Source organism: Syngnathus leptorhynchus, chromosome 17 (assembly GCF_054491065.1).
Source record: "Syngnathus leptorhynchus isolate UIUO chromosome 17, UIUO_Slep, whole genome shotgun sequence".
NCBI classification, from domain to species: domain Eukaryota; kingdom Metazoa; phylum Chordata; class Actinopteri; order Syngnathiformes; family Syngnathidae; genus Syngnathus; species Syngnathus leptorhynchus.
The window spans coordinates 8,098,764-8,207,686 of NC_141211.1; the positions used below are offsets into that span (position 1 = coordinate 8,098,764).

The window sequence follows — 108,923 nt, forward strand, 5'->3', positions numbered from 1 at the left end:
ATAAACGTAAAAGTACATATATGTATGTACATATACATATAGGTATATATACCTATATGTACTTACGTACGTACGTCGATGTATGTTTACATATACATATGCATACATATAAATATTTGCACATGTATGTTTATAAATATATATTCCCAATCTACTTTTAGTTATAGTCTGACTGAGTGGGTAGAGTGCAGAACAGCAATGGGCGACCTCCCTGGAAGATATGATTTTTTTTATATTCACCTGGTTTGAGTTGGCCTCCAGAGTTGTCTTCCACAGCCTCATTGAGTTCTTGATGAAGGTTGCTCGAATCTTGTTAAGTAGCACTCCAAATCCTATGAGTGTCATAGGCTCCCTTGTAGTCAATCCAGGCAGTGCACATGTTGGTGCTTCTAGTTTTACAGTCTTGGCCATCAAGCCGAAGCTTCTGTACGGCATTGAGTCGTAGGATTTCTCGTAGTCATGCAGGCAGTGCACATTTTGGTTCTTCTAGTTTTACAGTCTTGGGCGATTACACTATTGACCAGTAGCTGGTGTTTGGATCCCCTAGTGCTATTACTAATGCACATCCCTGCTCTGCTCACATATTGAGGTTCCATATGGTGAGGAGGCAGGTTTTTGGTCATGGCAAGACATTATTTACCGAATCGCCAACCCTACTTTCATTGCCAATTCTTATTTACGGTGACGATTTTTTTTTATATACCGTATTTTTCGGACTATAAATCACGTTTTTTTTCATAGTTTGGGTGGGCGACTTATACTCAGGACCGACTTATATGTGAATTTTTTCACAAATTTTCCAAATTCAAAAATCCGTGATGTAGTGAAACCGCGATAAACGAACCGCGATGTAGCAAGGGATTACTGTAATTTGAACTGCAAGTGACGTCAGCGGCACGGCGGTTGTTTACATAAAGGACAAAGGATTCGATCAAGGGATGACAAAGATGACGAAGGGCCCCACGTTTGAAAGATTTAATGATTAGGAGAAACAAAGGTTTGCAAAACGTATTTATGTTATAGTTATTTGATATATTTTGTTTCGTGTAGCAACATGTATATGTTTTTGTCCTTACAGTTCAGTAGTTGTTGGATCGTTGAACTCTTGTTTTGTTAAATAAAGAGCCGTTTACCAAACCCACGTCTTTCCTGGTACTTTGTTAACGCTACAATATAGTTATACTAGATCTGTGCGGCACACACGCGGCGTTGTTGACATAAAGGACGAGGAATTTGATCGATGGATTTAATGATTTTGAGTGACACAGATGGTTTGACAATATTGTTGTTATATGATAGTTATTTGATATATACTTTACATATCGTTATATGGGATATGGAATGATTCGAAATGCAACTCACGACGAGTCCGACGTCAGCAGCCCGGCACATACATTGTTTACATAAAGGACGATCGAATGAATTGGAGTGACACAGATGGTTTGATAAACGTGTTATTTATGTAATAGTTATTTGAATAACTAAATCTTACGTCAGGCCGGTTCTCAGCTCCTCGTTTGTGTATATGTCACGTCAGCATACCATATCATTTAGCTTGTTGTTGCTGGTTCATGTCTGTTCTTGGTGTTGGATTTTGACAAATAAATTTGCCCCAAAAGTGCGACTTGTACTTCGGTGCGACTTCTATGGGTTTTTTTCACTTTATTGTACATTTTATGGCTGGTGCGACTTATAGTCCGGAGCGACTTTTAGTCCGAAAATACGGTACTATAAAGAATTTCTGGTTTTAACATATTTGTATGAAACGTACATTTCAGAGTTTAATGATACCTTTTCTATTGCAAACCGAAACACTTGGCAAGTCAACACACATCATAAGCATGCGGAGAGATTTCTTACGGTCTTTTTTTTTTGGTCACACTACGAACATTGAAATGATCCACGCTAATTAACAAGCTTTAGTGGAGGCAAATTAGCATGTAATAAGACACCCAATCGAGAACAAGAGGCTTGTTATTTAAGAATAAAACCCATCATTCATTTGAATGCATTTTTCATAAGCTCCTCTAATTAACTTTCATTAGCATTATTAATGAATCCATGGATATGGAAAAGATCCTTCAAGACAACTATATGAATGTGATGGGTTTATTAAATAATTTGGTGCATAGTGTAAAATCCAAACTACCTCTTTGTATTTCCCATAGTGATTTCAACAAAATTGTGCCTTTGACCGTTGTTATGAACTGCCGACCCAAGATTTCTGACAGGTAATTGGCTTCAGCTTTGCTGTGTGACGGTTGATTGGCCAGCATGTTTGTTCCTGCACAGACAATCAAGCGCCAAGTCTGTTCCACCTTGCCTCGAAGGGGAGAGTAGTTTTGCAATCTGTGGAAAATAAATTCGATGGAGCCCCGCTTTCGGGAAGCACACAAGTGCAATCATCGGACCTCAGCAGAACAAACATAATAGATTCCCATTGTTCCTTAATCATATCCAGAGTGAGCAGTATTAATCATATTATTCTTTATCAAATGTGATGCAGAAGTGGAGTAGAGATTTGTAGTAAAAAGTTGTGGGCTCAAATCTTGGCTCAGGCGTTTATGTTCTCCATGTGCTTGGATGCTTTTTCTGTGAGTATTTCTTACCACATTTCAAAAACATGCATGGGTCATTTGATGACTAAATTGCCCATCTGTGCAACTGGTTATTTTTTGCTCCTGTGATGGATGATGTCAAAACAATCCTCTTGTTAATCAAGAGCTGCTTGTGCACCGTACTGCCCTCTCATCAACATTCCAATCTGTGACATCACACTAATCAAGAATGAATTGTTCTCTGATCACACCCGTTGGAGCCATAGATGACATAAAAGCCGATGGTCCACTACGGTAATCGTAAAGCTTTATTTCTACTAGATAAAGCGGTTCGTTGGACTTTAATGGCGAGCTCGCTGATGATATTTGGAAACTTATTTTGGGGGTTATTTTAAAAGTTTACAGCAACTTAGCCTCTTGAAAACTGTCTATATTGTTGCAAACCAAATTTAATTCAGTCAGCTGTTTCAAAAAAAAGTTAGTTTGAGAAAAACGATTGTAGCTGCATATTTTCAAGGCCCTGCTTTAACATTTGGCAGAGGGATTGCAATCGTGGACTTGCAAGGTCAAAGCTGGTCATTCTTCCAATGTCATGCATAATATTGATTGAACAAAATCAAGCTTGGGGAAGAGATTGATGCTTAAAACGCTGAAGCCTTTTAGGGCAGTGAAGCAGCAGCTCTCCTCACAGTGTGCTGTAAAATGTATTTTTTTTTCTGCTTCATTGCCAGTTGCACTTCACATGAACTGGACTAATTTGTGCATATAAAACTTCAAATCAAACAAACAACCTAAATCCCAAGTGTCAAAATTGAATTCTTTCATTTGAATCATTGCATATTTCCGACAATTGTTATCCTCTTCATAATGAAGAAAACTGACTCCATCGTATATTAAAAATTTATACGATATTTCTCACGTTAGCAAGTATTCCTCTGGGATGAGGTGTATCCTAGCTTGTAAAATGAAAGAAGTCCCAGTGGTTAAATCTAATTAAAATTTGGAGGCCAGATGCTTTGCCTTCACTCTTTACCTCGATAACTACATTGGGCTTCCATCACCTTCTACATTTTTCAAGAAGCTGTTTGGAGTCACAATAAAGCAAGAAACGTGCATTGCACTTTGATCCGGAGGTTATCCTCTTACTAAAGCCGCTTTTATTAATATACGGAGTGTACACCTTTTTTTCCCTTGCAACACATTTGTTGTATTTTGCTTTTATACAAGATAATGTATGGCATCACACCACATGGAACTTAATTTCACACATCATTAGAGGATGACGTCTTTTAAAGCAATGTCATTAAATGCAGCCTGTAATCGACTGACTGCTTCAACACAATGCATGATAAATAACCCCAAAAAGTTTTAAGGAGGAATAATAATTAAATTAATTGATCTTCTGCCTTAAACTGAAAGACCATGAATTCTGCCTACCGATTTATTTATGACTTGTGCGCATTTGATACATTTAAAATGAAATACCATCATGTGAAATATTTGTATATGTTATTTGTCTTGTTATTCACTTTGGATGGTGAAATGTTAGCAGTAATTGGAGGGGAATTTAAAGTCAACTGTTCCACTATCAGCAATGTTATTGTTGCTGCTGATGCATGCCTAACTGTCAGGCCCATGTGGATATAATCCTAGCCCAGTGGCAAATATAAACAATAAGCTAAAAACAGAAATGCAAACTATAGCATAGCTCAAAGCGATGTTAAAATCACCCCCCTCAATACCTAAAAGACAAATACTGACATCCAGCATGACTGCACAGATAAACCTTCTGAAAATGATGAAGACACCGTGCAAGGCACATCGATGGTAACTAAGAGGATTACTTGACTTGAACTCCATTCATCACCACCACGGGCTTATTCTCAGGTCATATTTATTTTCTCCCCTCTAATTTTGCTCTTTTTTTCTATTCTTGAGCAGGCCTGCCCGGTGGCACAATTTTTTAAAATATTTCTCCCCTTCTTCTTTTTTTTTTAGTAAGCAATGAATTCCTATTTTCTATTGTTCAGCGGTCTGATGTGGGCATGCATCTCATTTAAAACATAACTTTGGTATTTGTCACTGGATGAATTTGGAAAATCCCATAAGTTTAAATGTTGTGACATGTCTTGGCAAACCTTGGGATGTGATAGCTGGTCTTTTCAATCACCTGTCAAAGACGAGACGTGCTGGGAAAGCATCCTTAAAGATTAGAGAGCCATACAGCAGCAGATGTTACATTCTCATTCATAGTGAATCTATCCCCTGTTTGTGGACAACTAGTCTTTTGTGTGTGTACGTGTTTCTTTTCTATACACATTCTGTTGACTTGTCCCCTCTTTTTACATTTGCCCTCAAATGCAATACTACATGTGCCCGATGTGAGTGTTTGTGGAGGTGGGGCAATGCGCTCCAGGTGCAGTGTGTGATAAGACGTTTGAAAGATGCAAATGAGCAGAGATCACAGCCATAGCGTGTGTTACTCTGAACTCATATAAAAGGAAAAACCTCTCATGGGTGGGTGGAACCGCCATTCGACCTATGGTGTTTGTCAAATTGAATTATGTGAATCACCTAGACTGGAGAATTTCACAAAAAATAACTTGGCAGCATATGCTTTGACCGTTTATCTGACATACAGTAATCTGATAGTTGTGAGTATAGTAAGGGTTGGGAAAAAAAAAAAAAGATAGCCCTATAGACATATACATAGGTCTATGTACATGAATTGAAAAGTACAAATATGTAAAGACACTCTTCTTGAAACAGTGTCACCTGACTTCTGCGTGTACTCAAAGTAAATTTAATTACACGGAAACGCTGCCTTGACAACCTGTTTAAATGAATGCCGGTGGAAACACTTGCATGACACAAAAGTGTTTACACAGCAGCGGTGTAATAATAATTAACGTCTTTTCACTGAAATGTCTCAGTTGAATGTCATTGTTGTTGGCTGTTGAGTTGATGAGAAATAAAGTTGTTGACTGAGAGATGCACCGAACCACAAATAATAGCTGAATGCTAGGTAGACAGAGAGACACATTATACTTTCTGATATGCATTTCGTGTTTGAGACAAAGCCAAGGATCACCTGAGTCAAATGCTTTCATATTCTTAATACAGCTGGTTAGGAACAGCTTTGCAGTAGTAGTGCGTAGGTGGGTGCTCTAATATGATTGGCTCAGGGACATGGTAAGCCTGAGTGGCAGCCCTTAATGGGTGCCCTGGAGAGGTAACCCAACAGCTGTGTGTTTGCAGCTAATGAGAGATGAATTTGAAAGTCTATGATAAACTCAGAATAGGACAGGTAGGACAGAAAATGTCATTTTCTCCTGAGGACATCGCTCAAGGCTTCTGCATTGAGGCAAAACACTGTTTGTCTCCTTGCTCCTAGTTCATTACTTATGACGAAGCATTTATGATCATTGCCATTAGTGTTTTGGAAGAAAGGAGGAGAGAGTAATGTGGTGTGGGTTGGCTTTCACGTAGAGACATGCTGGTTTCTAGCCTTGAGCACAAGTTTTTATACTGATGCCATTTTGCTCCGTGTCGAACTTAAGTTTATTTGTATTGCTCTTATCACAAAAGAGTCTCAAAAGGGCTTCACGAGTCCACAAATAATACCGATAGTCCCTGATCTATACTCCCCAACACGGCACGAGAAAACTCAATAACCACAAATGGGGAGAAAACAAATAACTGTGTGTGCTTTAACGACAGTAAATGTAATATGACACAAGTCGAGATGAGATTCAAAGACCTATCGGTAGTCAGTAACGTTGGGAAAAAAACTTGCATAGGGATCTAATGATAACACAGCCCATGAATAAATGATATGTTAAAGTAATAACACTTAAACTGTCAATTTATTTTGAAGATTGTTAAACTTTAAATTTTGCCAAAGCTCCTAAATTGGTTCCCATTATATTCTGAAATAATTTTCAGTGGATGGCCTCGTTATAATAACCGCCTGAGGGTGGCGCCAAATGAATAAGGAGTAGCTTGTGCCAATGGCTTCCTTTTTCGGTCCTCTCACGTTCAACATGGAATGCATATCAACAAGTAAACTGTCCGCGCACGATACCTGTTGTTATTTCACATCCAAACAAGTGACATCATCATTTCCATCATACCTAGGACACTTGCATGCGGGAATTGAATGGTGTGCAAGAGGCACATCCAAGTGAATTAGTATGCTGATTTAAATGAAGCACGTTTGACCATTTCAGGTGACCCAGTTTGATGGGATCTCGTTAAAGTGAAGGAATCAAACAATTTCGTGGTAGGCAGCCGCTTGCAGAACGTGATGTTGAGTGTGAAGTTGCTGCGTTATGCAGCTGATGGGAGCCCCACCTCCTCCTCCCACCTTCTGATGAGAGGAGAGAGGCAGCGAAGGGAGCAAGTCAGCCACAGCATCTCACCACCACTTGCTCTCTGGAACTGCTTCAGATGGGCTCTTTTATGTATTTTTCAATTTTTTAAGCTGTCCTTCCGTGCGAGTGACATTCGCGTTGATCTTATTTAACCTCTTGGTGCGTCTTTAGAGTGCGCTCCCGCAGCTACTTTCTCGTGGACAAACTTGGACCGAAAGGGATGCGCCAGCCAGTGCATTTTGTCTGAGGACTGAAGATGGCCAAGAAGAACGCAGTCCCCAATGGAACGAGGCCGCTTGTTTGCCAGTATAATCGTCAAATAATTTAGAGCAAGCCGCAAACTTATATTTCTGCCGAGGGGGAAGAAAAATCAATATCCCTTGACTACTGTCGGGAGGGCAGACGAGGTTGCACGCTTCTGAATTTTAATGCGGGAAAGTTATAACCGGATTGAGTGACACCTGAAGTTATTTTCCTCCTCAAAATATTGGTTGGTGGACATACCCGCTTTTGGACGGATTGTGACCAAGCTCGTTCAGGTACTGTACACTAAAAAAAATAAAAAGATAACTGTTTTTTTTTTGCGTTTCTTTTTGTTGTCATGCGCTGTAGCGTTTTGGGAACATTTTTTTTTCCATCTCCATGGTCCAGTAACAAGTTGCCCGCCGTGGCGCACCAAACGCATCAGTCTCGTCTGAATGTGTATGATTGATATAGATACATTGCGAGTTAGAAAAAAAAAGAAAAAAGACCCGAGCTACCCGAGCTCTTGCAGGAATGCATGCGCGCATACCGTTGCAGTTGCAGCTTCAAATGTACAAGTCAATTGCACCGAACGCTATGCGTAATTGCACTCTATAATAGCATTATTATTCTATGAAGCAGAAAATCCGATTCATTTGAAACATTTCTCTGCTGTCTTTGCTTTTAAGCAACACATTTCACACTAATTGCGTGTATTAGTTAGGTGGGTTTCCTCGGGAGTAAAATTTGTGCGCAAAATAACAAATGATCAGGCTGTAAATGGCTGTGCGTCCATTCGAAGAAGAGAGCAAGTGTGCGCGTCCACATGGGAAATCTCCCCCCCCTCGCGCTTCAAGTGAGAGTCTTGGGTGTTGTTTCTCCCCACTCCACAGAACACTAGGCTCATTTTAATAGTCTGCTAGACACATAGTGTACACACTACAAGGCCGTCAAAACAGTCCACAAACACAACAGGGTTGTAAAGCGTTCTAGCTCATATCTCACAAACTGCCTGTAACATGAGCCCTCTCAATGTGGTGATCTCATCTGTGAAGAGCTCAAGGCGGTGGGCATGTTGAGAGATGAGATTTGGCCGAGCTTTGATGATGGGGAAAAGTCCTTTGGCTTAATTTGATGTGCTACTGCAACTGCTTGAGATAATAATTAATTAAGAATTTGTCTTGCACACAAATGAGGGGAAAAAAAAGGAAAAAAAAAAAGTTTGTGTGTCGACTAGCAGTGCTCTTGGCTGCATTTGACATGTTTTAGATATGGCATTACATTAAGTAGCCTACATAAATAGCTAGCTGAAATACTGAGTGACACAATGTGCACTGTCTCTAAAAAAATATTTGGAATCAATTCTTTGCAAAGATCAACCATTTGAGGTCACTCAATGTGATGCCAGGCATTATAAACTATGCATGGGGGAGGGTAATGGATTTTTTAAAAAGGCAGCCAATGTAGAAAATGACCCTATTTGAGAAAATCATAAAATCGTCCATTATCATTATGTCCTCCAACCTGGGAGGAGAGGACCCCCCACGAGAAACATGTGAGATTGGAACAATTGAACCTTTCCAGATCTGCACAGAACTCACCATACTGTAGTGTGGCTGCTTTAAAGCAACAACAAAGTACAAAATGATGAATTTATATTTTCCAATGCTAGTCCAGCCGTTTGCAACGGCTTATTGTTAATTCACCATCATGTCTTGCTTGATTTTCCGCTTGAGTCATTTTGTCTGTACCTGTAGCACAGCAAATGTCAGCCAGTCAGTCACTGCGTTGACTCAGTCCACAGTCATAGATCATCTGTCTCTATGGTAACCAGGACAGGTGCACAGGGGCTGCAGCATAATTATCTTAGACTTTCTTTTTAGTACCTCTGTTATGCTCTTAAACAAAAGGAGCTACACATTTAATTACCGTAATTTTCGGACTATAAGTCGCGTTTTTTTTTCTTAGTTTGGGTGGGAGGGCGACTTATTCTGAGGAGTGACTTATATGTGATTTTTTTTCACAAATTTTCAAAATTTTATAAATTTTTATTTATAATTTTATAAACGTGTTATTTATGTAATAGTTATTAGAATAACTCGGAATGTTACGTCAGGCCCATTCTCAGCTCTTCGTTTGTGTTTATGTCACGTTAGCATACCTATCTTTTAGCCTGTTGTTGCTCGTTCATGTCTGTTCTTGGTGTTGGATTTTGACAAATAAATATGCCCCAAATTTTATGGCTGGTGCGACTTATACTCCGGAGCGACTTATAGTCCGAAAATTACGGTAGTTATCAGAATAATATGTGAAGGCAAATGGAACTACGGAATGGACATAACGATTTGGATTGTTTTAACAATTCAAACAAACAGCAATATATGATTGGGCAGACACTGATGCAAAATGTAAATTTGACTAAGTGACATTTGTAAATATATTGTACATAAGTAGAGGTTAAATATAGTATAATTTTGGCCGTAGGTCCCAAAGTGTTCCAGATCCCCAATTCATGCAGGGTTTGTACTGTTTACAAACTTGGCTGTTACATCCTTTTTAGAGGACCTTGTTAGCACAAGGTCAGCACTGTCTGCACAATAAGGCTTGAAAGTGCACATCTCTAGGGACTCAGCCTGTGCAGAGTCTGATATATAGTTAAAAGTTGATAATAGACTTGTAGAAGTTGAAATTTGCTCTTGAACCTTGGTGTCACAAAGGTCGCGCACTATGTCAGGGCTCCAGGTGAGAATCAATCACCTTGCAGATAAACTGATGTTTTTCGGTAAGAAGCTTTGGCTTTTAGTCACGGAACTGAAGGCAATGAAGCCTTGAGGGAGCGCAGCCTAAATGGAGGCTTGCGGTCAGACGCTAAAAGCAATTGGAGGAGTTCACTGTCATTCAAAATGACATTGCAAGCAGCAGAAGTAAGAGGAAAGGAAAGAATCTTCCGTTAAGCATTTTCTACAAGGAACCATCTTGGTAACTCGACAAAGACCTCTTCATGGACTGACCGTCATTCCAATCAGTGAAGAATAATTTGGATAAATATGAAAAATGAAATCAAATGACTTTGTTTGTAATTATATCGAGGCAATATTTTATGAAAGGACCGGTGTTATATTCTTCCTATACACAATGTAAAACATAAGATGCTGTGTGCTACAGCGATTGCTCAAAATATATAAGTTCTGATGTTATTGCAAACAAATCATATGATGTCATGCATATTTTGTTTAGGTGAAATGAGTGTTTAATTTTTTGCATCTAATGTAGATTTCACATAGGTGGGGAGTGAGAAAACATATTCCTTCTACTTTGAGTGATCCTTATCAATTGATCAGTGACTAGTTGTATTTGGGTGACCCTCTCCAGGGACTTGTTAGGTCAGCAGAGCGACTGCTGGGCTGCGCATGAATCATGCGACGGGACCTCATTTTCTCTTTAGGCTTGCCACCCTGATAGTCTTAATAAGATGGCTTTTAGCCAGGTATGTTCTTTCTGCGTGGCAAGCCTCTTCTTTTCTTTCCTCAGGATCCTAAACCCCAGTTTGGTTTTTATTTTTTTTAGCCTTGACCGCACTCTTTTCTTCAAAGCTAAACATCTTTGCAGAAGATAAAGGACCTAGCAAACCGATTTGGCAGTTATAGATAGCCTTTAAAGGTCCACCAGCATGCTTCCCCATATTTTTTCTCTTTTTAAAAGGAATCGCCTGGACTATTGCATGATCACACCTTGAGATTATACAGTATGATGAATGTTAATCTGTCTTGGGATGTGTTGTTGCTTTTATTTATTGCTTAGTAGCTTTTTCTCAAGAGAAGACAAACAGTTACAAGAAACTGTGCCAATTTGAACAAGGGTACCCATTTTCAAATGTCAATATATCAACACTTGATGGTTAATATATGCAGTCACATTTCATTTCTTGTGGTAAAAGTAAGTTGCATATTCCGGTACATATATTAAATATTCAAATTATGTTCGACTGAAGTCAATCGTGATTAATGAAATACAGTGGAGCCTCGGTTTTCGAACGTCCCGGTTCTCGAACAAATCGGTATTCGAACAAAAATTCGAGATTTCTTTGCTTCGGATTTCCCCCCATTATTTGTAATGAGAAAACATGATTCGGAATTCGAACGATTTACTTCTCAAACAGCCTTCTGGAACAGATTGTGATCGAAAACCGAGGCTCCACTGTACAATATATAAAAATTGTGATTATCCACAGCCTTATGTAAGTCTCTGAACCGCTACAAACAATAAAAACAATATTTTATGCTGAGTTATGTAGCATAATTTGCTTGAATCAGCTTGTTGCTGTTCAGGTCGACTATACCATCTGGGTCGGCAGATGATAATCACATTTTTAGGGAGAATAAAGTGCTGAGTTGCAGGAAATTGCAGTCTTTGCAGTTGTTGCAGTTTTAATGTTACCATTTTGCATTAGGTGTCATCATTTTACTGAAACAAAGTCCACATCTCCCAATTATTTTCTCAAATCTACCTCAACTCTTAGGATGGGGGCAAATAGGATTTTGATCCTTTCAGAAAACGAGTCGAGAGATAAACGAGGAATGTTTTCCAAAGTTAACACAGAACATACTACACAAATAACATGATGTTGAATTCAACTGTAAACAAAGGGGAAAAAATAAGCTCAATTTGCTCTGACTGCAAGGCATGGTGCCATCTGGAAGACAGGCAAGAGGCCAACTGGAAGATATTAAGTCACGAGTGTCATCAACCATAACAATCATGTCACCATCAAGGCACGCCTATTAGTTACGTAAATAGATGGAACAAAAACGGGCATGATTACGTCACACTATAGTGAAAACCATAGGAAGACACAATCTTACAGCAAAGTGTTTAAGATACAATAATTATGGGTTTATAAAGAACCATATAGCCACAGTTTAATAAAACGAGAAACAAAAAACAAAAATCATCAATTTGTCACAACTTACATGTTTTTGTCTTATTTTCTTTTATTATTCTATTTACACACTATACAATAGGTGTATCGTGGTATTTTGTAAATGATCGTTTTTTTTCCTTATTGATTATAGCCGTTCCTTATCTCATCCCCTTTCTAGCATATAAACACACTTAGAAACCACACTCCCTTTTTATGGTACCTGTGTATTGACAAGAGCTCTCCCTCTAAAAAGTAAAACGGGACATATCGATAGGGAAGCGTTTAGCACATCAATACCTGCAATTTTATGTTTTCAAAGGGAATTGGATTTCTTGGTCGATTTTGTATGTTTGTGTTTTGCTTTTCAGCTACACAAATATTTCTCTAAAAAAAAGGGAGTCAATTTGACAAGAGGTGCCGTTTACTTAGCACAATGCAATGAAATGCCAGCACAATTTAATGAAATGCCTTTGGTCCCGTATTGCTGTCATATTAACAGAAATGCATTTTATTTTCATTGCCTGATTAATAATTTATTGTATTGTGTGGTTGATGAATGGGGGGGGGGGGCAGCAGTGTTACAGCTTAGACAAATCATTGACAAAGAAGCTGTGCTTATCGTAGGCAGGTCGATTATTTCCCCCACACAATCATTTAAAGGACTAATGCATCACTAACACAGAGTGCTCAACTGAAATGAGGTAAAATCAAGTGCAATGATCCGGTGATTAAACAGCTCACATGCACATCCAAATGTGGCAAAGTTTTCTTTCAGCACTGAAGTTCGACTCTTAACCTCACTATGTGCTCTTATTTAAATTTTACAAATAATCCACTCACACGAAAATGATTGCAATTATTGTGTAGGAAAGAAGAATGCTGGGAGGGAAATGGATCAAAGACCGGCAAATAACATTCCGTAATTACTATTAATTTTGAATGGTTAGAATTCAAACAAAATTATTCCAGTGTTTGAGTTTATCTGTAGCACTGGTGCATGGAAAGACATTTGAATTGTACTACGGGCCAAGACGTACTAATACGGTGGGGTGTAATCTGTAAAAGAGGAAGCTCTCACACCTCCACTGAGTTGAAATTGTCATGGGCCACACTCAAAATGAAATACTTTATACATACAACATTCTGTCATAACATGGAAGGTTAGCAAGGATGTCTAGATATATATATCATCTCTACCTACCACATGTTTTCTTTTGTATAATATATGAAAGATGTGACTATTGATGATCGAGTTGGATATGTAAGACAGCTATGCCTTTCCATTGAATGGACAGTAAACATTGACAGCAATGATCTTTGTTGTTTTACAGGAAGAGCTTCTCATGACCCCATGGATCAAAATTTACAAGTGATGCTGTTTGGACTCGTAATGCTGCTCTGCAGCTCTGCTGAAGGCAGCATTCTGTACAGGGTCCAGGAGGAACAGCCTCCCAACACTCTTATTGGTAGTCTGGCTGCAGATCAGGGGCTGCCAGACTCTGGTCATCTATACAAGCTGGAGGTCGGTGCCCCTTATCTACGTGTTGATGGAAAGACTGGAGATATTTTCACCACTGAGATCCCCATCGATAGAGAGACGCTGAAAGACTGTCGGTCGCTTGTTAGGGGTAAGCCCTGCTACCTGGAATTTGAAGTATCTGTAACAGATCTGATACAGAATCAAAGCCCGAGACTCATTGAAGGACGCATTGAGGTGCAGGATATCAATGACAACACCCCTCAATTCCCTTCTTCGGTGCTGACCATATCCGTCCCTGAGAACACGATCATGGGTGCGCTGTTTGCCATACCTATAGCAACTGACAGGGACTCAGATAGGAACGGGGTGAGTGATTATGCCCTGACAGCGGGACAAGATGCAGCAACACTCTTTGGTTTACAAGTGGCCGATGACAGGGGTGGCAAGCTACCACAGCTTATTGTTCTGGGCAACTTAGATCGTGAGGTAAAGGATTCTTATGACCTCACCATCAAGGCAGTGGATGGAGGAAACCCGCAGCGCTACAGCAGTGCTTTGCTGCGAGTGGTCGTCACCGATGTCAATGACAATTCACCAAAGTTTGAAAAATTAACGTATGAGGCAGAAGTGTTGGAGAACAGTCCAGTCGGACATTCTGTGCTGCAGGTAAGACTGTTTCTTATTTACCTGCCTTTTTTAAAGTAAAAAAAAAAATCACAAATTCTGCTATAACAATACTGTAGTCAGATTATGTCTTCATTCTTTCTTTGTTAGAAAACATGGTCATTGTTTATTGGCACATCCTTGCAAATAATTCACATAAACGAACCATAGCTTTGTTTTTGTGTGTTCTTATTGTCGTTCTTGTAGGTCAAAGCAAATGACTCTGACATGGGCCCCAATGGAGAAATTGAATACACACTTCATCAAGCAGGAGACCCTGTGCCAAAACTCTTACGAATTGATCGGTCCACTGGTGTCATCTATGTCAAAGGACCTCTGGACCGAGAGGAAATTGACAGCTTGTCCTTCTACGTGGTGGCAAGGGATAAGGGTCCACAACCAAAGAGCTCAAAGACCTTTGTCACCATTGAGGTGACTGACCAGAATGACAATCCACCAGCTGTGGAGATACGTGGAATTGGTCTTGTGACGCACAGTGAAGGAATCGCTAACATTTCAGAAGACATGCCAGTGGGAACAGCTGTTGCTTTGGTGCAAGTCTCTGACAAAGATGAGGGAGAGAATGCCGTGGTCACGTGTGTGGTTGCAGGGGATGTGCCCTTCCAGCTTCGTTCTATCAGTGACTCATCCAGTGACAGCAAGAGGAAATATTTCCTGCAAACCACCACTCCCCTCGACTACGAAAGGGTGAAGGATTATCGAGTGGAGATAGTGGCTGTAGATTCTGGAAATCCAGCGCTCTCTGGTACCAACTCATTGAAAGTACAGGTAACTGATGTGAACGATAACTCTCCAATATTCTCCCCAACGTTGTTTGAGGTAGAGTTTGCGGAAGAGAACCAAGCTGGAGAAAAAGTTTTGGATGTGATCGCTTCAGATGCAGACAGCGGCACAAATGCAGATCTTATTTATAACATTGTGGCAGACACATCCATCAAGGGTCTCTTTGAGATAGATCCAAATACCGGGGAAGTCAGAGCCCGGAACCCGCTTGATCGTGAGCACAAAGAACACTATGAGTTTAGGGTCACCGCAGCTGATAAAGGCTCACCTGTCCATAAAGGAACCGCAAGTGTTGTAATCAAAGTCCTCGACCGCAATGACAATGACCCCAAATTCATGCTTAGTGGCTATAGTTTCTCAGTTTTAGAAAACATGCCTCCCCTCAGCCCAGTTGGCATGGTAACAGTCATGGATGTTGACAAAGGCGAAAATGCTCACGTTCACCTCTCTGTGGAGTCAGATGGAGGAAAATTTATTGTTCAAAATGGAACTGGCACCATTCTATCAAGCATATCTTTTGATAGAGAAAAGGAGAGCAGCTACTCTTTCCGTCTAAAAGCTATGGATGGAGGACAACCACCTCGGTCTTCTTATGTGGGTGTAACCATCAATGTACTGGATGAAAACGACAATGACCCCGTTGTTACAAAGCCCTCCAATTCTTCCTTCAGACTTTTGTCACCCCTTGCTTCCCCCGATAGCCATGTGGAGATGGTGGAAGCTGAAGATTTGGACAGTGGGCTCAATGCAGAGATGGTTTTCAGCATTGCGGGTGGTAACCCTTACCAGTTATTTCGCATCTCTCAATCCAGTGGAGAGATTACCCTAGCAAAGGAAATGGCCCCAAAATATGGTGGACTACATCGCCTGGTGGTTAAAGTGAGTGATAGAGGGAAGCCAGCACGTCATGCCACTGCCTTGGTCCATATCTACGTCAATGAAACCATTTCAAATGTCAGTTTCATTGACTCTCTGGTTGGACACAGTCTTTACACCCCGCTAGACCGGGATATTGCCGGTGATCCTGACAACGGCTTTGCTGCACAACGGAGCAACATTTTGTTCGGAAGCCTCGCTGGAATAGCAGGCGTTGTTATGCTCATCTTGGTGGTAGTTTTTATACGACACCGCATTCAAAGAGAAACAAAGAGTGGATATCAACCCGGCAAGAAAGAAACAAAGGACTTATATGCACCCAAACAGGCGCCAAAACATGCCAAAGGGAAGCGAGGTAGAAGAGGAAAACCTCAAAAATCTCCCAAACCACTTGGGGAAGAAGAGGAGGTCAGCCTCCAAAAAAGCCTCAAGTTCAACCTTGATGCAGTCAATGATAGCCCAAGGATACATCTGCCCCTGACTTACTCACCAGAAAGCCCTGATATAGGTCGGCACTACCGCTCCAACTCCCCGTTGCCCTCCATTCAGCTGCAAGCACAATCTCCCTCAGGCTCGCAAAAACATCAAGCAGTCCAGGACCTTCCGGCTACCAATACCTTTGTAGGGACCGGAGGAGATGACAACTCTACTGGGTCAGACCAATACTCTGATTACAGCTACAAGACCAGTCAATCCAAGTACAACAAACAGGTAAGGCCACTGAAAAATATTGATACCCTCTTATAGAAATAGGTTTGTGTGATTTTTAAAAGCATGGCATCGTAGATAAATGTTTTACGACTATATTACTTGCGTCATCCAGTATATTGTTAAGAATTTAAAAACCTTCTTTAAAGACCCATTTTTACTCTTTGGCTTTGTTGTTGCAGTCTCACTGTTAGGTAGTTTGATACTTTCAGCAGACATATCTGATATGTTAGGTGATCACAATCCATTGTGGATTGTGTCAGTTCAGCGAGCAATCACCATGTTCACCTTGAATGACAATATAAGGGAACAAAAGCCACACGGCGTGTCTCTATGTAGTGTCAGCCTTTGTGCGTAAATCTCTCTCAGCAAAATTGTGTAAAACGAAACTGCAGCCCAAATATAAACGCTAAGCACGACATTACTTTTTTAGTATGATAACAAAGGCATAGGAAATTATGGCCAATGATTGACAGGCTGTAAAATCTCAACAGATGTTGAAGCTCTGTGACATAACTCTACAGATGTTGTTTCATGTACGGCATCTCATCTCCCATCAGGAAGAACAGATTGACCAAAATATATAATTAAGTAATGGAAAGTAATGTGACAGATGTAGCTTGGTGGCCTTTCACCTTAATTTTTAACACTGTTGTTCTTGATCGTGGCTTTTGCTAGCGTGAATATGCTATTGTGCTTGTGCTTGTGTGTGTATGTGTATGTGTGTATATATATATATATATATATATATATATATATATATATATATATATATATATTGCAACACTGCATTATGTATGTTGAGGTAATATTAATTAAAGTTGGGGACACTGGACACTTACTAGTGCACAAAATGAGCCGTGCATGAACATCACCTTGTTCAAAGAACAAAACCAACACAATGCATGAAGTCACAACAAATTACATACTGGCAAATCAGTGTGACTTCTGCCGTTGCCTTTATTTTATTTTTTCACACGATAAATCAGGTTTGCTCGGACCTCCTCAGTGAAGGCTCTGTCGAACCCGAGACCAATTCACCGAACCCCTAGGGTTGATTGAACCCAGGTTAAGAACCACTGTCTGGCTATTATCATATTTGGAAATATTGAAATTTTAGCTGATAAATTGACCTATTAAAATTTGATAGCATAAAACCTTAGGGCTTATTTTTAAAACTGAATCCGTGACTCATCTTATGTATTTTTCAACTACACTTTCTTCTTCGTCATAATGGAAAATAAAGTCACCTGAGGTGATCACACCATTGCTGTGTCGTCATATCAAAAACACCAAAGATTTAACGCCCATGCTTATGCCAAACATCCTCTTATCATTGTGCAACTTCATTTTTTTCCCCTTGCCACATTTGAATGTGTGATATTGTAAGATGGTTGCTGCAGGAACCCATGACTCACATCAGCAATTAGAACCCGATAATTAGCCCTGTCGGGCCCAAGCGCTCACACCTTTTTTCACATGTGTCTAATGAGAGTTTGTGTAAAGCATGTGTTCCATGTGACGTCATTAAATTCAGAAGTCAAAGCGTTACGTTTCACTTTGGATGTTCATTTAATATCCTTTCTGCTCGTCCCCAAAGCTAATCCAGAGGATTCAGAGAGCCTTAGAGGGTAAAGAACGAGTCTTAATTAATCTGGCCTATAATTAACAAGGTTCATCCTTTATGAAACTTGGGCAGTCCTAAAAAATGATATTATATAAAATTTAGACCAACGGCTAAAGGTGGCTAGAATAGTAAGAGCAAGATAGGGTAATAAGGTATAAGTGTCTTTTTGTGACATGAGAAATACAAGATTAAAAAACATTAATTTCTAAAAGTATAGATTTCTTTCGCCTCTTGGATTTATTTTGCAAACAGTATGATTCAGTTGAAAATAAACTATCGCCAGTGGGGCTCCGTTATGCTGTAGAATGTGATGCCATTTTAATTCAATTTCAACAAATATTTTTTTTACATATCTGTTTCATCATTCAATCATTTTATGGCAAATTGCTGCACCATAGAGCGGGGGTATAACTCTGCCCTCTCTGAACATCCAAGTTCAGTTTGGCAAAGAGTGAAGAGTTCCTCACAGAGTCCATCATAACATTTGTTGGCAACAGTTTTAATTATTATTATTTTTTATCAATTTTATCGATTTGATGTTGCAGCCATTCGTCATTGTAAGTAGATTTAAATGAAGTATTCGTCACACATTATTGATGTGGTGTCATCTTTATTTGCCTTCTCCAAGAAAGGATGGCAATGAGGAACAAACATTTATTTTCTCCAAACATTTCTTCCTCCTGGGCGGCTCGGTGGTGCGATGGGTAGCACGTACGCCTCACAGTTAGGAGGGTGCGTGTTTGATTCCACCTCCGCCCCTCCCTGGTGGAGTTTGCATGTTCTCCGCGTGGGTTTTCTCCGGGCACTCCGGTTTCCTCCCAAATCCCCAAAACATGCTTGATAGGCCGATTGAGCACTCCAAATTGTGAGTGGGAGTGCTGATGGTTGTTCGTTTCTGTGTGCCCTGCGATTGGCTGGCAACCAGTTTAGGGTGTCCCCCGCCTACTGCCCGATGACGGCTTGGATAGACTCCAGTACGCCCGCGACCCCCGTGTGGACTAAGCGGTTCAGAAAATGGATGGACGGCATTTCTTCCTCCTCACTCCTCTCCTGTCACAAACCTTTTGGGATTTTAATCCAATAACTCTGATCCCAATTTTAACCAAACATTGGTTTTGCTGAACTTTATTAGTTAAAGCTGTGAACACCCCCCATTGAGACAATAGAATTAGTTATCCGCAAGAGGACAGACGAAAAAAAAATGTAGGCGAGCTCTCGTTTTTTTCCAACAAAATCCTATACGCCTTCTGGAATTGAAAGGAAAAGTACAAGGTTTTAAAGTGATACCATTGACTTCTATCAACATCTACCTTTCAAAACGTTCTATCAAGCCTGATGGAAAATCAGAAATCTCAAATGGGCTTCCCTCCCAGAATCATATGCACTTATATAATTGCCACATGTCAGATCCCCTTTATTTATGTTAAAATATATCTCAACTGAGCAACTCCTTTTGGTAACGCTGTGTGAAGGCTCATCTTTCTGATGGCGTTTCTCTCAGCCACGATATTATATCACCACACATCCCAGCCTCCTTACCTTCTGCCAGGCAGATTACTGCTTTTATCAATAAGCAGCTTAGCACCAAAGTGTCCCTCAATAATACGCCGTGGTATTTTTTCTTCCTCTGGCAGCTTTTATGTCTCTTTAGGTGCCCCCCCTTCATCTCCCCCATCCACCCCACCACCCAAGCGCTATTACAAATTCTCATAACCTTCCATTTCTGTGTTTTCACTCCCACAACACTTTCCACTTTATTTAACCCTCTCACCGAGAGAGAACCTACTGATACATTATGTAGCCTTCTCTTCAGGTCACATTAGGAACCTAGAAAAGGCCCAGGAGGGCCAGAAAGGAGCATCCCCATCAGACATACTGCCCCATTAGAAGTCTGCACCGCACTATAAAACCCATTAAGGTCCATTAGGGAAGCGTTCTGGTCCGCAGACACCTGTAAGGCCAGTCAGCCTCAAAGGTGCACGGCTACAGATGGTATAAAACCTATTTGATTTGTCATTAAAATGCCATGTATTATCTTTATACCAAACGGTGTGTCAGTAGTAGTTTATCAAAAAGGATTTTAGTTTCAGAAATTCGACTGTTGGGACATAATCAAGTCCAAATCAAAGATGTTTGTAGGCAGCTGTTTTAACGATACTCATTAAATTATGTTTCTCATTTGAAAGGCAGTACATAATGCACGATATCATAAAATGTAAATCAGCGCAAGAATCATTGCGCTTAAATAGATCCCATGTGAGATTTCACACACACACTTATAGTTTCCGAGCTTTCTCTTTAGCAAATGCCAGCTCGGTCACCTCCTCTATTGGGAACAACTGCATGCAGCTGTGAGCTTTCAGCACCGTGACTGGCGCACTGCTTATTATTGCTTGATGAGTTTGACCCAAATTTTCCACAGACCGACACATTTTTCAAAGCCACTTTTAAAATCTAAACCCTAGATCAGCTCAAGAGTCAAAACCTGGCTTGGCTACACTTCAGATTTGAATGTTTTTTATTGGGGGGGGGGAGTCATATTTTGATGTTTGGTCTACCACTGGGGTATTTTTCTGACATAAAATGAATAAATATTGTCAGAAAAGCCCCAAGAATTCATCTATTGTTTTGAAGCTATCCGATATGCCTCATGCTGACAGAAAAACAAGTCTTGGATTATTGCCTAACAAAATGAGTTTTTGTGAGATCAAGGGGAAAGTTTTTGACAAACAATTCTGCTCTAATGACGACCATGTGTATGTGAGTTATTAAGCGGGTAGAATTGCGCTGGAACGTAACGGGGAGGCAAGCTAGACTAATGAATGCTGTCCTAGTCATTGAAATAATCAACAAATAAGAATCTCTACATAGTGTGGGGTAATTTGATGTTGAGCTGCTAAGTAATGTGCCACAATGTCACTTCAAAATTCATCTCCGAGCTGTTGCTTTCAATAAACAAGCTCGTGTTACCAAGCAATAGTGAATCTGTAACTGTGTTATTGACATTTGGTGGAAAATAAAAGATAAGCAGAGAATAAATCACCGGCAGTAGAGATGAATGGCAACATAAATATATGAAATGATGGTAGAAAGAAATGAAAGTTTATTGAATGAATAGTTCCGTTGTCAAAATGGCAAAGGTAGCTCGGGAGAAAATACTTCTTCAAGGCAAAGTGAGACCCTCAAGAAAGACATATGGTGTGAGACAAAGAACCAGTCTTTTTTTTTTTCTTCTTCTGGATTTCACGCCCTATTTGTAAAGTGCTCACTGCAGGAGCACCAAACATATATATATATATTAAAAAAAAAATACCATATCTATATCACACTTGGGTGCAGTGATTGCGTGCTTACCTGCACAATTCATGTTAATTACATGAGCGTACACACATTTTCCACAGGGGAACAAACATGCAAAATAACTGCCAACCGCTTCATGCTTCTTAAGCCAAAGAGCATTTTAAAACCTTTGAGTGATTTTTAACAGAGGAAGCACCACCATAGTAAGCATTACACCCCCCTGGTTGGACTATAGACATCCGGCCCATAAAAGCTTTTCTCCAACATGCTAATGCCTCCGTGGAAAAGTTTGAGTCTAATTTGATGCTGCATTTATGTGCTACACAAAATGATATCTGTTTTGATTACTGCATTTTGAACGGCATGTGAATTTATCCCATCAAAAGAAGTGTTAGCATCACTCAGGCATACCATTGTATGGATAATTTAGCTTAGGGCTATATGTTACGACTACTGCCGGGACATGGATTTGATTAAGCTCAATGAGCATGTCCACACAGGCAGAGAAAAATGTGTGAGTGCAGTGTTGCATGGGGTTATCCCCAGTGATGGGGCACAGGGCAGGTGCTGGGAGAGGTTGGAGGATGGAAGATGATGGGGCGGCTCGAGGCCCGGGTCGTGGGGCCACAGCCCGTCCTTGCTGTTATGAAGGAGAAACTAACTGATGTGACAGTGACAAATGAAGCAACTCCACATCCCCAACTGCCACTTTTATGCCTCTCAAACTCAAGGAATCGCTTCCCAATCCACCCACTATTTTCTTCCCGGCGCTCTCAAGCTTTCAAGTCGTCTTTATTCTTACCTACTGAGAGCTTTTCAGCTTTCAGTCTCCACTTTGTGCTACGTATTTTTAACTTTTACTTTGTACATCTTGTGGTGCTCTTTCACATCTCTCCCTTCAATCGTCACTCCTTCTCTTTTTGCTGGTGAAATATTGGAATACCTTGCTGGATCCCCTCCAATGAAAAACTTTTATTTTTTGTGTTTTCTGCTGTTGGCACCGTTAACATATGGAGCTTGCCAATGTGTTTCTATAAAATAAAATGAAATACTTCTTTATTGCCCTTGAAATTCATTGGACAGTCAGCACTCAAGTCAGTCAAGTGTTTAGCTCTCCCCAGCTTCTGTTCTATGGAACCGACGCGAGCGACATGGCATTTACATCCTATAAATTGATTCCCTGTATCAAAACTTGTGTTGGTGAGTACAATTGACACAGTCGAGTGTCGTTAAACAGGAGATGGTGAAGTAGCACAAAGGATGAAGGAATAGCTCAGCAGTGATTATTGTTGAGGTTTAATGACTGTCTTGCTCCTGTAATAGACCTTCTGGGCTGTTGAAATGAGATGCCAAGCAGAGAAGACAATTAATTGCTTGGCTTCCTTTTGTCCCTGCCCCCATCCCCGTGTGTATTGGGCTGAAACTTGATAAGATAAAAGCTTACGGCCACCCTAATACCTTCAGACACTCATCTCTCAATCTTAAATGTATTGTTTGAGTCAGGTGGCCCACTGCTGCTGTGTGATACACAGGAGGAAACAACAAATACTTTGGATGTCCACAACGGCACCTAGAGCTTTATTAAAAGTATACCATCGAGTATATATGTAGATTAAATAACAGCGTTTCTTTCCAGCATCAATATTTTGTCATATTGCCCTAAAAACATCGAACGTAAAATTTAGGAAACTGGCTCCGTCCTTCCCTGTGCAATATTGAGAGGTTTAGTGACAAGTTATTCATAACTACAGTGGATTATCATATGAAAGGCTTAAGCTCCCCCTATGGGCCGATCTGCATCTAAAATGCTCATTGCATTGTTAATGTGCATCGCCTGGCTGATCGCTGGTGTGTGCAATTAATTTGTGTGTTGCTTGCAGGAAACAACTAATCAGTGTGATTTGGAAAATGCTTAAAAAGGCATCAGTCAAGTTCTTTCAAAAGCCTCGCGATAAGATACACTATTAATTATAGCTGGATATTCTTATCGATTAATGACCAGTAATTTCAAGCTGCTAACAGGTGGCACAGCTAAACTTCAACTCAACATCCATCTTTGTGATGTAGCGTCTTATGACAGCGATATCCTACCAAAGATTTGCTCCAATTATGGCAATGCCAATGTAACACTCCACACATTCCTGTTTATGAACATTAAAAATGCATTGCTCCTCTAAATCGTTATGATGCAAATGTGAGTCTGTTAAGCAGCAGTATATAGCACACATTAAATGAGTGCAAATCCGTCAGGCAGTGCTGAGAAATATAGTGTGCCAAATGTAATTGGAATAATGAGCGGCCAGTACTATTCGACATACGGTCAACACAATACACACTGGCGTCGAGTCGAAAACGAAATAAGAAAAGAGCAAAAAAAAAATGCTTAGCACACCATATTCATCTTTGCACACACAATGTAGCAGTGTTATCAAGAGGACAGCGTGCAGCCGGTAATGGGAAGTGTGATAAATAATACAATCTCAAATACCACCATTCAGTTAAATATTCAGGCATCAGACTCATATAATGCCTGCAGAGTTTCAATATTTTCTCTCATATTATTTCAATACTTTATACTCACATAATTGATTTAAAATTTGATCCGATTTTTCATTCTTCTTTAACATGAATGTTAAAGTGGCGCAGTGTGAAATTTCAGCCCTCAACATAATGACTCCTTAGCTGCAGCGACTCACATAGCAAAAAGGGTTGTTTCTGGTCTGCAGCCATATGAAATGTCATCAGAAATTTGACAAGATATGAAGGAGCTATCCCCATTGAGAGCTCCACTGAGCTGCACATTTTCTTATATTGTTCCCGCATTATAATTGAGCCCCTTACGGGTGACCCGTGTCCTTCTGAGATAAAACTAATTATTTGTCGGAAGAATTACTTATAGCATCTGTCTACAGGTCAAAACTCTTATGCTTCGTTACTATAACGATGTAGCCATGTGTCACATGGTCTTGTGTTTGTTATTGTAACACATTTTATTTCACAAAGTCAGATGTCAGGCTTGTTTGTTTTAATCGTTCATTTCAAGGTTTGATTGCAGCAGTATCTTAGTTGTGCACCACAAGTAACCAGTGTGCTCTCCCACAGTTTTTCCACTCACTTCTTCATTCTGCATGTCAGCCGTAAAAAAACTATATAATCAACCAGTCTTCTTTGTTGGGTTTTCCAATTTCGGCCACGGGCATTGTCGTCTAGCGCATTCATAACGTTCCTCAGAAATTCAATGTGGACTGAGAGAATCCGAACGGGCTCTGCAATTCCAGGCATAAGGCCTGTGTAAATTAGCCTTGGATTTGAATTAATTGAAAAAAATTCAACAGAATATCTCAGGCAGAACTGATTGCTAAGCACATTTCACACTGAAGGCTCATTTTACCAATTACAGTTGAGGCCATTCATGTTGGCTACACCAAGAACAATGGTAGTATCGGTTACACTAAACTCACAAAGGCATCACCGCTTATCAGCACATTTTTAGTAATTAAGTTATAGTGGCCCAACATGGGCAGTTTCATTGCTTTATTATATATAAAAAAACGATTATTGGAAGGTTCCACCATGTCTCAAGGGTACACACTTAGGTATTACTGTTCTTCCCTAAGCAGCAAAAGAAACAACCATTACAGAGTAAACGTTATCTGATGGAGAAAGTGCATGCCCGGCCCGCCCTTACGTTAACTCTCCACCCTCTTAGTTCGTTAAAGACCGAAACCAAACAGTTCAACAGGTTTTGCAAAAAAAAAAAAAAAGCCTATCCAGGAAAAGGTTTAAATAAATCCATGCGTTTATAAGTGTTTCTGCATGTGCTTGATAAGCATATTGTATGTGTTTGATCAATGTGCTGCAAATGTGTGATAAGACCGGCATTTGATTACAGTTCTGCATAAAGCGTCTGATTGTGCCATTTTTTTTCCCCCGTCCCTTAAAGCCGATGGATTATTGTCTCTTACTGTGCGTCTTTTATCATGTTAAGCTGATTTGCTTGCATTTTATGTCACACTTGGGTTGTAGCACCTTTATTAAATCAACTTTTCTAATATATGTTCTGAGGTTGACTTAGATGATACACGTTGCTTTTTATTCCGATACTAGCTGACTTTTCGTTGCATAAGATATAATTACATAAGTCTACTGGTTGGCAGTTCTCCACCAATCGTCTTGGAGGTATCATATTTTTATATGGAGGATAAATATTTTTTTTAATATCCGACGATGGATTATTAGGTTAGCATAGCACAAAAACCATTATGAGAAAAAGGTGCATACAATGTGTGTTTATTGGACATACTGTTGCCTTTGTTCCTCTCTCTTAATCTTCTTTCTCTTTTTTTTTCTTTTTTTTTTTAATCATAGCTGTTATAGCTGTTGGCTTCCTTTTCTAAAGTTTACATTTTTGCCTGTTCCTCTCCAGCTGGGAGCTCTCTTGTTTTTCAGATTTTCTGCCTCAGGAAGAATTACTCTTATGACACGAAAATAATGAAATTACTTTCTTTCATTTCACAAGCAATAACGTAGAAGTGTTTATTCAGTTGTATGAAAGCCATGTAGTGTTCAGTGTCCGTAGATATGTGTCCATTTGTGCATCGAACAACAAAACATCAAAAGACTTAAAAAGCAAGGTTTTATGTTTGTCCATCTTGCAATCTTGGCTACTCACTGGGTCTTTACCAGATTGATCTTTCGGTGGAAGACTGGAGGTGGCAGAATTAATCAATTGCAAACAATTTCTTCCTAAAATTAAGCAACAATTGTTTTGATATTTAATGCCATTGTTAAAAGTCATTGTTAAACCCAAAAGGTTTTATTTAAAGATATTGTCCAATTGTATCTTGAGAAGTCATTTACATATTCACATGAGCTTACAAAATAATATGGCATGATTACTGCAGAATTATATCACTGACATATTGATTCAAATGAGTAGAGAAATTAAATTGCTATGGGGGAGTATTAAAAATGGGTATGTGAATAATACAATGATCTATTTTTGAAGTGATATGACCGACTGAACCCGACTGACTTTCCCTCAAATCTTTTTGATCAAAATGCCGTTTGAGTCTGTCAATACACTTTTATACGCGCCATTGTACGCCTACCATCCAGCATGTTTTGTGTTTCTTTCATCACTTGATAAAAGCAGGGTCTTGGTATTTGTGAGTTCTTGAAAGGAAGAAAGAAATGATCATCGTCTTGTGTATGAATGTTACCGAATGTTTGTTTACACTATGTGGTAGCCGAGGTAGTTGAGGGGAATGTCAACATGCTCACTGTATAAAGTTGGTGCCCAACACTGGAAGAGAAGTGATACAGAAACAGAGGTGGGGGGCAAGCAACACAACACACATTACGTTTTCAGCATCAAAAAGAAAAGAACAGCAGTGAGTGGGTTGAGGTGAAGAAAACGTGTAGTCAGAGATTGGCGGTAGTGGCTCACCTGGGGATTAGGGCAGGTGCACAGAGCATCAAGACATGAGTGGGCTCACAGAGTGGGTGGGTGGGTGGATGGATGGATTGTGTGTGAATGTTGTTCTTGTTACCTCTAGTGTTTAAAGTGCAGACGGTGTTGCTAGGATACAGGGAATTAGATAAAATGCTCTTGATTGAAATCATATAAGTATTAGGAATTATAATGACATGATTAGGTGATATTGCCGCAGTGTCTCGCTCGAATGCACACTGTCAGGAAGCAGCGTAGTATATTTCCAACAACTAGTAGCTGTTTTTTAGTAGCTTGCAGTAGGACTTTGAGCTTTTACCCTCCGGTTCCACACAAAATTTCACTTGGGTATCAAATGAGCCAATAAAAGCAAAATGTCAAGAGGAGAACTTGATAAGATCTCTGAAATGGTAGTCAGAATTAGCAAGGTTTTGATATTGCGAGCTATGGTAATTGAATAGTGTTCGCACTAATCGGAATGTGTCAAGACATCCGTTCTTGCACCCAGCCGTCTGCAGACAGTGAGTGATGGAGCATACAGACAAGTGAGTGAGTCATTGAAAGTAGAAGAAAGGAAATCCAGACTTATTATTTTTTGCCGTGCAGAAGATGTCATGATGAGAAAGAGTATAGCGAGGTCATGCTGTCCCTTCTTTTTGATCTAATATCTATCTTGTGATAAACTTAGAGCTAGCCTCAGGGCTATCCGAGTCCTGTTGGTTTTGTTCTCATCAAAGCCCTCCGGGTTTTTTAGTTAGCTCTGCTGGCAGACTGAGGAAACATTTTGTTTTGTCGTGAGTAAAACGACATGTACATAGTAGCGTTTTTATAGATGACTTGCTAATGGGAGGAATTATAGAAAAGATCAAGCTATGAATTTTGAATTAGATGCATGACTTCCTTCAAGCATATAATTGTGTAGTCTGGGATTGTATATGTCTGGTACCTGCTGCACTAATCAGACCTTGTTGACACATTATGAAACACATCTTTGTTTATGATTGTCTACCCTACGACAATGCTTTAGTACAATAATGTGTACAGAACAAGAGTGCTAAGTCCTTCCCACACTGGAGGGGAGAACAATTCACAGCTCTCCATTGACTATCAATTGCGCCGTGTCTCATCCCCCTGTGTGCAAAAACAATGCTTTAAAAGCTCCTGTGTGTTGGAATGAAAAATCATCAACCGGAGAACAGAAAAGAAAACAAACCAAAATGTGAATCTGCTCAACCTTTATCCTTTGTCAAGACATCATTTGAATTGATGAATTGAGTTTTTTGTGGTAAAATTATGACTACAAGCAACATTTCCAATCATCCATCGGAGCTGAACAGTTCAAAAGTGATTTAGTTCCTGTTGCTCTCAAATATGCCTGCTATGTTGTGCCAGGGCTAGATTACATTAAACCAAAGAGGCAAGGCTAGCTGTAAAGACATCACTCTTAGTTATGAACGCGTGTGTTTTTATTCACATTAGTGAAAGGCACATTGTCTGTCTTATTTGTTACCAAGCTGCTTTTTTATTGAAGAAATGGCCATTTCAAAGCATTACTATACAGGGAGCCATTACAAATTTAGTCAGGCAAAAAAGCGCCTGCAAGATAAATAATGAAAGTTCAGAAACTGCTTTTTTTGTGTAACCCAATCCAGTGAACCAAATTAAAGTGATTTCTTTTATCTTACCTTTTTTCTTAGGATGGAAAAGGGAGGAGGGATCATCATTTACTCTATGCTAAGAGATCAGACAAAAATGCATGAGATCAGAATTCACATATCTGCATTCAGAGCACTGATGGAGCATAACTACGGAAGAGGATTAGGGCCAGTGAAGAAAAAAAAAACGAGGGGTGACAGGATTCTGACTTTTTTTCTCAGAATTCTGACTAAGTCAGAATTCCGACTTTAAAGTCAGAATTCAGAAATGGGGAATTCTGACTTTAAAGTAAGAATTCTGAGAATAAAGTCAGAATTCTGAGAATAAAGTCAGAATTCCGACTTTAAAGTCAGAATTCTGAGAATAAAGTCAGAATTCTAACTTTAAAGTCAGAATTCTGAGAATAAAGTCAGAACTCTGACTTTCCTGCCACCCCTCGTTTTTTTTTCTTCACTGGCCCTAATCCTCTTCCGTACATAACTGCATGAAAAAAGTCTATAAAAAAAGATCGACACTGCACCAAATATATGCAGCTTGCATAGAAACGCGTAAGATAAGAATTGCATGTGCAAAGTAGCAGTAGCTTTTGACATTTTTACTTATGTGACCTCTGCCCCGCGTTCCCTGAGTGTCCCAAATGTAAGCACAAAGTAGTCAAGTCTTAATGTTAAATGCTTTTCAGGAGTGAAGTTGAGAATTGACAGATTAAACACACTCCATTTAGCTCTGTTAATGGCAAATGATTATACCAATCATTTGACAAATTGGGAGCAAATGTTCTTTTCTCGTTGCAGCGATAGTCTCATCACTTCTGCCTTTGGCATTTTTCTATCATGGCGATGATTGTTCACCCCTCTCATGGGTGGAGTTTTTAGAGAGTGACCTGTTGGGTGGTCTGTTTCTCCTTTTGAGCAATGCAACACCCAAGCAGAATGTCGACAGTTGACAGGCCCTCTTGAATTCAATTTTCACCGTGACAGCATAAGAAGCACATAATGTGTTGTTTGGAGAGTTATTAGCGCCACAACTGCATCATATAAGAGTGAGAATGGCTGAAATGTTGATCTGAATATTGCATTTTATATTTTTCTTTGCTGACAGTTCAATATAATAAGATGCAGAGGTTAACAATATGAATTTGTTTCAACATTGTGATTTAGTGACTACCGAAACTTATATCGTTATCAAATATTAGTTTAAGAGAACACACAGTACGGTTTTGTCAACAAAGAGATTTTTGAGGGTGTGCTCAGAGCATCTCTGCAGTGATTTTGTTCAAGCCTTGGTAATTACAAAATTCAATACCTCTTGTTCTTTATAAATCAAGTTAGCACATTGATCTACCAAGAAGCCGTCCTAGAACAACAGTGAGTGGGCCAGGAGAAAATAGCATCATCAGTCTTTTGAAGTTAGCAGCACTTTGCTGCATTTACAGTTATTGCAAAGCCCAGTTTTGTCCGCTGGGATTTTTCATAATATAGATAGCTGCACACAAAACTGTACTTAGTAATGCTTTTATTTTGAAAGAAACTCATTGAACTGATGCCATTCAACTGATGTAATTCCAGCCCCGCTGTTTGGTGGATGTTACCAAACCACAATGCAACAGGCAAAGATAAATGAATCCGAGCTAGAGATCTCTCCAAAGCAAACTATCTTTTGGAAGGTGAAATGCAAAATGTCAGCGCTCGTTCCCAGCAGACAGCAGGCGATGTTTCAGATGCTGTATGGTTCAGACTATTTCTGTAGTGATTGACTGGCATGTCAGCAACAAAGCAACCGTCAACAGCTGCTGAAATAACCCCATTTGGGGTTATAGCTGTTTGTTTTATGGTTTGATTTTTGTGGGTCAGGATGCAGAAGGAACATCACTTAGAAAGGAATATTTAACAATGTGCCAAAACGGAATATCTAGGGACATAGTCTGTTGAAACCAGGACATATTCATCTATTTCAAAGAGCCCTCTGGACTCCTACTGTGTCACTGAAACTAGAGGCGCAGGCTACATTTGAAGTTAGCTCTCAAACAATTCCGATTGTGACAGATTGCAGAAGGATTTGGCTCTTTAAGTCAATCAAGTGAGTGGGCAAGATAATGCTGTTTCAGTGATGGCTTAGTCACAACATGATGATGATCTTCAAATTCTTCACCAGATGCTCAGTTTCGGTTTTTCTTTAAACCATCAATCTGCATCACGATGCTCAACAATATATGTGTCTTCATCCACTATGCAGGTAATGAAATCCTGTCTGGCTCAGTATACCTTCAATTGAAGTGCTAGCATCAAAATCATTACCCCGCAACAACCAAATATCTCCTGCAGAATGTCAGAGGGAAACATAATACTCAGACCATTAGTCAAGCAGTGGACAAATAATTATGCCTTGCACTATTAACCCAAGAAATGAGAAACGCATAGTAGATAGGGTGCAAGAGAGCGATGGATTTGATGGGTGGGGGTGGGGGGCAAATAACAGTATGACACAAAAGAAATTAATCCTGAATATCCACCGCTCCCTGTGCACCTCTACAATTGAAGGCTTAGTCGGTCTCGTCCATTCATGAATCACTGGACCTGGGAGACACACCGGAGCAAAACCACCGGCTCTCATAAATAAAGCAGCAACTTACTGCACTAGTGCCAATGAGTCATACAGGTCTCTCATTCATGGGAAAGCCTTTTAAACCACCCAAATTTCTTCTGTTAACTAGCTCGCTTTTTATGAATAATATGTTTACCAAACATTTGTACATAGTAGTAGTACGTAAGCTTGATGTTGTGTTTATAATTGGACTCGTTTCCAGCAATGTCGGTGTCTGCACCGGCACAAAAACAAACCAAAAAAAAAAACATCATTGTAACAAAACATCAGAACAAAATTGCAGGTGTGAAAAAATATATTTGACAAAAATTTTACTATCGTACACGGTAGGTACGTTGGGGGGCATATCAATAGATGGACGGATGGATAAGGAATTGGATGGAGATGATTGCTAAATTCATATCAATCCCCGTTCCTAGTTGTATTACTTTCATAAAAAAACATGATTATATGCATATTCATACAAAGTGTGGAAGTAAAATTTGAATGGATGTTTAGTAAGTACAATGAAAACATAATCGGCAGCTGTGTGCTAAGGTAATTTTTGATGGGCGATTCGCCCAAAAATGGGTTGTTAGGAGTTAAGTTGAATAAACAGCCTTACACTGCGATGGTGGAAAGCTGATTTTTCTTTATAATCTCAACACTGCTTCCATTATACCAAGAACAGAGGCAGTCACCATTACACACACGCACGCACACACACACACACACACACACACACACACACACACATGTGCGTGATCCTCTTTGCTTAGGGGAAAACCTGGTTTAAAGATTAGATAAGAGGCATGCATTTAATTTCATTTTATTGATTTAGAGTGGCCATCTGGAATTTGGCTCCTGCCATCGATCTGAGATAGATGATACAAGATGGTTATCAGCCCCCAACAACATTGTGTTTGAAGATGTAAAAATACTGTAGCAGATTTCAGCTCAAATCACCGGAGAGGCTTCACATCAAAATGTCACTAAAATGCCACTGGGGAAATTGAGCAGTTTCTTTCCCATAAGCCTCTAATGTTTGGAGCGGGGAGCACAGCAGAAAAAATCCTGCGGCGGTTGTTCATTATCTTTGTCAAATAACACTGCTATCAAACCAGGCATATCTGGTGATTGCTTTTTGGGTCACTTTAGATTTCTAATATGAACAATGCAATTTTTTTTTTGATTTTGTAAGCATTATATTCAGTATTTTTTCCCTTTTTTATGCTCTATGTTCTGTTTTTTTAATCCTTTTTATGTAAAGCACATTGAGTTGCCTTGTGTGTGAAATGCGCGATATAAATAAATCTGCCTTGCCTTGCCTAAAGTGGTGCATGTAGTACGATACATACGTGTTCAAGGTTCTCGCAATTGTTTTCATTCAATGTATATTGTGTGAAAAATGAGTGCAAGACAATTGGATAATTTTTCTGCCCAGGCTGTGTCGGAAATGATTACTGAGAACTTAAGCTTGTTCTTTATTTAGCATGATAATGGTTGTGATAACTTTCACCTGTGCTCTCGAGTCATTGGTGCCCTGTGCATGTGGTCGATCCCGGCTACTTTGACATCATGTTCGAGTAGCAACGAGCCTTTCGGTATGCTGATGGACAGGGTCAAACGCCGCAATCTGTATTTATCAGCAAGATACTGTTCCTGTGCTGTAAATGCGATTCTAAAGCCTCTTTATCCTCTTTCTGAGGATTTGCAGTATAGCAGATGACATGTGAGTCTCCCTGCACTTAAGCCTCACTATCAGCAGCCCAGTGGGCTGGCAACATGTGAAGGGACATAGTTTCATTTTTTTGTAGGTATTTAATTTGAGCTAACATTGTGGAAATCTATGTGGCTTTATGCTGCTTGGTAAAAGCGTGTCTGCCTTGTTATGAGTGAGGCCTCCAATTGATACTCAAATCACAGTGAATTAAAATGTTTATGGAATTTCAGCTATATTACATCACAGTCAAATAGTGTCGTCCTCTAATTTCCACAAACAAGTACGATTCAGATTTCTACTCAAGGTTAACTCGAAGCAAAAAAAACCACAGTCAAACCAATGGAACATCATCGTGACTTGAAATTACCAAGGACTTTCAAAGGTAGTAAATACAAATACGAATGACGGTCTTATGACCTTACTATGTCATCCTTGCGAAGTCTGCTTAAATGGTTGATTAACAGAATTTAGGACCTACATATCAAAGGTTGACACAGGAAGTCAGTGTACTGATTTGTTTGGCACGGTTTGTACACCGCATCCCCTTCCTGAGGCCATTTATTAGCGTTTGTGTGACACAGACAGGAAATCGAACCAACAAATGCTCAACATGGTCTCAGAAGCAAGTTTCATTTCATTCAAATAGAAATGTTATAAATATACAGGATATATAACTTATATTGTATAACAAACAACAAGATATAAAGAATTTTGGTAGTAAATCTTCTAACTACCTAAAAGAGACTTCATTGGGAATAGAGTTTGAAGATGCTGTAGGGACCAGGCAGCAAGTCGTGTTGAATGGTATGCTGTCAGAATCATGTCTGTCTAAGCTTCAGGAATCTCGGGAGCTAATTCTGTTTGATGTATTAACCATGATGAAGGGGGGAAGGGGCTGTTCGTTCGCACTAGTGTGAGGATTTGGGTACATTTTGTCTTGTGCATGATGGGAATGCAAGTTTGTCCACATACTTTTTCATAATGCTTGTGCCCACTTCTAAATGACTAAAAGAGAAACTAAGATTTATGTTGTTTGATGATTTAATGATGCATGTGAACTTGCTCGCTACTAATTCTGTCATTCTATCAGATGCTTATTTGGGCTCCTTGGTGTAAATCTCAAGTTTGTTTAGCAGAATATAACAAAAGCAGATTCTTCATATCGTCTACACATAAAGCAATCTCGACTCAATAGACATTAGAGCTAAGCCATTTTAAAGCCATATATATCAACCCGGCCGGCTCTTGGTTGTCGTACACAAACAGGAAATGTGTTTTCAAACAGCAGCCAAATAAATCAATAATTCAGAGGACTAAGGTATGGTGCGGATCTATATATCCTATCATGGTGTGTCACCTCGCCATCTACGCCTTTCATATATTCGATTCCATGTGGAGACCACATTCATTAAAACTACTTTGAACTTGTGCATTTACTTAGTTGGCCTTCATAAAAGCTTGTATTATTGTCTAAGAATCCAAAATAAAACTAAGTGTTTAATTTGACACTTTAATTCACTGCCGAGCTCTACTTGTGTTGCCAAGCAACCATGTTAAGGTGCACACAAAAGGGTCATTATAGATTTGAGATTTCTTTAGCGCAACTCTTAACCTGTATTCATTTCTCCATGAAAAATTGCACAATTATGCATTCAGATGATTCTTTAGAATGTGTATACCTGTATGTGTTGTCACTAATGCAATAGATAGATGTCTGCATAAAATAATTTTCCGCCAGTAAATTCACTGACATTACGCTCTGATTTTTTTCTGGAACACAATCAGAGGAATCAAGTTGAGCTCCTCTTCTTATGCATCTTTTAGACATATGTTACTAACAGGATCTGACAGCATGGCCCTGAGTATTTAAATGGTTCATGGTGCGTGTACTGTGATGTCTACGATACGACACAATGAGCCATAAATATGTCAGTTTTGACTCAAATGAAGAGAGAAGGCAACGGAGTATTCATGCTAGATGCTTTTGCTTTGGGGCTTTGTCTAAAGCCCATTTTGAAAGACTCTGCCAAAAATTCATCAGAAGATTAATCAGATCTGTCATCAATATCATATCATATCTGTATCAACTGTATTTAGTATAACCCACCTCGCAGTACCGCAGCTAAAAATGCTCTGTGATGGGCTCACGTTTTTTTCCCCCAGCATTTCAAAATGAGAGCGCCTTCTTTGAACACGCTCTAGGCAGTCAACTTAGATAATAGATTTCTTTTATTTTTGTGGCATTCATAATAGTGTCTGTTTTGCTGAGGCTGAGAATCTAAGGCAATATAGGGCATACATCAAATATGTGTTCATTAAGTCCCTAAACACGAGGGATGGAGGCTGCAAGTTGTTGTTGGCTGCTGTTGTATTTGATGAGAAGCAAGCTTGTTGGATCCAAGAGGGGGAAATGATTTGAGGCAGGAACGGAGAAATGCAGTAGCATTTAATTTGCATGAAGACAGTGAGGGAGAGGCCATGACTCTGGTTTTATATGCCATTGCTTTTCTCAGATGATTTCAGATTGCAGTATAGTTGGATTACACATCTCAAGCTCCTAAAGGCCACAAACTCAACATACAAAGCAGCTCACTCAAACAGCTTAATCGCTGATCTGATGATTGACAAGTTGTTTTTCTCCCTGGATTCTTCTTGACTGTTGGAATTTTCCAGAACATATCCTGCTTCTGCACTGACTGGACAGCCAGACATGGAAAAGGTCATTGTGAATCTAATTAAGCATGACTTTTTCCTCTCTCTCACTCTCTCTCCAGCGTCTTGGTAACATTAAGGAGCATGAGACCACTCCATCTAGTTGCATCCAAATAATTACCCAGAATGCAAGAATGAGATGCACACACACTCTTCGGAAATAATCCAACGTTGAAAATGTATTGCCAATCGAATCGCAGGGTAGCAAATCTTGACAAGCAAGATGCTATTATTAGCACGGCGTATACATAGGCATGCATGTGAAACAGTGACTCACATGCAGACAATATTAGAAGAGGGGGTGAAATTTTAAGCATGGTTGAAGGATTTTTATCCCTTTTGCCCAATCCAATTATGTTCAACTTCAAACAAAACCTAAGTGCATGCACGCTTCTCATCCAGATGCTGCAGCAATACTGTAGATATTAGCTCTGACGATGGGAACTTTGAGACGCAATAAGGTATCCAGTAGGGAGAGGACATCCAGGATTAATTTCTCTTTTGTCTGAATCTTCACAGACTAATTTATCCTTTGTTTATATCTCCCTTCTGGCATGATTGACTATTTCCACAGTCTGTGTGGAAGATGTGTTTAACAGGATAGCAAAAGATATGAGATATATTAGAGGCTAAGTGGCAAGCTCATACTTACTTCAGGTAAGACCTTGAAACCAGCCTTGTTGGATTCATTGAAGGAAGTTGATGACAGCTGACACACAGACAGAGAGCTATTGTTATGGCAATCAATATATAACTTCCGCTTACAAATACTCATAGGATTAAACAATTGGGATTCTTTTAAATCGCAGCGAGTATTCAAATATTTAGGAATTTAGTTTAGTGCTGGCAAGCCTGCGTTTGCTTATAGGAATCGTTCTGCACCTGCTCAACTTAATAATGTGAGCTATTGTGGCGTCTCTGCAATGCAGTTAGTTTATAAAAACAGCCTGACTTTGGCATTCGGTGTATATGAATCGAAGTTATAGGCAACTTTTATATTCAAATTCAAAGACAAACAAAGCAAATACAAAGCAACACTTTCTGTATTCATCTGGACATCTTCAGAACATCTCTGGAGTCTGGAAGAATAGTTTCTCACTTTCTGTCACCGTGGCAATCTATCAACTTCTCCTGAGTTTTCTTGCGCTTCCTTTTTTGCTATTTTTCCCCGGTTCTGTTTATCTTCTGCATCTTGTTATTTATTGCATTGCCCTCTTACCATTTGTTTCTCTGCATTGAGGACTTATCCTTTTTTTGGAATGTTGTAGCATGATTCCTACAGACCTCAAGCAATGTCAAGTGATGACTTTTCTTGTCCTTTGGGCTCAGATAGCATACTATTTGGTCCCTGCTGTTTAAGAAAATGAGGGTCACTTTAAAAAAGAATTCATTTTCTTAACCCGAAAACTAATCAAAATGTTAATCCGGTGCTCTTCCCAATTAAGTTTCCCCACTGATCCCTTTCTATATTTTCCAAAAGCTGACGGCACCAATCTCCCGCGACGCCAAAGCATATTATATTTGTCTACCGCTTTCCTTCATCTCATTTCATTTTGCCGGAGGAAATATTAATTGATGTATTTAGTGTGTTGTTAATTGACTCTCAACCACAATGTGTCTTTACCTAAACAGAAAAATCATTTGAATCTAATTTTGGGCAAGACTGTACGTTAGTAATTTTGCATCTTTGTGCAACCGAGCATATCTCAAACATAAAATAGGGAATATGACTTGGATATCCTTTCTACTACCACAATTAGATCTTTAAAATCATTGGTAGTTGCTCCTAAATAGTGGGGAGTACGCCGCAGCTCAACAATGTTAACGGAATACCAGAGTTGTCAAATCCAGGTTTGGAAAGTAGAAACCCTGCCACAGTTTGGCGATAGCCGCAGGTATTTCTAATCAACTGTACACGAGTCAGCTCCTGGGAGCTCATTTACCTGCCAGCTTGGTTGATGAAAAGCACCTTTGGCGAAAGCCAAATTGTGGCAGAGTTTCTTCTATCGCGACCTGGATTTGACACCTCAGTGGAAAACAAGGTGGGCATTTTAATTTTATATGACTCAATCAACTGGTGAAATGAAATGAATTATTGTGACGTGGTTGGGCATTTCAAGTGCGTTTTCAACCTTATTCTGACTCACTGAATTGCTTTTGAATTTACACCAAAGTTTGGTTGAGAATCCCATTTTTTTCATGTATTGTATAATGAAAGACAATTCAAATTGTTCAATTTGATGGCCCAGGTTTTGGGTCCTTTTTGGTTTCCTTTACTGTTACTACGGAACAACACAAAAACATCTCACGGGCTTACACGTGTTGCAGTTGAAACAAACAATATCCTGGCATTCCTCTTCATTACCAAATTGTACAGGCAGCAGGATGTTTTTGCTCTTCCAGAAAACCACTGTGTTTTTGATTCTTGTAGACCAGTACTGTTTCACCAATGGATTTTTTTTTCAGGCATTTAATATGTATTGTGACTTTGTTCAAAGCGAGCTGCCATTGTTGGGAGGTTTTCGACGATTTTGGTGTTGCAGAGGAGCGGGGATCATTACTAGATGATGGCCCGCAGCTCACCACGGTGAACCAAGCTGAATATTTTTCCCCGCGCTGGCTCGAAACGTGTTCCACAGTGAGATGTGTCCTTGTAATGGAGAATAGACATCCATAGCTCATCACAGGACAGAGGGGCTGACGAAGAGCTTTTTGTCAAAGGGTGATGCATTCACGGCAGCACTCCCACATCCTGTCATATGGAATGGCGTGAACACTTCGATTTGTCATTAGATGTGGCAGCTATATTCACACTTGGTGGGTCCCGCTGCAGTAATACTTGATTTTACTGTAACAACATTATGGTATTTCAAGGCCAATGGTTCCGGTGAGATGAAATTCTCTTTGGAGGTGGGAGAGGGGCGTAGTGGAAAAGAAGCACTCCAGAATAGGTGACACAGACAGTGAAGGATGTGAATTCAGTCTTGCCTATCAAGACCATTAGGGCTTGTGTGATTGTTTTTTAATGCATTCACTCTAGTCGTTTTTTCTCTCCATTAACAGTATGTGAACAAAGGGACTTCTGGTCTTTATCCACCTCCCTTTCCTCATCCCCTTGTCTGATCACTTCATCCTCCAGCCAAACCCATGCTGACTCCCGTGCACTCTTCTCCCCTCCCCGCCTCTCGCTTATGTTCCTTCCCTCCCCCCTCTGTAGCGTGTCCCCTAGTTTTCTGGTAGCTGTGTCTCTTTGATAATCCAAGACTCTTTGAAGACTCCAATTCCACACTGCTTGCCTCCGAGCTATTGCACCTACAAAAAAAAACAACAACTGTGTGTGTTTGTGTGCGTTTGTGTCTGTGCGTACGTGCGTGTGTGTGCGTCTGTGCGTGTGTGGGTGTGTATGTGTGTGTTAGAGTCTAAAGAGAGACAAGAGAGCAGTGGAAGGGATGTGAACAAGATGGTGGAATTAAAAAATAAAAGTATACGCATTTTCTGAATAATGCCCTCTGTCTATTCGGGCTTATATGCTCGCTGGATACACTAAGGGGTGCACTTCTTCTTTGTCAACTTTGTCGGTTCAGGCAATTTTTCTGGGGCTTTGCAGGTGATACCTCATTGACGCCAGCATACGTACCGTAAATGCCAGAGCTTGTGAACTCCTCTAGGTATTTTTCAACAATGTCTACCATTTCTCGATCTTCATGTAACTGATTCAATTAGATACTGTCAGATGCTTCACAGATGTAATTAGTTTGGACGTTCTAGAATTGTCAACAATTATCTTTGCTCAAGTAATTTTCTCTATCCGCTTTGTGTCACCAGCGTCTTTTTACCTTTTTGGTGGAAGTGGCTTTGTGACTCGGCTGCTATGTTCACCGTTGTTTCAATCTTTAGTCCCTCTTCTTCCGTCTTTGTCTGCAGCCCTCCCTGTTTGACTCCATCATGCTGCCTCACTTTGGCAGAGGAGCTTGCCACTGGGATTTTGAAGAAATTGAATTGAATTATGAAAGAATTCCTCCGCAGTACGATTGGCATCACTCCCTCCACACAATATAACATCATTGCCATATCTCAGTGTGGGACGAATGAAAATAGGCCTTGCACCATTTTTTTGGCTCATCCTTTTAAATTGAATTTTTCATATCACGGGGGGCACTGAGACATCCGCCGTTTCCTTTAACATGGGCAGGAAACCCATTCCATAATATCTCAGTGACACATAAGTATGATTCAGTAGGAAATGGCTGGCTTCCAGCTTCAGTATACATTGGCTATACCGCAAAGAAAGGTAGATAAACGGGACCACAAAGGTTTTCTTCACTTTGAAATGTTAAGAGTTTTAAAGGAGTGCATACTATATTACATTTTTTGCTTTGGAAAAAACGAACAGGGCCTCTCTCGCATAGTCATACCAACTCAAAACATTCAACCACTAAAGCTTCCAGTTTTATTTTATCCAAAGAAAAGCTGTTTTTCCAGTTGTTGTTTTCCCCAGTAGCAAATTTCACTTGCAGAGTTGGTGATTATTCAGAGTTATGAAACGTTATGCTTTGAGCATGTTCCTGAAATTGTGTTTTCAGCATACAGAGTAACACTTAAGTCTGCATAGTATTTGTTAAAATTCTAAGAAGGAATTGGGCAGACAAAAAATGCACGACAAAAATGTATTATACTTCCTATAGGAGAACACAAATAATAATATTAATAATAAGTATGAATACAACTAAAGATGTTGGCTGTCATCTCTAATCTAGAAGTTGAATTGTTCAATTATGGGAGGTGACACAGACCATTGAGCAGTCTGACAACGTGTGGGAAGATTCAGCTTGCTGCGGGGTTTGGAACTCATGCTGCCTTCTGAACAGGCCGCCTAGGATTTTTTGCTGGCTGTCCAAACTATTCTACTTGGCTAATATTTACATTTAACACTATCCAAACCAGGAAGTTATACTGAGCGTTGGAGTGCTTGCTATTCTTGAGGGAAAGTGATCAAGAATGTGTACTCACAGATACTTCACACTGCTGACTCTCTCTGCAGCAGCCGCATCAACAGGAGAGTTGCAAATGCTAAGTCTACCTCACCAAACACTCTGCAGAAAGTCAAAAGATGATGGACTTGATGAAAAAGCTATAGCATTTGCATAAGAACCGGCGGCTCAGTACTGGCAATCAGTGAGGCTTGGCTGAGTGACAGGGCACGTGGTGGCAGAGTGGTGTCAGATAGCTTTCAAGAGTGGACAGAATAGTTGGTGCAGTTGGAAAGCACGGCAGCAGTCAGGTCCGATGTCCCACTAGGGAGCAGTGGTGCAAATCAGCAGACACTGCACTGATTCTGTGGCCCCTTTCATTGACACTCTGCAGTCTAGACGATAGTTTACACACAATAGATAGGACTATAATCGATCCATCGATAATCATTTCGCTTGTGTTCAATATTATTTTCTCAGTTTAACATGTTTTTTTCTTCAAATTTTCAGTGCAATTTTTGCAGTGAAAAGAATTAGCCTCATTGTTCCAATGCTTTTTGTGGAGGTTGGAATGTAGTCATCATAAATGCTCTGTCTTTCAGTCTTTGTCCCATAGCTAGCTGCAATGCCCAATGTAGTCATCAAAAATGTTCCTTCCTTCTTTCAGTCTCAGTCCCGTAGCTAGCCATGATGCCTAACCGATCCCCTACAACTGGCTCCAGTTTCCCAGAATCCAATCCTTTTGCTAGTCCCCTCCAGCCAAAGTGTTGTCTTTGTCTGCCTGACCAACTCTCCACTCCTGACCGGCTTCCCCTTCCAATCCTTCAGTCTTGCCACATCCCTGCAGCCCCGAGGCCTGGCAAAGGATTTGCTTTCAGTCTAAAAAGAGAATCTATTTCCCATCTCGGCAGACTTTGCTAGTTATCATACCCTGGAAACATGCTGAGTCTTTGGAGTGAAGCCTTGAGGATAAGTTTAAGTAAGAACCCATATTTGAACAACTAAATGCTACATTCACATTTAAATGATAGATTAGATGATGGCGGCAGTCTGATGCGCAAACAGGACTGGAATTTACCAGTGTGGGACAAATAAAGGATTATACCTTATCTTATCTTATCTTATCTTATCTTATCTTATCTTATCTTATCGTCACTGAGCCGAATGCACCACTGAAATATACATTGCATGGGATGTTTGATTAAACATCACAAAAAGCATACCATCATAGGGAGAATTATGGTACGTAATCGGAATATTGATCATGTGATTCTTCTGTACGAGATATCCTTTGAAATAGACTGGTCAAACATCAACAAGGAGTTTTTTTTAGAAATTGTTGCTCTTCACTATTTAATTGAAGGAATCCAAATAGCTTATTTTTATCGGTCCATATGAACCGAGGCTCTCTTTTCTTGATGTTGCACCGTGCATACAAATCGTAAGGACTATAAGGAGCCATTGTTGGGTCAAGAATCGTTCGCTTCTATTTGGAAGCCCACCTTCGTTTCCATTAAACCCTAACGGATATACCCAAGACATTTTTATGTTGCATACTGTGTTTGATGTATGGACATATCAGCACTACTTGCAGAGAAAATATGATGCACACTAAAACTCAAATAAAATGAAAGATGAGGAGATTCAGCAGTGCAACGCAGAAAAAAAATGTTTCAGGAAACCAGAGATGAACACGAAACATTTGGAAACCCTTTAACTGTATTAAGGAAACATTGTTTCGAGCACTTCTCTAAAAGCATTTTCTCCAAAGTCTTGCATGTATGCACTAAAAGGACGATAATTTGTGTAATTTCCAGCAGGGGCTTTTGTTTGCCAGAAAAGTGGTTGAAATGGTGAAAAGCACAGACTGGTAGTATCGATCCAGGCTGACGGGTCCGGCCGAGGCGGACTTGTTCTGCTGTCTCAGTGCTTTCCTGACTTTAACAAGAGAAGCACGTGTGGGGGTGGGCGTGGGGGAGTTCCATTACATGTGCAGCGTACAGAGTCATCTTTCTGTTGTCGATCGGCGGTAAGTCACCATTAGTAATCTGATCTTTAGAAGAAAGAATTTAATGGTCCCCTAACTGTATTTACAATCCATTCAATTTGATAAAGGGTGTGATCTTGAGTGATTTATTATTTGCCACCCCATTCCTCCCCAAGCCATTGATTTCAAGATTCCATCGGCACTCTCATTCATGCATTTGGCCCTTTAATCTTTCATCAAATCTCATCAGCATGTAACAAGGAAATAGTGACTGCCAAAGTGTAATTGCGATGCTCCTTTTTATTCTCTTTTTCTCCCCAGCGTAGAAGACCTTAAGGATTAATTTTCCGCTAAATCACAGTCATATTTCCTGCCTTTTCTGCTTTGTTAAACTTCAACATCTGTGGAAAAGTATGCTAATATGGGGATTTAGAATCTCATTGGGGTTTGTGGGCTGATCATTGGCTTCTGAGAATTTTTTTTTGAAGTAGTAAGATATACAAACAAAAAACACACAGATGAAACATGAATAATATTGCAAACATTTGATCTGTTTTGAGCAGAAGCACACGCAATTAGCAGGAGAGTAAATCAATAATAAATAAATGGAGGATGAATTATCACTTCACTTGCCAGACTTTCGCCAGTGCTTTTCTGCCTCCAGCAAATTCAGAATGCGACTTTTGTTGTCAAACGTATATAAGACATCTGCTTAGTTGCCCGAGTTATGACCCACTACAACTTGTAGTATATTCAAAGTGGAAATATGATCATCCAGTACGTTTAAATACAAAGACATTTATATTTCATATGATAGTTTGTGTTGAATAATTTCTTCTGCTGTTCACACAATACAGCAAGCCATATCTTTTAAAGTCCTGTTACAGTCTAATAAAACAGAATCCCTTAGAGAGAGAAACTTTCAGCAATATTCCCAAATACATCTTGTGGTCAAATGTGGTCACACACTCCTTCAGGTTGCTAAATTAACAAATCAATCATGAGTTGAGACAGACCTCTTAGTTTCAACCAAGAAAATCTTGCAGAAAGTCATCTCAAAAGAATATGAGTTGTTATAGCTGCCAAGGGTACAACAACTTGATATTGTCTTCCGTTTTCAGTTCCTGCAGGTGCAATATCAAGGTGTACCAATACTTTCCTCGATACACTATTTCATCTCTAACTGCAAGCACACAGCTTGTTGCGTCTCTCAGTGGAGCACACAAACAAAAGGATAAGTGTAGCTGTGAAGAAGAAAAAAAGTGTCTATTGTATGTCTGTGTTTTGTAGCATCCCCATCGGAGAGTGACCTTCTCCACCGCCAACCCTGTCCAGGACCTGCAGGATGCCTCCCAGCACAGTTACTATGACAGCGGCTTAGAAGAATCAGAGACACCCAGCAGCAAGTCATCGACTGGCCCTCGCATCGGACCCTTGACCCTGCCTGAAGATCACTATGAGCGAACCACTCCAGATGGCAGCATTGGCGAGAGCGAACACCCTGAAAACGGTACATTGATAATCGCACCCCCTTCAATCTTACCCTGATGAATATGGATTTAAATGCAAATTGCTCCATTAGGGGTTCTGCTGGTGTATGTTTTAAAAATATCTGTGTGGTTTGTTTTTGTTCCTTGGCAATTTGAAGAGTTGATGTGTGTGTGTGTGTGTGTGTGTGTGTGTGTGTGTGTGTGTGTGTGTGTGTGTGCGTGTACGTGTACGTGTACGCGTATCTATATATATATATATATATATACACACTGATTTATTATTAACTTAATTCTTTGCATAATCCCACATTATTTTGTATTAGTGGGTTTGCATTACCTATCTTTCGAACCTTATAGTAATTTATCTTGAGAATTCCACTAAATTAGAATTGAAGACCATTATCAAGTTAAACTGAACGGATACCACTTTATATAGCTAGAATCAGCGTTTCCATCCTAATTCTAAATCCTTTCCATATGATCGTTTTGCCCATCTACAGAATGCAAGTTTTAGTCAGATAGGGCATTCTTTGTTGTCAGCAGCAGGAGAGCCTGACTGTGAATGGTGATGGAGCTGTTACAGAATGAAACGATGTCACAAGATGTGGGAGATGTTAGATTGTGACAGGAAGTGGGGACTAAGAGTCTCCGACATGCAAACCCATAGGATAGGGAGATGTGATGATGAACCACGAACCAAGGATAGACCTAATTAAAATGTGATTCGCACTTCAGGGAGATAAGCTAGAGCCCAGATAAAAGGGAGGTTTAGACAGAAAAATCAAAAGAGACAGCTGAAATTCTCCCCAGCTCCACCTGAATAGTGACATGAAGTTCTTTTTAAGCATTTGAGTGACAAAGTGACAGGCTGCACTGGTGCAGGCTTGTGTTCATCACAGTGGAGATGACTGGCAGGCATAAAATGAGGCGGGGAGCATGATGTGTCACTCTATTAAAGTAAAATCAAACACAGTATGAACCTCAGATTCCCCCCCTTTGCATCTCTATGCCCCGCTAATATGGACAGGTATGTCTATTCTGTTACACAAGTTGAACTATAAGAGCAGTGAGTCTATTTTTATAGAGTGCCTTTGGCCTTGAGAGTGATATGTGAGGCAAATGTGTGGCATTAGTCACAGTTAAAGCTTTTACATCTTGGAATTGTGTGCAATTAGTATCACTAAAAAACAAAAATCCATCATGTTGAAGCAGATGAAGTTCCATATGTGTACTTGTCACCAAGACATTCATGGCCAAAGTTGAATGTGGTCGTGTCCCTTGTGGTTGCATGTCTTGTTCATTCGAGTGAACCTAGGGGTGGAGGTGGCCACTGATCATCACCTGGTTGAATGTTTGCTTCAATGGTCGGGGGGAATGTCAGTTGGGCCTGACAGACGCAAAGGTATCGTGGGGGGTCTTCTGGGAACGTCTGTCATACTCCCATTTCTGGCACAACGTTGACCACGTCTCGAAGCGGGCAAGGACCATGTTCCGCCCGGCGGCCAACCTGAGCTTTGCCCTCAAAGTAATTGGTGCCTATTGTGAACCCATTTGTAGACACCCATAGTGAAGGATTGTGTGAATCCTAAAAAGAAATCCTATTAGGATTTTTGGCCTGTGTGACTCTGGAAGCAGCTGATGGAGATCGGCAGGTCAAGTGCAGTGAGTTGAGGCAAAAATCAGACTAGAGAGGAGTTCAGTGAGGTCATCGACGGCTTTGAGGTAACTCCGTTCACCCCCCGGTGTCTCGAAGGTGGTGCACAATCAACTCGGTGTATAGATGACAAACCCAAATATGTTCAGTGCTACAAGAAAAACTGAAAAGATTTTACTTATTGTTCCTAAAGTGTGATTATACAGTACACTCTAGATATGATCAGGTACCTTTAATTACTTTTAATCCCAGTGTTTCTCTACCCTTGAAAGCAACTGCATTTTCAAAACATCCCAGCTGGATCTGGCCAACCTTCAAACTGATTGGATGGATGTTGAACAGACCATTCAGTGTCCTTTGAGTAGAACGCGAAACAGTTACAAATTTGCTTTGGATGCTGCACACAACGTAGAAGCAGTTTTATCAGGACAAGTATAGATTCTTCACTTGAAAGCACAGCAATTGTATGTTTTTTTAAGCACATGATTTATTGACCTTTTATACTCTCAATTGTCAACAATTGTAAGTAGATTTGCTGCTCAGAAGCTGACTCAAAATTTAACTTACTCTGTTATTGAACCACCAGTTCTGTCATGCCTACTCCAAAAAAAGAACAGAACATCTTTCCTGTCGGTCATTGGTTGCAACAACAACAACCAAACAAACTAATATCCGCAGATGGAGGAATTTTGATATGGATGCTTGCCTCGCGAGCGTGCGTGCGTGCGGTCTCACTGTCGCTTCCTCTGTATGGACTCATTGCCATGTGGGATACCAAGCAGGGTGAGATTAAATGGCATGAATGCCATTTGCATGATAATGAGCTTCTTTAGAAATGCTGTCTGATTTTCCAGCCTTAGATCTCTCAGAGGATGCATGTAGTGTCAAATGTTTGTTCTTTTTGAACCCCTGTCAGGGATTTTCTGCTTTTAATGACTACCATACCACTATCACGCAGGGATCAACCTTTTCAGCCTTTATTACCTCTTCCTGGCAACAATCTGTTCTGTGTTTATACGAAAATAATGAGCAAAGTATGTACGCATCTTACGGCATTTCGGAGAAAGACTGCTGCGCAGTGAGAGAATGTCACCTTAATAGGGCTTTTTGGCCCGTGAGTCACAGCTTGGGTCTCTGCCTGGTGTCATAATATTACACTCATGCACAAGTTGAGGTGTCCTCGTACAGGTATCTTGTCGTTTTTCTAGCCAATACTGAAATGGACTACGTCTGTCTGGATCTGCTACCAGAAAGGGAAACTCGTTCGATTTTTTTTTGTTTTGTAAGAGGCCTCTGTAGGGGGGGAGCCCCATCAAGTGGTCGCCTGCGGCAAGTTGTCTTGAGCAATACGGTTAAAATTGTGAGATCATTCTTGCACATGCATTGTGCTGCTACTGTTTGTTACCCCCCGCTTGTTTGTAATTTTGTTGCAGAGCAAATAGGTCAGTGGAAGAGCCTAACTGGAGCAGAATTAAACTTTCTAACCTGGATTTGGCTTTGACACCACAGACAGACAATGTCTCATCATCCCCCTATTTTAGCAGTAGCCTTAAAGAAGACTGCATCGAGATCAAATATAGAAGCAATAATATGTCAAGTCATCGCAAAATTCAGATATTGACATTTGAAAAGTAATTCTCCGGCTTGTGTGATCACAAATAGGATGACCACACCGAAAATGTGGTCCCGACTGTAGATAACCGTAATTATCAAACGGCAGCAGAATGGCCAAACCTTTGAATGAGGATAATACGAGACGCAGACTATTAACTGAAGCAAATTATAAAATTGGCTGATTTTAAATATGAGCTGACATATAATAGAGTAGCGGAGATTGCAGCCACATGTGAAATCCAGAAGGAACCAGAATAGAAACCCCATTATCTCAATAAATCTACGCCCTCCTATTTCATTTCACCTTCTTTTGCGCATTAAAGTGATTTCTCTGTAGTTTCATCACTGTGTCCTGCTGACATGAATAACAATAGTGATGATAACATTCTTTCAGTTGGATGTTATTCCACTTTCTATTAAGTTTCTGAGAAAACACGTGGCTCATATATGAATGCAATATTGTATTTAAAAAAAGAGAAAAAAAAAAGTGTCAACTAGAACACATGCAGGAATTTCTGAAACATCCTCTTAGGGCAGAGTTAAAGCACCCTCACCTTTCTCAGTCTGCTAGAATGTCCAGCATGGAGCAGCGCGCTTTGCCAAATTGACTACCTGAGGTGGGGTCCTTTTAAGTGTCACCGCATCTGTGATTTGCTGATGAGGTTAGAGTGCTGTGCATCTTGGAGGCAATGCTGGTGAGGGGGCCAGACCCAATGCAACCTCAGTTTGTCAAGCGCTTCAGGCAGTCATCAGAGAAAAGTCCTGTGGTGTCATCCCGCCACGCTACCTTGTTGGCTACCAAGAGCTGCTGAAACCCCTTCTCTCTAGTGTTCTGACCCTTAATGATGGATGCAACCAGAGGGACTGGATTCACACTGTTATGCTCTTGACATGAATCCCCTGATTTTCAGAGCGTTCCAGAAGAATGGCGTGTCTTTTAGATGCTCTCAGGCAATTGACGGTGTTGCTACATTTATTGTGGTTCATGGAGCATCCATACCCAGTAATGACTTGAGAAAGTATAAAAACGTAATGTAACACAGCAGTAGAGTTATATTCATTTCCTCTGCGATGAAAAGAATCTCCCTGTGAAAAGATCAATTCCTAATTTACTCTATAGTGTTAATCTATCTATAGTCAACATGCCTTAAGCAACAGAGGATATGAGTTTGTATTCCATGCCATGGTGCAGCAACATTTGTTCTACTGTGCAGTTAAAACAAAAGGCCACAATTCTTTTTTGAACTGTGTCAAACCTCACTCATCCCTTTGCCTGTTGTTTGAAACTTCTGTCTTCCAAAGCATACTTTTTCACTTGAGTTGTCCCTAAAGACCTCATGTTCTTCAAGAATTCTGACAGAAACGTTCTATAATGAAACTTTCCAGTGTGCAACTCAATGTCTGCGGTAATTAGGCAGTCACTCCACACCACCGGAATATTGTCACTGATTTGTGAGGGTTCCCCCTCAGAGGAAGATTCTTGTTGCACATGCAATTCGTCGGTGAAAACCTGTCGGTCTATTGCTCTTGAAGCGATATATTGCACGGCATCTACACTTGTCACTTATGTTGATGAGCCATCTACTTTGAAACTGTGTCTGGCAACAAAATGAGGTAGCCATCATACACGGGCCCTGAAGAACAGATGGCAAGTACAGCCATAAAAAAGAGTGATGTTTACTTATGGGCATTTTTTTTTCTTACTTTTTTGGGGGTGGAAATTTTACTTTCAGGCCTTTTTATTCCATATATTTGAATATCAAAATCTAACACATGGATACATTAATTCAAACCCAGCCACCATGTCAAGTTGGGCCCTAAGTGGGTTAAAACGATTGGTCATGTTTGGGTTATATGTGGGCTGATTGGTTTAAAATGATGTCTGTTGTCAGATTTTTTTTTTCTCCCTCCATTGCATGGCGCTAGTGAGTTTCGATGGGCGGTGACACACCAGTCACCAATCAGCGGCTATTTAAGACCTCCGTGAAGTTGGCCCCTCACCCCACGCAAAATATAAAGGAAATAGTCTGTTTCATTTGTGCTGGTTTGTGTCGTAAAAATTTATATTTGTGCAGCTATGTTTTTTTTTTAGTTTTGAGAGATTATTTTTTAGTTCATCCAGTGTTCAAGTAAGGGCAGGTGCAGCAATGTGCTGGTGCCAAATGATTTCGTTGCTTATTTCTATGCATCGTGAGTTTTGTATTGGATTCGGACTGGATGCCACCCTTCATCTTGTATTTCTTTCAGACTGCTAGGTCATTTGGTAGATCCAACAGTGTTTCACACTGCTGCGATCAAAGATCGAATTAACCAAGGGATACATTAGGATCGATATGGGGGGGGGGGACAAACAGCTCATGGAAGACATCTGTTTTACATGTCAACACGATCAATGATTGAATGAAAAATAGAGCAGGAGACAGCTTTTTCTGCCAAGAGGGAACATTTTTGACAGCATAGTCACTGAAATATTCTTTTTTCTTATCAATGAAAAAATACCATGTGGGAGGAAATAAACATGAAGCCAAATCTATTTCTATATACGGTGGGTGGGACACTTGGTTCAAAGAAAAAGAAAAGTACAGTGGGCCTAAATGTATGTGAGGTTACTTGACTAGTTACACATTAAAGCATCATGGATCTGCTGGAGCCATAGGGTGCTGCCTCGATGGCACACAGGTCAATAGAGTGAAAACATAAAACGCCTGAAAGCTTTCACAGGCTTCAGATGCAGGGGCCGTTAAAGGAACACTGCAAGAAAAAAAATCCTTGGTTAGAGATAGGAATAGACACTCGCCAAGTGAATGTCACATTCATCAGCAAAGGTCTGGGTGATTAAACACTCCATTGAATAATCATGGCAGTGTTTTCCCGGAATGAATCTCTCAAGTTTATTTTTGCGCTGGTTATTTTATTCTGCTGCACCTTGAGGTCCAATATTAGCCAAGTGACGCTTCATGTAATATAAAACAACTCAAAGCTGTGCTCACATTTAGCTTGCTCAATCCCGATATTGCACACATCACATATCAACTCCTCAATTGGAGGAGCCAGTGCATAGCGTGATCTGTCAGAAGGTGCTAAGACTTTGTCAAACGCAACCCCTCACAAAGCACTCTTCAAAATTAAGGTCTTCTTTGGCAAAATCACGCATGTCGGGAAAAACCGACAGGACTTGTACAGTCACTCGGTGAAGCATCCACAGCCGCTCTTCCTGACGTGCCGCTGGCCGTCATGTCCGCTCATCAGGCGCTGTCAGCATGCGGCCTTACCTGCTCAGGAAGACTTCAAAGTTACATCCATGAAGTGAAGAAAAATCATATGTATGAATCCCCCAAGAGGAGCTACCCTTAATGTAGCCAGAAACAAGCGCCATTTAATGATGCAATGTTAGAAGTGATATTTAATCCCAATTTGCATTGTAGGTCAACACTAACAATTTAAGAGCTCACATTATGCAAACCGACTGAGAGTCATGACTTGATTGCTTGGGCTGTATGTCCGGGCGGTAGAGCGGCAATTGTCCAAATGAATCAAGAAGACATTTCAGTGGACTCAGAATTTCTTTTTTCTTCACCTGTGTGGTTAAGGATACCAGGAGAGACTTGATGTGAAAAACTAAACGTGGACTTGTTTCTACCAAAACATTGAATCATTTGCATGGTAGTTTTGCATTTATATTGTTAAATAGTATTTTATGTTTGTGCAAATGCAAAGGACACCAACGAAAGCTGCTAATGTGCACGCACACGTTAGCGGCTTTAAAAATAGAATCCACTGCGAAAAAAATTGTCAAAGGCAGATGATGCTTTGTATTTGAGCCGCTGTATACAAAACATGTTTTGGAATAAATTGTCAGCAGCCTAACAGCAAGCACAGTGTTATAACAAATAGGGAAATGGCTGACTGCCTCGCAAGTTCAAGTGACAATCTCTTTGACCGAAAACATTCTAATCATGTCTGTGAGATGTAAAAGTGCAAGTGTCACTTTTCTAACTCTATCTCCCTTTTGTGTGTGTTCTGCAAGGAGAATGTGTATATCAACACCGTGTGTGTGCTTGCAGTGCTTGCGCACCCCTCTGGAGAACAAAAGGCTGTTTTTGGTTCTTTCGGCTTGCTGTGAGAAAATGTTCTGAGTGCTTGTATGGGGGGAAAAAAAAAGCTTGACATGTCATAGCTAAAGATATACAAAACCCTGGTTTCTTCTTGTTTTTCTTCCAAGGATGACAAACAGAGTATATATTCACAGCCAGTTGTTATACTGACAGCCCAAACCAGCCGCTAATGTCTACTCAGATGTGGAGTATTTTACTTGTAACTTTTTTTTTGCCACATAAACCGTTTGCAGGGTCCACAAACACGCCCATTAATATCACCCACACACTCCCAACCGATAGTGGCTGTTATCCTTCTATGAGCTGTGGCTCTCATATTTTTTCCACCATCGATCATAGCCGTGTGCCACACGCACTAGAAAGCAGCCGGTGGGGAGACGCAGCATTTGCAATCAAACGGAGAGCGGCAGTGTGAAATCTCAGGAAGAGGCAGCTTCCCCACCGCCACCTCCCAATGCCTTTGGGCAGGGGATCAGACGATGAGGAAGCCTGCCTCAGACACTCGACACCTCCCACCGGCACCCTGATGCAAGCGGCATGCAAACCCACCCTTCACATGTATCAGTCAGCCGGGGGATGGCGTGGCGCGGGGGGCTGGTGGGGGCTAAATTGTGCGACTACCCTTACCCCTGTGACTATTCTGCAGAGTGCCACTGCATCCGAGGTGCTTTTAGAAGCTTTGCAGAGGTCCATATTGAGGATAAAGAAATGTGAGCAGGATCACTTTCTTTTTCTGATCCGTGATCTCAGATTGCAACATGAGTCATATGTAACATTAATGCAGAATAATACAGGTACATTTGTTTCTAATGGCGGATACAGGACGTGAATTCCGGTATGTGCATACTGGAAGAAATACTCCTCCTCGTTAAAGCTAAATCACAAGACCCTCCGGAATCAGGCAGCCAATTCCACTTGCAAAATATAGCAGCAATTATTTTCCATTATCATTTTTCTTGATAATGCTCCTTCCATTAAATAATTCAGGGACTCACCGGTCACAACATTAGGTACCTGCACAATCTAATGAGATTCATTACAAAGTCTGTATCAAATTTACAGTCCAAGTCCCACAGTATAAAACTAAATTGCAAGTAGTTAGTCAGGAAGGCTACCGTCACCACTGACGCCATTTATGCCGTGATATTTTTCTTTCAAAGGCAGAGGACATGAGTCACTCGTGATTCAAACCACCAAAGAGGAAAATAAATCAAATTAAAGTAAACACATGCCTTATTTGTATTTGTTAATTCTTTCGTGATTCATGTACTAGTAATAGGTTAATGGTCCCCAACATAATGATGCAAATTAATCTGTTTGTGTTTTTAAAATAATTTGTATTAGAACTACAGTCAACAAATAGAGAAATGTCTATGAATAAATATAATTCATATCTTGTTTTTCGCGATGGCTTTTAAATTAATAAAATTATCTCGCAACACAATGCAGCGTCGTTGTACGTTCATCACGGCAAACTAAAGCCATCCATCATTTTCTGTGCAGAACTGCATTTTTCATGAAGGGTCACATGGTGGGAAAGAGTTTCTATCCCAGCTGACATTGTGTGATACTGGTAAACCCTAGATATTTCTATAAGAGGACATGTGTGTTATTATTTCATTGAGATCAACAGTTGATACATTTTGAAGGTATCCTTCACTATGCATGAGGAAGTTTCTCCTTTATATTTCCCTGTGTAGGACAAATAAGGAATATCTTATCTTTGGAAGAGCGAAGCAGATCAAGTTTTTTTGTGTATTTCAGCTTCAGTCAACATCCATCTATCCATCCATTTAAATTATTCATTTATTACAGTGTGTTAGACGGGGGGTTGTTCATACGAGCATGTTTGTTAGTGTTATTGCATGTTGACAACTGCTGTAGGATGACTTGCTTAAGCTTGAAATGATATGCATACTCATGACGGCAACAAATCTGACATGCCAGACTGTAGTTTCCAAATTCTGAGCTCTTGCTTGTTTAATTATCAACACTATTTCACAAATAAAACCATGTGAAAATTGAGATGAAACACAAACAGAGATGAGACTTTTGGGAATGAAAATAACTGCTCTTTGACCATTGATGTTGTCTCCTGGCACAGTGCAAGATGCGCTTTGACATTGTGAGAAGAAAATGTCAAACTTTGGCAGGCTATGAGCTGTCTGTTTAATTTATGGCTGTTGCTGTTGATGTTATTGATGCACACCCAGTGGTCATTGGCATCAGAATGCATTACATGCTTTCTTTGGGTTTCATTATACATGGCCAGTGCCTTTAAAACTTCAGTCAATTAGTAAAACTGACATCCAGTAAAGATTTGTCAATGCTTTGACCCTCTTCGCAGTTCACGAGTACATTAAAAATAAATGTGTTTATATTTACATGACATTATAGTTCATCCTTAGTTGCAGCATAAAAACTGGGTTTCAATAAAGATGCGTGAATGATTTTTTTGGGGTCTTGCAGCTATGCAGAATTTGACACGAGGCGGCTTGGTGTGGAGTAAACCTCCTGGAAGCTGTAGAGAAGCTTTAATCAAGTGTGAAATCCTTTTGGAGTCTTTGCCTACACAAGTGTGCTCACGCTCAGACGCTCAACAATTCACCCAACTCTTCTCCCTTGAACATATTTTGTAGCAGGGGTCCATTTCACCAAAGTGATGCATACACACAATATTCTCAGAAGAGATGAGGAATAAACTCCCGTCATCATGCTTGAGATATACACACGTATTGTTTTCCTGGCTCCTATTGAAGATTTGCATTTAAGCGTTTTGTGTTTATGCCGGCATGTATTTGGGGTTGGCTCCATTTCAAAAGTATCATTTTACTGAACATAATTGCAAGTGAATGATATAATTAAGAGAGAATATAAAAAGCATAGCTCAATTGAGACGCTGTAAAAACAGCAATTAGGATTAGGGGGAACAATGAGATTAAGGGCAACAAAAGATAGAGCAACAGCCTATTTGAACAGAAATTATTATTGTGACAAACAATTGGCTGTGCTATATGGATGATTTATAACTATATATGTGGGATTGTTCTGTCTTCAAATACCAGCTTCAAAATCTAAGAGGTATGCTGGCACGTTATATCAGCAATTTTGCCATGGCAACCCACTACCACCTGCAGCCTTGGTCTATGATATACGTAAACAGCGGTGGACCAGCTGGGACACATGGAATTAGCAATCTTGTTCAGAACATTCTTGTTCAGAATATATGTACCCATCTTGAGCAAACTTTGCCACCCGTTTTCTGTAATGTCCAAATGTAAACAATTGACATTGTTCGTGTTTATTTCAAAACGGGACGTTGTGATTGAGGAACTTTCCATGAGTGTTTAGCATGTGCATTGGTCTGCTTGGCTTTTTCACTTGATTCCCATTCCTGACATCTTGAAATCAGTTGGATTCTGGGTATTCAACAGATGTTTCCATCCAAGAGATTGACAAAGGAATATTACTCATGCCAGAGAACAATTTGAACCAAATAGTCAAATCATTTTGGGGGTTGTTTAGAAGCAAATCCCTTTCAAGCTATTGTCAAATTTCCCCAAGGTCCGATAAACAAAATGTCCGGCAATTACATTGACAAGAAATCTTTTAAATGTATTTTCATAAGCGCTATCTCTACGTCAAATAATAGACGTGTGGACATAGCTTTGAAAAATGATTTTAAAAGCATTCAAAATCTTGCTGTTTGATTGATTGAAAGCCTCATGGGCTCGATTATAGCCACAGAGCTCTGCCATTTTGTGAGATAATTATCTTGTTGGTCAAGAATACAATACTGATGTCCAATGTCAGTTAAGACGCCATTTCCTTCATGGGCTGCCTGAACTGCCTGTGGTATATCATCTAATGTGCTTGCATCAGTCCAATCCAGCAATCACAAAGCTCTATGCATTCCCCACAAACACATTCACTCAGATACCGCTGTGTTTCTGCAAGAACAGACAAGGCATCAGTGATGTGCATGCTCTTTGATTGTATGTGCAAAGTTGACATGACATCACACTAATGTATTTATCAGAGCGATCAGAACGTTCTATGAGGCTAGTGTCAGAGTGATATTGTCTATTCCTTGCTTTACAGACATTGATTGCCTGTCCTTGTCAGAGTATGAAGGGATAACAAAGACAAATTCCAAATGGTTTCCATCAAAGCACAACCAAAAATGTAGTCTGGCAACAGGTAGGCTGTTTGACAAGTCAGCCTGCTGCCTGCTGTACTTAAAACGGCATTCTTTGCGCAGAAAACTAGCTACTGGGTATTTTTCTCAGTGTAGTTAGTTAGTTGGTTAGTTGGTTAGTTGGTTAGTTGGTTAGTTAGTTAGTTGGTTAGTTAGTTAGTTCGTTAGTTAGGTCTGTAGTAGATCTGCAAATATTGGGTTAATGAGTGATATACATTTTGTGATCAGGAGTTATTGTGTAGTTTTTTTGCACAATGGAATTTGGTCACTGCTTTATCGTCTTGTTTATTTAATTAGGACTTGCTGAGTAAATATATCATTAAATAAAACATTATTGATTGACAGCACAGAAATTCTCCACACTTCATCACAGCCATAAGTATTTTTTTAAATGTAGATATATTTTGGTGCATACTTTTTTGTGATACAAAAGCCATGTTGTAGAATCGATCAATACGCTGCTGTTAAAACTGTTGATGTCGTATTTCAAGCATGCCCGACTAACTGCTGTCGGATACTCCTAAATGACACAGACACAGCACGCCATCTCCTGAATGTATCCCATCAGCTAGTGGACTACACAGAGTCGTGCTCATTACACAGCCATAGCAACAGCTACGTAGCAACTGCTGCTCACTGCATAGCAACAGCTGCAAAGACCTCAAAAAAGGAGAGGGAGGGGGGATTCTTTGTGTTCAGATGACACCGTTTCTGATCGGAGATAGATTGTAAAGACGTTTATCAATGTTTGTGTTTGATGAATAAGATGTTTCAAGGCACACTAACAATGCCTTATTCATTCTTCTGCCTGCAGACATTCGCTCACTGCCTGATGTGGCAATGACCGGAAACTGTACAACTGAGTGCAGTGAATTGGGCCATTCAGATGCGTGTTGGATGCCCGGGCATCCCTCTCCTGTACGCAGGACCAGGAACCCCCCGAAACTCTCCACCTTTGTGCCTTACCAGGAAAGAGGGAGTCTGGGACGCCTGGCAAATGGCAGCGCCATTCTGGGAGGCGAAGAGCACCGGTCACGCCTTCCACCCTCTCGCAGTGCCTATACTAGCAGCGGTCACGATGCCAGTCAGGACTGCCCCTTGGAGGAGATGCCACTCGGTGTAACATCTGAGTTCCCACCCACCTCGCCGCCTGCCCACACTCCCAAAAGAGAAATCTATCTGTGAATATTGGCCAGTGCACAAATGAAGAAAAGATCAACCATGGCAGTGGAACAAATACGGCTGCCCACCTACCAATGCCAATGCCCAGTTGAAATTAACACGAGACAGTCATGCATTCTATTAGCGGCGTGATCACTCGGGTCATTTGCCATCTTCACCTTTTAATTTATTAGCATATTTATTACAAATTCCACAAGGTTAATTGATATGCGCTATAATTTATTTATTCATGAGGTTCAAAACCAGTTTGGTCAGTACTACTTTTAGTAGTAACAAATAATTGTTGTAGTTAGCCAAGTCTGACGGTGTCTACAGTGATCTTTTGAATTTGAAACTTGTGAACAGTGCTTTTGTGCCATTGGTAGATTTGGATAGAGAGCCAATAAGGCCATTCAGACGGCATTATTCTTTTGACTACCAATCAAATGAAATGTTCTCTTGTTGTACAGTGCTGTAAATACATTTTCAACAGTGTGCTCTACGTATAATTTTGTCTAGCAGAAGCTGATAAAAAAAAAAAAAAAAACACACAAAAAAAGTAATTTGGCTCAGAATTTCGGCATAGTTAAGGTTTACTTTGCTGCTGCTGTTTAAAACTTGATTGAAAACATATCTGGAAGAGAAGCTCAATTTTGTGGAAAGCATTTATCCGCGCCATATAATCACAAACACCTTCAACCCCTAATCATAGCAAAATGGCCTTTACCTCTCCTCCCTGCCGAGTTTCACCGTGGGTGGAGAAAGCTCTGCAGTAACATTTCAACAAGCATTATGTTCCATTGACTCTCAGCACTGTGACCTATAGTTTATCATCAAAACGCTTGACTTGGCCATAGTCCCCCGGAGTCACAAGGACCAAACGACAAATTGGGACTGTTTTTTTTTTTTTTTTTTTGCCTCAACTCCTTGTGACTCACTCACAATATACCAGTGTGTCATTTTCAAGCTCTCCTCTATCCAGACAATCGACTTACTAGAGCTTTCTCTTCACAAGCTATGACGACGCCTCTCGAATTAATGAATATGTAAGAAAAAGAAAAAACAAAAACAAACAAAAAAAAACACTTATAGATCTTAAGTGGGAAATTGGAGTTCATACTGCACTTAATGTAGTCCTCTTTATTCTAAGCACTTTTTTTTTTTTTTCAAACCATCCCATTTTATCACTCGCAGTTATAAGAGGTAACTTCAGTGCCCTGTGTCTCTACTTATTGGAGAAAGGCGCATGGTCCTTGAAAAGCATCATGCAGGTAAATCATCATTAACATAATGTAAACAGACTTGTATTCAAGCCAGCGTTCTCAATACATCAATGATTCCGCCCCCCCCTCCCCCTTTTGGCTACAAAAATGTAGGGATTTGTTTCCCCTAATGGAAATTTTCCAAGTCAATCTGAAGGATATGCCTGAAGGACACTTTGTATTAGTCAGTAATTGGAAGCTAGTAATGACTACATTAGCCCGTCTTGCAATATGGTACAGTGCCAGGCGATGTCTTTGATTCAAACATTGATTTGATTAGACTTGTAGATACCTTTCACCTCTGCAGCAAAATTTCCACGGTGAGATTGTCTCTAAGTAAAGAAGAAAGATCTCTGAATAGAGCCATCCTAATGAGGGAAAGTAATGAGTCCTGACCTGTGGCGTGTGTGTGTGCGTGTGTGTGAAGCACCTCCCCAGGACAAGGCACCCACCAAATAATGCACATCTACCCGCCAGCACTACAATCAGTTAAAAGGATCAGCACTTACCTCATCACGCCGCCATTGAAAACTGCATTTAGAGTAATTGAACTGAATACATATGGAAATTACTGGACATGGCCATGATTAAATAATGTGGGCGATTATCCTGCCTTGAGGGGGAGAGCGAGCACATTATGCCGTTTTCAAAGCCATTTAGTGACTGAAATAAAATTCAAAACAACAGCCATGATGCACTGTGATTAAAGCCCCACGAGTAGCCGCTTCATGGCCCGGAAGCAGCGGGTGCGATCACTGACCTGGAATTGACGACAAACTGAAAGACGGCAAGGAGTGATAAAGCCAATGCCACATCGCCTGAGTCACAACTTTTATCCGTTTAGGTCTTCTTGACTCATGTATTTCGGACCTGCAACTGCTTTGCATCTATCCTTTTTATCTCCAGGGATTAATCCACACCTGATACCAGCTTAAGTAGACGCTTATCTGAAATGTATCTCCTCCTCCATCGGCAGATTGAGGCAGGGATGATAGCCGGTGTGCTCTGTGTTTGCCACAAAATAATGCTTCTGTTTTTATTCAGATCCTTAAACTGACACCAACACAATCAAAGAGAATTGACCCACATTACCTTTTGATTTGACGTCCTGACCCCTCTGAAATAGAGAGAGGATGACACTGATCAAAATAAAGGACGTCACAAAGCACTGAAATAGATTTCAAGTATGTTGAATAATGTTTAATTTGTACTTTGCATTGATTTAATGTTGAATTCACTTGAGTATATTTTGCCTCTCTGTAGTCTGTATTGTAAAGTGATCATTTCTGTGGACAGCTGGAAAAATTACTGCGCTGAAATTGGCAAGCCGTTTTGTTTTTGTGTCAGTCAAAGACTCTTAGCAAAGCGGTTGTGTGAAAGAAAAAAAAAAATCAAAATATCTGTTGGTGGTGTTAGTGTACATAGATCTCCACAACTCTCCGTCTGCTCGCAAAGCAGGCTGGGATTTCGCATGAATTCCAAAGATAATTGGTAGAAACTGTTTACTATTTCTTTTCTTTCAGTTTCTGAAATGTCAGTGCTGGTTAATATTCAAAAAGGCCCCAGAAATTTAACTGCGCACATATTTTCATTCTTTTCACCGTCCATGGAAAACAAAGACGATTGCCTTGAGAATATGTCTTTGCAAGAGAGAATCTAGTTGTTATCCTAATTATTGGTATATTTATATGGGAGAAAAATGCTTGTGATGCCATGTTTTTGTACAGTTTTATGTACATACAGTGACGCTTTCTAAAAGTTCAGAGAAAAGCCGATGGCACATAAAAATTGTAACTTGTTTTCTTGAGCTGTGCACATCTTTGCCTTGGTTGGATTGACCTTTGCTGAGTCGGTGTGAATGTGGCCGTTCTATGCCTGCACTGTAGTCATTCACTGGCTCTCACCTCCTGAAGACTTAATCGAGTTATGTTTGTTGTGAACAGTGGATTGTCTTATCTTACCAGTTTGTTCAACTCCTGTGTTCAACTTTGTTCTGTTTTAGCATGTTGACAACTTCTCTTGTAATACTGTCCTCATGAACTTTGTAATAAAATAACTTCAGGGAAAAAAATAATGGCTCTGGTTGGTCTTGTGTCACCAAATCTCGGTTTCATCATTGTCACCGGTTGATGATAAATTAAAAAGCAATTCTGCATCATAGTTGTACTGAGTTCATTTTGTTTTCACTTGTCAATTATTTCTATTTTCAGAGTCGCTCTGATGAAGGCAGAAGTACAAGCCGAAACATGTCAGGTAATGCAACCTAAATATCTTGTTTGTGATAAAAGAACCAGTAAAATAATCCCGCATCATTTATCAAGATGGAAATATAACAAACAAGCTAAAGTGGAAGATGTTCAACCTTTATCCCAATGATCAGTTGAAATTTAAACTGTCGTGAGGGCAACTTTTGCTATTAATGAATAAAACAAAATAATTCACATTTCTGAACTGTGAGGAGGACATGCCAAACCATCCTGCACCAGCGTAATATTTTCTCAAAAGTATGTTTTCATGAGAATGTGCACCGCAAGCACATAGAGAGCAACCACAGTTTCACTAACCAAGAGAGGAAGGTCATCTCATTTCCTTGTGAAGAAAGCTCCATTATATTGAGAAAGGACAGATCCCAGGACCTACATTTACTACTTCTATTCCTTGAAAAACAAAAAATCCGACACTCTGCCTAATTAGAGCGATTCTACGAAGCATTGATGAGCTGGCCCCAACTCCACAATGAGCACCGCTGTGTTGTGATGTTAATTTTAAGATGTGTGTTTTTCTTTGTTTGAAGCCTTTTTTTTTGTTTTTGAATGGTATTCAGTGAAAGTGTCCTTTCAGTTTTTGAATGGTACCACTTTGTATTGCGTTCTCAACAGCTCCACAGCCAAAACAGCTCATTCGTGGAGGACAAGCAACCATATTATTCTGGCAATTGAGTGTTTGCAATTAAATTAATTAGTTCTTTACAAGTGTATGTTTTCTGTCAATACCAGTTGAACATACAAAGTCAGCATTGTGTGTTGTGCCGTGAGCTCCTCGGCAGCATTGGAAATTCTTGCAGTTAAGCCATTTTCAAAACCAGAATGCAATATTTCATGTCGCCTTGCTGTGATGTTTGCAAGCCTCTGAGCTCATCCATCTTGTTTAGCTCAGTGTGCAGCCCCAGCTTGCTATCTCTGCCTTTGTGTTGGTTCTTTGACTGCCTGCAACAAAAATGATCCCAGCGCACTGATGAGCTACACTGGCATCCCCCTGTAGTGAAGGTGTGAGTCGATTCAATCTACTGCGGATGTTTTAGGAGATGATGGTAGTTGTTGGCTTGAGTATGTCTTTGTGGACCTCTTGGGAAAGCAAGATCATCCTGTGTACTTTTATGAAATTTCCCCTCTAAAATATTTCCCTCAAGCTCAAGCACAGTTAAATCCTGCGTGACTGCAGCTCTCAGTTTTTTGCACATAGACTCAGATTTTTGTTGGTCTGTTTTTATCAATTCCTCTTATTTAAGGTATATTCACAAAGGAAGATTGTAAAATCGAAACACTGGGCACGTTATACACTGCTTCGGGCAGACGAGAATGCTTACAGGTTCAATGGCTGTACGTGATTAATTCTGCATAATGGCTTTGCTGCTTGCAAATAAAGTGCTTTTCTTCTGGAAGGCCGCGTTTTTTGTGTTTTATTTTTCTCCTGCGGGCGATTGACCAATGAGACGTTTGGTCAAAGAGAATAACCTCGAAATGAGCAATGTAGCCTACGATTGCGATGCATGGTTACCCCCAATCGAGATGGATGATCAAACGCATCCGAGTGAGCCAGCCTCAATCCAAAGAAATCCCAATGGTTTGGGTATGAAGGATGGAGTATGTCTGTGCTTGTCACAGCTCTTCTTCACCCTGATGAGAATGTAATGAACCAAGAGAGCAAAAGTCTTTTTTTTTTTTACTTTATTTTCATTCAATAAACATGCTATCCTTGAATTATAATTTGCTAGTAGGATAAAACAAAAACAGAGCGAACCAAGGTTTGTCGTTATTTTGTTCAATTCATAAATAAACCCTTCACAAAGCAATAATAAAGTGAGAGCTCGTGGCGACAGTGAGTGGCTGTTATACAACATCCTCTATTATTTTCTGCACTGAACCTTCTCACACACATTTTTGTGCGCCTCAGCTCGGTGAAACCAGCACTAAACAAAAGTGCACCGCCTGTGATTGTTAGGAAACCTGTTAGCTAATAAGCTTCTTCACAACATAAATGTAAAGCTAGGGATCACGTTTTTCTTATGGAATGTTGACTTTGCAGTCTATACATTACTTTCTAGTGTGTTTGAACGACATAGCCCAGTCAAAAAAAAAATGTTTATCCCTCATTAACAGTTTCATTAAAAAAATAATCAAAGTCCATTCAGAGTTTCATAGCCATCCCTGCCCTAAGTCAACTGAGGTAGGCTCACCAGCGACCCTAATGATGCCAAGAGGTCAAGGAAATACAAAGTAGATGGATGTAACCGCATTACAGAGATTGTCGATCAGACTCTGGCGAACCACTGCAGGCAGGAGGGTGGGTATCTCAAAACAACACATCCTGACATTTACAATGCTGGACTTATAGATGCAATTAGGAGACGTATTACCATACCACTTGAGTTCGGGTCTAATTAGACTCCCTTTCATCCAAGTAATAGGGAATAAGGAGGAAGCACTTCTTATTTCAGTCAACCTTGCTTTGTAGGATGTGAAAGGAACCCAATCAATATCATGTAAACATCATCGGCCAAGCATGAGACAGATAAATGGCTTGCTGTGTACTGCTGTGAAAGGTAGAGAAAAAAATATGGTGGGAGTTTATATTACATGCTATGACCTATAGCTGGAAAATTCAGTTGTAACTAAACATTTTGGTTGGAGAGCTGCTGGTTTTGACAAAACTGTTCATTGTGCAGGACTTTTAGATGTTAACCGAATTGCAATCGGGAGAGGCGGTTCCAATTCATCATCTATTCCTTTCATATTTTCACTATCCTTTTGTAGTAAAGGATGACATAACTGGTACCTATTGGCTGCTGGGAATTTCTTCTGTGGCAGGCAGCAGGCTTCTCAGAATAGCTGTGTAGTGCTGGCTATCAATTATTAATGTGTCAATGTTCTTTTGGAGACCCTCGCACATGAGGGATGTGCTGTCTCAGTATTATGGTTATTATCTGCGTTTTGACTCATGGAAGTGTTTTTGTATTCAGGGTAGTCACCAAAAATTGTGTGAGGGAGACCCGGGACCATGTGATCATCGACAATCCGATAAAGCTGGGATGGAATGATGATAAATTAAAGATGTTAAATCCAGTCAATTGCTCCAGCTCATAACTCTTGCACTTCCTGGCTTCTAATGTTTTACAACCCATATTATTTTTACTGCGTAGGCTGTATGCTAGCATTGTCTGGTGTAAGTTGCTGTGAGAATAAGCATTATGTGATGGTAGAGCTCATACGGTAAAGTGAAAGAAGTTGAGTGATTATTCAGTTTTCAGAATCCTCATTATGCTGTTTGTGATTGCAGATCTTATATTGCAGTATGGCAAAGAAAAAAAGAGATGAACGAGGTTGAGTGATTAGTCAATTTTCATAAACCTCATTGTGCTGTTTATGGAGTAATTACCTTAGTATGTCTGTGCAAGAATAATATCAAACAACTGCGATAGATTGATGGCAACCGGACTGAGTTTGGCTCTTCAAGAGTTGGATTAGATTAGAAAACTCCTCTTGCATGTACACACTTCCATCGATCAAATATTATAGCCGGCGGACTTATGGCAGACCTTAACAACATTTAATTCATAAGAGAAGAAGACTGAGCTGGAGGTAGGCAAGGGGGCGTGTTTGGGCTGACACGCTGATAAATCCATGCAGTCTTAAAGTAGCCCATGTTTTAAAGTGGAAAGAAGAGAAGGAAATATTTCTGGCGGAACATCAATAAAGCATCATGAGATGTGAGACAATGCTTGAGCCATATTACATAATAAACTGGCACTTTTTTTTTTTTAATCAATGACCAATCAATGACCCCTCCTCTATAGTATGTGTTGCTCCTCTTGGTTCCTTCCTCAGGATTTCGATGTCAAATTTTCAGCCTTGAAACATCTGAACAAATATAACAATTACAGCACACTGTTGTCGGCATTTATTATAGATCTTTGGGAAACACAGCAGGGAAACACTACTCTGCTGTAGCCCTTTTCCTCTGGATGAAAACACTACTTGGCTACGGCTGCTGTTGCCTTGGAAACCTGGTCACTCGCACTCCTTTACCCACACTCTTCCCCACTCGCTTCATTAAGTGCATTGCTACTGGCAATTAGAATGAAACCAGCGGCAGGCCTGGCTGTCTTGAAATGCAGTCTCCAATTAAATACTTTCAAATAGCAATGCTCCTTCAAGCTACATCTGCTCTCAATATAATAAACCACGCACCTGGGAGCTATGTTTCCAAAAGCCTGCACGGTTGTTCCTATATTGATGGATTACTTCAAAACCCATGTTTTCTTTTCTTTATTTCTTTTAACTTGGTTTAAAGTGAACGTGTCTTGTCTTGTTAACGCAAGGCTTTTTCAAGCCGGCGCTATGCACATAAATGGGTAAATAAATGCTCTCAACTTGATATTTCACTCTTGTCGAAGTGCAACATGTTACATAATATTAATATAAAAAAACAAAATGTTTTGTCAAGCATCAATGGCTTATCAATGCATTTATTCAGAGTCACTCATGTTTATGAAGAAGTGAAGACTGACATTGTTTTAAGCACACTTGAGAAATGCATGAGATACGTTTCATGTACAGCTGCGACATAGGAAGTAGAGCGAGTTACCCACTAATGAGACTAGTGATGGCTTGATCCTGCTCTGGAGTTATTTTGTCCTTGAGCATGACATAACGCTTGACGCTTTACACCTAACCACTCCTAATGCCTTTGCCAGCAGTGGATAAATGCAATAGAAAAATGTGATGTCAGTGTAATCCATTTACCTTTCAGTTTTTCTTGCTCATGCTGGGAAAAAAAAAACTCTTTGTGACATGAGCTAATTAACTGATAAAGGCTATCAAGCTGTATGTCATTACACAGAAAACCTGTTTAGTTTTTTTCTTGTTCTCCTATAAACCCAGCAGAGTGCAAAATACATTCATATGAATATAACAGCTGTCACTCATGACTTCTCTGTGTAGGTCTCGGAAATTAATATTCTCACTTCAATAAATCACTGTCCCAAAGAAGCCAGTGGCTGAATGCTAGTCAACATTAATTCAAACGGAGTACAACGCCAATGAGATGAAGCGTCTGTGGCAACACGGCCGCTCTTGGCGTGATTGTTGTAATAGTTTGTTTTACATGTAAACCAAAGAATGACGGTGAGGTTAATAAGAGAAGGATTACTTGAATTCTTGGAAATACAAATAATAATCAGTGAATTCATTCACATTTCGACAGGCCAAGAGGAATGAAATTGTTGGAGACTAGTTGTGTGTTTTACCAAACTCTGCTGTTGCCATAGCATCAGCCTGGGCTCTAACTGTTTATGTTTTATCCATCCATCCATCCATTTTCTGAACCGCTTTGTTGCCACGGGGGAGAACATGCAAACTCCACACAGGGAGGGCCGGAGGTGGAATCGAACCCGCACACCCCTAACTGTGAGGCGGACGTGCTACCCAGTTCCCCACCGAGCCGCCCTGTTTGTGTTTTATTGAGATAAAATTAGCCCATCCATCATAGCTAATGGCAAGTAATGATACAGGAAGTGGTAAAGCAGCAAGCAATGTCAATCTTAAAAAGGTTTTCCAGACAATGTCACTGTCTGGCAAATGACTCGAAGAAAAAGTGTGCGCCTCCAAGAGACGGCAGTAAGGAATATGTAACCGGTTGGTACGTTCATTTATTTTTCATCGGTCAACAAATGAGCCAATACAAATCAAGTGTCTTCACAAAACTCAGAGCATTGATTTCTGCACAGTTTGCTTTTATTGGGACATTTGCGGAAGTATTTTTTCTATATAGCCACGGAATAAAATATCACCAATCAACATCTGAATCATTTATAGGAAGAACAGGACGTGTACTGTCTTTGACTTATACCATAATCAGCTGATGTGGCTCGTGGTGGTATTTATTGCTTAATTTTCTTTTTATACAACGCTTCCACATGCCCCCCAAATCTGCATCTCATTAAATATATTAAACAACTTGTCTTTTCTTTGACACCGGCCATGTCTCATCCGCTGGTACCTTCTAAAGTGCACCTGCTGACTTTCCATTGATGCTTAGGATTGATGCAACTCAGGTGTTGGATTGCAGATTCACCACAGTTGGTTGTGGCTCGCTCGGCAAAGGAAGCCCAGCAAAGGCTGTCAAGTTGGATGTCGGCCATCTGAGCAGGTGAGCGATGCTGGGAATGCTATTTGACTTGTTTTATCTGTAAATGGAGAGGCACTTACAGAATGTAGCTCTCAGTGAAATGACTGAAAGTAAAAGTGAATTTCCATTCAAATGAGAATAAATGAGTAAGAACTCAAATGTGAAAGTTTTGTGATAATCATGTCCCGATTCAATTGTTTAAGTGATCAGATTGAATGAAATCCCACACTAACCACATGACCTCTTACTTAGCTCCTGGACAAATGTTCAATGCAGCCTTAAATGATACATTTAATGCTTTCCATTTGCATTTCTTAACCTTACAAACATGGCATTTAAGCAATAATCTAATGAGGCAGCACTTATGCTCTATTAGGACATTCCAAATTTCCCTAATATAAATTCAGCATGCAGATATGCTCAAATGTTTCAACTGCATTTTTTTTCCCTTTCCAATTATAATCAGTATAGTGCTGCAGTGCATTTACAATTTACTGCGCTGGACTCGTTTAATATGCTTGTATTGTGGGCATGGAAGTCTTTGGTTTAGTCTTTTACTTATATTTTTATTCGTGGGTGAACATGAATGTACATACTTTTATTGTTCTTTTGGTAGAAAATGACTGCTTGGCGCTAGCTGTTTACAATATTACAAAAAATATAAACAGTACATATAAGGTAATCCAATATAAAGCTGAAATTATTTTTTCTATTCCTGTTGACTTTGGAAGGTAATACACAATATTACACCTTTTTTTCCCACAAGATATGGATAATTCTGTGCTTGTATAAACAAGCAATGGGTTATTGGACCACACTGATATTGCCTAATGGGCTGAACACTCCTTCATATATGCAATATAGTATGAGAACAAAGACCGATAGAGCTCTACTCAGAGAAATGCTGCGGGGAGTGAAGATGTGGGACACTTTATGTAACCACCAGGCTTCTTAGCTGCCCTCGAGAAATTTCAAATCGATCATTGCACTCACACAAGGTGGCACTTGGGTGGGGACGGGTGCAGCACCACTCAGTCGAGAGACAAGTCAATAAGCAGCAATTGGGAGAGCGACTTATTATTATTATTTTTTTAATTGAGTGGACAAAAAAGAACAAGATTTCAAATACAGATCACGGCGCACAGAAAACATGTAGGAAGAAATATAAAGCATTTTGATAAAAACAGTCAATACGATACAATTCAGTCTGTTTAGCACAGTGGCATTGCTATGCCCACTAAAAGAATAATAAAAAAAAAAGAAAACAACAAAAACTTATAGACCACATGGTTTACAAACCACACATAATAGATACAAGTGTTGGCAACCCTCCATATAATATAATATAATATAATACATATAATATAAAAAGAAAAGAAATATATTAACATAACATTCTTCAGATTTGATGCTTTTAAAATACACAATAGAACACGTTAAGATCTGTTTCATTCATTACGAAATAAGACGCAGAATAGGAAACAGGATGTTACAACATAACCACCTAGAAATCTCACAGCAAATGAAATGTTAACACAGTGTAAAGTACTATAATGGCCTCGGGCGTTGCAGTCTATTGTTGGATGATTGGCTTAGTTATGATAGTGTACACGCTCTGATTTGTAATTAAATGTTAAAACAAATTGTCGTTGATGAATTTCTATTCTAGAGTCTACAGGAACCTCGCTCTCGCAAGTGCGTAGCTGAGGGGCTACATCTTGTTCCAACTGTGGGGTGATTAAAATACTACCCATGGCACTGGTATTCTTTTTTTTCCGTGATATCGTATAAGAAAAGCAGTTTCAACACTTTTGAGTGTTTGAACGTCTTAAACTGAGGAGTAAGTTTGTTAGAAGACTTTTTCAGTGGCTTATTGGTTCTTCGTTTTTAAACTTGATAATAGTTTGCTAAGCAAAACGAATGAACTAATCACCCGCCTTACACAATCTGTCAACCTTACATAGAAGCCTCTAGGTGACAGAATAATTGGTTGTGGTTTGCTTTCTTCTTGGGATGAATTCCTTTTTTGTTTTATGTTTCTCTCTCAGAGCGTATTTTGGTTTTTGGTGACAGTGGAGTCTGCCTTCTGCATAAAAGAAACTCCCATTGCCATTTTGAAGGCCGTAAAACTTTGCTGAACGCTGCAGTGAAACGCAGCCAACTGCCAGCACATCTCAATAATTGATTGGCTAATTAGGGTTGCTTCGTGCATATTTCGCCCATGGGACCATTCATGTAGTTTTTAATACTCTCATAACTGTTTAAACAAGGTTGATTTTTGCACGTAATTCACTGATGGTTTTGACAGTCTTTTGAAACTCACAAATGTTTAACCTCACACTATGCAGATTATATCATTAAAGGCTGTGGATCTTTCAGTCTTTGAATATTTTAAAAACATTTATCTATTATGAACACTTTCTTTGCTGAGGTTCCGGCTGAGTGATATTAGTATGCTTCTTATTCATAAACTGCACCGTTTGTAGTGGTTGCAAGCCGATGTAAAAGTTATTCAGTCCTCATGTTATTTATATATTTTTTGTGTCTACCCTTTTTCAAACAGTACAGGTGTGTTTGTGTCACAAAAGCATCTGGAGTGCTGTGTTAATCATGCGTTGCTTTGAAGATGAATGCTCCTATTGTTTTTATCATTTATAGGGAAGAAAAACTGTTTACCTTGAATATCCACGTGATAATTAGTGAACCGTTTAGCCGCCCTTTATTATTCAGACACAAATACCTTTTCTGGTTATCATTATAAAGAGATGACTCTCCTTTTATGGAATAACACAATCTAACCTTTAGAAGGAACTGACCCTTCTCCTCATGGGCGGTGTCAGTGCAGACAGCAAATTCACAGCAAGCGTTTTAAGAATCCGCCAAAAGGTTGAGGGGAATGGCAAACAACACATTGCTTGATAATTGGTTGTTCGGTTACTCTCCAGTGATCGCCAGTATAGGTTCAGCTTCTTGGGTGAGTCAGTTATTTTGGATTGGGCTGTATCCTGTGTGGTCAGCTGTTTACTTCATGTGTCCCGACCAAAAATGCATTCTGGCGTTGTATTCAGTTGTTCATGGCCCAGTTTCAGGATGCTTGTAAAAGATTTAGTGCTTCGGATGATATTCTGGGTTCAGGTTTATAAACTAGAGATGGGCAACCATCTTTGAATTTTGTTTCTTATGAGCTGCCAACGACGATCAAACTGGTTTGATTGACTTGAAGTGGATGTCGAGTGGGAGAGTTTTGGACCAGTTACACTTTACGGATGGATTTATTCAGTAGGCCAGTGAGAGGAAGTAAGTTGCAGTAATCGAGATGAGATGTGACTCGTGTATGAATAAGAGTGCCAGGGTTGTTTGGAAGAAGGATGGAAAGAGAGAGTACATGTGGAGGTGAAAATATACAGATTGAGTGATTGTGTGACTAAAATTACAGAATGATATCAAGGATGGCAAACCAGACACTTGACCTGTAAAATGGAGAAAATGAATTATTGAGCTTGATGGACACATTTTTCAAAGGGTAGCTTTCGTGCAATCGGGAGAACATTTTGGAGTTTTGTGATCAGATCAATCAAATTGTATTTTTGTTGCAGCAACTATGCACTGGGTCAATTTGATCTAGTTCCTGTGCCACTTGTTTTTGTTGACTTTCTCTTTTCAGGCTGGGCGGGGCAGCTTCTGGTGTGCACTCCTTCATTGTTGCACACCTGCAGCAGCTGATCAGTAAATAACTGCGGGGTTTAAGATTCCACCTGAACCGTGTGCAGGCGCCATGCGTGTGCAGCTCTCATGAATGAAACAAAGGATCATTTACAAGCCCATCTTGAATATGTTCAAACTCAGAGAAGCTTACTTTGAATTCAAATGAAGATGAAGCGTACCTAATACTTCAATTAAGAAATTGGACATTTGAAATTACAGTTGTTGTGGCCTGTACATCTGTATGTTGTGGGACTATTTCCAATGGTGTTTTTATCCCTGCAGCTTACACATTTAATTTCACAACTTTTTGGTTTATAAGCAAAAAGCTTTGGGAATCAACTTTGGGATTTGTTTGCTTGCGTTTTGTCATTTGAAAACAAGGCCGTTGAACTTGGGGGCTCAAGGAATCCAACTTTCAAATTGAGCTGCGAGTACAATCTGAGCCGCAGAGCAGCCTCACAGAGCTGCCCATCTTGATAAATCGGCTGGTGAAACACTTTGATCTGAGAGTACACGCCAAAATCCTTCGGTGCCAAATCGTCCAATTTGTGTTGACGTTTCCCTTTAGTGTGCTTCTACTCACATTTGCTCGCAAGTGATATCGGAGAGTGCCCTAATTTTACCAAACATGCCCAGGAAGGAAAATATCTTGTGCTCAATAAAGTTGTCACTTGACAATGTTGTGAGGTTCAACAGGTCTGGCACCAAATGACAGCAGGTAATGAAATTTAAATTGGCAGCAAAGTAATTTGCGAACAAAACCGACTATAAGAGCTAATCACATATTCTATAAAATGTCACCAGTGATTGAAAAGATACACAATCGATGCTCCCTTTGTTTCATTCTGTTATAATGAAAAATTTCATACAGTTAAGTGATCTCACTCACGGAACATGTTTTTGTCCCAATTAAAATCCACTACAACTTCTTTGCTTCAATTGTTAAAGGTCTCTGAGAGTGTCTGTTCTTCTCATCATCCAAAGGTCTGAATCACACTCTTTACCTAACGCCGCCGGTTAAATTTCATTCAATATAATTCCATACTTTTTGTTGAAGTTATTTGATGAAATACATCTGTAAAGATCCATCATTTTGGATGATTTGTTTTAAACGGCTGTTTTTTTTTTATCTGCAGTCAGCGTTATTAATGCAAGTGTCATTTCCAACACAATATTTGAGATTCGGTGCTAATCTTTTCTACTTATTTTTTCATCATAGACTTGCTTCTGCCTTTACCAAGATAATAATGCTAAAAGTAATTTGACATGTCATCGTTATGTTGTGTTGCTGACAATCTCATGACAAACTACAATGATAAATGTGTAGCTTAATGCCTCTTTGGCGTCAATAGAAAAATTCTTATTTTTGTGAAGGCTAAATCTTTCTTTGTATATTGCTAGATGTCTACTAAAGTGTGCCTAATGTAGCATGTCATTTCTTGTATTTGATTCTATTACTGTTGAATTACTCAATATGGCGGGGTATGGCTATATGAATCTTGCGAGCCAGCTAAAATCCTGATACGAAACAAAGGGCATCCACTGCAGACTTAATTTCCCTGAAGGCTTTGCAGATTTCACATCAATGTGTGAACTTGTATCATTGGTTGAAGCTCACTAAAAACCACAGGTCAACAGTCACGTCACTAAAATACGGAAAGTTCCTCCGCAAACTAAGTTAATTTTGTTTCGAAGCAACTTAAGAACCCATAGGCAAGCTTTTCCCTCACTTGATGAGCAACAGCTGTTACATTCTGGATCCAGATATTTCTGTGCCAAAACAACAATGACAGTGACTCAAGTGAACTGCCTCACTTTAGTGAGTGGCTCAAAGTACCCAATAAATTTAAAAAAAAAGGTTTACCACCAGTCCAAGTCGTTGACACAAATTATGTTGGAATGAAAGAATAAGCTACCAATACCTATTGTACTAAGCATCCAGACACCACGTCACTATAAATTGTGGCCGATCACTCTAAGCTGTTTCCTGCTTGTGTGTATTCTGAAGCTAATGGAGCCTCCTGATTTCCACCAAGGAGCCAGGAGTCTAAGCGATCACGCGATCCCTTGCTGAGATTAAATGTGACGTGAATTTCAATTTGGTTTTATTAAATGAAGCTCGCTGACAACACTTGTTTATTTGTAGGAGGTGTACATCTTTCTCCCAGGCACTTTGTGCCACACGCTGCGTGTGACGATACGGGGCTATGGTAAAGTGTATCTGCGTGTTAGACGGAGATAACGGCTCCACATACTCCACTTTGGCTGTTTGTATCCTCCAGTCCAGGAAGTGTCTCTGAGAGCTAAATGCAGCCAAATTAAAAGCTCACATCTCACTCCAAATGCTTTATTGATTTATTGCATTTGGTGTAATCATGGTGGGCGCAACATGGATGACAGCCGTATGTTTGCTGCTAAACACACCGGGCACAAACAAACCCGGACAAGCTAATTACAGTACCTAGTCAATGAAAAACCAAGACAACTCAAGGGCTTACTCCTAGTGGACAGACAAGGTTGGGGGGTATTCTAACACTTCCAATCTGTGAGGATATGGAGAAAACAATCCCTCAGCAGCTTTCAGCCACAGTGCCAGGGATCAACTCAAGCCAGCTACCTGGAAAGTAAAGACATGGCATTATCCCCATACTCAAAGGAACCCATTCATGTAGTTGTTAATAACACCGTGTGAAGTCACTCTCCAGGTGCTTTTCCGCTGGATGCGCTCCAAACCTAACTCCATCACATGCAATTGGTGAGGCCTGTCTTTTAAGTAGCAAACCTGCACGTGTGTAATTCACGGGATACTCTATTGAAACGGAGCAATCACAGACGAAAAATGATGGAGATTCCTCCAACGAAGCGAAATCCCACCCGGCCAAGTCATGCAAAATTAAAGACACGGTTGTCTCTCATGTGTCTAGTTGTCCAACTAAGCGTGCTTGGCAATAATATGCAAGAGTAGTAACTAATTAGACACAAAGTGTTATCCAAAGGACTTTGAATTTGTCATTGGAATGACATATAGGTAGCAATCCCCACAAGACTTTAAAATGACTGAAATACTTTCTTGGTTTGTAATATTTTTGCTACTGAACCACTTTTGTCCAAACATAATTTGGGAATGTTTTTTACTAAAGAGGACACATTGCATTAAAACAAAAACAAACATACCATGGTCTTCTCTTTCCAGGAGCAGAATATGCCCTGTCAAGAAATAACCGTTAAAATAATGTGTGCCTGTTTGGAATGATAGCACAGCCAGCATGTGTTGACTCTTTTTGTTGTGTGTTTTGCCATTGGGCTTTGGCAAACTTTGACAGTAAGCGAGATAGCAAGAGGTGTTTGCACTGCACCTGCTTTCCGTGGACACGTTCACATTTTACCTTATCAGATTCCGCAGAATAAATAAAATCTTTTTTGATGTACATGACTCATTGCCCCGAGGCAGCGTTTCTTATCAATTCTAAACGTTGTCACCTTCACTGTAATTTGTAACACTATCTCTTGTAAGACAGGAGATTAATAGCACGGGCAGCCAATAGTCACGCAGAAACTCGACCGCCAGATTGGATCAGTCTTGGAAGTCGAAGTTGCTAAATGTGAAGCTAAATGTGAAGTTAGACTTAAGTGTTCTATAATTAGTCATTTAGAAAGTGGCATGTTTTAAATTGCAGACACTAAACTGAAGAATATGACAGTATTTAAATATGATCCGTCCGTCCGTCCATCCATCCATGCATCCATCCATCCATCCATAGCAGGGGACACCCTGAACCGGTTGCCAGCCAATCGGACGACATATTTATATATGATGAAACCTAATTTTCACACTTGACTTTCTTTTACACTTGAAGAATACGACCACTATTACCCCAGCACAAAAATATTAGAGTAGCGTAAATTCGACAAGCCTGGCAGGTTACTTCTAGTCAACCTCAAATTGAAGAGGAGAAAGCTGCAACTTCTGAAGCCAATTACTTAAGTTTGCCCTATTTTCTTTCGCCCTCCTCTCACAAGAAAGGATTCAAAGAAACGCGCCTCTTATCATATGATAATAACGTATCATGGCCTGCATGTTTTTATGTGCCAAGTCATCTTCACATCATCCATTCCTTTTATTTTTGTGGTGCATTGTAATCCCACCCTCTTCGTCTGGGGAAGAAAAAAAAAAGGTACTTAGACGATCCTTCAGCTGAATAGTCAGTTTCCGTGCCGCTGAAGTGTGCCAAGAGAGAACATTTACTCTGAGATTCTTTGCACTATTCTGTTAAGACTCTGGATGCTGGTGACAAATCAAATGCATGTCAGTGGGAGTGTGAGAGGACAGGGAGAGAGCCAATCATGCAAAGCTGCATGGCCAAGCTGCCAAAAAAAGATTCATATCATGAGTTGAATAGCTGTTTTTCTGGCGGGGAGCCCAAGACTACAAAACACCCACCAGCTCTTGCACCCACCACAAAGTATTGGAAATATCTATATTGATGCCAAATGACAAAACAATAGAATCTTGAAAAAAAATCGACAAATATGATTTTATATCACGTGATACCTATAAAGTTGACATTTTTTTAATTATTGTTTTCTCTAGGCAATATCAACTTTTTTTTTTTTCCATAACATGAGGACCAGGTGTAATGTGTCATGTGAGGCATGTGATATGTTTTAATTGGACTTGTCAACCAGCCGGCAGCATCATATGCTGGGGACCACCGGGGGAATGTCAATTGCTTTGAAATTTAATATATCATTTCCTGATACCGACCACTGGACAGGACTTGATTGTCCTGGAGCGACTTTCTAGACATACTACAAGATGAGAAAAACCTGTGATGAAGACATTTAAAAGCCCGGCTGCGTCCTGGACCGTTTGATTCAAACAGGATAAATACTTTGGGGTTAGTTAATAAATGGTGTAAGATTTAAAATAAAATAGAAACACGATGAGAGTAATTCCCGTATGACATTTCAGAACCGACCATGTGTTTGGTTTAGACGGACAGATGGGATGCATTCTGATAGAGATCCAAACCTTTTCCAGCATGAAAACCCAAATCATGTTCTCGACCTTTCCCTCATTCTGACTGTCTAGAACTATCAATACTGTGTAAATGTGATATTTATTTTGCTGCAAATGAATCACATTCTTGCATTCCGATGTACTCATTTAGTTCAATTATATTTGTATTTCATCTTTCTTTGCTTTTGTGTTCAGTACCTCTTTTTGTGCATGACTTTCCCTTGTGATTTATTTGCATCGTCTTCATCTCATTTGGAAACAAAAGCAACAACGAAGATGTTACAACTACGGCACGGCTGTAATAATTCATTGCAGACTTGACAGCATGTACCTTTTGACATGTGAGACGTTTTGTCTCAGCTCGAGTAGTGATTTTTTTTAAACCTCATTATGGTGAATATGTGTTTATATGATTAAAGGTTTGCAGACAAACACAGCACATAATGCACGCACAACTCATTGGGTCTTAGATGAAAGGATAAAAAACTTAAGAACCTTAAGATAATAGAACTTGGCCCACAGTAGAAATAATATTAGTCAGTGTTATTTTTAATTCATGCATTGACTCTAAATATATTTTTCTAAACTTACTAAGAGGTCCAATGAGCAAGATCCTTAAAGGCTTTTCCATAATACATTGTTTGTTCGTTGTGTTTTAATCCGCTCAGTGAAAGTTTAGTTTGAGTGGCCTTTTCTTGCAACATGCATATTCATGTTTAGTGGTTGGTGTCCTTCACATTTCACAAGTGAGCATTTGGGCCACTGGTAATACTCTTACATAACTCGTGACAATTTTTTTGTGGAAGCTTCTAATAACTTTCCATTGCAAGTATTTGTGAGAATTTGGCACTTGAAATCACACATTTGGACCAATTTGGGATCAATATCAGTATTGGATCAGAATATTATGGTATTATAGCACGTTTTCTCAGATGCATTTTCCTCTTTGACAGATTTGCCCTCTTGTTGATCTGATTGACGTCAGTGGACAAGATGTCAAATCACCTAGGATCCTTTTTTTTGTTTTAATTTGCATGTCATTTCTATTAGTACTAACCCAGATGGATTTATGAAACAGTCTTGTAAAACAAGCCATCTGGCATGTCAGGTTTGTTAATTTGCTCATACATAACTCTGCTTATCACAGCACAGCGGATTTCTCCATGATTTGGAGAAAAGGCCAAAACACTTGTCCTAATTACAGAAGCTCATGCAGTACCTCTGGCTGTTTGTGCTGCTGCTGCGGTTGCTGCTGCTGCAGTGACGAAGATCAACAAATCACTCGGCTATATTTATGTGTGACTCCTCCTTCTCGGTGGAGTTATATAGGGATATTGGAGTCATTTGAGAGAAAGCTAATTCGGATATGCACAGAGTGTTAGTTGTGGAATATCCAAGAATGGATACCCAAAGGTACTTTGCAACTGGTCGCAGTGAATTGGAGTAAAGCTCTTGCCATATGTCATGTTCTGAAAATTTCCCTGGCTGTGTTGAGAAGAAGCTTTTACAGAATGGTGGCACAAACAGAAATCCCATCACGAGGCAATACTAAAGAAAAGTATGCAAATGAAATGCATTGTCATACATATTGATTATCTGGGCCATATTTTGGTTTGATCTACCGTATTTTTCGGACTAAAAATCGCTCCGGAATACAAGTCACACCAACCATAAAATGCACAATATAGAGGAAAAAAACACATATAAGTCGCTCCGGAGTTTAAGTTGGATTTTGGGGGAAATTTATTAGACAAAATCCAACACCAAAAACAGACATGAACCAGCTACAACAAGCTCACGATACGGTATGCTAACCTGACATAAACACAAACGAGAAGCTGAGAACGGGCTTGATGTAACATTAACAGTTATTCAAATAACTATAACATACATAACAAGTTTATCCAACCATCTGTGTCACTCCAAATCATTAAATCTCCTGACATCGGAATTCAGTGAATGGAACTCATTGTCAGTGAGGCTCCAATTATTCCACAGCCATAGTGCGCCCTCATGTGGTTTAAAGTGAAAATAACATGTGCCGTGATCAACTATACTAGTAAGTAATGTGTTAATGATCAAGTAAACATTTGTGAAAAATCTCACATGTCGTTCCTGAGTATAAGTCGCCCCCAAGCCCAAACTATGAAAAAAAACGCGACTTATAGTCCGAAAAATACGGTAATTTAGATATTGTTGCTAAGTGTTGTTGCTTAAAAGGAAACCTATATCTATCTAGCCACCTGTCCATCGGTCCGTCCAGTCCAATGACTACAAGATGAGTGAGTCACATATCACATAGAGATGTAGCATATCTATCTTCTTGATAGGGGAGCAGCTTTCTTTAATGGTTCTGCGGTGTTGTTTTTGGCCCAGCAGCAGTGCAAACATGTAACTGGGGGAAGTATGTACCTGCACTGTAATGTATTTACTGTCTAATTTGTGTCTCAGTGTGAGGCCATATATCCTGTTTAGGGAGTGACACCTCTCCTCCTCCACTTTATGGTGCTGCACAGGCATTTGATGAGGACGTGAACACGCTGTGCTGATGGATGAGCTTGTCAAGGTGCCACCACGATGCTCTGCTCCCCGCACACAGCACATGTCTAAAGTAACTCTAGCGAAGGCAACAGTATAGGGCTGTTAGTCAAAACAGTTAACATTATTTTGTGGGTGCATATACTTTTCGTTGAAAGTGCTATAGTGCCATCATTTATAATCTACTTGAAATAGTTTGACAAAGATAGAAAAATGCAAATTTACCATCGTGACAGCTCCCTACGTATGTCAACAAGCTTTTATTTATTATTTATCAAATCATGCCTTTTTGTTGTTCCCGCTGTTTGCGTTCACTTCTCTGTGTCAGCTGCCAGTGTGCAATGTTGTACCTTTTGCCTCCACAGCCGAAATTCAGCTCAGGAATAGGAGTGTGATTCCCTGAGGCAGAAGTTCTGAATCACTGACAGCTATTTCAAAGTATTCAATTTGTGCAGGTTCTAAAACAAATCCTCGGGAAAAAAAAATCCTTTAACATGTCTTGCTTGAGTTTCTTTCAACACTATTTTGGTGCTTCTATTTTTGCTCTTGAATTTCAGGTTGTAAAAAAGCAACAGCAGAAGCCCATAACCACATTTGTTTGAACTTTTATCTGTAGACACACCAGCAAATTGTTATTGATATAATATGAAACTTGTATCTTGTACTTATTTCATAAGCTAGCCCAGGATTATAGTAAAATTAAACTGCCCTATACTACAACATGAGTTGGATTGAAAATGTTTTGGGGGGTGGATCTGGAATAATATGCTGGACAAACAGTTGATTTTTGCATCTGAAAAAGCAAGCAAATTGAAAATGTTATGTACGGGTACAGTCAACTGATGAAGAAAAATTGTGAGAGAGAAAGCATCTGCACAACATTCTATTCAATCAACTAATTAGGCACATTACACATCTCAAGTCGTGAAAAAAAAAAAAAAGCCTGCAGCATTATATGGTACCACTTGAATTTATTTTTGTGTGCGTGTAAACCTCCATTTTCCCACTGAGGCATACCACGATGACATCCGTATGCTCGGATGAAGATGTCACAATGACAAAATGATGTGTGACAGTTTCAAAATCTGACCAAATGATTCATTTAAGTGCATCACTCCCAAATGACAAACTATAGTAAGGCAAAGATTGACCTCCACGCCTTAACGTACAAGGTTGTTTCCTTTAGCTGCGGATCAAAAGACGGCAAAAATGCAAATGTACGGAAATGATAATAACCTAGTCAATAATGACGCTGATCACAACAAGCCAAGTGAAGCGATGAGTTGAAGCCAACACAGCTGCATGTCTTTGTCTTTGGGCAGTGGCAGGAAAGCAGTGGTAGCTGAGAGAGCCACAGAGCGGATCAGTGTTCCACACAAATGTCTTGCTCTGAGCTTCCATTAAGAACCTCCAAATATAAATGAGCTGTAAAAAAGAAACACACAAGTCCCAATTAGACCGTCCTCCCTTTTAGCACCAACAAACTCTTTGTGAGTATTTCGAAGGACAGATCGACACTACCAAATGTAATAATAGATAACCATTTTCCGCCATTTTCTAAATTTCATTATCCTGCATCATAGTGCTTAAACATTGAACTATCATCAATATTTGACATGACTTTTACTTTATCTTAAACATGGCAGAAGGTTCAGTATGAGTAGATGTTCTCCTCCGTGTGTTTGCATGTGTCCGGTCCTCCTCGAGGCATTACCAAGACATCAATTCAGACGAGCCGTCTGCAGTTATTTAACTTTCCTTTAATATTAATGGACACGTCCTCATGAAAAAAAAAAAGAAATATTAAAGTACATTAATTCCCACTGAAGATTGACACTAGTCATTTTACCTGCCACATTTAACTTGTCCCAAAGCCTGCATGTAAGGGAATTATTACAGTAAAAATTGAAAGTTGATAGTGTCCACTGTGATAAAAGCCTCAGGTGGTAGACCCAGGCGGTCACTGACCTCAGCAGACAGCTGGTCAGAGCTGAATGCAGGCAGGCAGGCAGGAGGTCGTTCATTCCCCGTGCTCACTCATAAAAGCAGCACCTGCTTCAACAAGAACCGCATAACCTTTTGAAGAACCATCTAACCTTTTGAACTACCATTAATTGTCAGCGGTGCTTCACATAATATTGGTAGAGTGTGAGCCACATGCAAAGTGCACAAAACGTGGCGGAACACCGAGTAGACCTTACCGCAATATTGATATTCCCCAGGATTTTATTTAATGTCATTGGCAGTGGGATATGACCAGGATCATCGTCCTCCAATTATACTGAAGGTCTACCTACCATGAAGGCATCCTTCTATCGCCTTCACTTAATTTGGTGAAAGAAATAATAATTTTTGTCTATTACTTCCACCGCTGAGCACTGCCTTGCTGGATCAGGAAACAACCGGGCCCTTGTCAGAAATTCATTGTCTTCATTAAAGCATTATGATCTATTCTATGATTCATGATGTCCATGTAGGAGAGTCATGTAATTGGATTGTGAGAGAGCGAGCAAGAGAGGGAGGAAAAAAAACTGCCGGTACACAGAACGGGATTTGGACTGTGTGCTGGGAGAGACGTTACCGTTCCTGCATCATTTGGTCTTTCCCTTTCTACTTGCACATCACATCAAAGTGACATTTCAAGCAGTGCCCAGCAGTAATGATTGCCCCACATTTCTGAAGCTTAAATGCATTGCTCCATTGAAGTTTTTTTTTTTCCTTCCACCGCAACTGTTTCTTGGCATTCTAATGTCAGTTTCCTGATTTTAGAACATTGTTGAATGTGGATAATGACTGCACTATTAGTGAGAGTGGAACTGTAGGAGGTAGTATGTTCGCAAGTGGTACCTTTTGGACAAAAGATAAGATCAGAATAGTAAAGGTACATCATTGTCTCATTTTTATTTTATTTTTTTCAGTTCTGGCTATTATTTTAGTGTCTCTACACAAACGGAAATGTTCCGCCTCTTATTATCCCTATTTACTTTCAATTTTAACCTTGAAATCACCTTAGACTAGTGGGCATAATATCCACATCAAAACAGGTAGAGGAAGATGTGGATCATAATCTCAACAATAGCCTGCTTGTGGCTTAATTTGATATTTTTGTTTTCCATTACCATTCAGTTGAAGTCTGTCATCCGGGAGCCAAACTTATGATAATTCTAAGAGGCATTTGGAGGCATCAAACTGCTGATCAGCCAGTGATCAGCAGTTTGCTTTAATGCTTGTGCGTCTCCAAAGCAGTCTGCTCGGACTCTTCGTGGAGGATATTTGTGTATTTAATACCTGTTATGATTTTGCTATCGCTTCCGCTGCAAACTCGTCTTGCAAGAGTCTAGATATAACTTAACAAATATGTTAAATATACGAAATGTAACTGTACAGCGTCATAATTAGATTATATTTAGTATTTTGATATTACTTCAAAAATATTCATTAGTATGACAACTCGCAGTGTTTCAACATTAATGACTCTAAGAAATTTAATCGCCGGCCATCATGACGTTCGACGGGCCCAATATAGACCAGCCGTTCAAAAAAATCCAGATATTTTCCCGATGCCAATTCCATGCCGCTGCTGAATATGTATGTTTTAAATTGTCCATATAATTCAGGATTTTTGGTGGGCTCATTCTGTTCATAATTTTCTGCAGGCTCACAAACCTATAAAGAGTGAATGAGACTTATTATTTGCAAATCCTTTTTTTGCGATAACTGCATCAAGCATTAGACCCACTGACATCAGAAAGTCAATGCAATATTGTGCATGCTCGATAAGGTTTGGGTCTTTTGACTTATTTCCCTTGATAAACCCTTTGGGGGTTTGGCAGCGGGCTTTGGGCCAATGGGCCTTATCTTGCACCATGATGAAGGATTTGCAATTAGTTTGATTGCACCGCTCAAGTTAACAGACAAAATGCTTCTGTAGTCTTCTCAGCTCATTTTGCTGCAGCCATCATGTTGTTTATCAATTAAAATTGTGATTAGTGAGCCTTTCCCAGATGAAACCATGTAAGCCCGAGCCATGACATTACTACCACTGTGTTTCACAGATGAGCTTTATTTTTCTTTTCAAAGACCAAAACACTTTCCAGCCTTGCTTTTCTATTCTTCCTGCTAATTAGTGTTTTGGATATTCTGTACTTTCCTCTGCAAACAGTCGACACTTTTACCCTCTGGAGGTCGTTGTTGATGTCACCAAAAGTTGTTTTGGTGTCTTTTGACAGCTCTGAAAATGTTTTTGTCTCACCGCCTGCTGATGTTTTCCTTTGTCTACACATTTGGCATTGAAATTCCATGAATCCATCCTCAAATTATGTTTCATGTCTTTTTATAAAGAAATGTTTCACTGTCTGGTAAAATAAAACATGCATCAACTGGTTTTATGGGTGTAATTATTGCACATTGGGACAAGACCCTAAATCACATCAACGTCTGTTCTGACATTATGGAGCTTCAAATTTCTTTGCCGGAATAAACTTTTGTCAAAATCATATTAAAACTTACACATCTTAGACAAAATGCTCACTATGTGTTTTAGTCACTTAGACCTCAGAAATATTTCATAGTGTGCAATGAAGCAACCAAATGAGGCGAGGCGACGACTTCTTCCAGGCTTGGCCGCAGTTCTCGCATTAGACAGCCCATCAACGGCCACATTTGCACAGGGGGGGTGGAAACACTGATGGTGTGATGAGGCTGGAGGTCAATCCGAAGGCGTGAGCCAGGAATTGATATCTTGGAATTCAAAGGACATAAACATCGTCCATCCTGCTATCTGGCCGCTTTGTCGAGCTTTTTTATTTTTATTTTATTTTTTTATTCCCGTCACTTGCAAATCATCAGTTAACATGTCTAAAATAAGGTAAAATGTGTTTTTCCAGATGACCATCAGAAAGCAGAGTACATTTGCAACATTAGCTACGAGTCTTGAATTGTGGTGGAAGGACGCAAGGCAAATCTTTTAATCCTGTACAATCTGGACAGCAATTGGAGGGAAAAAAGAAAAAGGATGAGTGAATCTTTGTATAGCCATCTGGGTCCACAGATCGAGGCAAGTGTTGCCTGTACATTCACAAATTCCACTTCACATTAAACAGGTAACAATCCACAGACCCAAGATAGCTTGATGTTTTGGAAAACACTTATGACTATTAAAAACTATTTCCATGAATGTCTCTCACTTCTTAAATCTCATGCTGATAAATATTCTTGTGTTTGGGTTTAGGACTTTTGGTCAGATACAAAAGTCACAAGAGAATGGCATTTCATAAACTGAAGTTTTATCTTGCTCTCGCAGGAAAAAGAGTCTTGCGTGCGGAATTCTGTGTTTTGACAGAACAAATATCAGAATGTTGCAGCGCTCAGAAACAAAAAAATAATCTCGCTACTCCAGTATGAACAACAGAGGGGCATTCATATTCTTTCAACAATTTTGGGTAAATTCTGAAAATTAATAATAATAATAATAGCTACATTTCATGATCCAATTAGATTGTGATTTACAATTTTTGCTTTTATGGATTTTCTCTCTTATTCTCGCAGGCCTCATCAAATCTATGTGCACAAAGGCAGGTGCGCTTTCTATTGTTTCAGAAAGCGCAAAAGCTGTCGACAGCACTTTCATACAATAACAGCCGCAAGGAGCAAAAAAAAAAATGGACGTGAATCGCTACACTTGCCTTTGTCCATTGTACTCACTTTTCCCTCCCCCACAGACCAAATCTACTCATTAATACAATTGGCCATTTGAGTAGATATAATAAAGCATTTTCAACAACAATGCAAACAAATACGTAGACATTACACACCGTTTTGGCAAAGTCTCCATTGTTGCTATATTTGTATTTATCCATCCGTCCATCCATTTTCTGAACCACTTTGTCCCCACGGGGGTCGCGGGCGTGCTGGAGCCTATCCCAGCCGTCATCGGGCAGCATGCGGGGGACACCCTGAACTGGTTGCCGGCCAATCGCAGGGCACACAGAGACGAACAACCATCCGCACTCGCACCTAGGGGCAATTTGGAGTGCTCAATTGGCCTACCAAGCATGTTTTTGAGATGTGGGAGGAAACCGGAGTGCCCGGAGAAAACCCACGCGGGCTCGGGGAGAACATGCAAACTCCTCACAGGGAGGGCCGGAGGTGGAATCGAACCCGCACCCTCCTAACTGTGAGGTGGACGTGCTACCCAGTGCACCACCGAGCCGCACGCTTTGTATTTATTTCATTCTATATTCTTAAAAGTCAATTTTCTGTGAGCCAAAACAGAGTTATTGTGTTGACGAAAGGGCATACAAAACTGTGAGTAATACCCTATAAAACACCTTTGTATGTGTTTGGCCCAAGTCGACAACAAAGAAAGGCCACTGCTTGGGCTGCAGCAAATCTGGTCAGAGAACTGATGCTTGCGTGACCTTCTGCCACCCACCAACCCACCCACCCAAGCTGAAATGCCCCAAGCAAGACTTTAAACAAGGCACGGACAAACTGCAGTGCACAGTGTGTTCCGACACCAACAAAACTATCTCAAATCTGCAAATGGAGGCTTCAGCCACCCGCCCCATAGCAACTGCCGTATGACGGATGGTTTTTTGGAGTGAGCACAGTTTCTTATATACCAAGAATATCCTCACTATTTTTGTTGATGTGTCTGTGTGCTGCCTCTAGAGTGACAATCAGTTTGGTAGCCCTTTAAGTATTTGAAAAGTGGCTGCCTCCAAGCACTCCAGGCCTTTTTTTTCTTCTTTCTTTCGAGATGGGCACAAGTTGAGTCAGCAATCTCAAAGATTTGGCTTAATTGAGAGTGTCACCATTCCAACAACTTGTGCTCAGCAGGATATAACTTAGCCCCCTAGGAATATGGCTTCTTTGTTATTGTGTGTTATTTTTTAATGGAATACAGTCCAGTATGTACGAATTGCATTTCTGCTAGTATTGAATATAGAGGTGCTTGGAAATGTTTATACAGAAACAATGTGGGAGGTAGGGACACGGAGAACTGCAGTTAATTAGTGGGATGGGGTCTGCCTTGTTCACTAATGAAAAATAAGACATTTCACATCAGGGCAAAGAAATTGCTCTGTTTCAGAGATTACTTTGAGCTTAAAAGCATATCAGATGTGGGGCAAGTCTCCTGAAGCAGTCAGTGATAACATCCTTAGTGATCCATATTTGTCGGCAGTAATTAACTCAAGGTGAAGATTGTTGGAGATTTCCGCCTTCCACGTTATGTAGAATTCAGATTGCGCCCTACAAGGCCAACCCAAAGTACGTCAGTGTAAGAAGAGATCCCCTTCTTTTGTTTTGAAAGAAATAAATCATTGAATCTACTTGAATTGCATTGAACTTGGGACAGCTTTTTAATTTTTGAAAGTAGAAGCAAGGAAGTTAGAAATGAAAGTTGGATTTTTTTTCTCAAAAGTTACTTTGTATTTTGCCTTGACCTAAAATCCGTCTGTATAACACATCCTTTATCCTAGAAATATGAATTTGGGCACATCTGCTCTGAACGTTATTACGATTCAAAGCAATGAAACAGATTGAGGTTACGACAAAGAATACTTTATAAATTCAAGATAATGAACTGGAATATTTCTATTTATGTGACAATCCACATGAGAACAGTGCTAAGATAACTAAAGTCCAATAAGTGCAAAAAAAATAACACTTGGATAACATCAAAACAAAAACAAAAGAAGCAATACTCTTGCAAGTTTGAGCTTTACTTGACTAAAGTAGCAGTTAATTGAAGTATATGATTCTTTTTAGGTAGGAGTCTATCGACATGGCACATCTTGACTTAGCGTTATCTGCCCAATCCTTCTTGTAAAAGCAATCTGAATCAATCAGATTGTAAGGGCACCTCGTGTGTCAGCCCTCTTTAGGTCACCCCGCAGATTTGCAATTAGATTCATGTCTTGGATTTGACTGGGCCATTCTAAAACAATCCTCTTCTTGTAGCAAAGACATCCTTTTGCCGATTTGATTCCTTGACTGAATTACAGGTTTTGACTTCAATCAGAGAAGCTATTTATTTTGTGTTTTGGGGTTTATGCTTTGGGTTAAGTTGAGATTGTCTTCATTTTCATTTTACAGGCATGTCGGAAGATTAGATTTTTTTCTTTCTTTTTGTTACAGCCAGATGAAAACAATCCCAAAGCTTTACGCTGCCACCATCATGCCTCATTGTAAGTGTGGTTTACTTTCGGTGATTGGCATTGTTAGCGCCGGCAAGTACAAAACAGAAACGTGCTGAATTTGAATCATCATTTACCAGCCATCAAGGATGATTTAAAGAAGACTCATAATTGGAAAGTCGCAACGTTCCTGCCCAGCTTTACAGACCGGTTGTGTCGGAATCAAGAAGTAGCCTGTTAACTAACAAGCAGATGGACAAACACAGGCTGTCCCAGTTCAGCTCTGGCAGAGGCATGATCTGTACCGAGTGCCATATTTTTAGTTACTAGTAAGACTGCTGTTCCGACACCACGGTCTGAGCCGCGCCAGTTTTCCTCAGTGCTCTGCTCGGTGCTGCGGCTGCCATCTGTTGAGATCTATTGCCTGGCCTAGGAATTTTAGTTGGCTCTGGTGTCCCTGCCGTCCTTCTATAATGGCCTCGGTGAGACCCTTGGACCGTACCGCCTTAAAAAGTCCCCTTGTCCTAGAGATCTGTCCTTCCACACAGAGCAGTTTGAATGTTGGATATTTGCACAGTGTAGCTAAAACAAACATTTTCATGTGGCTGTACAATTCAGCTGTGCAGAAATCCCCAGTCTTTAATCGTGTCAAATAGTTGTCAACAAATATCGTAAGACACCGGATATCCGTTTGTCAAGTGTGCCAAGAGTTGACGAGCTGCCACTTGGTCCTTATCGTGCTTCGAAACATCTTTGTCAATTTATTGTATGCAAATATATTCCTAATGACCACTTTAGACACCGTGCCAAGACATAAAAAAATAGCTGTGTGTACTCAGAACTGCGATATTAGTTTTGATGGTCGATAGTGTTTAGCATGTGATAAACACCTATATACAGTAGCATCACTTCTTATATTACATTTTCTTTCATGAGCATTTTATAGAGTATATTAAAATTAGCCTTATGTCAAAACAATTGCAGTGACTACAAAAGGCGGAGTGGCTTTTAGCTAAAAGTCATCGGCTATGAATAAAAATTGCAATAAAAATGGTCATCGCTGCTGCGCTGCGAGGCCTTCTGTGAATAGTCCAATCATGAATTAATGATATAGAGGCAAGACTTTTTATGATTACACATTAGCTGGTTGAAGAACAATTGAAAGCTTAGTGTGTCACTTCCCAATCCATTATATATCAATCACTAACCTTACAAAAAGCCATCTCTTGTGCTCTGTGATTACCACCGAACCCAGCAATGGGTTTGAATATTGAAGTCGCTGCTATTAACGGAATTAATTCCAGCCAGAAACACATCTCGGAAAGAACATACCAATTCCATTATCTCAGCTGGACGGTGGCCATTCTGAGCTTCTCTTCCGCTCTGCTTCCAAAGTGCTGCAAGCATGGAGCCCAACATAAGCGTCGCACTGCGAGATGCACCTACTCTCAAATGCGCTCGATCAAAGCCGTACTGCCTGAAATATTCATCCAACTGGAAAACCACATTGGAGTCTTTCAAGGGGGGAGAGTACAAATATTTAATTTGTTTTGCATTTCCTTGAGTAAGTTTAAATGAAGTCAATCGAATAATTGGTTCACTTATTTGCCAATAATGACTGTCTTGGGGCAATTTGATATACATAGTCATATTTTTTCCATTTCCTTGCTGTTGAATGCATGCAGTGATTGTCACAAACAACAAATAGAAATTCAAAAACAATCATGGAATGTCAGGAGAGAAATTAAACTTAACAACCACCATGACTGACTGAACAGAAATAACTTTATTGTAAGAACCATGGTTGCCATGTACTTGTTGTTCAGAAGAATGATATACATGCTGTTAATAAAGACCATCTTCGGTTCTAATTTGAAATAAAATAAATAAATACTAGTGACACCGCAGTGTTTTTTTTTCCCCCCATCATAAAAAACAGCTTGGCATTTCTCTGAACCTCCTTTGAGAAAGCACGGCTTGTTTGCGCTTCACAGTCAATTCATCACTTATACAGTCGGAATACATGAGGGAAATAAAGACACTGAAGGGTGCAATTATTTTTATTTGACAGGTTGTGCACTTCATGCCTCATGTAATACCTGAAAAGGATGTTTATTCTTGACTACGTTAGGTACATGAAGTTCGTGTGTTTGTGGGTGTGTGCGTGTGTTTTGCGCTTCCATCATGCAGCACGGTACGTGACAAAAGGGAAAACGATTATGATAAATGTTTTAGCTGTTTTGCATGAAAATTTGTTTTTCTTATGTATGTATGGTTAATATTCCATTTGGGTCCATGTTCTGCCTCCAACACCACTAAAGTCACAGATCAATGTGGTACTCTTTGTTAAATGTGTTTTAATCTTTCCTGGAACGAAACATTTCGAGACTGGAGAAAAAAGTGTCATCTTTAGAAGTACAACACTCTTGAGAATGTTGGAGAACGCAACGGGATGTCAAACAACATCGCTGTACCTTTTCATAATATGCAGAAATGCGACAAAGATTTATTACCGTTCGTTTGACATTGAGCAAAACTTTTGTTCCTTCTCTCACAGAAGGGAGAGTGCACTCTGTCAAAAGAAAAAAAGAAACTCAAATCTGTCTAAGACAAAAACAGAACAAGTGTATGTCTCGGTGTTGTTCAGAGCAAGCATCAAAGGGAGACGCACACACGACCTGACAAAGACGGAGAGGGAGCAGCATTATTCCATATACAGCACACTCTTGTGCGATCGCCTGCTTCATGTGGGAAAAATCATAGGAAGTGCTAGATCAAAACAACAAAATGCAATGCTGGAGTCTTGTGCGGAGGATGTCGGAACAGACTTCCAAGAGAGGCATAGAACATAAGTGACCAACTTGCCCACATTGGCAGCATAGAATTTTAATACGGCAACAACAAAAAAACATGTTAATGACACAATTGCATCTTAAATATAACTTTTAGGGTTCATGACAATTATTCCGTTTTAGATTAACTGAAATTCACACACCGATGCCTTAACGATCACAAATTCACACCTTAATCTCAGACCGTCATTTTCAATTAACTTAATTGGTTCACAAGTTGCAGAATCTGCTCTCAGGGTAATACTGAGCAAAGAAACAGAAAAATCCATCTTTACAGATCTTATGGCACTACTCCAAATATTGTGCATGGTGTTCTTAAAAGTTTACTGTGTTGGAAGAAAGGTGACTTGGTTTTGGTCATGATAAGCTTTTAAAGCTACTGAGCTTTGGAGAAAATATCAAGGGTTGCACAGGTCACATAGCAAATGGCCAAGCACTGTTGTCAACTTATAAATAGAAACTATGAGAAAAATATGGCTCACTGACCGGACACTAACCCACTTTAAATGCCGTGTGTGTGCGTTTGTGTTCAAATGTACATATACAGATACATACACATATATGTACATACACACATATTTTTGCAACATTGCAGGAATATTGGCAGTGATGTATCATCTCGCAAAATGCCGCATGGGGCTTTCCACCCTTATGCCCACCTGTCGGTGCTCTAATCTTAATAAGTTGCAAAAAATGTTGACTGGTATTATTGTGCTGCTCGACCAAGCAAAAGAGCAAAAGGGAATACAAACACGGACAGAAGATTAATGTAGTGAAACGCTGCACATCGTAAAGGTTCAATGGGGTGGGACATTCCAGTTCCTCTCTGCTTTCGCATTGCGTCTGATTCATATTTATTGGATATTATTAATAGAGAATTTAAAAGGAGTTGAAACACTTCAAAGAAGAACACCTTGTATCTCGGACAATAGGTTCACAATTTGCACTCTCAAATTTGGAATAAATGAAGTTCTACCAATCATTTTTGCATTCATAGAAAATCACAATGATGATGAAGGCCACTATTCTTTGAAACACCATTAAATAAGATTGGATGTGTGAAGATGATTCTTTTACTTATTCTGCAAGCTGTCCTAGCACAGTGAATGCACTCAGGGCTGGTTCATTTAATTCATGATTAATTCCAGTGAGTGCGGCTGATCAACCACATGTTTTTCAGCTGCCGTGCCAGAATTGAAGCAATTCTCAAAGGTGGGCCAAAAATAATTGTGTTTGTACTTGGAACATGTTTTGTGTTTGCAAACTTTCCAGCTTGTTTGGATCTGTAAAACGTAGTCACTTGTACAGCCATCTCCATTGATCTATTTGTGGTTACAACTCCATTAATCTGGTGATCCATTGAAACGAAATAATTAGTGATCCAGAAATGTCAATGCTTATTGGAATAAAAATAATTGTCTATATCAAGGGTCACCAATCCGGTGCCCGCGGGCACCAGGTCCCCCGTGAGGACCGCATGAGTCGCCCACGGGACTGTTCTAAAATTAGCTCAAATAGCGGCACTTGTCAGTGAGCTGCATCTATTTATTTTACAGTCAAACCTCGGTTCCCGAACAGATCGGAATTTGAACAACAACAAAAATCGAGATTTTTTTTGCTTAGGTTGTTGAACAAAATTCGGAGGTCGAAAATCGCGAGATGAGCCGGGATGACCCGAGAAAACCCGACCCCGCGGCCCGGATGCCGACTGACTCCGTAGTTATTGTATTTTCGTTACTTTGAGGATTTGATTAACCTCTAGTCATGTCTCCAAAGAAAGCAAGTGGGAGCAGTAAAGGCATTCTAAAACACAAAGACGCTCTTAAAGCAATGCAACAGTGAGCGCCCGGCGCGCTGCAGTTGCGCGATCGGACCAAATTAAGCGCCCTGCGCACTGAGGTCCACTTAACTTTTGGAAAGTACATCAGGACTTTCAAAATATTTTCTAAATTTTAGCGACGGCTCTGTCACAATGGTGCAACCAGCGCGGTGCAGTTGCGCGATCGGCGACGCGCTACGGTTGCGCGTTCGGCGGTGCGCTGCAGTTGCGCGATCGGACTAAATTAAACTCCCTGCGCATTTGGGTCCACTTAAATTCAGGAAAGTACATCAGGACTTAAAAAAAATATGTTCTAAATTTCAGGGACGGCTCTGTCACAATAATGCGGCCAGCACGGTGCAGTTGCGGGGTGGGCGACGCGCTACGGTTGCGCGTTCGGCGGTGTGCTGCAGTTGTGCAATCGGACAAAAATGCGCAAATGAAAAACTAAGGTGGTTTTTTTAGTCTTGGATCGGACACAAATAAAAATTCCATTATTTGTAATGCGAAAAATAGATTCGGAATTTGACCGATTCACTTCTCTAACGATTGTGGTCCAAAACCGAGGTTTGACTGTATTTTTACTATTCTTGTCAAAATTACACTTACATGTGAACTGGAAATGACAATAATAACATAGTGAAATCTTAATTGAGCAAATTGGCAATTTCAGAAGTGTGTCTCAAACTGGTAGCCCTTTGCTTTAATCAGTACCCAGGAATTAGCTCTCGGTTTAAGAAAGGTTGGTGACCCCTTCTCTGTATACAGCCATTTGTCACCTAAAATGCATAAGACGATTACTTTTACATTTAAAACTTGGAAGATGTGCATGTGCAGATTTCTCTTTGATATTTTGGGACATGAGCACAGGTGCTGCTCCTAATCTGCTGTAATAAATCCAAGTAAACGTTATCAAAAAATAATAGATGAATGAATTATAGACGTGTAAATCTAAAACACTGCAACATGTTACACACTAGGGTTGGGAAGATTCACCGATATGCATCGGACAATTGATACGACCTGTAAAATGCAGTTGCATCGTATCGTATCGCACTGGATCGCATTGTTTTAGAATTAAATTGTACTGTATCGCACCGTATCACAGGAGATTCGAGAATCCTATTGCATCTTATCATTGGCAATTCCATGAATCGTGAATGCATCGAATCGTTGGCAGTGTATCGAGATGTGTATCGTATCGCTTTGATGATGAAGATTCCCATCCCTACTACACATCCATCCTAATTAATCTTACCTTAAAGCAATCATCTCAAAAGAAATAAACAAAGTAATTATAAATGTTTTGTATGCCCGCCAACCTAATAATTTCTGAGAAAGTGCAAACACTTTCTTGCCAGTATGATTTTAAACGGTGCAAATTGTTTCCAACATTCCTTCAATTGTCTCTTCTTTGTATTCCGAATTTGAAATGTATTCCCTTTCCGCTGATACTTATGGGCTGACTTGTGTTCTTTCAGATCTTGAGATTGGAAACTGCTGTGCACAGTTTTTGGGTCTTCAGTGTATACAAGCTTTATAAATGAGCCTGCAGAGATCCCGTGTATGATCGCCGATGTCACATTGATGTACAGCCTGAAGCAGTTCTTTTACTTCAATGGAAGGGAAAGTGGTTGGTTGAATTTTTGCAATATCGCTCAAGTTATTGTGTGATGCGATTGTGCTCCCCTCGTTTCTCAGGTAGGCTAAAAATATTGCCTCCTCACATTGAATATCCAACATCGACTGAAAGTATTTAGAAAGCAGATCTTGGGTTTGTTCCATTCATTACATACAGCTGAATCACAAGCTCACTTGTTGCTTTTTTAGTTGTCCTTTTTTCCAATACAATCAAAAGACTAGCACAACCCCCCAAAATTAAAACCATCTATCTAATACAAGCACTGCATCAACAAGTCTAGCAATAGAAATGCTAGCCATTGCCCCGCAGTTTCTTTGAATGTCATTCCTACACTGCTCAAAAGTCCCAAGGGCATAATTTGCACACAACCTAGGGATTGCTGTGATATATGAGCTGGGGTCCCTGAGGAAATTCTTTCTTTGGCATGTTGGATTAGCTACAGTTTCTCAGCATTCTTCTAAAGCATTTTATGTGGAATGTTCTTTTTGGCTAAATAACGCCACATAATAATATTGTTACGTCGTCTACATACACGAGCCGCAGCAAAATATGTTTTGTGGCGCTATTTTTTGGGTGGCCCATGCATCGAGTTAAAATCCCTCTTGGGCGACGCGTTCTGGACACGGTGGAGCGACTGGCCTTGGGAATTCCCCGAAGAGCTGAACCAAGTAGCTGGGGAGAAGGAACTCTGGTCTTCCATGCTTAAGCTGCTCCCTCTGCGAAAGAAACCCAGATAAGCGGAAGGAAATGGATGGAATTAGAAATTAGTTTAGTGTCTCAGTCTTGGGTTTATATTTTTTACCCACCCTCCATGAAATGAACAAAATAAATTCCCAGCCACATCATTTGGATGTGTAATACATTATTGGAATTCAATGAGGCTTTTGTGAGTTACAATTTGAAAAGCTCGAAATGATTTCTGTAGAAAGAAGAGCAGCATCTGCATGTTAAATGCCACTGAACAATTTCTGCTATTATAGTGACTAAAAGGTTAAAGGCTTTTCATCCAGGAGGAAAAATGCTCTAGCCATGCATTTATTTATACCGTGGCTGTAAATGCTTTTTCAAGTGTCCCTACAGGAATGTCTCCACTTCCAGAACCTCTCCACTCCAACACACTTCCCCTAGTGGGTCTTGACCGTGCTTGTGCACATGTAAAACTCCTCTCGGAGCACTCTCTCCTCTGCCTGGGGAATGACACCCTCAGAGAACACCTACATGAAAATGCAATTAAAAGCTTCATATCAGAATGGCACGGACTGTTTTTAGGGGCGAGTGGCGGGAAATGCAGGGTGAGAGCAACATCGTTCAGGATGGACAGAGGGGAGGGAGGGAGGGAGGGAGGGAGGGAGGGAGGGTGCGAGCTAGGAGAACCACCATGTGCCATCTGCATTCTCCATCCAAGCTACTCACTCATCTTACATCCATCATTTCAGCACTCTGACTTAATTTAAGCATTTTTCTCTGATGAGACACACAAGCACACACTCTTCCTATTTATAGCTGTACTAAACTCAGTTTGCGGTCTGCTACATCGCAAAATGCAATATTTAACAAGCCTTTTACCCTGCATTTATGCACACAACTTAAAACAAATTGGATATATAGCGTAAAGAAATTAAGATCATTTTCGACACATTTGAAAGCAAACCTTAAAATGTGCAAGGTGCAGTCGATGTGAACCGACTAGCCAATAACGTGAATGTTTCTGTGAAGGATTAGTAAGGTTGCTACAGAATTCCTGGAAGGATGTTTCAACTCCATGCATCTCGCCATGCACTTTACTTATCGATTTTTAAGCTTTAACTAGCCCCAGAGAATTCAGGTGTTATATACTGGAGATTACATTTACACTATATCTTCATTAACACAGATTTTATGAACCCAAGCAATTAAAAGAGCTCAGTGTTACATTATTCATTTGAACGCAACGACAGGTACTGCAAATGAAGACCTTTTGAGGAGAATACAAAAATAAAAAGTCCAAAGGTAAAGACACTGTCTTCACATTCATCATCAAAATGTTTTGTAGATACCTTGCGTTGTTTGCATTTAGCCCTTCAAGTAATACAATGATGGACAGCTAGCTAAACATGTTAACCTTTTTGCAAGTTGAAGGGTGTTGATTTTCGGTGGGAAAAGAAGGGGCAAGACGATGCTAGCGCCATTTCGATAACTATCCTGAAGGTGCTTTCACACCTTGTGATTTGAGCTCGCATATTTAGTTTCTACTCTGAAACGAGCACAACTACTGCCTTAACATATTGTCATTATGCTTATGCCGTCTGAATTAGGCTGAGAGGCAAACAACTGTTGCCATGCAGGTGTCTTTTTAAAAACGTCACTACCATGCAAGTGTGGCAGTCCAACAGGCCATTACCACAAAAGAAAGCAATCTTAAGTTGCCATGGCAATGAGAGAAGCCCTCTTGTCCTTAGAACAAACCGGTGTCCCAGCCAAACAAATGGCCCACAAGACAGCCCACAACATATTAGATTTGGATTCAATTGACATAGAACTTACCATCAGCCTCTCCCTATTTAGTTTCTTGAGACGCTCATTAAAGTGTATAGAAATGTCCTTTCGTCACGAGAGGCGCCCACAATCTACATTAAAAAATCAAAAGCATGAGGTCTTTTTTCCATTTGCCACCAGGAATCTGGATGGCCTTGCCCTGAAAACATATTTATAATTAATCTGCAAAGTCTGGTGGTAAGTGGCTTCTTCGATTGAAAGGTCTGTGCATGACTCCAGCTAAATATGAAAAGATGTAAACTTGGCATGCACAACTATTGCATTTGAATTGATGCTTGCATAGAGAGCTTGCTGTTAGGGTGCCTGGGCTTGTTATGAGATGTAAATAGCAGGTCAGCCAGCACTAAGCATCACAACTAATTTTAATGTGTGAGTTTGAAATCGGAATTAAATAAGACAATGTTTACAATGGTCACACTGGGTTATATCTTAAGTGCATAAATAAAGCAGTATGAAGTTGCTTTGCGGTTGAAGGTGCTGCCATCTTTAGTATTCAAATTGATGTAGAAAGAGGTAAGCGAGGGCTTGGTGGACTTGATGAATATGAATGGGCCATGCGGTGCGGCGACAGACATTAAAAATCAAGAAGTGTTGCGCTTATGTGTTGCAACATTTGGAAACGTACAGCAATCCAAAAGCAGTGACTGCCACCAATGACTATGTTACAGCAAGGCAGGGAAGCTAACGGAGACACGCTCTTTCCATTAGAACACCATCTGCTCCACTGCAAACGTACTGCTGGCAGCTGCGTACATGTCGGAGCAAGACCTCCAAATTGAACGGAAAATTCCGTGCCCTGGCAATGGGTCAAGACCTCATCGGGTCAGTAATTCAAGGATAGAGAAATAAGCAGCTTCATTTCCTAAATTGTCTACTTTGCAAGCAAAGAATACGAGTGTAGCTTTAAATTTTGCCAATGGGGCCAGGGTAAAGGTCATAATTGCAACAAAATAAATCCCTCAAGTCATTAAAAAAATAAATGAAAACTACAAACTATGCATAAGGCATAATTAACTAATATTGATTCTAAGGTCTGAACAAAAATGTAGTTCAGCACTATGCAAAATAAAAACCAAAATCTACGAAAATTGATTTTCTTTTTTTATTTGCTCTGGTCAAAGGATCAACTGTGAAGCCATTCTTTTACATTCAGCTGTATTTATCCAAATTCTGCTCGCGCGACTTTTGAGCGGTAATAAGGCATTTCTTTCCGCTTGGCCGTGCCAGTTGAACGACAGGAAGACTGTAGGCCATAATTATCCTGTTTGTTCAGCGGCCCAGTGCTTTTTATTATTTAAATCTCCCAGGGCTGTGTAAGTGCTGAGAGGCGATGCTTTCTCCCCATTTTTCGCCATGCTGCGTTACTCAATGTTAATGCTGCTCTGTAATTTTGTTGTTCAGTTTGCCTGGTGTTCATCATCAAGAATGGGATAGATGCCTTAACCTGGGAAAAAAAAAGTGTCATGACTGTGTTAACAAAGACGAACAAGTTGCCTTCCAGACAGAATGCGGCAGGATTAAGAACTGTTAATATTATTTCTGGCAGTTACCTTTCCATTAAAGCTCGAAAAAGACAGATGCATATGAGACGATCATAATTGAAAGAACGAAGCTAGCTGTGACAGGTTAGTGAGAACCCCCCCAGCGAACCCCCGGAATGAGAGCCCACCAGGGCAGTACTGTATCCTCTGTTAACTCAAGTGTGGCGGAGTAAGTGAAAAGGCCATCAGCTCTGCCTTGGTTAAACCCTCTTGTCATTAGTAGTCATGCATGTCTTCCCATCCTTCGCTGTGTGGGTTTTACTTCTCTCCAGTTGACAATTTGCACAAGTTTTTAACAAACTTCAGGAATCCTTTATGTGTTGATGGCGCCTACACTTAGAGATGGACCTTTTGATGTATTTGCCCAAAATCTGTCGGGTGGGGGGAACAATTGTGATTTTAGGTTCTGTTCTCTGACTAAATATGTCCCTTTTCCCAACACATCTACTAGTTAGGTTCTTGTGTCCACCTGTTCTCATTAGCCATATGTTCCTTATTTCAGCCACTTGTGTCACATCCAGGTGTGCCTTGTTGCCTCATCGGTTTGCTTGTGTTTAACGCCCTGCTTTCTGTCAGTCTGTGCGTGGGCATTGTTGCTGTCACACGTCACCGTACGTAGCTGCTGTTGTCATTTTTTAGGCTTCAGTGTTGTTTTGGTTCTCTTGCGTCTCTTTATTTGTGAGTGATTTTTGTGACTTTTAATTCAGTTTTTCCACTGAAGAAAACCATTTTTCAATGAAAACCAAGAATTGCCTCAATCCACAGTATGAATCATCTGACAAAATTCAAATATAATGTCTTGAATAAAGTGAGGTGTTCTGTCCAACTTAGTTTGTAATAAATAGAGAGAGCGCCAAAAACTAGTACTGGGAACTGCTGCTTGAGCAGTACCAATCGAGGTCTGCTTTCAGGTCCCCGTTTGAGCTGTCATTCTCCATTATGATATCCTTCAGGAGGCATTTGGGGGGGGGGGGGTGTTCAATGATGCTGCACAGATTTGTTTTGAGGGTAGAGGACCTCCTTATTCAGACATGATCATTCATACTAGATTTTATAATTTTTCAACCTACCTATTTGTTTGCAATTAGAATATTTCAATGTTTTCTTCATTCATCACCAAGTTCCCACAATAAATGGATGTACTTTCTTACCTCCCCAATCCTTTTCTTTACCTGCTCGATAAATCTGTCTCTAAATTTATACCTGCCTGATATTTACTACCCTTAAAAGCCATTTGACGGCTCCACTATCAATTTTAGTGGCATTTTTATCAGTAGCAAACCACACCCAACAGTTAAAGGAAACTATCCTTAACAGATACAGCAGTTGTTGTTCGAAAATTGCCTGGACTCCAACTGTAAGAAAACCACAACAAGAGGAACCATTATCTTTTTTTTTTTTTTTTTTTCCTTGGCTCCAAAGACACTAACATACAGCATGACATTAAAGTCCAAGACCTAAGGGGAGCATTGTCCTTTTTATAAATGCTGAGAAGGCACAATGGCACCCTCCTCCCTCCTCTCATATGCGGGTTGTTTACAGTAGGCTGAGTAACAGAGTTTAGGATTTATTGGCAGTTGTGCTATGGCTGAGCACAAACACATGAAAATGTCACACTTTGTTAAATGGCTTCTGACCTGAAAAGAGAAAAAAAGGGTCAAACAGTGCAAGCATCTCGGTGTTCATTATAGCACAATGACCACAAACAAATACCTATTATTTGAATGCACTTTTGCATCAAAGGCTCACTAATATGCAAACTACATGTATTTTCTCTGTGTGAATGTACTTCTCGGTCCTCCAGCAGCTGTATGAACAAAAACACAACATGTAATGTTTTGCATGAATAGCCATTATTTTCCTGCAGCGTTAAATTAATATAATCTTGCATGTGGACAGTCACTCATTCCACTGTCAACAGAAATAATACAAAACAAGCATATTCAAATGAAGCACAGCGCGCTACTTTCCTCCCAGCTTAACAGCATTTCATTGTGACAGAATGAATGGCACCTGCATGTGTTTAGCCCATTGCTTTGCAATTATTTTCTGTTATGACCCCCCTAGGAAAGAGAAAACATTTCACTCTCAGCCGCTAGAATAAATCGTATCGTGTCAATACATTTTTGGGAAGTACACTTCTGCATGACACTGGATCCTTATTAACATTAAAGGGGATACAAATACAGATCAACAAAGAATAACAACTTTTAATCTTCAACAGAAATCTGATTATAATCTACATTATTAAGTCAAAATGTTTTTTCACTATTTAGGATGATGTGTCCCATTACTTTTGTCTAAAGTGGCCTGGAGTTTCATTTTACCTCCTGTATGTTATCATTTATCCAGAAACTTTTGTCCACAGACTGGAAATACCGTATATACAAAACCGTATGGCACAAAGAAAAGTTGATGCTGATGTCTTATGAATTATAGAAAATAAGAGAGAGTGCCGTCTTTGTATGCAGCTGTACAGAACGACTGAGCTAGTGATGCTGCATCGTAATGCTGCACTGCGATTTCTACATTAGCACACAGTTCATGAACTTTTTCTTTTAAGTTTTACATTTCCCACAACAGAGAACAAACATAAAAAAAAACGAGGTGTCATAATTACAAACTATCTTCCTTTCAAGGGAAAGTAATATAGCGAGCCATTATCCAAGCATTAAATTGATAACTTCATATTGCTGTGTTCTGGACCATTTCTTAATTTGCTTGTAGAGATCAATTATGGCTAATGAATCCTGCTGAGTGGGCTGTGGCATTGAAGGAGAGACAGCTGTGCAAATCTTACGTTTGGAAAAACTGATTGTTCCGTGGGAGGATCAGCTTGTTTCGCATCACTCTCATTTTTTGCAATCAAATGTTGAAAATACTGACAATTAGTTTGGTTCACAAATATTGCTTAGATGATTAGGGTCACAGGCGAGCTGTCCCTACAGACTTTAAACAAGACGTTTATAGACAGACAGGTGTGCAATGCTCAGTCGCCATGTTAGCCATTTGTGAAAGTCTACGTCTGTCGAATTCAGCCGCACCGCTAAGTCTCCGACATGCCTATGTCACTTTTCTACCAAATGACTTCTGCATATTTGTAATATCTACGATACTAGTAGGCAGGTATGCCATCTTGACATTTTAGGCCGGTATTTTCACATGCCAGTACCAATAAGTTTCTCTCGCCGTCTCCTCATTCCCACCTTCCGCTTGAAATTTGTACGCCCACATGGCTTTGAAGGAAAGTGAATGTCAAGGCATTTCACAAAGCAACAATCAACCTCCTGGTTATGAGTGCTGCCTGAAGCGAACTTTCTCTGCGTTTATTTTTTCCCACTCCTGCTGCTTTTGTTCTTGCTTGTCACCACGCTTGTCGAAAATAGTGACATAGCATTGAAGATGGATCAGAGACAAAGGGTTCAAGACCTAATTATCCATACCTTTTTTTTTTTTTTTTATTATTCTAAAGCAGTATACATAAGAGTACCTACATTCATACAATACCTATTTATTGCATGAATGCATGCATTTATAGTACTGTATGTATGTGTGGCTACAAATTACAAGAAGCACGTGCCCGACAAGACACCGATGTGCACAGATAGACCCCTAGTGGTGCTTGCACCTCATGTATGTCTTCTTTTTTTTTTCTTTTTCTTTTTTTTTAATGTTATTCAGAAGCGGATCTTCAAGATTAGCTTTTTTGCAGATACAGATGGCTTCATGGTTCGTTTGTCTGACTTTTGTGCAGGTAGTGTGAGTTCATTTCCCTCTCAGTGACTGTGCAAATGGTTGTCTTTCTCTGTGTGCCCTTTTGCCCAGTCAATTGGGATAGGTTTCAGTTCTCTGCAAATCTGGAAAGGAAGCATATAGTTGAGGATGAGTGGGTGGGTGGGTGGTTCATTCTTGCATTGAAAATCCAGAATATAGCAACACTCATTACATTTTACATAAAAAAACAAAAAATCATACTTTGCAGATGTTCATTTGTTTTGAATGAGACTGGCAGAGTATGTTGTCATAAATGCATTGTGTCTTTACAACCACAAGATGACAGCAAAGCTCATGGGTTTGGCAACTGATTTTGGAGTGATTGAATGAAATTGATTTATCAAAATGATGCAAATCAAGCCCAAAATGCGAATCAAGAGTACTCAAAGCAAAGTCACCTTGACCAAATGCAAACATAAATGTCGGGTTGAAAATATCTATTAGACGTGTACCATTCGTGTGCTTTGAAGTGTACCTTTGCCTTTTTTTTTTTGTGTTGAAACTACCGACAATAAACAAGACAATCAAAACCCCAACCCAACCATGTGCATCTGCAAGATTTTGTGCTTCATATAATAGTCTGTAAATAATGTAAGAATGAAACTACCTTTATTTTTGTGATTGTAGTTTGCAGTAGCGTGCAGAATCATGCAGTTCTCTTTGATAATGCAAAGAGTGTCTGTTACATTGGGCAAACTACTACGATTGACCACTTGATGGCAGTGCAACTAAAGCGATGAAGACGCTCGAATTAATGCCGGCTTTGTGAAAAAAACGTCGCCTAACAAGATATATGAACTTGTGCATTCACTTGTCGTCAATCAGAGAGATAAAGCAATATGTCATTTGAATGACACAAATACAAATGGCAGCCCATGTTTGCTTATTTAATAGAAAATGGAAGTCGTCATTACCGAATATATTTAAATTCTTCCTCATCCTTGGACACACTTGCATGTGCATCTTTCTTGTTCATTGGAGCAGAATTTCATCAGGCAAAGCTGTGTTTGAAATACAACAGTAAACAGCACCGCAGAGCTTGCGCCAGTGTTGGGAAGAGTCTGCAGGCTGCTGGCCACATTTTCATGTTAAACACGCCAGTGTTTACTATGCCCATATGAATATTTTACACTGCAGCAGCAAGCAGTCTGATGACCTCGGCGTTGAGCAGAATTTCATTATTAGCATTCTGTGTCTATCTATTTTGATTGCTATGATGAGATTTGATAAGTTAGCTAGGTAAAAAGATGAATGTTGATAATGTTATGTTACCATCTGTAAATGAAAACCCTTGAAAGCATTGAAAGATTTGAGGCCATGAATAAATTCTTTATAATTATAATTGCAAATTCACTCTGCTTTTTAACTCCAAGAGAAATGAAGGCAGCTAGAAATGTACAGCAATCCAGCCGAAGAACAGTTTTTATATTCTTCTGTGTTCTGCCAATCACATGTCACCAAACAAAAACAACTTAGCACAGCAGGGCATGTGAGTTTGACCTCTGAGGTCAGAGTCCTTTACCCTCAATGCATTTCAAATCCTTTATTTTGAAATCCCAGAACTGCTCTTGCAAAGTCAGCACTCCTGTCCAATACTCCTTTTGCACTCTGCCTCTATGCGTTGATGGCCTCTCCTTCCATTTTCATTAGCATCCCCAGCACAATTGACCACAGACATATTGACATTGTCTAAATGCTTTCCTCTGCCACTTGAGTATTTTCACTTTTTCGTGCTAGCATTTTATTGTGGCATCGAGTGGTTTGGTTAATTGAAAACCTCGGTGTGCACTTGTGACAATGTTTAGGCTAAATTAACTTTTCTCAAGTCTTTCCTGTCATCCCGAGTTAGACTCTGTGGCTGTCATTCAGTGGGGAACATGGGCAAGTAGTACAAGGTGTGTCAGTGAGATAGCGCCAAGTCAAAAGCCCTCGGCACCGCGTCTGCATTAAGGTTAATTTGAACTGATTAGATGAAGCAGGAGGGGGTTGTTGCTGTGGGGATGGAAAGCATTGTCGTGCGTCTGGCTGCGAAGTGGGATTTATAGTTTTTTTTAAGTGTCATGTTGGAATTCCCGTTGGAAAATAACAGGTTGAATAGGTTCACTTTTTGATAGCTGGAGTGGCAAGTCTGTGAAGGAGCACTTATTCCTCCATTCTCCCCTAAATGTTGATTGTATTGAGTTCCATTTCTCAGTGCATTGCCTTGATGTGTCTCCAGTGAAGTCATTTGAAGGTGAATCTTTCATTCTCTCAGCACATATTTCATTCCATTTTTTTTTCCTTTGGTACCATGCAACATTCTTTCTGTAAATGCTTATTTTAAACCATGTTTATCTTGTGCACTCACAACCTTAGAAGATCTAATTTCTCCTTTTGAGGTTGGTGGTCACATCATAAACATATTAGTAGAAAGCAGAACTCGAATCTCTCCAAGGTTAAACATGTCCAAAAAAAACTCGAACATGCCACATTGCCATACGTGCACTAAAATTCCCTCACCAAGCGATTGTTACCATAAACTCAAGAGTCTGCCAAAAAATAAGACTAGGAGATAATTTATGGTAATCCATCCAGCAGTTGTCAAGACGGTTCACAAAAGACTCAAACGTCTGCCTGTGGTGGCAGATGAATTTACTCTGGTGTGAAAAGTCTCACAATGACCATTTTCTTCTTTTATTATTTAGAAGCTGAAAGATTGGGCACAGCATGTTGGGACAAAATTATCATAAACATGTCTATAAAATATCAATATTTTCAGCATGCATGGTCATGATTTCTTTTTATTTCATCTTTTGGCTCAGTTAAATTGTTTTGTTTTTAAGGGTCTGTTGTGGTAATTACACATGAATTAAAAATGAGAGAGAGAAAGTAAGCAATATAAGTCAATACAGATCTGCATTCAGTAAAATGTGTGCGAGAGAAAAATCCTCCAAGATGCTTGAAGAAACGATTAGCAGCTTGGATAAGCTGACAGGTCTTAAATCTGTTTGTGCTGTGGCGCTGTATGGTGGAATTTTGCTCACGCCTGCTCAATTAGAATGATGGGGACAGCTGGAAGTGGCAGGAAGAGGCACAAAGCACAACAAATTACCTGGAAATATCAATATTGGAGCAATGCGAAACATGAACTGAACACGCTAATTATAGCGTTCATTTGGCTTGCATTAATCTTTGTGAGGCGAGGTTTTGTTAGCATGTTTTCAAGGACAGTGAAATGAACTGTTATGGAATTTGTTTTCCAATGTCTCTGTGGTTACACACTTTAAGCCTTCCATGCAGCAGGACACAGATAACCTGTTTTTGTAAAAAGTCAAAATTATCATTTTGTTGAGGTAAAGTATTTTCGTTGGATAGTAATGATAAGAACCCACTTTGAATTTCTTAATCCAAAAGTTTGAGGATTACATCTCTTGCAATTTTAGAATATTTCTTGCTCTGGACTTTTTCGCACCAAGTGACTGCATATGTAATAGGATGGCAACTTTAAGCTGAATTTAAAATCTTCCTATCACAAGAAGAAATGAAATCTCACAGCTACAGGATGGATTTGGGTGGTTCACTTGCATTAATGTTAATATGCATTAATGTGAAAATTGCATCAGCTGGGATTGAAAGTGTCGACATTTTCTTTCCAATGAGGTTGCCTGTAGTACGTATTAACTGCTCAGCATAAATTGTAGAAATTGTTGGATGAAGTTCATCTTCACTTGGTTTGGCATCTCTCTTAAAAAAAAAAAGTCAAAGTCCGCTTTATTGTCAATTTCTCCACATGCCAGGCACACAAAGAGAATCTCTTATTTGCAAGATGTCGACATCCCTACAAATTAAACTTTTTTTTTTTTAATAAATGTAAATGTTGCAATGTATCTTCATAAAAATACAAAGTAGGTTCTGGGTTTTTTCTCACCTTCTCTTAATTGGTTTATTACCAAGTTTAAAGTTTCTTTTTAATAGATCACAGGACATGAAGTCAACTCCTTTAAAATTGTTGATTTTATGATAATTAATTTCTTCAAGCAAGAAGGTTTGGATTTTTCCATGACATGGAGTGAGACTGCGGATTCTTACGTATATGAGTGCCTTTGCTTCCTGAGCAGAACACCATATTTTATGTATGTGGAAGGAATATCATTTTTTCCCCCTGAATAATCTAAGAATAGTCTGATTTTCAAGCTAGATGTGCAGCGCGCCTCTCCTGGGAACGAATGCAAATGTGTTGGATAAATTCCTTTGTTTTTTTTTGCAGTGTTGAGAGTGCCATCTATTTTATATTTATGTTTCAGCTTCTTGCATGTCTGCTTGACACCCAAAACAAAAGCACTGAAGTGTTGAGAAGCTACTGGAAACACTAACATCTGTTGTCGTCTTTATTTTTGTACAGTGTTTTGCAACAGTGGCTCGGTGGAGCACTCGGTAGCACGTCTGCCGCACAGTTAGGAGGGTGCGGGTTCGATTCCACCTTCGGCCCTCCCTGTGTGGAGTTTGCATGTTCTCCCCGTGTCCGCGTGGGTTTTCTCAGGGCACTCCGGTTTCCTTACAAGTCCCCCCCAAAATAAACATGCTTGGTAGGCTGATTAAACGCTCTAAATTGTCCCTAGGTATGAGTGCGAGTGCAGATGGTTGTTTGTCTCTGTGTGCCCTGCGATTGGCTGGCAACCGGTTCAGGGTGTCCCCCGCTTACTGCCCGATGACGGCCAGGATAGGCTCCAGCATACCCGCGACCCCCGTGGGGACAAAGCGGTTCAGATGATGGATGTTTTGCATCAAATAGCAAAAAAGGTCTTGTATATATTTTAAACTTTCATTTAAACAAATCAGTATCTTGACATTGGTGGTTTCTCTGTCGGCTTTGGATATTTGTGAGATTTTTGAAGGACGTTTCATACGTTTCATACATTGCAGAGCTAGTCATAAAGACATCGCTTGCAATCAAGTTGGACTAAGGATATATCAGGGCATTCACAAACCTTTTTTTTTTAACTTGTTTTTATTTTTCACTCGTGTGGATACCCTTGGGGCCATTTGACAGACAGTCAAAGCTGGAGAAGCATCCTCCAGACTCTCGCCTGTTAGGTGGCCGTCTGAGCCAGCTCAACCATTGCGTTCGCTTCCTGAAGGCCTCAGGGACTTTGTTGTTGATGCTTGGGTCGCTAAGGACAGCTAACCACTTGGGTGGGAGCTAAGCAGCCTGTTGGGGATCATGTGTGCAGTGCTTAATAACATCGCTTCTGGTTGGTTGGTTGGCATTATGGAAACTTTCAGGTACTAGGTGTGGCCTTGCGGTCCCTTTGTCTCTGTCTACTCCGAGCTAAGTACTGTATGCTCGCTGCTCTTCACACTGTTACACACACACCATCTGTCTCCTCAAGCGCTCCTGGCTTGAATAAACATCATCATAAGTAGGTAATGGCCCAGACACAACTCCTGACCTTGACATTGTCTCCTACGTGTGATCAACACCGGGAGAGCAAGTGCGAGAGAGCTACATCAGATTGATGAGAGAAGTCAGGAGCCCTTTTGGGTTTGGCTTGTGTTTGAGGCAGCATCCCACGTTGCCTGGAAACCTGTCCACGGGTGATGAAAGATGAGGGAGTCTTATCTTGATGCAAATCAAATCACATCACTCAATACTAGACATGGGCTACACCATTTCTTATTTCAACCCAATGTTGGAAATTAAATGCCATCATGCATTCATAATTCCGACATGGAATTTTCATCTGGATTCATACATTTTAATGCAAAATTAAACCTTACGAGAGTGCATGTTGCTTGTTTTCTGTCAAACATAAGGGAGGTACTTGTGGCTCAAGCAAAGATGTAGTCAGTCAAGCTCTGCAATGAGCACATATATTTATCATGAAATGTACATGTATACAATAGCTAAATCCAATATAATTAATAAAAATGAAACAACGTCGTAATCTCAGCCGAGTATGACGAGTGCAGATTTTTCTCAAATGTCTGTAAGCTTTATCATAATGATGGCGGAAGACGTGTGGGAGTGGAAGACGATCAAGTGCTTATAATAACAAGTCATAATAATGCAGAGTACTGGGTAGTTGGCACAATTAACATAAAGAATTTTCCTCTTCATATTATTAAGATTCTCTTGGACTGATTTGGTGAGTCTTTATTTCTATAGAAACCAATTTATCATTCTCTCTTCTTGCATCACTAAAGAAAAAGACAAGATGAGCTTTGGGTTCAGGTCAGATAGAAGCGTCTTGCATCAATTGACATTATTTTGCTTTAGTGCAGATCATACCACTTAGCTGCACTTGAGATCTTGCAAAGGCGTGGACGATTCTGCTCAAAAGCTATTGAGTGCAAAGAGGCTTCCACCACATCACAACGTGAGCTGTCACCGTAAGAACAATCAAAATGGGGAATGCTGTTGAACACATCGTTCCTTGATGAGTGAGATTGCTCCAATTTGAAAGATTGTATTCACTTTCCACCCTTAGCCACATGCTGACTCAATTTAGCTATTGTCTGTAATTGTTCTTCGACCCACTGCCATGAATACTGTGCCAAAAATGCTTTAATGTCAGTTTCTGGATCAATAGCAGCTCATACAGCCATTCTTAAAGCTGCCTTTATATCACCATTGACAATATTGAGCGATATTGACAACCAGCACCTTGGGCAGTGGGAAAGACTCAACTGCCATTTCTTTTTGCTATACACTCTTAATGGCTCTTGCTAGCAATATATTAAATCAGCAGTGTGTGAAGCCAAAGATTTATTTCACCTTGCTTATTTTGCTTAACCGACTGTGTGATTTGATTTTTCGTTTTCAAATTAGTATTGGACTACTGAGAAAAGCTGTTACTCCATGACCCCCGCGCCCCTTGTATACTGCGCTGCACAAAATACTGTACTTTCCAAAAGCCACCTAGCTACGACTTCTATGTAAACACAAGGAAAAAAAGCAGTGAACAAACTCATACGAGTTGGACGTGTTTCATTTCTTATTCAGTTGGTTCCATCTCCGTTTTTTTTTTTTTTTTTTGTCCTGCTCTCCCAAAGGATCAGCGTGGAGAAGGAGGGGCTGTGCGAGCTGCTACGCGCGGCGCCCCTTCTCCTGCATAACCCCAACAGCGCTTCTCATCCCACAACTTGTCCCGCATGGCCAAGGGTGCGCTTCCCCGTCTCGAGAACCGTTAAAAAAAAAAAAGTCCCGGTGGTTGAGAAGAATGTGTTCAGAGCTGGTCGGATCCGCCTTCAAGTGTAGCGCGCGGGGCGTCGCTGGTGTTGTTTGCAGTTGGTGACTGCAGAAAGAACACTAACGTGTCCGCAGACCGGTGCGCTTTTATGGAGAAGATGAATGTGAAGGAGAGCGCTGCTGTTTTTTTCTTCCCTCGCTGAACCGAGTGTCTTGATGGCTAACTTGAAACGGTAGACATTTCAAAGTCACAAAGGTGAAGACAGGATTGATTGATGAATTGATCGCTTTTTTTTTTCCGCTTGAGGAGAAGGAATTCATGCGCCGCTAGCTGAAGGGGTCAATATGCCAGAATGGGTCCTATACAATATTTGGTTCTCTGTGGACTTATATACGCCAAAATGAGCAACGGTAAGACCAAAATGATTCCATTTGATTTGTATCATCGTTTGTCTCCAATGTATTGTTATTAATACTCCATTATGTGTATGGAGCCAATTACAAATAAATCACGTTTTATTTGGATTGCATTTTTCTCATCACACGCGCTAAATTATATACCGTGCACACAAATGTGTCGGATCAGCTATTTTATGCATATTTTTTATCATAATGGTTTGTTGTGTGCTCTGGTAAAACTTGAATGATGACTTCATGGAACATTAAAACTCCCTTTTTGCCATTACAAAGTGCTACAAATAAGGTCATGATTCAAATTATGCGCAGCTTTCCCCAATATTGCCTTGCATGGGTCATTACTGTATTATGTGACTCAACAATTCATTTGCACAGGCAGATGATAGAGTTTATGCCCTGCAGTAATAACGGCTAATGTGCTGTGGAGAAGGTGCTTAGTTTGAAAACTGTCCTCTTGAAAATTTATATCTACAGGTTACTCATAAAGTAAAAGGGCATTCTGGACTCCCAGAGTTTGGATTATAGCGGGACTTCTTCCTGGGTTCTACCAATATGCCCCTCGTCCACTGTGTGTTTGCTATTTGACGACTGATTAAATTCAGATCACATAGTTTGTGACTATGTACATATTAAAGTCAAGGCAATGTGGTAATTTCTAACTAGCATCAACTTGAACTATTGTTATGGAGAGTTGACGCCACCTCTATTTAAAAGTATCCCCAACAAGATTGCGACCCAGCATTTCAGCACCACGGATAGCTCCCGACAGGAGCCGAACGGAAAATCGGAGTTTGAATGAGAAAAAAAAAATGCTATAAATACTGTACTTGTGGACTGCAATGAGAGAATATTGCTTGCTCAAGTTTGGGTAACATTCCATCACCACAAATTATTGATGTTTTGATGGCTCCACTACTTTTCTTGAGTTTGTACTCATGGCGTTCCAAAATGGAATTGTACTGTGCCTTTTCAGCCCTGGAAGAGCTACAAAGAGTTCACTTTAATTCCAATAAATTATCTCTTTGAGTTACAACTGTATAGGTTGTAGCTTGGAGGACAGAAATTGCATTCTTCTGCACCCCTACTTCTGACAAGTAAACAAGCTAAATGCACCAGCCGACTGAAAAACCGATGCAAAAAGGTTCAGTAATAACATGAACCTTCGGTTTACCTTCAGACAAACTAATATGGCAGCAACGGATATTAGATTGCATTTTCAAGGAACACATTCATCT

General features: G+C 40.0%; 1 protein-coding gene across 1 annotated transcript; it reads left to right on the forward strand.

Moving 5' to 3' along the window:
- Positions 1-2,329: 2,329 nt before the first annotated feature.
- pcdh1a (protocadherin 1a) lies at positions 2,330-60,186 on the forward strand. Its single transcript, XM_085936729.1, has 5 exons — positions 2,330-2,594; positions 13,427-14,241; positions 14,446-16,629; positions 43,927-44,146; positions 56,522-60,186. The coding sequence occupies exons 2-5, from the start codon at positions 13,447-13,449 to the stop codon at positions 56,890-56,892; spliced, it is 3,570 nt and encodes a 1,189-aa protein (XP_085792855.1). The 5' UTR covers positions 2,330-2,594; positions 13,427-13,446; the 3' UTR covers positions 56,893-60,186.
- Positions 60,187-108,923: the final 48,737 nt, after the last annotated feature.

Excerpts from the sequence above, each read along its gene's own strand:
- pcdh1a (XM_085936729.1), top strand. The coding sequence starts at position 13,447 with ATGGATCAAAATTTACAAGTGATGCTGTTTGGACTCGTAATGCTGCTC. Across the intron at positions 16,630-43,926 it reads AATCCAAGTACAACAAACAG|CATCCCCATCGGAGAGTGAC; the intron begins GTAAGGCCACTG and ends TGTGTTTTGTAG. Across the intron at positions 44,147-56,521 it reads GAGCGAACACCCTGAAAACG|ACATTCGCTCACTGCCTGAT; the intron begins GTACATTGATAA and ends TTCTGCCTGCAG.